The sequence below is a fragment of the Sus scrofa genome, chromosome 2, assembly GCF_000003025.6.
Source record: "Sus scrofa isolate TJ Tabasco breed Duroc chromosome 2, Sscrofa11.1, whole genome shotgun sequence".
Classification (NCBI taxonomy): Eukaryota; Metazoa; Chordata; class Mammalia; order Artiodactyla; family Suidae; genus Sus; species Sus scrofa.
The window spans coordinates 50347652-50491830 of record NC_010444.4 but is presented as its reverse complement, the minus strand read 5'-3'; the positions used below and the strand labels follow the sequence as shown (position 1 = coordinate 50491830).

Below are 144179 nucleotides of genomic sequence, written 5' to 3'. Positions count from 1 at the left end.
ATGACACTGCTAACAAGCAGGGGGAGAGGAGGAGTGAAGGAACAGCTGGTTATGAGGGTTCAGGTACACAGGTCCATCTCATCCAGGCTCCACCTGCCCCTGGTGTCCCTCCCCTGTGAGGAAAGAGGACCCTCCCCTCAAGGAAAGTCAAATTTCAGGTCAATGGTTCAGGGATGCTCCTGGCCAATGGGTTGGGCTTCACTGTGGGTGAAATGGCAGTGACCCCAGAGTTCTACCTGTTGCCTAGCACCCACTCTGATTCATGTCCCCAGTTGAAGGCCCTTGTGGTCTCTGACCTGCTTTAATGCTCGCCTGCCCCCCCTGCTCTGACCCATGGGCCCAAAACTGGAGTCCATTTATACGGTGAAGACCAGCTCTAACAGTGAGAGGTCAGAAAGGTGAGCAAGGCTTGCACCACATATTGACTCTTGGGAACAGAGGCAACTGGGTGGGTCCAGACCCAGCTTATGGGTCCTGGGTGAGGCCTGCACAGGAACCAGCCCTCCCCTGGGTTTTTTTTGGAAAGAAACAGACCAGCCCTGGTTTGATGCTGGGACCTGGGGAATCTCAGGGAGCCCCCTTGGGTTGAAAGGACTAGGTGGGAAACAATTTGCCTGATTCCAGTCCACTTAAGGCTAGTTCCACATCAATTCCTGGCACTGCTACAACAAGAGAAGAGTTAAGGATAGGTTGGAGGAAGCGGTCATGAGAGTCGGACTATGCCATCTCAGCCACACCCACTGCTCCTGATCACACTGCCCTGCAGATGGAGCAAGACCTCACACAAAGGAAATCATTTTTCATGTTAAGGATTCAGTGCTGCTCACGGCTAATGCGATAGGCTCCCATGTGTGTGGAAAGGCAGTGACCCAGAGTTCACCCCTGCCTGCACCCACTCTGCTTCATGTTCCCAGGCAGTTGTAGGCCCTCGTGGTCACTGACCTGCTCTGATGCTTGCTCACCTGCCTGCCCTGCTCTGACCAACCTGATCCCCACTCCTGCCTGGTTACCTTGCAACCATTTTTAGAAGAGAGGCCCATATTCAACAGCAAGAGTCAGAAAGGTGAGCATGAGCTGCACCCTTTTCCCTACCAACAGCTCAAGGACAGGGGCCACTCATGGGTTCCTGAAACACTCAGGTCTGGGCTGAGGTGGAAAGGACCTCCAGCACCAGTCACTGAGTGTGCAGCCCCATCAGGGCTCTGTGGGTATGGGCTGCCGCCAGAGGTGCCCAAATCCCTGTGAGAAGCCTGAGTTGAAACCTCAGACCCTGATCCAGAAAAGGAAGAGGGGGAGGAGGAGGAATGGGAGAAGATGCAGGAGGTGGAGGAGGGTGGGGAGGATGGGATGAAGGAAGCTCTAGCTGGACCAGAGTTGGATGGAGGAAGGAGAGGTGAGTGAGGAGCACTATAAAAGACAGGAGGGCGAGGAAGTAAAGGAAAGATGGTTGGAGTCAGAGACAGAGGACACAGGAAGGAAGCAGAGGAGAAGAGGGGGTGGTTGAGGTGAAAATGAAGGTGAGATGAACAAGGGAGTGAAGGAGAAGCACGGGGTGAGGGTGGGGGCAGACCACCCAGAGCCTCTGTATTGATTCCAATAAGTGTTGCTTAAAAGTTGTACTGATAGGCCTGGTTTGATGCTAGGACCCAGGGAACCTCAAGGAGCTGGGTGAGGCCTAGGTGGAAAACTCTGGCCTGATTCAATCCAATGGCAAAAACTTAGTGTCACGTGGCTTCTTCCTGGAAACTCTAAGAGGGAAGGGGAGAGGAAGAGTGAAGGAAGGTCAGGGTTGGGACCAAGTGTTCCTGAGTGTCCATGTGCCCAGGTCCATCACAGCCACAGCTGCCCTGGTCACCTTCCCTACAGGTGACTCCAGTCCCTGGAGAGGATGACATCCTTTTTTATGGGCTCAACGTTGACCCTGACCTCTGACATCAACACAATTGTGGGTGGAATGAAGTGAACTGGCAATTCTGCCTGCTTCAATGACACCAACTCTGTTTCATGTCCCCAGGCAGATAGAGGCCCTCGTAGTCACTGACCTGCTCTGGCAATCGCTCACCTGCCTGACCTGCTCTGACCCACGTGATCCCACACCCACCTGCTTACCTTGTTACCATTTTGAGAGAGAGGCTCACATCCAACAGTGAGAGTCAGAAAGGAGAGCTTGAGCTGCACCCTCACCCCCTACTGATTTATCAAGGACAGAGGAGGGTGGTAGTACTTGAGCATGCAGGTCTGTGGTGCAGGTGACAAGGACCTCTGACACCAAATCCTGAGCATGCAGCTCCTTCTGTGTTCCATGGGCTTCAGGCTGCTACCAGGGGCATGTGACTCCCTGTGAGGAGCCCAAGGTTAGAGTTCAGACTTCTGCCCAGAAAAGGAAGAAGGCAAGAGGAGGTCAGGAGAGGTTGCAGGAGGTGCAGGAAGAGAGAGGATGCAGGAGGAGGAGGATGGGAAGGAAGAAAGGTCTAGTAAGAGGAAGATGGATTCAGGAGAAAAGGTGGATGCAGGAGGGTGCAGGAGGAGTGATTGAGGAGGAGAAGTAAGGACAGGAGTGAGAGGAAGAGGAGGAAACATGAATGAGGTGAGGTGGAGGATTCAAGGAAGATGGACCAGGAAGAGAATGAAGAGCAGGAGGAGGAAGAGAATAGGTTATGAGGGGAAGAAAGGACTGAGCAGGAGGAGATGGACGGATGGAAGAGGTGGATGGAAGAGGATGAAGGACACATGTGGTGGGGGCAAGCAAGGGTCCAGGCCAGCCTAGAGCAGGTGTATTGGGAGCTGGGTGGGGCCACTTAAAGGATGTACCTGGTTTGATGCTTGGATGCAGTGAAATCCATCAGCATGGTGAGGCCTGGTGGAAAATTGCTGGCCCAAGTCAAGTCAAACTGAGGCTTAGGGTCCACATCAGTACTTCCTAGAAACCCTAGCTGGGAGGGGAGAGGAGGAAAGAATGATGGTCAGGGTTGGGGACAAGAGTCAGCGAGGGTCCATGTGCCCTTGTCCATCTCCCTATCACCTTCTCCTGCAAGTTATAGTCCTGCCCCTGGAGAGGATGACACCCTTTTTATAGACTCAATTCTAATCCTGACCTCTGACCTTGGCCCTTGTGGGTGGGATGGCAGCAACCCCGGAGTTCCACCCACCACACAGCACCTTCTCTGCTTTGTGTCCCAGGCAGTTGGACAAGACCTTCATGTCACTGACTGCTCTGACACATGCTTGCCCTCCTTCCTCTGATCCAGTGACCTGACCCCCAGTCTACTTATACAGCAGAGACACAGCTTTGACAGTGAGAGTCAGTGAGAACTGCACCCTCACCACATACTGACCCTGGGGACAGAGGCAACCTGGTGGGTGACTCCATCCTGCCTGAGTCCATGTGAGGGGGCCCATGCCAGATTTCAGAAACTTGGATTTCTGGTGGGGGGCAATTCATGGGAAAATGGGGTAGTGAGGGAGAGGATGCAGGAGCAGGTCAGAGGGGGAGGAAGAAGAGGAAATGTGAAAGTAAGTTGAGGGAAGAAGGAAAGAAAAGGAGCAGGAAGAGATGAAGTGGAGATGGGTTGGAGGTGGAGGATGAATCAGGAGTAGATGGATGGATGGACGGGGAGCAGGGGGTCCAGGCCAGCCCAGACCCTGCTCTCTGGGGTTTGGTGTGGTCCTGCAATGGTTGTACCTGAGTGAGCCCCTGGCTTGATGCTTAGACCCGGGGGGCACAGGAAACTTGGTGAGGCCTAGGTGGAATAGCTGGACTGATTCAGTCCAATGCAAAGGCTTAGGGTCCACATCAGTATCCTCCTGGCACTGCTATCAAGCAGGGGGAGGGGAGGAGTGCAGGAAGGGTTAGAGAACCAACTGGTTGCAAGGGTCCAGCCCAGCCAGTCTCAACTTGCCCCTGGTGATGCTTTCCTGTATAGAAAGAGGACCCTCCCCAGTGGAAAGTCAATTTTAGGTCAAGGCCCAGTGCTGCTCCTGGCCAGTGGATGGGCCCCACAGTGGTTGGAATGTCTGGGAGTGGCCCCACATTTCCACCTTCTGCCCTGTACCCACTCTGCATCATGTCCCCAGGCAGTTGGAGGCCCTTGTGTTGCTGACCTGCTCTGACGCTTGCTCACCTGCCCACCCTGCTCTGATCCATCTGATTCCCCACACCGACCTGGTAACTTTGTTACCATCTTGAGAGGAGAGGCCACATCCAACAGGGAGAGTCAGAAAGGTGAGCATGGGCTGTACCCTCACCCCCTACTGACACTTAAAGAGAAGAGGCCTGTGGTGGAACACTTTGGTCTGAGGTTGAGGTGACAAAGATGACCAGCACCAACCACTGAGCCTGCACCCCCTTAGGCCTCCATGAAATGTGGGCTGCTGCCAGAGGTGCCTGAGGCCCTGTCAGGGGCCTGAGGTCAGGTCTCAGAACCTCAGCCCAGAAAACAAAGAGGGGAGTAGGAGGGAGGGGAGAGGTTGCAGGAGGAGGAGGAGGATGGGAGAGGATGCAGGCATAGGAAGAGGAGGAGGATTGGGAGGAAGGATGTCAAGTCAGCTGAGAGATAGACATAGGAGGAAAGTGGATATGGGAGGATGGAAGACTGGAGAGTGAGGAGGAAAAGGAAATTTTAATGGAGAGGAGGAGGATGAAGGAGGTGTAGATGGAGGAGGCATATGAGAACCAAGCAAGAGAGGGAGGAGTGGGATGTGGATGGAAGAGAATGAAGGTGAGATGGAGTAGGGGCTGAAGTAGAAGCCACAGGTCCAGGCAACTCACATCCTGCTCTATTTGGACCCAGGCGGTGTTGCCTAAACGTGTGCCCATGTGAGCACCTGCCCATGTGAGAACCAGAGAAATATAGAAGCTGGTGAGGCCTGGGTGATCCATCACGGACCTGAGTCATGTTAAACCCCAGGGCTTAGGGTCCACATCATTATCCTCCTTGAACCCTAAGATGGAGGGGAGAGCAGGCGTGGAGGAAGGTCAGAGTTGGAGGACCATGTGTTCCTGAGTTTTTCTGTGCCCGGGTCCATCACCTACCAGGCTACAGCTTCCCTGCCATCTACACTGCCAGGTTATATCCCTGCACCTGAAGGATAAACTCTTTGGTTACGGAACATTGCTAACTGAGACCTCTGGCTTTGCCCTATTATGGTGGGATGGCAGTGCCAGTGTTCAGTCTGCTGCCTGCACTCACTGTTTTCTTGTCCCAAGTAGTTGGAGGCCTGCGGTCTCTGACCTGCTCTGACACTCGCCCATCTCTCCACCTCTCCTGCCCTGTCCCACCAAAGAGCACAGCTCCAGCCAGAGAGGTCACAAAGGTAGTGTGACTTCACCCACACCACATAGGACACTAGGACAGAGGCTTGGACCAGTCTGTCTGTAGCCAAAGTGACAAGACCTCCAGCACCAACCACTGAGTGCAGCCCCTCAGGCCCCATGGGGTGCCATTGGCTGCCAGAGGTGACAGAATCCTGCAAGGAGCCTGAAGCCAGAGCTCAGACCCCTGCTCAGAAAAGGAAGAGGGGGAGGAGGAGGAGGGGAGGGGATGCAGGAGGAGGAGTTGGACATGCAAGGAAGCTGGATCAGGTGGAGAGATGGGTGTAGGAGGTGGAGGGAGGTGAATGGCTGGTGGAGGAGCAGTGGGTGGGGAGGAGGAATGTGGAGGGAGACCATTGCAGAGGTAGGCGGAGGAGATATGGACCCTGGGGAGTGGGCAGAATACAGCAGTAGGACAGTGGTGGACAAGCGTGGAGGGAAGAGGAAGGTGGGGAAGTGATGGCTGGAGGTGGAGATTAGGGAGGCAGAGGAGAGGAGGAGAGGCCTGGATGGAGGGACAAGGAGCAGCACAGGAGAACTGAGGAGGAGGAGGTCTGCACTTAGGCAACTTTCCAGGGCCACTCATCCTCAAAGCCTCTTCTTTGGCCTGAATCCTAGAGGTTTTCCCATCCATCCTGCCTGAGATCAGAGACCCCAGCTAGGTGAGCATGTGTGGTCTGTGGGCTGGGGTGGGGACATAGAACCAGCATACTGTCCCCCATCATTCCATGAATCATCTGACCCACAGACCCCACCGTGTTCTCCATTGGCTACACCTTCTTTATGTTGTCCCAGAACAGATGTCTCCCACCACATGAACGGGGAAAATGAGCCCCTTCCCCCTGTGACCTGTTCACAAGCATGAACCTAGGGATGGTCTCATAGCACAGAGGCCAACTGTGGTCAAATATGTCATCTTTTCCCCAACCTGCCCCTCCTCCCGATAGGCTGGAACTCTTCTCTGATTCACCAGCTAGAATTAGCTGAGAGTTAAGAAGAATGGAAACAGATGGTGCCTCTGTCCTAGAGACCTCTCATCCCCACATCCCAGTCTGCCTTCCCAGTGGGCACATCTGGGGTAGGGTATGGTTAAGGAAGAGCTTAGTGGTTAGGAGCAAAGGGCTATCCTTGGCTGGGTAAGCACCTTGGCTGGCATTATTTAAACCTGTGCAACTTCCACTCCAACTTCAGAGACTCAGGGCCAGGTGGGGAATCGGCTCGAGCATTTTTCTTAAAGTTCACATATCAAAGGCAATTGCTAATGTATATGACTGAAAGGTTTTAGTGTATTAGCAGAGCCATGCCACTATCACCACTCTTTCCACCTTCCACTACCTCACCAAGAAAATCTCTTATCAGCAGATACTGCCACTCAGCCCTCATGCAGCCCTGGGGACCACTGACCTTTCCTGTCTCTCTGGCTCTGGCCTGGCTCTGTTGGACAGGGCACCTCCTCGGAACCTCACAATAGGAAGTCTCTGTGCCTGCTTTCTTTCCTGAGCATCATCTCTCTCCATGTTGCAGCACATGGCAGTGTTTCATTCCCTCTCTGTTTGAACGATGTTTCACCACATCCTGGGCCTCTGGCCACCTGTCCAAGGAAACTTAGATGGGGCCACTTTTTGTTTCTTGTGAGTAGCTCTTCTGTGAACATACCTGTTTAGAGGTCTGCATCCCAGTCTTTACCTCTCTTGGGTTTATACCTGGGAGTGGAACCGTTGGGTCATGTGGTGGCTCTTCATTTCACTTTTGGAGAAAGGACTGGTTTCCATAGACGTTGCACCACTTTACAATTCTGTCAGCCATTAGGAAGCTTCCAGCTTTTCCACATCCTCATTTAATCAGTAACATTCACCTCAGTGGGTGAGAAGTTTGGCCCTCTGGTGGCTTTGATTGATTTGCATCCCCTGATGCTAAAGTTGAGCCATGTCCCCATGCCTGTTGTGCTTGTTCTCTACAGTTGGGTTGACTTTGGAGAAATGTCTATGCAGGCCCTTCGCCCATTGTCTACTAGGTCCATTTCTATAGTGGAGTTAGGAGTTTGGCCATATTCTGTATACAGGCCCTTATCGGTCAGGTCATTCTCACATTTTTATTCATTGTGTGGGTTGCCTTTTTCTTGGCAGTGTCACTTGAGCTGCAGCCACTTTAATTTTAATCAGTCCATTTTTCAATATTTACCTTTTGGTTCCTGGGCTTTTGATGCCTAGGGCAAATGTGAGTCCCATTGAGCCTGCAGGGACTGCCCTTCCCTTGGCTCACCTGGGACAGCCATTGCCCTGGGCCTCTGGGCCCCCTTCTTGATGTCCCTCATCTCATTGTGATAGGCTCTCCCAGGCTGCTGGGAAGGGTCTGTAAGTGGAAGTGTTAGGATGTATAGGATGTCACCCACCCAGGTGGCATGTTTTTCTCCCCTCTGATCAGACAGACAGGGAGCTTCCAACAAGGAGCCCACTTTAACCTGTTGGTTCTCTGGAGATCTTTCATGCAGTGGAATATTACGATTTTTTCTTGCAGCATCAGAGATGGTGAAGCTGGAGACACTGTTGGCCCTGGAATGGACGGAAATAGTGGCCAAGTATGAGCAGGTGAGGCCCCAGAGGGAGTGAAGTCACTAGGAGCAGGTGTAGCTGTGGCAGGGGTCAGAGCCAGGAACAGGCAGGGAGGCCTGTTGGGGACCAGAGCCAGGTAACAGGTGAGGCCCAAGGATGTACTTGAGCAGGTACATCCCCCAAGTGGGGATCATAACAGCCCAGGTACAGACCACAGCCTGAGGGCCAGGTTAGGACCAGGCGAGGATTCACATCTCTCGGGGGCAGGTATGTACCTGGTGGGATTGGAGCCAAGGTTGAGCAGGTGAGGTCCAGGGGGGTCCAGAGGCAGCAGGAGCAGGTGTGTCACTAGCAGGATCAGAGTAGGTAGGAGCAGGTGAGGTGCTAGCGACTACTCTTGGGGCAGGGTCTTGTGGTGGGCCCAGCATCAGGCATTCCTTGGCTCCCTCAGATGTTCTGCTTACACCCTAACCTTGTTGCCCCTATCTGGGTTTCAGGGGCGCTGGTCAGGGTCTCCAGCAGCCCCATGGGATGATGCTGACCTCTCGCTCTACAAAGTCACCAACATTCTAGGTTTTTTTGCTGTGAGACATCTGGATACCCCCTCCCCTTCTCCCCTGGGAAGGGTTGCCATTTGCCAAATCACCTCTGGAGGCAGGACCCTTCAGCCTAGCTCGGGGCCTCCAGCCCTGATGGCCATCTGGGACCAGGGTCCACACTAGGCTCATGATGAGAGAGCTCAGGGAGGTGGTGCAGGCAGAACTTGGGGCTGGGCTGGCCTGGGCCTCAGTCCGTGGCCTCCACACCCACACTGGGGAGAGCCCAGGGTGTCTGTCCAGCAGTGTCAGGGTCTGTCCAGCAGTGGGAAGAGGGACACCTCCCAGGGTTCTGCAGTCTGCTCCAGAGCCATCACCATCCTGGGGTCAGTCCACTTCTCTAGGTCTCCCAGGATCAAATGGGGCATGGCAGGGGCAGGGATTTGGGGGCACCTGGTCCCCACTACTCTACTTCTCTTGCCTTGCAGTCAGGATCAGCCTATCCTCAGCACACAGGGCCTCAGCATCCATGACCCAGCACCCATAAGTTGAGAGTGAGAACCCATTCATGCTATGCTGGTGGAGGTGGGATGTGGGAGGCAGTGAGGGGTGGCTGTGGTTCGCTGCTGCCTGACCATAGAGCAGTTGAGGGGTCCTCAGGCTGTGAGGGGTCTGTTCCCTCACTGGTTCCTCTAAGATCACAGCCCTGAGTCAGGGCCACTTTAGGGAAGTGGGGAGCTTGACTAACACCACCGTGTCCCCTTTTCCAACAAAGAGCCCTGGAGATCAGGCAAGCCACTAAGTAGGTGAAGAGGCTGAGAAATTGGAGTAAACCCTGGAGCAGTCAAAAGGTAGAAAGCTGAGCATCCTGACCCTGAAGGGGGCTGGCCTGTGTCCCTGGAACTTCCCTGGCCACTCTAGCTCAGAAAATACAGGGCAGGACCATCCATGCGCACACCACAGCCTATTCTTTGTCGAGGGAGATGGGCACAGGTTCGGGCAGAGCCAGCCTCTCCTGAGCATCTTCTGGATGAGTCTTACTCCATCTTGCAGGGTGTCACTTGCAAACTTAGGGCCCCTTCTTTCCTGCAGATGCACCAGTGGATCTACAAGGGGATTCCTCCACAGGTGAGAGGACAGGCATGGCCTCTGCTGTTGGACCTGGAGAAAGTGAAGGCAGAGAACCAAGGGAAATACCAGGTATGGCCCCTAAACCTGTGCTTCAGGGACCCCTCACACATCCCAAGCTTTCCTGGTACCTCCCAGGCTCACAGGCCCAAGGCCCACCTGCCAGGAAAGCCATGTCCACCTCCTTGCTGCCTGTTCCCCTAGTCCAGTGCAGACACTGGGTCCAGAGTTGCACAGGTACCACCTGGCCCTAGAATAAGACTTCCCAGATACCTGAGGAGGACAGAGTCACAGAGCAAGGGACAGAAGCCAAGAGGAAAGAGTAAGGAGACCCCCACAGAAACCATAGAAGGAGATGGCCAGGCCAGATGAACCCAGGCTTGGCTGACTTGGGACAAGAAACAGGTCTCAACCCATTGACCCAAAGAGGTCCCTGCCCTGGCCAGTTCCCACCATTCAGCCCCATAACCACGGTGGGTACCCCAGGTCCCACTGCCCAGGGAGGTTGCTCTATGCATCCAGGCTGGACACCATTGGCAGGGTACATGCAGTGGAAGTGGCAGTGACCGTGGCCATGGTTATCCAAGTGGCTTGAGGATGGGCAGACTGAGAGGCCCAGAGCGTGGTCAATATCCACTGACACTGTGGGAAAAGAGCCAGCATCACACTTAGTCCTCAGGCTCTCAAAAGGCCGTGAAAACCAGGCATGGGCTCCCCTTCTGGCCCTCTGCCTCACCCAGCCTGTGTGTGGTGGGACTCAGAGGGGTCAAGGGACAGAGGCCCAGCCACCCTCCCAGCCTCCCCACTTCCCTGGGACACCCACACCTGGGAACAGCCTCCCAGGGGACAAGCCCAGGCCCGAGGTGGTGGCACTGTCATCCTGGACTGCCTTGTGAGGGGTGGGTGTGGAGGGGATCTGGTGGCCTGGCCGGTGTGTCACTATTGGGTGGGGGTTTGGGCCCTTCAGAAGCCACAGGCTGATCATCCACAGGCTGGCATCCCCTGCCCAGGGCTGCTGGGCACAGGCTGTGACCGGGGCACCCCTGTGACCCTGCCTGGCTTCCGAAACTAGCAAAAGAAAGGTTCCACCAGAAAACACTCCCGTTGGGCCAGCAGCACCCACTCTGCTGTGGCAATTGATTAGGGTTCTAGATGTCTGACCTCACTGCCCTCCACCCCAGCTCCACCCACATAGAATGAAGGAGCAGGCCAGGCTCTACTCTCTGGACATCAAGTTTATTGAGCCACACCTTCCAAAACAATATTATGTTCTGGGAGCACTACAGCATCAAGTGAGGCCACTGAACCCCTGGTCCTGGGGCAGAGGGGCAGGGGGTTGGTGGCCAGGGGTCCTAGGGTTGGGGAGGCACAAGGATGAGGTGTGGAGCTGAGGTGGCAAGAGTGGGGCCTGTGGAAAGCAGCTGTGGGAGTGAGGGCACACAGGGTGGGAGTGGCCCTGAGGGTGGCTATCTGTGCCCTCAGGGGTCAACAGACCCCCATGGGGAGGGTAGGGGCACTGGGTAGCAGAAAGACTGGACCAGGACACAAGAAGATGGAGTGAGAGTCAGAAGGGTCAAAATGACACCTCACTTTGATATTTGTCTACTTTTTTAGACAATCTGTATCATTTGTTAAAGTAAAGTGTAATGGAGCCCCCAAGTCTATCACCCCATCCTACATTAGACCCTTCCCCATCCAGTGTCCCACACTCACCACATACTTGACCAGTGGCAGGTGTTTATAGTGAGGCCATTGTCCCCTTTCCAGGCAGCAGGCCCTCTTCAACCTGCTCGCAGCTTACTCTGTCTACAACAGAGTGAGTACCCGCCCCTGGCCAGCCTGCCCACAGTGGGGTCTGGTGCTGCCCCACCACCATTATGGCCCTCCAAGCACCACACATGCCTGTCAGCAACCCCCTGCCTTTCCTCATGACAGGACCTCCAAACCTTGCTGGTCCCAAGCACCCAGCATGCCTCATCTGGGAAAGGGGGCCATGGGATGGTACCCAGGCACAAATGGGAGCCCGTCCTATAGCTGAGAAGCAAGTGCCAGGGAGGGGGTGGTGGAAGCCTCCAAGGTGGTCCCTGCAGCTATGTCTGACTCTTGCAGGAGGTGGGCTACTGCCAGGGCATGAACCACACTGTCGCCATCCTGCTCATGTTTCTTAATGAGGAGGATGCTTTCTGGGCACTGGCCCAACTGATGGACAACCAAAAACACGCCATGCATGGTAGGTGACTGCCATGGACCACTGGATGTGACTCAGGATCAGGAGTCTCCCTGCAGAGTTCCCCCGGTAGTGGGGCTGGCAGGGACAAGCCTGGTCCATCTCCCCAACAGCAAAGGTCACCAGCTCCCCCCACAGCCCTCTGGGTCCTGTAACCACAGCCTGCAGCCCCAGCCATGTCCAGATTACTCCATCCCTGCTGGACTTTCTGCCTCTCTTCTGCCACCCACTGGGCCACCTCCAACCCTGCTGCAAGCCCCTGATCAGGAGAGGCCCAGGTGGCAGCATATCCCTGCTGTGCCCCCCACCTGACTCCAAAGGCCAGGAGATGTTTGTGTACACCCCATCCCCCATCCCATGGGTCACACTCCCTGCCCCTCAGTACTGGGACCCTCATCCCCCTGCTGCAGCCACTGTGGGAAAGGCCTGTGCCAGAGACAGATGTTTGCCTCATGCTCAGCAACAGGCACCCGCCAAGCTGGGCTTCAGTGAGCATTTTCTCAACCCCAGGCCACACCACGCCTCAAAGGCAGTCAGTCCTGTCTGGGAAGAGCCATCCAGCCAGGCTGGGTTGGGCCCTGCACACTGGGGTCACTGCATAGGGAGGAGGCCCTGGATGGGCACACAAACCCCTGCCAGACACACCTCTGACTTTTGGGTGGGTGATTCTTGTGGCTTCTCAGGCTCCTTCATTCATTCCAGGGTTCCTGAAACTGCAGAGACTGCAGGCCCATCATGATAAGATTCTGGACAGGACCCTCCCCAAGCTGAAGTGGCACCTGGTGAGTAGAAGTGGCCCTCACAGGGCCTGGCCTGCCTGCACTTTCATCTTCCTGGTCCTGGTGTGGCCAGGCCTGAGCTGGGGTCCACTGGCCATGGGGGTGGCTTCACGGGGCCCCCAGTGGGGAGGTTTGGGGCCAAGCAGGCCGTCCCTGATCACTTGTGCCTCTGTCAGGACAAGGAGCACATGTCCACAGCAATTTACACTAGTTGTGGTTTCAATGATGCTTCATTGACTGCGTAATTGTGCCCAGGGAGACCAGTTCCCTGAGGGACATCCCAGGGGAAGCCCAGAGCCCTGGGGAGGGGTCATCTGGGTTCCTCAGGCAAGCCGTCTTCCCCTGGGCTCCTGGAGGGAAGGCTGGGTCAGCCCAGGAGGAAGGCAAGCCTGTGCCCACCCTACAGTCAGCCCCAGCCTCTTCTGAGGAGCTCCTATGGAGCATGGGGCAGTCTTTTTTCTCCAGGTCAGCAGAGGTGCAAGCCAGGCCCTTAGGATGCCAGGTGGCCTGATGGGGACCTCATCAGTCCACTCAGTTTAGAGCTGTAGGACCTTTTGGGAGACAGCCTGTGGGACTGCAGGACCCAGAGGCAGTGGGGGCTCCTACCCTGTGCTGCGACACCCCCCACACACACACCTCATGCCCTGCTCAAACCGCCCCTCCTGGGCCTGCTGTCCCCAGACACCATTCTCACTCACACTGAAACTAAGGGATGCATACCTCCTGGAGGGTGAGCAAATGCTCACAGCCATGGCCTATACAGTCATCAAGCTGCACAGAAGTGAGTAAGCCTGAGCCTGGGTCACTCAGGCCACAGAGGAGGGCCAGCTGACACACAGGCTGGGCAGGAGCCCTAGGAGAGGTGCTGGGAATGGGGCCGGCCCCTGGCCATGGCACTGCCTTAGCTCTGCTGTGGCTCTCCTAGGCCCAGCAGAGCATGCCTGCTGCCCCCAGGGAGGGGCCCCAGGGTGGGGGCTGAGTCTTCCCAGCAGGGCCCTTGTTGGCCTGATGGCATCTCCACCCCAGAATGCCTCCTGAAGCTACCCCTTTAAGGACTGCATGAGTTTCTCCAGGATATGATCTCTAGGCCCTGGCCCTAGAGGATTACGCAGTGATCAAAAGGCTACAGGCCTTGATGACTGAGCTGTACAGGAAGAAATATGACCTTCCCCCCTGGGTGGGCTCAGCAGGGGTCTTCTCCTAATTCTCCCTCCAGGGGAGTGACCCGTGGATCATCCAGGGCCTTCCTGCTCACCCTGTCCACCTGCTCCTCTGCTCTAAGTCTCAGCCATCATGGGCTGGGCCTGGGGGCAGCCTCTGCAGATACTGACTCTAACCTTTCCTGGGCTGAGGGATGGTCTCAGGGTGGGGCCGGGTTGGCCATTCAGGCCACTGGGAGCCCCACCCTGCACAGACTGCACAGCCTGGGGAAGACACTGACCCCAGTATGCTCACTTCCAGCAGAACCTGAGGAGTTCCCCACAAGGTCCCTGGGCCTGGGCCTTGCCTGGGTCCCTCCCTGGAACCCAAGCATCAAAGAACTCTCTGGAGAGGATGGGCTAGCCCTCCCTGGCCCACCTGCCCAGCACCAGCAACCCAGACCCTCACCTGGCCAGGCCTGCCTGAAGGCTGAGGAGAAGCAGCAAGAAGGGGCCATGGCATCAGGACTCCCTCAGAGGCCCAGGAGTCTCTGAGTCTGGCCTGTCTGTTCCCATCATTGGGCATACTTCAGGACAGGATGCAGCCATGGAAATGGACTTCCCTGCCCAACATTCCCAGAAACTATGAGTGTCCACTCAAATGGCCAATCAATATAGGGTCCTAGCTGGAGTTTTGGGACCTTTGCCCTTCAGGATGGGCCAAAGTCACCCTCAGGGCCACACTGCAGGCCTAGCCCTGCAGCCCCACCAAGGCCCAAGCCACAGGTCCTGCCCCAGCCCACTGAACATGCAGCCACAGGGCCCAGGACACCCCTCCTGACCCATGGTGAGTGCAGCCAATGCCCCTCCTGGGACAGTGACCAGCACAGCCAAGATAAGATATGTTATTTCAATTTCATTAAGATTTGTAATGCTACTCCATCATTTTGCAAATGACCCCCTGACATTATCCATGACATGAAGGGCATTTGTGATGAAGTTAAATTTTCTACAAAAATCCAGTGACTTCTAGGATTTGTCTTTCAAATGAGATGTATCTGGTCACTTGTAGCAAGGAATTATTGAATCCCAAATCCAAGTGTCCACCACAGCATGGCAGAATTCATCTTCTGCCTCAGTCCTCAGGCTGCAAGTATTCACGCAGCAGACACTTTTAAAAACATGTAAACTTTCATATTGAGGAGCTCCAATGACAATGCATGAATAATTTTCCACTATAAATCCCCCAGAGCTAATTTCATTGATTTCTTGTTACTATGATGCAGAAATGGTAGTGGTGAATTTGGTAGGGTTTGTAGAATGTCTCTAACAATCTTGGACAATGTTATTCCCAAAAACTTGCCTCATTAATTAAGCCCTGTTGTTTGGCTAAACTGAACAGTTATACAGTTACCCAAATTCACACATATATATTTAAAATAAGGATTTTTCAGTATAAAATCTGGAATTCCTACTGTGGCACAATAGGATTGGAAGCATCAAGGACACAGTCTCAAGCCCCAGCCTGGCACAGTAGGTTAAAAGATCCTGTGTTGCTGCAGCTATAGAGTAGGTTGCAACTGCATCTCAGATATGATTCCAGACCTGGACACTCCATAAGCCACAAAAATATGTTTCAATTAGGATAATTTTAGTTGTAAATGAAAGAAAAATCAAATGAAATTGTTTTTAAATGTTGGGATTTTTGTTGATTGGCTTATGTAAATACAAACACCAAAATCCTGGAAAGCCTTATAGTGAGTTGATAAAAATTATATATGATACTATAATAAAATCCTTTACTTTCTTCTTTTTGTCCCATTTTTCAGTGTTGGAATTAGCTTAAATCTTAGACCTGGGCACTAGACGGAGTGCAATCTGTAATAATTCATAAAAGAGGCTCTTTCTATGACACTGGCAGAGGCAACTGATCCTGAATACTAGGTGGAAATGGAGATGCTATGACAGAGTGGGGTCAGGAAGAATATTTTTGAAGAAGTGTTTAGACCTTGTATGGGTAAGGTTCAGGACTAGACCTCCAGCTAATTTATGGAGGTCAGTTGAGCTGCAGGTGAAAAGTGGAGCCAGAATAGAATTGACAGTGAAGGAAGAAGATGAGAAGTAGAAGATGCAGCTCTAAGATCAACTGAAGTAGCAAGGACAGAATTCATCCCTCTAACCATCCCTTCTAAGTCACCCTCAGAAACAGGACCCTAGAGGTGTCACACTCACAGTGCATATAGGAAATGGATTCAAGCGGCATAAGGGATGGACTGTGGTGACTATGGTAATGTATTAGAAAAGAATAATTTATTGCTCCTATTGCTGGGGGTGCTGTTAGCAGACAGCCTCTTAAAGATTTGCATATGCCTCCTCATCAGAGACCTCATGTCCTTATCCAGAGCTGTCTCTCATGGCTTTTGAATCAAGAAAGTTTCAGGCATCACTAGAGCTCAAATAGGAAACAGAGTCTTGTTCCAGAAGGAAGTAGCTTGTTCAATCAAAAATTGTAGAATCTAGGAACAAACATGGGAATGTATCCTTTTGCTAATGGAATGGATAAGGGGAAAATATAAGGCTTCATCTGGGAAATTTCATTAGCATGGGGGTCTTTTCCCATGAGTATGGCTAGCATGAAGTACAAAATGGCCAAAGCTTACTGAGCACATACTGTATGCTAAACATATAGGAGGATATTCCAAACTTTCAGTGTAGGGTGTACCATGTGGTACTACAGCTCAGCCTTCAGCAGGAAATGCCAATTTTCCACTCGGTTAATGATTCTTGGTGATGGGAGGTGGAATGACGCCAGTGAATTCTATGATGGCAAGTGATTTGCTTTATTTACTATATAAGGTGTGAACTTGTTAGAGGTGGTAGTGAGTAGAGTAGCATGGCAAAGGATCATGGATTCTGCTCCATGAATAATAAAGCATATGGAAGAACTACAAGTAGAGGGAACACATATACACCCAGAATATATTATGACAAGATGCCGTCTCCCCCAGGTTGAGAGGGTGTTTGTTTGTTTCTGTTTGTTCATTTGTTTGACTGCTGGCTGTGCCAAAGGCATGTGGAAGTTCCTGAGCCAGCAGTCAAGCCCACACCATATCAGTGATCTGAGGCATAGGCATGAAAATGCAGGATCTTTCACCCATTTTGCCACAGGAGAACTCCCAGGTTGAGGAGTTTTAATGATCTGAGATGCCACAATTTTTGGCTGGTTTCTCTATAGAATTATGCCCTATAAGGGAGTTAGTGGTGGACTTTACTAATGGAATTTTGGACATTCAGCAATGACAGGAGCCATTCAAGGATGGTAACAGGTAGATCCTGTTGCTCATTGAGTCTATACAGAGCATTCTTCTCTGCCACAGTGCACAGTGACCATAAAAGTGGATGAAAAGAATTACTGACATCACATTCTGATTCAAAACACTTTTGCTCTCTACCAACTTTTGCAAGAATTGATTTTTTAAGAGCTAAGCAACTGAAATTTATTCCATAACAACCACTCTGTTTCCCACTGCCCAGCAATTACCACCGCTTTCACATATAAACTCTCTTTATCTATTTTTTCAGCTTTCCATCTAGTTCAATTAGTTTATATAATACTAGAGTGTCTAAATTACTGCAGTATTTCAAACACCTTTGTCTTATTTAAAAAAAAAATCACCCCTAAATATAGTGGTTTAAAACATCAACGTTTACTATTATATTAGATGGTTTCAGTGGGGTCTGGAATTTGATCAGTTCATTTGGGTACTTCAGGCTCAGCATCTCTGATGAGGTTGCAGTTAGAAATTCTCTAAGCTCTGAGTTCCCATCGTGGAGCAGTGGATATTGCACCCAATGAGTATGCCTGAGGATGAGGGTTGGATCCCTGGCCTTACTAAATGATTTGGGTATCAGGTGTTGCTGTGAGCTGTGGTGTAGGTGTCAGATGTGGCTCAGATCCCATGTTGCTGTGGCTGTAGCATAGATCATCAGCTGCAGCTCCGATTGGCCCCTAGCCTGGGAACTTCCATATGCCACAGGTGTGGCCCAAATAAATAAATAAATAAATAAATGGAAGAAATTGGGTGAGGCCAAAGTCATCTAAAAAATTCTTTATTCATATAATAGATGTATAGGTTGGAAAGCTTTGAACAGTAGAGACTGAAATAGCTGTTGCTTCTTAATATAATAAGGGTGGGGCAATAATAGAGTAGAACTAGTGTTTGCATGTTTGCTTAGAGGAAAGGCCATGTGAGGACAGAGTGAGAAGGCAGTCATCTACAAGCAGGGAAGAGAGGACACACTAGAAGCCAACCCTGTTCTCCTCACCTTTATCTTGGAGGTCCAGCCTCCAGAACTGTGAGAAAATAAATGTCTGTTGCTTAAGTTACCCGGACAGTAGTATTTTGCTGTGGAAACTCTAGCCAATAATCTGACAACAATGATGACAATGATGATGATGATGATGAAATACAGTCTGAGTTGGTGAATAGAGATGGATGAATGAATCACCAGATTCAATTCAGAACAAACTTCACCCTCAACCAATCATCAAAGGTGGATATATTCCATATCCATAGATTTTTTTACTTTATTTTTTATTACTCGATTAATTTATTACATTTATGGTTGTACAATGATCATCACAATCCAATTTAGAGGATTTCCATCCCACACACCCAGCACATCCCCCCACCCCACAACCTCTCTCCATTGGAAACCATAAGTTTTTTCAAAGTCTGTGAGTCAGTATCTGTTCTGCCAAGAAGTTCATTGTGTCCTTTTTTCAGATTCCACATATCAGTGATAGCATTTGATGTTGGTGTCTCATTGTCTGACTGACTTCACTTAGCATGGTAATTTCTAGGTCCATCCATATTGCTAAAAAGGCTCTTGTTTCATTCCTTTTAATGGATGAGTAATATTCCATTGTGTATATATACCACATCTTCTTTATCCACTCCTCTGTCAATGGACATTTAGGATGTTTCCAGGTCTTGGCTATTGCAAATAGTGCTGCAATGAACATTGGAGTATATGGGTCTTTTCGAGTCATGTTTTTTCTCTGGATGTATGCCCAGGAGTGGGATTGCTGGATCAAATGGTAGTTCTAGTTTTAGTTTTCTGAGGAATCTCCATCCTGTTTTCCACAGTGGTTGCACCAATTAACAGTCCCACCAACAGTGTAATAGCATTCCTTTTTCTCCACACCCTCTCCAGCCCTTATTGTTTGTTCACTTTTCGATGATGGCCATTCAGGCTGGTGTAAGGTTGGACCTCATAGCTGTTTTGCTTTCCATTTCTCTAATAATGAGTGATGTTGAACATCTTTTCATGTGTTTTTTGGCCATCCATATGTCTTCTTTGGAGAATTGTCTGTTTAGATCTTCTGCCCATTTTTGATGGGGCTGTTTGTTTTTTTGGTACTGTGCAGCAGGAGGTGTTTATAAATTTTGGAGATTAATCCCTTGTTGGTCAATTCATTTGCAAATATTTTCTCCCATTCTGTGGGTTGTCTTTTCATTTTGTTTAGTGTCCTTTGCTGTGAAGAAACTTTTAAGTTTAATTAGGTCCCATTTGCTTATTTTTGTTTTTATTGTCATTACTCTAAGAGGTGGGTCTGAGAAGATGTTGCTGTTGTTTATGTCAGAGAGTGTTTGGCCTATGTTTTCCTCTAAGAGTTTTGTAGTGTCAGATCTTATATCTAGGTCTTTAATCCATTTTGAGTTTATTTTTGTGTATGGTGTTAGGGAGTGTTCTAATTTCATTCTTTTCCATGTGGCTCTCCAGGTTTCCCAGCACCACTTATTGAACAGGCTGTCTTTTCTCCATTGTATATTCTTGCCTCCTCATCCATGGATTAGTTGACTGTAGGTGCGTGGGTTGAATCCTGGGCTTTCTATCATGTTCCACTGATCTATATGTCTGTCTTTGTGCAGTACCATATGGTTTTTATGACTGATTGGAAGAGTCAATATCATCAAAATGACTATACTACCCAAGGCAATCTGCAGATTCAATGCAACCCCTAGGGTTAGGGTTAGGGTTACCAAGAACATTTTTCACAGAACTCCAACAAAATAGTTTAAAGTTTATTTTGAAGCACAAAAGACCCAGAATAGCCAAAGCCATCCTGAAAAAGAAAGATGGAGATGGAGGAATCAGGCTCCCTGACTTCAGACTATACTACAAAGCAACAGTCATAAAAACCATATGGTACTGCACAAAGACAGACATATAGATCAGTGGAACATGATAGAAAGCCCAGGATTCAACCCACGCACCTACAGTCAACTAATCCATGGATGAGGAGGCAAGAATATACAATGGAGAAAAGACAGCCTGTTCAATAAGTGGTGCTGGGAAACCTGGAGAGCCACATGGAAAAGAATGAAATTAGAACACTCCCTAACACCATACACAAAAATAAACTCAAAATGGATTAAAGACCTAGATATAAGATCTGACACTACAAAACTCTTAGAGGAAAACATAGGCCAAACACTCTCTGACATAAACAACAGCAACATCTTCTCAGACCCACCTCTTAGAGTAATGACAATAAAAACAAAAATAAGCAAATGGGACCTAATTAAACTTAAAAGTTTCTTCACAGCAAAGGACACTAAACAAAATGAAAAGACAACCCACAGAATGGGAGAAAATATTTGCAAATGAATTGACCAACAAGGGATTAATCTCCAAAATTTATAAACACCTCCTGCTGCACAGTACCAAAAAAACAAACAGCCCCATCAAAAATGGGCAGAAGATCTAAACAGACAATTCTCCAAAGAAGACATATGGATGGCCAAAAAACACATGAAAAGATGTTCAACATCACTCATTATTAGAGAAATGGAAAGCAAAACAGCTATGAGGTCCAACCTTACACCAGCCTGAATGGCCATCATCGAAAAGTGAACAAACAATAAGGGCTGGAGAGGGTGTGGAGAAAAAGGAATGCTATTACACTGTTGGTGGGACTGTTAATTGGTGCAACCACTGTGGAAAACAGGATGGAGATTCCTCAGAAAACTAAAACTAGAACTACCATTTGATCCAGCAATCCCACTCCTGGGCATACATCCAGAGAAAAAACATGACTCGAAAAGACCCATATACTCCAATGTTCATTGCAGCACTATTTGCAATAGCCAAGACCTGGAAACATCCTAAATGTCCATTGACAGAGGAGTGGATAAAGAAGATGTGGTATATATACACAATGGAATATTACTCATCCATTAAAAGGAATGAAACAAGAGCCTTTTTAGCAATATGGATGGACCTAGAAATTACCATGCTAAGTGAAGTCAGTCAGACAATGAGACACCAACATCAAATGCTATCACTGATATGTGGAATCTGAAAAAAGGACACAATGAACTTCTTGGCAGAACAGATACTGACTCACAGACTTTGAAAAAACTTATGGTTTCCAATGGAGAGAGGTTGTGGGGTGGGGGGATGTGCTGGGTGTGTGGGATGGAAATCCTCTAAATTGGATTGTGATGATCATTGTACAACCATAAATGTAATAAATTAATCGAGTAATAAAAAATAAAGTAAAAAAATCTATGGATATGGAATATATCCACCTTTGATGATTGGTTGAGGGTGAAGTTTGTTCTGAATTGAATCTGGTGATTCATTCATCCATCTCTATTCACCAACTCAGACTGTATTTCATCATCATCATCATCATTGTCATCATTGTTGTCAGATTATTGGCTAGAGTTTCCACAGCAAAATACTACTGTCCGGGTAACTTAAGCAACAGACATTTATTTTCTCACAGTTCTGGAGGCTGGACCTCCAAGATAAAGGTGAGGAGAACAGGGTTGGCTTCTAGTGTGTCCTCTCTTCCCTGCTTGTAGATGACTGCCTTCTCACTCTGTCCTCACATGGCCTTTCCTCTAAGCAAACATGCAAACACTAGTTCTACTCTATTATTGCCCCACCCTTATTATATTAAGAAGCAACAGCTATTTCAGTCTCTACTGTTCAAAGCTTTCCAACCTATACATCTATTATATGAATAAAGAATTTTTTAGATGACTTTGGCCTCACCCAATTTCTTCCATTTATTTATTTATTTATTTATTTGGGCCACACCTGTGGCATATGGAAGTTCCCAGGCTAGGGGCCAATCGGAGCTGCAGCTGATGATCTATGCTACAGCCACAGCAACATGGGATCTGAGCCACATCTGACACCTACACCACAGCTCACAGCAACACCTGATACCCAAATCATTTAGTAAGGCCAGGGATCCAACCCTCATCCTCAGGCATACTCATTGGGTGCAATATCCACTGCTCCACGATGGGAACTCAGAGCTTAGAGAATTTCTAACTGCAACCTCATCAGAGATGCTGAGCCTGAAGTACCCAAATGAACTGATCAAATTCCAGACCCCACTGAAACCATCTAATATAATAGTAAACGTTGATGTTTTAAACCACTATATTTAGGGGTGATTTTTTTTTTAAATAAGACAAAGGTGTTTGAAATACTGCAGTAATTTAGACACTCTAGTATTATATAAACTAATTGAACTAGATGGAAAGCTGAAAAAATAGATAAAGAGAGTTTATATGTGAAAGCGGTGGTAATTGCTGGGCAGTGGGAAACAGAGTGGTTGTTATGGAATAAATTTCAGTTGCTTAGCTCTTAAAAAATCAATTCTTGCAAAAGTTGGTAGAGAGCAAAAGTGTTTTGAATCAGAATGTGATGTCAGTAATTCTTTTCATCCACTTTTATGGTCACTGTGCACTGTGGCAGAGAAGAATGCTCTGTATAGACTCAATGAGCAACAGGATCTACCTGTTACCATCCTTGAATGGCTCCTGTCATTGCTGAATGTCCAAAATTCCATTAGTAAAGTCCACCACTAACTCCCTTATAGGGCATAATTCTATAGAGAAACCAGCCAAAAATTGTGGCATCTCAGATCATTAAAACTCCTCAACCTGGGAGTTCTCCTGTGGCAAAATGGGTGAAAGATCCTGCATTTTCATGCCTATGCCTCAGATCACTGATATGGTGTGGGCTTGACTGCTGGCTCAGGAACTTCCACATGCCTTTGGCACAGCCAGCAGTCAAACAAATGAACAAACAGAAACAAACAAACACCCTCTCAACCTGGGGGAGACGGCATCTTGTCATAATATATTCTGGGTGTATATGTGTTCCCTCTACTTGTAGTTCTTCCATATGCTTTATTATTCATGGAGCAGAATCCATGATCCTTTGCCATGCTACTCTACTCACTACCACCTCTAACAAGTTCACACCTTATATAGTAAATAAAGCAAATCACTTGCCATCATAGAATTCACTGGCGTCATTCCACCTCCCATCACCAAGAATCATTAACCGAGTGGAAAATTGGCATTTCCTGCTGAAGGCTGAGCTGTAGTACCACATGGTACACCCTACACTGAAAGTTTGGAATATCCTCCTATATGTTTAGCATACAGTATGTGCTCAGTAAGCTTTGGCCATTTTGTACTTCATGCTAGCCATACTCATGGGAAAAGACCCCCATGCTAATGAAATTTCCCAGATGAAGCCTTATATTTTCCCCTTATCCATTCCATTAGCAAAAGGATACATTCCCATGTTTGTTCCTAGATTCTACAATTTTTGATTGAACAAGCTACTTCCTTCTGGAACAAGACTCTGTTTCCTATTTGAGCTCTAGTGATGCCTGAAACTTTCTTGATTCAAAAGCCATGAGAGACAGCTCTGGATAAGGACATGAGGTCTCTGATGAGGAGGCATATGCAAATCTTTAAGAGGCTGTCTGCTAACAGCACCCCCAGCAATAGGAGCAATAAATTATTCTTTTCTAATACATTACCATAGTCACCACAGTCCATCCCTTATGCCGCTTGAATCCATTTCCTATATGCACTGTGAGTGTGACACCTCTAGGGTCCTGTTTCTGAGGGTGACTTAGAAGGGATGGTTAGAGGGATGAATTCTGTCCTTTGCTACTTCAGTTGATCTTAGAGCTGCATCTTCTACTTCTCATCTTCTTCCTTCACTGTCAATTCTATTCTGGCTCCACTTTTCACCTGCAGCTCAACTGACCTCCATAAATTAGCTGGAGGTCTAGTCCTGAACCTTACCCATACAAGGTCTAAACACTTCTTCAAAAATATTCTTCCTGACCCCACTCTGTCATAGCATCTCCATTTCCACCTAGTATTCAGGATCAGTTGCCTCTGCCAGTGTCATAGAAAGAGCCTCTTTTATGAATTATTACAGATTGCACTCCGTCTAGTGCCCAGGTCTAAGATTTAAGCTAATTCCAACACTGAAAAATGGGACAAAAAGAAGAAAGTAAAGGATTTTATTATAGTATCATATATAATTTTTATCAACTCACTATAAGGCTTTCCAGGATTTTGGTGTTTGTATTTACATAAGCCAATCAACAAAAATCCCAACATTTAAAAACAATTTCATTTGATTTTTCTTTCATTTACAACTAAAATTATCCTAATTGAAACATATTTTTGTGGCTTATGGAGTGTCCAGGTCTGGAATCATATCTGAGATGCAGTTGCAACCTACTCTATAGCTGCAGCAACACAGGATCTTTTAACCTACTGTGCCAGGCTGGGGCTTGAGACTGTGTCCTTGATGCTTCCAATCCTATTGTGCCACAGTAGGAATTCCAGATTTTATACTGAAAAATCCTTATTTTAAATATATATGTGTGAATTTGGGTAACTGTATAACTGTTCAGTTTAGCCAAACAACAGGGCTTAATTAATGAGGCAAGTTTTTGGGAATAACATTGTCCAAGATTGTTAGAGACATTCTACAAACCCTACCAAATTCACCACTACCATTTCTGCATCATAGTAACAAGAAATCAATGAAATTAGCTCTGGGGGATTTATAGTGGAAAATTATTCATGCATTGTCATTGGAGCTCCTCAATATGAAAGTTTACATGTTTTTAAAAGTGTCTGCTGCGTGAATACTTGCAGCCTGAGGACTGAGGCAGAAGATGAATTCTGCCATGCTGTGGTGGACACTTGGATTTGGGATTCAATAATTCCTTGCTACAAGTGACCAGATACATCTCATTTGAAAGACAAATCCTAGAAGTCACTGGATTTTTGTAGAAAATTTAACTTCATCACAAATGCCCTTCATGTCATGGATAATGTCAGGGGGTCATTTGCAAAATGATGGAGTAGCATTACAAATCTTAATGAAATTGAAATAACATATCTTATCTTGGCTGTGCTGGTCACTGTCCCAGGAGGGGCATTGGCTGCACTCACCATGGGTCAGGAGGGGTGTCCTGGGCCCTGTGGCTGCATGTTCAGTGGGCTGGGGCAGGACCTGTGGCTTGGGCCTTGGTGGGGCTGCAGGGCTAGGCCTGCAGTGTGGCCCTGAGGGTGACTTTGGCCCATCCTGAAGGGCAAAGGTCCCAAAACTCCAGCTAGGACCCTATATTGATTGGCCATTTGAGTGGACACTCATAGTTTCTGGGAATGTTGGGCAGGGAAGTCCATTTCCATGGCTGCATCCTGTCCTGAAGTATGCCCAATGATGGGAACAGACAGGCCAGACTCAGAGACTCCTGGGCCTCTGAGGGAGTCCTGATGCCATGGCCCCTTCTTGCTGCTTCTCCTCAGCCTTCAGGCAGGCCTGGCCAGGTGAGGGTCTGGGTTGCTGGTGCTGGGCAGGTGGGCCAGGGAGGGCTAGCCCATCCTCTCCAGAGAGTTCTTTGATGCTTGGGTTCCAGGGAGGGACCCAGGCAAGGCCCAGGCCCAGGGACCTTGTGGGGAACTCCTCAGGTTCTGCTGGAAGTGAGCATACTGGGGTCAGTGTCTTCCCCAGGCTGTGCAGTCTGTGCAGGGTGGGGCTCCCAGTGGCCTGAATGGCCAACCCGGCCCCACCCTGAGACCATCCCTCAGCCCAGGAAAGGTTAGAGTCAGTATCTGCAGAGGCTGCCCCCAGGCCCAGCCCATGATGGCTGAGACTTAGAGCAGAGGAGCAGGTGGACAGGGTGAGCAGGAAGGCCCTGGATGATCCACGGGTCACTCCCCTGGAGGGAGAATTAGGAGAAGACCCCTGCTGAGCCCACCCAGGGGGGAAGGTCATATTTCTTCCTGTACAGCTCAGTCATCAAGGCCTGTAGCCTTTTGATCACTGCGTAATCCTCTAGGGCCAGGGCCTAGAGATCATATCCTGGAGAAACTCATGCAGTCCTTAAAGGGGTAGCTTCAGGAGGCATTCTGGGGGTGGAGATGCCATCAGGCCAACAAGGGCCCTGCTGGGAAGACTCAGCCCCCACCCTGGGGCCCCTCCCTGGGGGCAGCAGGCATGCTCTGCTGGGCCTAGGAGAGCCACAGCAGAGCTAAGGCAGTGCCATGGCCAGGGGCCGGCCCCATTCCCAGCACCTCTCCTAGGGCTCCTGCCCAGCCTGTGTGTCAGCTGGCCCTCCTCTGTGGCCTGAGTGACCCAGGCTCAGGCTTACTCACTTCTGTGCAGCTTGATGACTGTATAGGCCATGGCTGTGAGCATTTGCTCACCCTCCAGGAGGTATGCATCCCTTAGTTTCAGTGTGAGTGAGAATGGTGTCTGGGGACAGCAGGCCCAGGAGGGGCGGTTTGAGCAGGGCATGAGGTGTGTGTGTGGGGGGTGTCGCAGCACAGGGTAGGAGCCCCCACTGCCTCTGGGTCCTGCAGTCCCACAGGCTGTCTCCCAAAAGGTCCTACAGCTCTAAACTGAGTGGACTGATGAGGTCCCCATCAGGCCACCTGGCATCCTAAGGGCCTGGCTTGCACCTCTGCTGACCTGGAGAAAAAAGACTGCCCCATGCTCCATAGGAGCTCCTCAGAAGAGGCTGGGGCTGACTGTAGGGTGGGCACAGGCTTGCCTTCCTCCTGGGCTGACCCAGCCTTCCCTCCAGGAGCCCAGGGGAAGACGGCTTGCCTGAGGAACCCAGATGACCCCTCCCCAGGGCTCTGGGCTTCCCCTGGGATGTCCCTCAGGGAACTGGTCTCCCTGGGCACAATTACGCAGTCAATGAAGCATCATTGAAACCACAACTAGTGTAAATTGCTGTGGACATGTGCTCCTTGTCCTGACAGAGGCACAAGTGATCAGGGACGGCCTGCTTGGCCCCAAACCTCCCCACTGGGGGCCCCGTGAAGCCACCCCCATGGCCAGTGGACCCCAGCTCAGGCCTGGCCACACCAGGACCAGGAAGATGAAAGTGCAGGCAGGCCAGGCCCTGTGAGGGCCACTTCTACTCACCAGGTGCCACTTCAGCTTGGGGAGGGTCCTGTCCAGAATCTTATCATGATGGGCCTGCAGTCTCTGCAGTTTCAGGAACCCTGGAATGAATGAAGGAGCCTGAGAAGCCACAAGAATCACCCACCCAAAAGTCAGAGGTGTGTCTGGCAGGGGTTTGTGTGCCCATCCAGGGCCTCCTCCCTATGCAGTGACCCCAGTGTGCAGGGCCCAACCCAGCCTGGCTGGATGGCTCTTCCCAGAAAGGACTGACTGCCTTTGAGGCGTGGTGTGGCCTGGGGTTGAGAAAATGCTCACTGAAGCCCAGCTTGGCGGGTGCCTGTTGCTGAGCATGAGGCAAACATCTGTCTCTGGCACAGGCCTTTCCCACAGTGGCTGCAGCAGGGGGATGAGGGTCCCAGTACTGAGGGGCAGGGAGTGTGACCCATGGGATGGGGGATGGGGTGTACACAAACATCTCCTGGCCTTTGGAGTCAGGTGGGGGGCACAGCAGGGATATGCTGCCACCTGGGCCTCTCCTGATCAGGGGCTTGCAGCAGGGTTGGAGGTGGCCCAGTGGGTGGCAGAAGAGAGGCAGAAAGTCCAGCAGGGATGGAGTAATCTGGACATGGCTGGGGCTGCAGGCTGTGGTTACAGGACCCAGAGGGCTGTGGGGGGAGCTGGTGACCTTTGCTGTTGGGGAGATGGACCAGGCTTGTCCCTGCCAGCCCCACCACCGGGGGAACTCTGCAGGGAGACTCCTGATCCTGAGTCACATCCAGTGGTCCATGGCAGTCACCTACCATGCATGGCGTGTTTTTGGTTGTCCATCAGTTGGGCCAGTGCCCAGAAAGCATCCTCCTCATTAAGAAACATGAGCAGGATGGCGACAGTGTGGTTCATGCCCTGGCAGTAGCCCACCTCCTGCAAGAGTCAGACATAGCTGCAGGGACCACCTTGGAGGCTTCCACCACCCCCTCCCTGGCACTTGCTTCTCAGCTATAGGACGGGCTCCCATTTGTGCCTGGGTACCATCCCATGGCCCCCTTTCCCAGATGAGGCATGCTGGGTGCTTGGGACCAGCAAGGTTTGGAGGTCCTGTCATGAGGAAAGGCAGGGGGTTGCTGACAGGCATGTGTGGTGCTTGGAGGGCCATAATGGTGGTGGGGCAGCACCAGACCCCACTGTGGGCAGGCTGGCCAGGGGCGGGTACTCACTCTGTTGTAGACAGAGTAAGCTGCGAGCAGGTTGAAGAGGGCCTGCTGCCTGGAAAGGGGACAATGGCCTCACTATAAACACCTGCCACTGGTCAAGTATGTGGTGAGTGTGGGACACTGGATGGGGAAGGGTCTAATGTAGGATGGGGTGATAGACTTGGGGGCTCCATTACACTTTACTTTAACAAATGATACAGATTGTCTAAAAAAGTAGACAAATATCAAAGTGAGGTGTCATTTTGACCCTTCTGACTCTCACTCCATCTTCTTGTGTCCTGGTCCAGTCTTTCTGCTACCCAGTGCCCCTACCCTCCCCATGGGGGTCTGTTGACCCCTGAGGGCACAGATAGCCACCCTCAGGGCCACTCCCACCCTGTGTGCCCTCACTCCCACAGCTGCTTTCCACAGGCCCCACTCTTGCCACCTCAGCTCCACACCTCATCCTTGTGCCTCCCCAACCCTAGGACCCCTGGCCACCAACCCCCTGCCCCTCTGCCCCAGGACCAGGGGTTCAGTGGCCTCACTTGATGCTGTAGTGCTCCCAGAACATAATATTGTTTTGGAAGGTGTGGCTCAATAAACTTGATGTCCAGAGAGTAGAGCCTGGCCTGCTCCTTCATTCTATGTGGGTGGAGCTGGGGTGGAGGGCAGTGAGGTCAGACATCTAGAACCCTAATCAATTGCCACAGCAGAGTGGGTGCTGCTGGCCCAACGGGAGTGTTTTCTGGTGGAACCTTTCTTTTGCTAGTTTCGGAAGCCAGGCAGGGTCACAGGGGTGCCCCGGTCACAGCCTGTGCCCAGCAGCCCTGGGCAGGGGATGCCAGCCTGTGGATGATCAGCCTGTGGCTTCTGAAGGGCCCAAACCCCCACCCAATAGTGACACACCGGCCAGGCCACCAGATCCCCTCCACACCCACCCCTCACAAGGCAGTCCAGGATGACAGTGCCACCACCTCGGGCCTGGGCTTGTCCCCTGGGAGGCTGTTCCCAGGTGTGGGTGTCCCAGGGAAGTGGGGAGGCTGGGAGGGTGGCTGGGCCTCTGTCCCTTGACCCCTCTGAGTCCCACCACACACAGGCTGGGTGAGGCAGAGGGCCAGAAGGGGAGCCCATGCCTGGTTTTCACGGCCTTTTGAGAGCCTGAGGACTAAGTGTGATGCTGGCTCTTTTCCCACAGTGTCAGTGGATATTGACCACGCTCTGGGCCTCTCAGTCTGCCCATCCTCAAGCCACTTGGATAACCATGGCCACGGTCACTGCCACTTCCACTGCATGTACCCTGCCAATGGTGTCCAGCCTGGATGCATAGAGCAACCTCCCTGGGCAGTGGGACCTGGGGTACCCACCGTGGTTATGGGGCTGAATGGTGGGAACTGGCCAGGGGCAGGGACCTCTTTGGGTCAATGGGTTGAGACCTGTTTCTTGTCCCAAGTCAGCCAAGCCTGGGTTCATCTGGCCTGGCCATCTCCTTCTATGGTTTCTGTGGGGGTCTCCTTACTCTTTCCTCTTGGCTTCTGTCCCTTGCTCTGTGACTCTGTCCTCCTCAGGTATCTGGGAAGTCTTATTCTAGGGCCAGGTGGTACCTGTGCAACTCTGGACCCAGTGTCTGCACTGGACTAGGGGAACAGGCAGCAAGGAGGTGGACATGGCTTTCCTGGCAGGTGGGCCTTGGGCCTGTGAGCCTGGGAGGTACCAGGAAAGCTTGGGATGTGTGAGGGGTCCCTGAAGCACAGGTTTAGGGGCCATACCTGGTATTTCCCTTGGTTCTCTGCCTTCACTTTCTCCAGGTCCAACAGCAGAGGCCATGCCTGTCCTCTCACCTGTGGAGGAATCCCCTTGTAGATCCACTGGTGCATCTGCAGGAAAGAAGGGGCCCTAAGTTTGCAAGTGACACCCTGCAAGATGGAGTAAGACTCATCCAGAAGATGCTCAGGAGAGGCTGGCTCTGCCCGAACCTGTGCCCATCTCCCTCGACAAAGAATAGGCTGTGGTGTGCGCATGGATGGTCCTGCCCTGTATTTTCTGGGCTAGAGTGGCCAGGGAAGTTCCAGGGGACACAGGCCAGCCCCCTTCAGGGTCAGGATGCTCAGCTTTCTACCTTTTGACTGCTCCAGGGTTTACTCCAATTTCTCAGCCTCTTCACCTACTTAGTGGCTTGCCTGATCTCCAGGGCTCTTTGTTGGAAAAGGGGACACGGTGGTGTTAGTCAAGCTCCCCACTTCCCTAAAGTGGCCCTGACTCAGGGCTGTGATCTTAGAGGAACCAGTGAGGGAACAGACCCCTCACAGCCTGAGGACCCCTCAACTGCTCTATGGTCAGGCAGCAGCGAACCACAGCCACCCCTCACTGCCTCCCACATCCCACCTCCCACCAGCATAGCATGAATGGGTTCTCACTCTCAACTTATGGGTGCTGGGGTCATGGATGCTGAGGCCCTGTGTGCTGAGGATAGGCTGATCCTGACTGCAAGGCAAGAGAAGTAGAGTAGTGGGGACCAGGTGCCCCCAAATCCCTGCCCCTGCCATGCCCCATTTGATCCTGGGAGACCTAGAGAAGTGGACTGACCCCAGGATGGTGATGGCTCTGGAGCAGACTGCAGAACCCTGGGAGGTGTCCCTCTTCCCACTGCTGGACAGACCCTGACACTGCTGGACAGACACCCTGGGCTCTCCCCAGTGTGGGTGTGGAGGCCACGGGACTGAGGCCCAGGCCAGCCCAGCCCCAAGTTCTGCCTGCACCACCTCCCTGAGCTCTCTCATCATGAGCCTAGTGTGGACCCTGGTCCCAGATGGCCATCAGGGCTGGAGGCCCCGAGCTAGGCTGAAGGGTCCTGCCTCCAGAGGTGATTTGGCAAATGGCAACCCTTCCCAGGGGAGAAGGGGAGGGGGTATCCAGATGTCTCACAGCAAAAAAACCTAGAATGTTGGTGACTTTGTAGAGCGAGAGGTCAGCATCATCCCATGGGGCTGCTGGAGACCCTGACCAGCGCCCCTGAAACCCAGATAGGGCAACAAGGTTAGGGTGTAAGCAGAACATCTGAGGGAGCCAAGGAATGCCTGATGCTGGGCCCACCACAAGACCCTGCCCCAAGAGTAGTCGCTAGCACCTCACCTGCTCCTACCTACTCTGATCCTGCTAGTGACACACCTGCTCCTGCTGCCTCTGGACCCCCCTGGACCTCACCTGCTCAACCTTGGCTCCAATCCCACCAGGTACATACCTGCCCCCGAGAGATGTGAATCCTCGCCTGGTCCTAACCTGGCCCCTCAGGCTGTGGTCTGTACCTGGGCTGTTATGATCCCCACTTGGGGGATGTACCTGCTCAAGTACATCCTTGGGCCTCACCTGTTACCTGGCTCTGGTCCCCAACAGGCCTCCCTGCCTGTTCCTGGCTCTGACCCCTGCCACAGCTACACCTGCTCCTAGTGACTTCACTCCCTCTGGGGCCTCACCTGCTCATACTTGGCCACTATTTCCGTCCATTCCAGGGCCAACAGTGTCTCCAGCTTCACCATCTCTGATGCTGCAAGAAAAAATCGTAATATTCCACTGCATGAAAGATCTCCAGAGAACCAACAGGTTAAAGTGGGCTCCTTGTTGGAAGCTCCCTGTCTGTCTGATCAGAGGGGAGAAAAACATGCCACCTGGGTGGGTGACATCCTATACATCCTAACACTTCCACTTACAGACCCTTCCCAGCAGCCTGGGAGAGCCTATCACAATGAGATGAGGGACATCAAGAAGGGGGCCCAGAGGCCCAGGGCAATGGCTGTCCCAGGTGAGCCAAGGGAAGGGCAGTCCCTGCAGGCTCATGGGACTCACATTTTGCCTAGGCATCAAAAGCCCAGGAACCAAAAGGTAAATATTGAAAAATTGGACTTGATTAAAATTAAAGTGGCTGCAGCTCAAGTGACACTGCCAAGAAAAAGGCAACCCACACAATGAATAAAAATGTGAGAATGACCTGACCGATAAGGGCCTGGTATACAGAATATGGCCAAACTCCTAACTCCACTACAGAAATGGACCTAGTAGACAATGGGCGAAGGGCCTGCATAGACATTTCTCCAAAGTCAACCCAACTGTAGAGAACAAGCACAACAGGCATGGGGGACATGGCTCAACTTTAGCATCAGGGGGATGCAAATCAATCAAAGCCACCAGAGGGCCAAACTTCTCACCCACTGAGGTGAATGTTACTGATTAAATGAGGATGTGGAAAAGCTGGAAGCTTCCTAATGGCTGACAGAATTGTAAAGTGGTGCAACGTCTATGGAAAACCAGTCCTTTCTCCAAAAGTGAAATGAAGAGCCACCACATGACCCAACGGTTCCACTCCCAGGTATAAACCCAAGAGAGGTAAAGACTGGGATGCAGACCTCTAAACAGGTATGTTCACAGAAGAGCTACTCACAAGAACAAAAAAGTGGGCCCCATCTAAGTTTCCTTGGACAGGTGGCCAGAGGCCCAGGATGTGGTGAAACATCGTTCAAACAGAGAGGGAATGAAACACTGCCATGTGCTGCAACATGGAGAGAGATGATGCTCAGGAAAGAAAGCAGGCACAGAGACTTCCTATTGTGAGGTTCCGAGGAGGTGCCCTGTCCAACAGAGCCAGGCCAGAGCCAGAGAGACAGGAAGAGGTCAGTGGTCCCCAGGGCTGCATGAGGGCTGAGTGGCAGTATCTGCTGATAAGAGATTTTCTTGGTGAGGTAGTGGAAGGTGGAAAGAGTGGTGATAGTGGCATGGCTCTGCTAATACACTAAAAACCTTTCAGTCATATACATTAGCAATTGCCTTTGATATGTGAACTTTAAGAAAAATGCTCCGAGCCGGATTCCCCACCTTCTGGGCCCTGAGTCTCTGAAGTTGGGAGTGGAAGTTGCACAGGTTTAAATAATGCCAGCCAAGGTGCTTACCCAGCCAAGGATAGCCCTTTGCTCCTAACCACTAAGCTCTTCCTTAACCATACCCCTACCCCAGATGTGCCCACTGGGAAGGCAGACTGGGATGTGGGGATGAGAGGTCTCTAGGACAGGAGGCACCCATCTGTTCCATTCTTCTTAACTCTCAGCTAATTCTAGCTGGTGAATCAGAGAAGAGTTCCAGCCTATCGGGAGGAGGGGCAGGTTGGGGAAAAGATGACATATTTGACCACAGTTGGCCTCTGTGCTATGAGACCATCCCTAGGTTCATGCTTGTGAACAGGTCACAGGGGGAAGGGGCTCATTTTCCCCGTTCATGTGGTGGGAGACATCTGTTCTGGGACAACATAAAGAAGGTGTAGCCAATGGAGAACACGGCTGGGGTCTGTGGGTCAGATGATTCATGGAATGATGGGGGACAGTATGCTGGTTCTATGTCCCCACCCCAGCCCACAGACCACACATGCTCACCTAGCTGGGGTCTCTGATCTCAGGCAGGATGGATGGGAAACCTCTAGGATTCAGGCCAAAGAAGAGGCTTTGAGGGATGAGTGGGCCCTGGAAAGTTGCCTAAGTGCAGACCTCCTCCTCCTCAGTTCTCCTGTGCTGCTCCTTGTCCCTCCATCCAGGCCTCTCCTCCTCCTCCTCTGCCTCCCTAATCTCCACCTCCAGCCATCACTTCCCCACCTTCCTCTTCCCTCCACGCTTGTCCACCACTGTCCTACTGCTGTATTCTGCCCACTCCCCAGGGTCCATATCTCCTCCGCCTACCTCTGCAATGGTCTCCCTCCACATTCCTCCTCCCCACCCACTGCTCCTCCACCAGCCATTCACCTCCCTCCACCTCCTACACCCATCTCTCCACCTGATCCAGCTTCCTTGCATGTCCAACTCCTCCTCCTGCATCCCCTCCCCTCCTCCTCCTCCCCCTCTTCCTTTTCTGAGCAGGGGTCTGAGCTCTGGCTTCAGGCCTCCTTGCAGGGATTCTGTCACCTCTGGCAGCCAATGGCACCCCATGGGGCCCTGAGGGGGCTGCACACTCAGTGGTTGGTGCTGGAGGTCCTTGTCACTTTGGCTACAGACCAGACTGGTCCAAGCTCCTCTGTCCCCTAGTGTCCCTATGTGGTGTGGGTGAAAGTCACACTTACCTTTGTGACCTCTCATGGCTGGAGCTGTGCCTCTTTGGTGGGACAGGGCAGGAGAGGTGGAGAAGATGGGCGAGTGTCAGAGCAGGTCAGAGACCGCAGGGCCTCCAACTACTTGGGGACAAGAAAACAGTGAGTGCCAGGCAGCAGACTGAACACTTGGGCCACTGCCATCCCACCCATAATAGGGCCAAAGCCAGAGGTCTCAGTTAGCAATGTTCCCGTAACCAAAGAGTTTATCCTCTTCAGGTGCAGGGATATAACCTGGCAGTGTAGATGGCAGGGGAAGCTGTAGCCTGGTAGGTGATGGACCCGGGCACAGAAAAACTCAGGAACACATGGTCCTCCAACTCTGACCTTCCTCCACGCCTGCTCTCCCCCTCCATCTTAGGGGTTCAAGGAGGATAATGATGTGGACCCTAAGCCCCTGGGGTTTAACATGACTCAGGTCCGTGATGGATCACCCAGGCCTCACCAGCTTCTATATTTCTCTGGTTCTCACATGGGCAGGTGCTCACATGGGCACACGTTTAGGCAACACCGCCTGGGTCCAAATAGAGCAGGATGTGAGTTGGCCTGGACCTGTGGCTTCTACTTCAGCCCCTACTCCATCTCACCTTCATTCTCTTCCATCCACATCCCACTCCTCCCTCTCTTGCTTGGTTCTCATATGCCTCCTCCATCTACACCTCCTTCATCCTCCCCCTCCCTCTCCATTAAAATTTCCTTTTCCTCCTCACTCTCCAGTCTTCCATCCTCCCATATCCACCTTTCCTCCTATGTCTATCTCTCAGCTGACTTGACCATCCTTCCTCCCAATCCTCCTCCTCTTCCTATGCCTGCATCCTCTCCCATCCTCCTCCTCCTCCTGCAACCTCTCCCCTCCCTCCTACTCCCCCTCTTTGTTTTCTGGGCTGAGGTTCTGAGACCTGACCTCAGGCCCCTGACAGGGCCTCAGGCACCTCTGGCAGCAGCCCACATTTCATGGAGGCCTAAGGGGGTGCAGGCTCAGTGGTTGGTGCTGGTCATCTTTGTCACCTCAACCTCAGACCAAAGTGTTCCACCACAGGCCTCTTCTCTTTAAGTGTCAGTAGGGGGTGAGGGTACAGCCCATGCTCACCTTTCTGACTCTCCCTGTTGGATGTGGGCCTCTCCTCTCAAGATGGTAACAAAGTTACCAGGTCGGTGTGGGGAATCAGATGGATCAGAGCAGGGTGGGCAGGTGAGCAAGCGTCAGAGCAGGTCAGCAAACACAAGGGCCTCCAACTGCCTGGGGACATGATGCAGAGTGGGTACAGGGCAGAAGGTGGAAATGTGGGGCCACTCCCAGACATTCCAACCACTGTGGGGCCCATCCCACTGGCCAGGAGCAGCACTGGGCCCTTGACCTAAAATTGACTTTCCACTGGGGAGGGTCCTCTTTCTATACAGGAAAGCATCACCAGGGGCAAGTTGAGACTGGCTGGGCTGGACCCTTGCAACCAGTTGGTTCTCTAACCCTTCCTGCACTCCTCCCCTCCCCCTGCTTGATAGCAGTGCCAGGAGGATACTGATGTGGACCCTAAGCCTTTGCCATTGGACTTGAATCAGTCCAGCTATTTCCCACCTAGGCCTCACCAAGTTTCCTGTGCCCCCCGGGTCTAAGCATCAAGCCAGGGGCTCACTCAGGTACAACCATTGCAGGGACCACACCAAACCCCCAGAGAGCAGGGTCTGGGCTGGCCTGGACCCCCTGCTCCCCGTCCATCCATCCATCTACTCCTGATTCATCCTCCACCTCCAACCCATCCTCCACTTCATCTCTTCCTGCTCCTTTTCTTTCCTTCTTCCCCTCAACTTACTTTCACATTTCCTCTTCTTCCTCCCCCTCCTGACCTGCTCCTGCATCCTCTCCCCTCACTACCCCATTTTCCCATGAATTGCCCCCCACCCAGAAATCCAAGTTTCTGAAATCTGGCATGGGCCCCCTCACATGGACTCAGGCAGGATGGAGTCACCCACCAGGTTGCCTCTGTCCCCAGGGGTCAGTATGTGGTGAGGGTGCAGTTCTCACTGACCTCTCACTGTCAAAGCTGTGTCTCTGCTGTATAAGTAGACTGGGGGTCAGGTCACTGGATCAGAGGAAGGAGGGCAAGCATGTGTCAGAGCAGGTCAGTGACCATGAAGGTCTTGTCCAACTGCCTGGGGACACAAAGCAGAGAAGGTGCTGTGTGGTGGGTGGAACTCCGGGGTTGCTGCCATCCCACCCACAAGGGCCAAGGTCAGAGGTCAGGATTAGAATTGAGTCTATAACAAAGGGTGTCATCCTCTCCAGGGGCAGGACTATAACTTGCAGGAGAAGGTGATAGGGAGATGGACAAGGGCACATGGACCCTCGCTGACTCTTGTCCCCAAACCCTGACCATCATTCTTTCCTCCTCTCCCCTCCCAGCTAGGGTTTCTAGGAAAGTACTGATGTGGACCCTAAGCCTCAGTTTGACTTGACTTGGGCCAGCAATTTTCCACCCAGGCCTCACCATGCTGATGGATTTCACTGCATCCAAGCATCAAACCAGGTACATCCTTTAAGTGGCCCCACCCAGCTCCCAATACCACCTGCTCTAGGCTGGCCTGGACCCCTTGCTTGCCCCCCACCACATGTGTCCTTCATCCTCTTCCATCCACCTCTTCCATCCGTCCATCTCCTCCTGCTCAGTCCTTTCTTCCCCCTCATCAACCTATTCCTCTTCCTCCTCCTGCTCTTCATTCTCTTCCTGGTCCATCTTCCTTGAATCCTCCACCTCACCTCCATTCATGTTTCCTCCTCTTCCTCTCACTCCTGTCCTTACTTCTCCTCCTCAATCACCTCCTCCTGCACCCTCCTGCATCCACCTTTTCTCCTGAATCCATCTTCCCTCTTACTAGACCTTTCTTCCTTCCCATCCTCCTCCTCCTGCATCCTCTCTCTTCCTGCACCTCCTGCAACCTCTCCTGACCCTCCTCTTGCCTTCTTCCTTTTCTGGGCAGAAGTCTGAACTCTAACCTTGGGCTCCTCACAGGGAGTCACATGCCCCTGGTAGCAGCCTGAAGCCCATGGAACACAGAAGGAGCTGCATGCTCAGGATTTGGTGTCAGAGGTCCTTGTCACCTGCACCACAGACCTGCATGCTCCAAGTACCTACCACCCTCCTCTGTCCTTGATAAATCAGTAGGGGGTGAGGGTGCAGCTCAAGCTCTCCTTTCTGACTCTCACTGTTGGATGTGAGCCTCTCCTCTCAAAATGGTAACAAGGTAAGCAGGTGGGTGTGGGGATCACGTGGGTCAGAGCAGGTCAGGCAGGTGAGCGATTGCCAGAGCAGGTCAGTGACTACGAGGGCCTCTATCTGCCTGGGGACATGAAACAGAGTTGGTGTCATTGAAGCAGGCAGAATTGCCAGTTCACTGTCATTCCACCCACAATTGTGTTGATGTCAGAGGTCAGGGTCAACGTTGAGCCCATAAAAAAGGATGTCATCCTCTCCAGGGACTGGGATGTCACCCTGTAGGGGAAGGTGACCAGGGCAGCTGTGGCCTGTGATGGACCTGGGCACATGGACACTCAGGAACACTTGGTCCCCCAACCCTGACCTTCCTTCACTCTTCCTCTCCCCTTCCCTCTTAGAGGTTTCCAGGAAGAAGCCAACGTGGACACTAAGTTTTTGCCATTGGATTTGAATCAGGCCAGAGTTTTCCCACCTAGGCCTCACCCAGCTCCTTGAGGTTCCCTGGGTCCTAGCATCAAACCAGGGCCTCAGTCAGGTACAACTTTTAAGCAACACTTATTGGAACTCAATACAGAGGCTCTGGGTGGTCTGCCCCCACCCTCACCCCGTGCTTCTCCTTCACTCCCTTGTTCATCTCACCTTCATTTTCACCTCAACCACCCCCTCTTCTCCTCTGCTTCCTTCCTGTGTCCTCTGTCTCTGACTCCAACCATCTTTCCTTTACTTCCTCGCCCTCCTGTCTTTTATAGTGCTCCTCACTCACCTCCTCCTTCCTCCATCCAACTCTGGTCCAGCTAGAGCTTCCTTCATCCCCATCCTCCCCACCCTCCTCCACCTCCTGCATCTTCTCCCATTCCTCCTCCTCCCCCTCTTCCTTTTCTGGATCAGGGGTCTGAGGTTTCAACTCAGGCTTCTCACAGGGATTTGGGCACCTCTGGCGGCAGCCCATACCCCACAGAGCCCTGATGGGGCTGCACACTCAGTGACTGGTGCTGGAGGTCCTTTCCACCTCAGCCCCAGACCTGAGTGTTTCAGGAACCCATGAGTGGCCCCTGTCCTTGAGCTGTTGGTAGGGAAAAAGGGTGCAGCTCATGCTCACCTTTCTGACTCTTGCTGTTGAATATGGGCCTCTCTTCTAAAAATGGTTGCAAGGTAACCAGGCAGGAGTGGGGATCAGGTTGGTCAGAGCAGGGCAGGCAGGTGAGCAAGCATCAGAGCAGGTCAGTGACCACGAGGGCCTACAACTGCCTGGGAACATGAAGCAGAGTGGGTGCAGGGCAGGGGGTGAACTCTGGGGTCACTGCCTTTCCACACACATGGGAGCCTATCGCATTAGCCGTGAGCAGCACTGAATCCTTAACATGAAAAATGACTTTCCTTTTGTGTGAGGGTCCTTGCTCCATCATGCAGGGCAGTGTGATCAGGAGCAGGTGGGGTGTGGCTGAGATGGACATAGTCACCTGGACTCTCATGACCAGCTAGTCCTCCAACCCTGACCTTCCTTAACTCCTTCTCTCCCCCTGCTTGCTAGCAGTGCCAGGAGGATATTGATGTGGAAACTAAGCCCTTACAGTTGGACTGGAATCAGGCAAATTGTTTCCCACCTAGTCCTCACCCAGCTCCCTGAGATTCCCCAGGTCCAAGCATCAAACCAGGGACTGGTTTGTTCACAGGCTGGTCCCTGTGCAGGGACCCCACCCAGACCCCATAGAGCTGGGTCTGGGCTGGCCTGGAGCCACTGCTCCTCCTCCATCCATCCACCTCCTCTGGTTCTGTTCTCCTCCTCCTGGTCTACTTCTCCTCCAGCACCTTCATTCCTTCCTCCCCTCCACTCATCTTTCCTCCCCTTCATCCCCTTCCTGTGCCTCCTCCAGAAAACTCTCCCTGTCTATCCTCTTTCCCCTGTGCCACCAACCTAGAGTCAGTTTTCTGAGCTCTGACCTTGAGCTCCTCACATGGAATTGGGCAACGTGGCCAGCAGCCTTCACCCCTTGGAGACACAAGGTGCTGCATGTGCCTGGCTCATGGTGAGGTCTGGGTTTGGCATACTCTTGGCTGAGACAGGGATGACTGAGTAACCCACCCAGTTGCCTCTGTTCCCAAGAGTCAATATGTGGTGCAAGCCTTGCTCACCTTTCTGACCTCTCACTGTTAGAGCTGGTCTTCACCGTATAAATGGACTCCAGTTTTGGGCCCATGGGTCAGAGCAGGGGGGGCAGGCGAGCATTAAAGCAGGTCAGAGACCACAAGGGCCTTCAACTGGGGACATGAATCAGAGTGGGTGCTAGGCAACAGGTAGAACTCTGGGGTCACTGCCATTTCACCCACAGTGAAGCCCAACCCATTGGCCAGGAGCATCCCTGAACCATTGACCTGAAATTTGACTTTCCTTGAGGGGAGGGTCCTCTTTCCTCACAGGGGAGGGACACCAGGGGCAGGTGGAGCCTGGATGAGATGGACCTGTGTACCTGAACCCTCATAACCAGCTGTTCCTTCACTCCTCCTCTCCCCCTGCTTGTTAGCAGTGTCATGAGGATACTGATGTGGACATGAAGCTCTTGTAATTGGTCTTGAGTCAGGCCAGCAACTTCCCACCCAGGCCTCAATCAGTACCTTGAGGTTCCCTGGGTCTGAGCATCAAACCAGGGGATCACATAGGTACAACCTTTGCAGGGACCCCATCAGAACCCCAAGGAGCTGGCTTGGGCTGGTCTTGGCCTCCTGTCCTCCTGCTCCCCCTTTCTGTGCTGGTCCTCCTCCTGCTCATCCTCTTGCTCTCCCCTTCAATGTTCATATTCATATTTCCTCCTTCTCCCCTTCACCACCTCCTTCTGCCCCATCCTCCCACTTCCATCACTTCTCTTCTCCATTTTAATCTCACCTACCCTCCCTTCCCCACTCCAGATGTCTAAACTCTGATCTTGGCCTCCTACATGAGCCTGTGCCCCTTGGCTGCAGATGGCAGCCCTCAGCCCCCTGAGGGGCTGCATCCCCCTTGCTTACCTTCAGTAGCTCCAGTGTTAATGTCAGCTTAGCCACAGCTCAGGGGGAAGGGAGTCACCAGCTAAGTGGTCTCTGTCCCCAAGGATCCCATTAGGGATGAGGGTGCAGGTCTCGCTCACCTTTCTGACCTCTTGCTGATGGAGGTGCACCTCTTCCCTAGAAACAGTAACAAGGTGAATGAGAGGGTCAGTGGGTCAGAACAGGAAAAACGCGCAAGCTCCAGAGCAGGTCAGAGACCACGAGGGCTCCCAACTGCCTTCAGACACAAAGCAGAGTGGGTGCCTGGCAGCTGCGGAACTGTGAGGCCACTGTCATTCCATCCATACGAGGGCCCATCTCATTGATCGGCATCAGCCCTGAGCCCTTTACCTGGAAGCTCTTGCTTTCAGGGGAGGGGCCTATGACCAAGCTGATTATCCCAGGGAGGCCTGGCCTTGTCCCACTGCCCCTCATTCCACCCCCTCCCATGTGTCCAGTGCCCCTCGGAGAGCTGTGTATCACAGTTGTGCTCTGTTCCTGCCCACAGGCCACCGCAGAGCTTCTGCATGTGCCAACACTAGAGATCTTCATCATTACCTTCAGGGGCCAGTGTCAGTGGCTGTGTAACATGCATATTATGGATCCATCATGATTTTATTAATGGTTCTTGTTTTTGAACACTCAGGTCTTTCCATTTGGCAAGTACCCAGGAGCCCGGGGGAGCCCCAGTCCCCTGCTCTTCCCCCATGTGGAGGTGCTGTCAGTCACCTCTGTCTGTGGTTATAACTCAGGGTTTTGGTGGTGCCCACTGACCCTAGCTGCACTCTCTGAGACCGCCTGACCCTCAGACCTTCCCTCTCAGCTGTGACCTTGAAAACTGCTGAAGTGAGAAATGCTTGCTGCCATGGCTTTTGCTTTCCATCTGCATATCATTTAGGAGTGAGGTCAATATGCATATTTTATCTCTCCTCCCTTTGCATTGTGACCTACAGGTCACATCATTTCCCATCTCTTTGCCTTTAAGAAGTTGATTGGGGGGAGTTCCCGTCGTGGCGCAGTGGTTAACGAATCCGACTAGGAACCATGAGGTTGCAGGTTCGGTCCCTGCCCTTGCTCAGTGGGTTAACGCCGTGAGCTGTGGTGTAGGTTGCAGACACGGCTCGGATCCCGCGTTGCTGTGGCTCTGGCGTAGGCCGGTGGCTACAGCTCCGATTCAACCCCTAGCCTGGGAACCTCCATATGCCGCGGGAGCGGCCCAAGAAATAGCAACAACAGCAACAACAACAACAACAGACAAAAAAAGACAAAAGACAAAAAAAAAAAAAAAAAAAAAAAGTTGATTGGTAGAAATTCCTCATTCATTAAGGGCATTAGAAGTGCAAAAGTTTTTTCAGTTTCATATTTTCTTTGACTTCAGTGAGGGTTCCCCCCCATGTCAAACTTCATTTCCATGTGTTTGAATCTGTCCCTTTTTATAAGCGGTGTCCAGGATTTTTTCAGACTTAGCAAGGCTTTTCCTACTTATGGTGGCCTTTCAGTAAGCTTTATTTGTCTTCTTAGCTGCCATGACCAGCCCCTCTTTAACATTTTTACAGGTTTTCTAGCTATTCTTACTTAGTTAATCTAGATGTGAACTTTTGAAGCAGGCCACATAGGTCTTGAAACAACTAGCACATTTCCCCTGGGCTCCATTGTATCATCCACTCAGGTAGAGGCAGGTCTATGGAGGAATTGACCTGGAGGTGGACACTGGTGGTGGTGGGCTTGAGGGATTCCTGCTTAGTCCTGGAGTGGTGTTGGCTAGCTGGGCACACAGTCCCATTGCTACAGAGACAGGTGAGTTTGAGTTTGGGGAGCCCCTGTAATTTCCCTGACACCAAGAACCTCCTAAAGAATAGCAACCTGGGAGTTCCCATTATGGCTGAGTAGAAACAAACCTGACTTGTATCCATGAGGACGCACACTTGATAAGGGTTGATCATTGGGTTAAGGATCTGGCAGTTCTGTAAGTTGTTGTGTAGGTTGCAGACATGGCTGTGGCTGTGGCATAGACTGCGGGCTCCAGCTCTGACTCTACCCCTAGCGTGGGAACTTCCACATGCCACACATGAGCCCCTAAAAAAATAAAGTTAAAAAAAAAAAGAATAGAAACATGAAGAAGGCCACTGGTGTCCCATGCCAGCCCCCTTGTGCTGGTGGCCAAGATTACAGCAATGTCACCTGATATAGGTATCCCCTGTAGCTCCACCACCCACAGTGGCACATCTGTGCATGCGACCACATATGTGCTGTGTGTGTGTGTGTGTGTGTGTGTGTGTGTGTGTGCGCGCGTGTGCGTGTGTGTCTGGGCACTTGGCTTCTCCTCTGGACCCAGCCCACCCACCTCACACAAGCTTCTCATTACTGTTACCCACAGCATGGGTTGAAGCAGGTGTGGCTGCTCCCTAGTCTTCCCCCTCTTGCCTAGGGATGTACTAAAGGTACAGAGGGGTGTGGGCACTGGCTCCAGGACTGCCCAGGATTGTAGGAATCCACAGCCCTTTCCATCACCCAGCTTCCTGGCTAGTGGGGCTCAGAGATGGAGACCTCATGAGGGAAGTGCAGCTCTGTATGGTCCAGGTGGCATGGCTGCCCAGGCCCCAGGACTTGAGTGGCTGTGGATCCTGGAATATCAACTCACTACCTCTTCCCCCAAGGGTGCCAGCTGCCTCCCCCACACTGGAAAGGAAACAGAGGAGAACTGGGGCTGACCATGGCCATGTGGTTTATCCTGCTCAGTCAGCCCTCCTGCCTTGGGTTCTTGCCCTTTAACTGGTAGCCTGGCCCAAGCACAGCTGCCACACAGGCTTGGAGACCCCACTGACTATGCCCACTGTGTCATGCCCTGCTCAAGAGAGTGTCTGAGGGGGCCCTGCTCCCACTCCCCTGTTCCAGTTTTCTCTTCACAAGTTCAGGTGGGCAGGGTGGCTTCTGTTCTAGTCCCTGTGCCCTGGACAGCTCCTGAACACAGAGCACAGGCATCAGAATGAAATCAGTTTAAACATGTGTGGCTGGAAAGCATCAGTTCTAAAGATGCCCGTGGTTAACAATGTTGTGCTGTGCATGTAAATGTCAAGGGGTAGATCTCCTGCTTATGCCACAGTGAAATAAAGAAAAGTGAGGCAAACATGATGTAAAGTAAGACAGTGACAATAAACCCCACTATGTCAGTAACTAAACTAACTGTAAAAGGCCCACACTTACTAGTAGCGATTTTAAGTGAGATAAATTAAGTTTTACTTAAAAGCATTTACAGCCAGAGTTTCTCATGGGGTTAAGGATCCTGCGTTGTCAGTCCAGTCGCTCAGGGTGCTGCTGCGGCATGGGTTCAGTCCTTGGCCCAGGAACTTCTGTATGCCGTAAATGTGGCCAAAAAAGAAAAAAGAATGAAAGAAAGAAAGGAAGGAAGGAAGGGAGGGAGGGAGGGAGGGAGGGAGGAAGGAAGGAAGGAAGGAAGGAAGGAAAGAAAGAAAGAAAGAAAGAAAGAAAGAAAGAAAGAAAGAAAGAAAGAAAGAAAAGAGAAAAGAAAGAAAGAGAAAGAAAGGAAGAAAAGAAAAGAAAGAGAGAGAAAGAAAGAAAGAAAGCAGAAAAGAAAGAGAAAGAAAGAAAGAAGGAAAGAAAGAAAGAGACAAAGAAAGAAAGAAAGAAAGAAAGAAAGGAAGAAAGAAAGAAAGATAGAAAGAAAGAGACAAAGAAAGAAAGAAAGATAGAAAGAAATCAGAAAGGAAAGAGAAAGAAAAGAAAGAAAACAGAAAAGAAAGAAGAAAGAAAGAGACAAAGAAAGAAAGAAAGAAAGAGAACGAAACATTTCAGAATCACATGTGTAGGGAGATCCTTTTGTAGCTCAGCAGGTTAAGAACCCAACCAGTATTCATGAGGATGCGGGTTTGATCCCTGGCCACACTCAGTGGTTAAGATCCCTGAGGGGGAGGGAGTGGGAGGGATCGGGAGCTTGGGCTTATCAGACACAACTTAGAATAGATTTACAAGGAGATCCTGCTGAATAGCATTGAGAACTATGTCTAGATACTCATGTTGCAACAGAAGAAAGGGTGGGGGAAAAAATGTAATTGTAATGTATACATGTAAGGATAACCTGACCCCCTTGCTGTACAGTGGGAAAATAAAAAAATATATATATATATTAAAAAAAAAAAAAAAGATCCCTGCATTGCCACAAGCTGTGGCATATGTTGCCGATGTGGTTCGGATCTGGCATTGGTGTGGCTATGCTGTAGGTCAGCATCTGCAGCTCCAAATGGACCCCTAGCCTGGGAACTTCAACATTCCACAGGTGTGACCCTAAAAAGACAAAACAAAAACAAAAGCAAAACAAAATGCATGTATAGCCAAAAATCCAGAAGTTTAGTGGGGAGTGCCCTCTTGGGTACCTCAGACCCAGAACACAGTGACTGCTCTGTTGTGGCCTCAATACTTCCTTGTTGATGGTTTAAAATAACCCCACAGATTGGAAACAAAGACTCATCTCTCAATAGTTCACTGGTCTATGCAGAACTCATAATGGGAAATAGAAATACTTAGTGACTACATCTACAGGCATGTGGGATGCAGCTTGGGTAGATTTCAGAGAAGAGTGGAATCAGTCTGTTTGAACCAAGTGATAGGAGACCCTGCAAGTCCTCGAGCAGGTCATGGAAAAATGGGGCTGGATACAGATTGGGCTGAGCCAAGGGTAGGAGTACAGTTTTGAGGAAGCACCAGGAAGGTGTGTGGGCAAGCGCACATCTCAGTGACCTGGCAGTGGGGGAAATTCCCAGAGCCAGGGTGGAGCCAAGGCACTGCCTGCTTGCCTGAGCCTTCAGAGCTCTCCCTGGGGGTCCACTAGACACACCCTCACTGCTGGTTTCCACTGAGCTCACCAAGTGTGTGGGAGGCTTGTCATGGGCAGAAAGCCATCTGTGGTCCTGGCTCCTGGCTCTGTGGATGTGCACCAGTGATGCCTGCCAGGTCACCAGATGCCATGTAATTCTGGAGAGAGTGAGGACATTCTGGGGGCCTCTGCAGGGCAGGTGAGTTTTCAGCCACAAACAGGCCTGTGCCCCACTCTCTTCTGTCCAGCCCAGTCCCTGCAGAGGCACCAGGCTCTCCATCCCTCTGTGTACTCTGCCCATGTGGACCTCCATGTGTGGCAGTGCTGGCTCTGCCAACCAGCACCTGGAGACTGGCCAAAACTCCACTCTCCTGACTGCTCCCAGCTTGGGCCAGGCCAGAAGGTTCTGAGGAGATGCCAGCCAGGATGCCTCCAGTTCACCGCATTGTATGACCATCTACCACTTCTGATTTTCTGATCCCTACAGTGTTGAAAGTGCCAATGAAAACCAAAGGAACTCCACTGCCCCACACCCAAAACTCTGAGGATAGCATAGCTCCTGGAAGGTGACAGTTACTTCTGTGTCCAGTTACTTCTCTGCAGCTGGTCAGTATAAGTCCCACCCCAGGTCACACTGCAAAGTGACAGAGTCACAAAGGAAGACCTCCTTTGACATGACTTCTATCTCTCTCTCTCTGTTCATCTGGGTCTCTCTGTCTCCCTTGAACTTCACCAGTTCCTGGACTGAGTACAGGTCCCTCACTCTGGCCTTAAAGCCTGTGTCATCTGGTTTTGGGGGCACATCCAGAGTCACCGTCTGTTCCCATCTGTGGATCCAGCCACACTATGATCACTACAGACAGACTAGCCCTGTGTTGTAAGTGACATTGGCCACCACATCTGAGGTCTCTTTGGACAGCATGTGAGTTAGGTCCCATCTCTGTCCCTGGCCTTTCCCTGGGGTGGGAGTGACACAGCAAGTCTGCTCTTTCTGCCCCCTGCAAAGCAGCTCTGAGAATCCCAGCTGCTTCCAAAGGCAAGAAAATGCGGACAGACTGGGAGAGAAGAAATCACAGTCCTCATCGGCAGAGGACATCAATGACTAGAAAATCTCAGGGAAGTAAGGAAAACACTAGGAGAACAGCGGGCTCAGCAAGCACACATGACAGGCCACAGGCTTCTCCATGCCACAACACCACGTGGAAACCAAATGAAGACACCACACCAGATATTGTCACACCTCAGAAAATAAGGTACTTAGGCATGAACATTATGCAATGTGCATAGGACTGCATGCTGAAAATTACAATCATAACAGAGCTGTGTAATCAGAATCCAGATTAAATAGCAATAACAATTAAAAAAACAAACTAAAACATTATTGGGACCCCAGAGGGATCCTTTATTCTTCTTTCTACCCTGAACTGTTCCCTTACATATACACACACCTTCATACACTCATGAAGGAGTGTATGAGGGAGGGAGGATTTATGTGGGATTATATTGATTTTATGGATCAACACACATACACACACATAACATTCTGGCTTCTATTAACATAAGTCATTTTCAACTGTTTTTGTTATTTTATATAAAGGAAATCCTATATATTAGTTTTGGTTTTGTCTGGGTTATTTTACTTAACGTAATACATATTGTAATATGTACTTCTAGATTGTTCATTCTCTAGTATCTTATTCTATTTTTTTAAATTGTCCAATTAAGCTTTTAAAATATCTTGTAGTTATCACTTTGTGTGTTCTGTTTAAAAAATTGTACATGTTCCAATACCACAAAGATTTGCCACCATGTTGTCCTCTAAAATGTCTAAGTTGGCATTTCACATTAGGCTGTTTAGTCTGGGTATAATTGATTCTGTACAGGATATTGTGTAGATGTCCAGTTCTTTTATGCTTTTCTCAAATTAAACATGCAAATTACCTAATACCATTTACTGAAAATACGCGTTCTTCTCTTTTGGAGAATAGCATAAGTCAGGTAACAGCAGATGAGTGGATGGATCATTTTCTGGAATTACTTACTTCATTGATTGGTCTGTCCTCACAAAAGTGTTTTCTTCATTACTAAATCTGTATAATAGGCCAAGGTATCTGGCCATGTAGCATGTGACTTTTTAAAATGTATTCTCTTTCTTCAAGGTTATTTTTGCTATTTTTTGTGCTTTACTTTCTGAATCAATTTTACCATGAGGCTTCAAAGTTCTGTAAGGAAGGAGAAAGAAGAAAGAAGGAAGGAAAGGAGGGAGGAAGAAAAGAAACAGGAAGAAATGGCAGGAGAGAGAGGAAAGGCGGGAGGGAGGATTTATGTGGGCTTATATTGATTTTATGGATCAACCTGAAGATTTTAGACTTTGCTGCAGTGATAAATCTCCCACTCCATGGACAAATTTGGTATCGGTTTTCACTTATTTACTTATTTTACAATTGTCAAATTTTTCATGGGTTCCCTGCTGGCTTAATGGGTTAAGGATTTGGTGCCACTGTTGTAGTGTGGGTTCAATCCCAGGATACTTCCGCATGCTGGGAATAAATAATCAAATAAATAAATAAATAAATAAGGTGTTAAATTTTTATACCTGTGATGGCTTAGATCTTTTTTGTTATATTTATTCCTAATTTAGGTTTCTTTTTTGTGGTTTTATAATTGTTACAATCTTTCAATTTTATTTTCTAATTGCTGTGAGTAGGATGTAGAAATAAAGTTGATTTTTCTAAAGTTTTGTATCCAGTAACTTCACTTAATTCACTCATTATTTTTCGTACATTATGTATAGATCTTTCACTGTGTAGTTAATCATAATATTTACCAATTTTTTAAAATGTCAGTTTCTAATTTCTTTTTTTTTGTACCTTTATTTCGTTATCATGGTGAAATAATTACTATGTCCAAATATATTCTGACTATTAATGGAGAGACTGGATCTCCTAGTCCTGGGATCATTTTCAAAGGAGTAGATTACAGTGTTTCAGTGTTGCATTAGATATTTTATGTAGATATTTTTGTTGTTGTTTTGAGGTTGAATAGTGTAATGTTAACATCCAAGTAAAACAAATAATTACCTCTGTGGCAGCTCATTAACAACTGGTAACAAAGGGCAGTCATTGCACCAGAGCTTAAAAAAAAGATCCATACAACTGGGGACCCCTCCACAAGGGGATGCAAGTGGTACTCATATTACCAACAGTCACCCCAAGAAATGCAAGCAGCCATATCCACCCTCCTGCAGGGTGAAAATTCACTATACTTGTAATGTAGATAAGCTACATTGTCACTGGAGCTTTGGATCCAGCCATCCTCCCAGACATGGTAGAGGTTGACCAAGCCTCCTGAGTAGGCATCACTTTAGCTGGCTTAATAGGTGGCTTGACTGGCCATATCATAAGCCCGTTCCACCTCCAGGTCATAGGAGTAACCCATGAACCCATAAGCATGCACAGATCTAGAACCTACAGAGAAGTCCACCCCCCAGATCCAGTTTCCTTCACTGTCCATATAGTAGAGGCCAGGGCCTCTCTTACCCCAAACACAGATCATGGTGCCCATGGACAGCCCCATGCCTTTATACTGATACACCATGTTGGCAAGCAGCTTGGAGGCAGCTGCTACTGAGATGCATCCCTTGTTTTGAAGCTCATAGATTCATCACTGCTGAGCCAGGAACCTGCAATTCACTGCACCTACAGCCCCAGTGGCCAGCAGGTACAGGCTGATCTCTATCACATTTTTGACTGTCTGGGAGGCAATGTAGGCAACTGCCATGTCCCAGGAGTCTGCTGCAACAATGACTCCAAGGAGAATCTTGAAGGCCAGGATGGTGGTATGGTGAAGCATTTTGATTCTCGGCTCCTCTGGGACACCCCCACTGGGCACTACCAGGCTCAGTCCATTGCCAGGGTACCCTGGACCAAGGTCCGGCAGATCCACATGATCCCCTTGTCTGTAAAACTGGTCCTGGTTCATGGCGAGTGGCATCTCTAACATGCTGGCCAGCAGCTTGTTTAGAAAAATCCAATGATACACTATATTTATATAATATAAATATATAATATAATGTATATATATATATATATATATATAATGTAAATATAATGTATTTTCACTATCCTAAAAATTCTCTGAGTTCTGCTTATTCACCATCTCCCTAGATGTAGAAATTTGTATGTAATTATTTATAAAATTGTTTTTGTCTTTTCTAGCCTGCTAGACAGCTTATTACAAATGGATATTGAATTTTATTATTAACCTATTCTAATGTATAATGATTTTAATTACATTGATTGATTTCTAAGTGTGAGATCAACCTGTTATTCTTGGTTACATATGGTACCCCTTTGAGTGTATCAAAAATTCTTAAAATAAAAAAATGTAACATACAAAGTATTGGTGTCTTAAGAGTACAGCTCAGTATATTTCATATTTGTATATATTGGTGTAACTTATAGAGAGTCTTGTATCTTTCACTTATTGTATCCATTTATTTTTCTCCTTCTTCTTCCCCTTCACATTCTTCTCCCCCCTGCCATTACCTCCTTTCCCTCACTTCTTATAGAACACATTGTGTGAGTGCTGAATGTGCCGTTATGTATTGATCCATAATATCTGGGCTGTTTTTTACCTCCCATCTATAATGAATACATGTGCCAAGACAAGCTATTAACTTATCCTCAAGTAGACCTAATCACTCAGGAATGGAATTGCTGCATCACAGAGAAGGCACAATTAAAATTTAGTATTTACTGCCCTTATTTTTCCAAAGTTTTTATAGCAACATATATATGGTCCATAAACAACTGAAAGTTTTAGTTTCTTTATGTTCATATAAAATTTTGAATTGTTTGAAGTAATTTTTCAGTAAAACTCAAAAGCGAAAAGCTATCCTGGTGGGTGTATAGTGATATCATATTATAATCTTAAATTGCACTTAGCTAATAATGAATAATTTTTGAAACATATTTATGCATTTTTTGGATATTATGACACACTCTTTTGTGAAGTGTTTTGTCAGGCATCTTGCCTTTTTTTTTCCCTTAATAAGTTGACTTTCTGGATCATACTGATTTTAGAAATTAGGCAACCTGTTGTCTTTTTGTTTCATTTTTTACAAATTACTGATACCAGTACTTTGTAGGGTGCAAGTGTACCAAATATACTCCCCCAGGATTTCCTTTTCACTCTCCTATGGTGTATTTTGATAAAAAGAAGTTTTAATTTTGGAAAGTGATGTTATCCATTTTTTGGTGTTATAATTTTTGCACCCCATTTTGGAAAATTTGGCTTGTCCCAAATAATAAAGATGTTAGTTTTGTTTTTCTTCCAGGGACTTTGTGACTGTAGCTTGCACATATCTATTTATGACACATCTCAATTAATGTTTACATATATTGCAAGTAAATGACAATGGTCCATGTTTTACATAGGAAACCTAATTGGACAAGGTCGATTTACTGAGAATCTCTTCTTTCCTTGTTATATTGCTGTGGAGCTTTTGTTTGAAATTATACAGGTGAGTCTGTTAATTGAATTTACTTTCTTTTGTTTTATTGTTTTTTTCTGTCCATATGTGCATTGATGACACAAATGTTAAAATAATCTAGCCTTATTTAAGGACCTGATATCTGCTATTGGAAGTCCTCTGGAATCCTTCTTCTACTAACATATTGTCCTGACTGTTCTTGATCATTTCCATTTCCATGTAAATTTTAATACTAACTTGAGTATTAAAATGTGGAATTCTGATTGTTATTGCATTAAGTATATGGGGTAATTTAGGCACAAATTACCTCATCATGTTTATTTCCTCCAGCCAAATGTATATTGCTGCATGCATGTCTTCTTTACTAATTCACTAGTGTTTCCATAGGTCCTAACAATGAAGTCACACAAGTTGTTCCCATGTAATTAATTATTTAAAATTGTGTTTTTTAACCTGTTTTATGCTAGTATTATAGCAAAATAATTGTGTTTTTGTATGCTGAACTTATATCTAGCAATGTTGCAAAATTCACTTTCCTCATGCGAGAAATTCTTGTAAATTCTTTTGGACTTTTAATTAGTACAGTTAAACCACTTGCAAACAGTTACACTTTTTTTTTCTTGTTAAGGCTGCACTTGTGGCACATTGAATTGTCCCAGGCTAGGGGTCAAATCAGAGCTGCAGTTGACAGCCTACACCACAGCCACAGCAACACTGGATCCTTAACCCACTGAGTGAGGCCAGAGCTCCAACCCACATCCTCCTGGAGACAATGTCATGTTCTTAACACACTGAGCCACAATGGAAACACTGAAAAGAGTAACGCTTTTATTTCTGTATCCCTATATTTATAAATGTTCACATACCATAATTTATAAGAAATCCAAGATGCCACCAACACAGAGGAGAGAGGGTTAAATTGTCACTAGGCAGATTTTTTTTTGTCTTTTTGCCATTTCTAGGGCTGCTCCTGTGGCATATGGAGGTTCCCAGGCTAGGGATCTAATCAGAGCTGTAGCTGCTGGCCTACACCAGAGCCACAGCAACACGGGATCCAAGCCACATCTGCGACCTACACCGCAGCTCATGGCAATGCCGGATCCTTAACCCACTGAGCAAGGCCAGGGATTGAACCTGCAACCTCGTGGTTCTTAGTTGGATTTGTTAAGCACTGAGTCACAATGGGAACTCCCAGGCAGACATTTTTGATATAGTATTCATTGCTATATAAATGCTCAGGACAAAGAACAGTACTGCCATCCTCTATGTGTCAGTACACCAGTGTGATGGGCACTAGTATTGAAATGTTGGCTAACACACAAAAAACATTTATTAAAACACGTAAGAATGCCTTTTTAGAAAGATTATTTAGTGATATATGCAGTTAAAAAAAAAGGATAGCCTTCAATTGCCAACAATCTACTTGGCAATGTGAAAACAGTGATCTGGACTTTAGTCTCTCGCACTGAAACTTGAGGCAAATCAAAGTTGATAACTGGAGGGATCATCACTACTTGAATATCTATAAATTGAAAACAAGAAATTCTGCCTGCTTTTGACAAATGACTGCCTTCTAATTGTTTATCACATATAATAATTTTCTATAATCAAATGCATTATATGCACATTCTATATTTAATTTTGTATAGGGTGTTTGTGCAGGTTTTTCCATATCCTATGCAGAGAACCCTTTTCTTCTTTGTTCCTCAAGCTGTAGATCATAGAATTCACCATGGGGAAAACCAAAGTGTAAAATGCAGAGGCCATTTTATCAGTATCAAAGGAGTGACTGGACTTGGGCTGCATGTACATAAAGGATAGAGTTGCTTCCACTATCAGGTGCGATCCACAGGTGGAGAACGTCTTGTGTCTTCCCTGTGCGGTGTTCATCCTGAGGCTGGACTTAAGGATCAGTATGTAGGACACAGGACTATCAGAAGAGATGAAACCAAATTAAATGCTGAACAGGTCAGTGTGAACAGCTTGATTTCCCATGTGCTTGAGCATAGCAAAGTTTACAAGGGGAGACTGTCACAGTAGAAATGACATCATAGTCACAAAAGGATGAAACAAATATCTGTATGGTGATTATCAGAGAAACAAAGGCACTGTAAAGATAGGGGACTGCTACCAGCACCCACCATACTCTTTGTGACATAACTGCTGTGTAGAGCAGAGTGTGGCAAATGGCCACATAGCGGTCATAGGCCATTGCTGACAGAATGAAAAGTTCACTAATGATGAACAAAATGAAGAAAGTCAGCTGTGTAGCACACCAATGATAGGAGATTGTATTTCAATCAGCTACAAAGTTTACCAAAATTTTGGGTCCCACAGTCATTGAATAACCAAAATCAATGTAAGCCAGGTATATGAGAAAGAATTACACAGGTGTCTGTAGATGCAAGCCCACCTTGGGGAGAATGATCATGCCCAAGCTGCCCACCACTGATATGGCATAGATGAGGAAGAACAGTCCAAAGAAGGGAGCCTGAAGCTCACGAAGCTCTGTGATTCCCATGAGGATGAAGTCATTTAGCACAGTTTGATTTTTTTTTGTCCATCCAAGCCATTAAGGACAATAACTGTGGGAAGAACCATTGGAAAAGACATTGCATTTCATGAGATCTCATCTGTTAAAAGTTTATTATGCAAAGCCATTGCACATAAGATAAATAACAATCATTTTAGATAGAGTGATTTAAATCAAGATTCATGGATTTCCTGTTGGGCTCAGTTGTAACAAACTCAACTAGTATGCATGAGGACATGGGTTTGATCCCCGGCCTTGCTCAGTCTGCTAAGGGTCTGGTGTTGCTGTGAGCTGTGGTACAGGCCGCCAGCTGCAGCTCCAATTGGACCCCTAGCCTGGGAACTTCCACATGCTATGGGTGTGGCCCTAAAACTCAAATAGATAGATAAATAAATAAATAAATAAATAAATAAATAAATAAATAAAAACAAGACTCACCTCCAGTATAGAACCTGGAGCCAAATTTAGAAACCACTGCAACCTTGTTATGTCCTGGTTCTCATTACAAGGTCTATACAGACTCTCTACAGTTTTGTCAACAATATATCTTTAGAAATATATGGCCAGAATGGAAATGCTGATGTTTTTAAAAATGTTTTTTATTTAAAAGAAATAATTGGGAGTTTCCTGTGGGGCTAGCAAGTTAAGGCACTAGCATTGTCACTGCTGTGTCTCTGGTCACTGTGGTGCTGCAGTTTATCCAAACAGTTTATCTGGCCCTGTGAACTTCCATACACCATGGCTGTGGCCAAAAAAAAGGGGGTTCAATCTAGATGTCCAAGTCCAAAATAAGTAAATAAATAAATGAACAAGAAAACATGTAATTAGTTAAAGTGTAACAATTTTTAGAAAGAATTAAAATAAGAAGTATTAGCCCTCTGCTTCTTGCCCTTGCAACTTTGGTCTCTGTCTCCAAAGAAAATCATTGATAAGCTCATTTAATAAACTTTGATTTACTTGCCTTCATTATAACTCTACATAACTAAATATTATTTTATTCCACTATTTGTGTCATTTTTAAAATTGTGCTCTCATCCAACTATGTTTTTGTGAATTTAAATGTTATTTAATGATTTTTATGATAGAAGGTAATTTAGCTACCTTGCAGTAGACCTTAACATGCCCACTTTATTTCACAGAAATGTATTTCACTTCCTCTAAAAGAGTGTATATGAGTTCCAGCATTGTGTGCTGATTTTTGAAGTTTCTGATCTTTTTCCTCTTTTGCGTATCAGGTAAGCCTTACATCTATAATTTATTCAGTCTGAAAAAGGACAACAGGCAGGCCCTCCAACACTTGCCATGACTGTGGTTATATTTTCCTAGCACACTTCATGAAAAGCAAAAACTTATTAAAACATGTCACTAACGAACCACATAAAATTGTCCAGTAAACTATTATGAATGTACTTATCTAACACACAGAAACATCGCTCTAAAGTATAGAATGCTATTTCTGGGGAATTCCTGTTGTGGCGCAGTGGTTAACGAATCCAACTAGGAACCATGAGGTTGCAGGTTCGGTCTCTGGCCTTGCTCAGCGGGTTAAGGATCCAGTGTTGCCATGAGCTGTGGTGTAGGTTGCAGATGCGGCTCGGATCCTGCGTTGCTGTATCTCTGGTGTAGGCTGGCAGCTACAGCTCCGATTAGACCCCTAGCTTGGGAAACTCCATATGCCTCGGGAGTGGCCCTAGAAAAGGCAAAAAGACACACACGCAAAAAAAAATAAAGTATAGAATGTTATTTCAAATGCCTCAGGGGCTGGAAAATGATATCATTGTATGAAGTATAAACATGAAAAAGAGAGGAAATAATAAGAAACAAGCAGAAGTAGCTATTGCCTGATTCATTTGAAGTATTCAAGTTTTACTTGATTAAATATACAGGGACAGGACAACAGATTGTTTGATCCAGATTAAGTCAACTGGACATGACCTTCATACAAATAAGGAATACTTACTATATTTTGATTTGAAAGCTATTCTTATGCCTTTGATTCATCTTCCATCAGGGCTACCTACATCCCATGTTTTGAATGAACCCATTTTAAGTTAAGGAGCATCTTAACATCTACTTTCCTAACTCATCTTTCCTTCAATTTATTAAAAGTCAGGTGCTTCTAAACTTTTATGAAAAATAATTATACAGGGAGTTCCCTTCATGGGTCAGCAGTTAACAAAACTGACTATGATCCATGAGGATGCAGGTTGGATCCCTGGCCTTGCTCAGTGAGTTGGTGATCTGGCATTGCCATGAACTGCGGTGTAGGTTGTAGATGTTGTTTGGATCCTGTATTGCTGTGGCTGTGGTGTAGGCTGGCAAATATAGCTCAGATTCGACCCTTATCCTCTGAAACTCTATGGGCCACAGGTGTGGCCCTAAAAAGCAAAAAAAAAAGGGGGGGGAATACAGTGGAAATTGGATAATGATAAAATATCATATAAAAACTAAATCAAACATTCAAAAAAGGAAAAAATTAAAACATCATTGAAAAACATGACCGAAACTCTAAGTTGCTAAATATACTATATTCTTGGATTGCATGACCAAATGTTATAAAGATGTCAATTCTGCTGAAATTGATTTAATTGCTTAGTGCCTTTGCAATTAAAACCTCATTGGGCAATTTGACACCAACTTAAAATGTATTTAGAAAATGCAAAGTAGGAAGAATAAGTTAGATGCTTTTGAAAAGATTGGCACTACCAGATATTAAATCTTACACAGCTAGGGTTTTTGAGACAATGTAGCATTGGTACAAGGTTGGGCATATACATCAGTGGAACAGAATAGAGAACTCAGAAAAGACTCATGATTGTATACAACTGTCTTATATGAGAGAGGTGGCACATCAGGACAATGAGGACAATCTTATCTACTTGATAAATAGAGTTGGAGAAAATGATTATCCTTATAGAAAATGATGAAATTGACCATATACTGGTCAAGAACTTACCATGAAAATATAATGTTTAAACTCATAGTCTTAAAAACTAGAACTTCTGCAGGTCACTAACTAAATTTAAATTTCAAGAATATCAGAATTTAAATTCAAGAGGAATTTGCAAGATTAAATATGCCTCTTATGATTTACTCTTTCCAAAATTCTATTTACAATATTAACAATGTATTGACCTAAAAGTAAAAATATGCATTCATTAGCACTAACCAAACAAGGAAGATGTCATCAGCAGATATATGTACACATATACTATTTAAAAATAATTAAAAAGTACAAACATTCGTACTTCTCTTATCCAACACAGCTAATAAAGCCACTGGCTCTTATACATGTTTCCATTCCTTATTTTGTAAAATACACGGCATTTTTTTTGGCAATGGCATGATGTGGAATCTCAGTTCCCAGACCAGAAATCAAACCTGGGCTGCAGCTATGAAAGCACAAAATCCTAAATATTAGACCACCAGAGAACTCTCCTTGAAGATTATTTTTTAAAACTGAACTTCATTATTATTAGTTCCCATGATGCTAGATTCTCAAACATGAATGCAAAATTCTATGAGCTGAGTAACACAGTTTGTGTTTTACTTGTGTCACATAACTGGAATCTGTGGAGATGTGTGGGAAGGTCATCTGCCATCTCTTCATACCCCACAAAAGAATAAATTTTCCTATTCACTTGTGATATGTGCAATTTGTAATATGAAAAACAAGAGACTAAGAAGAAAATGCCCCTCAATGCATTTAGGTACATTATGAAATAGGAAAGGAAGTACCCTAGGCTAGATTCCAGGGTGTTTCAGGCATGGCAATTTCACCAATACTAAAAGCGTAATGCAAGCACTAGATTGATAATTCTTCCAAGAACTGAGCTTCTTTGACCCTTTAACGACATTGAATTTAGATGCAGTTTTGGCCCTGCTATAAATATATTAGAAGATACTTACAAGACTTTAACCTCACTATCTATATTTAAAAAATGCAAAGATAGTAGAGGAAAAAATCATCATTTTATTGTTGTGTGGTTAACATGTTAACCTAAGTCCAAAAGCCTATTTTGGAGGCCAAGAAAAGACAATACAGTCTCTTGATGTATGGGTTTGGGAGGGGCAAGTTAGTGCAGGCCACATACTCCACGTTAGCAATGTATTCTCATACCCATATGAGAAGACAACACATATAAATAGGAAAGAATAAATTTACACTTTGGTCTCCATATGGGAGGTGATTTTTTCCTGAATATCTCTTGAGACAAAGGGTAGAAGAAGGCCTTTTCAGCATTTCTAGTTCCTTCTGCATGTGAAAGGAGCAAGTGAGGGAGCTGTGCTGTGGCCTTTGAAGATACTGATGTGGTTCCTCAGCATAATATTGATGGTAAAATGATCCAGAGCAGGAGGAAGAAGAGGAGGAAATGGCACCTTCTCGGATATATATATATATATAGAGAGAGAGAGATAGATAGATAGATAGATAGATATAGGTATAGATATAGATAGATATAGATATAGATTTTTTTTTTTCTTTTCAGGGCTTCGCCTGCAGAATATGGAAGATCTGGGGCTAGGGATCAAATTAGAGCTGCAGCTGCCTGCCTATGCCACAGCCACAGCAACACATGATCTGAGCTGCATCTGCAACCTATGATGTGGCTTGCAGCAATGCTGGATCCTTAAGCCACTGAGCAAGGCCAGGGATCAAACCCTCATCCTTACTGACACTAGTCATGTTCTTAACCCACTGAGCCACAATAGGAACTCTCCTTAATTTTCTTTTCAAAGACTATTTTGCATTATTTTGTCTTTGCCATCAACTTTATAATGTGGCTATCACTGTAGCAGACACATCTATTTCCCATTCTTTGTCATTCTTCCCCCCGCCCCCGACCCCATGACTTGACCTACAGCCATGCCGGCATGCTGGTAACTTTCCATTTCAAGAGTTTGGCTTCTCTTCCTGGGGTCAAAGGATCCTGAAATCATCCTCAGACCATATTCAAAGTGGTCTGGAAGTGCCTGAGGTCTGATGTACTAAGAAAAGTGCTCAACTATGAAGGTATAGAACTCAATGGATAAATACCCTAGCTCTTTAACCTTCATTTGGACTATTTAAAGGAAAACTTCAAAACATCATAAGTTGATTGAAACATAGCTGCATACAGAAGATGTGGTACATGTATACAAATGGGGTGTCACTCATCCCTAAAAAAGAATGAAACAATGCCATTTGCATCACCATGGATGGACCTAGAGATGATCATACTATATGAGGTCAGAAAGTAAAAAGCAAACATCACCTCCAGGTGTAATTTAAAATAAAGGATACAAATGAGCTTATTTGAAGAACAGAAAAAGACTCACAGACTTTGAAAACAAGTTTATGTTTACCAAAGGGGAATGCTGTGTGTGGGGATGGACTGGGGTTTTCAGACTGGCATATGCACACTTGCCAAGGGGGACCTGCTGCATAGCACAGAAAAACTCTACCCAATATACTATGATAATTTATACGGGAAAAGGATCTGAAATAGAATGGATGTGTGTACATGTATAACTGAGTCCCTTTGTTGTACAGCAGAAACTATCACAACATTGTAAATTAACTATGCTTCAATAAAACTTTAAAAATATGAAAAATATAGCAGAAATTTACTCATTTTGCATACTTTATTAGCTTTCTTCCTTCTCTTTCTCACCCTCCCCATTCTGTCATTTTTACTTCCTAGAATCTTTCACCAAATAAACATCATATATCCATCATATATAAATATATATATCCTAGAATCACCTACCTAATAAACATATACCAAGTAAACATTGTATCATTCATGACTCTGTCTTCTCTTGTTAACCGAAAGAGGTCACGGATATCTACAGCATAAATAAACTCTGTGGATACATGGTCATAAGAGATAATGGTAAGGTCATGTTCCTGAATCACTGAAAGCCCTGAGGCATAGACACAGCATCAACAACTCTGGCTTGATGATTAGCATCTTTGCTTAGCCAAGATCCTAGGTGGAGCTTTAAAGAAATTCTTACTCCATCCTCAGAGTTCTTGTGGCCTAGAGTCCTGGTATTTAAATTATAACTTGTAGAAACAAGGTTGTTTACTCCTTTCAAAGAACACAATAACAGTGGTAAAAACATATTCTTTCTCCAGAAATCATAGTTATGAAAAGATAATTCACATTCATGGTATAGTGTGTTGAGTCTGGCATCAGGACTAAAACTCATATCCGTAATTTTAAATTGAAGACAGGTCGATAGTTGTCACTGGAGCTATTCTAGTAATTACGCTAATCAATGCCATCTACCCACCTAAAACAAGAAATGCCTTCTTGTTCCCCCGTGTGATTATTAGTCTGATTGCAGACAGAAATTTATGAGTGTCTCTCCCTGTGGAGACAGTGCCCTGGGAACTTGAACACAATTTTGTGGTTATTCTGAAAGCATCTGAGAATAGGAAATGATGTCAGTGATCTTTGCTAATTATTCAGGGTACACTTGATTTCCCTATTGAGGAAATTTCTCTTAAATATGATTCACCTGCTTTCTTTGGTTATTACTTTTAGTGCAACTCCCTCAAATATCTGGATTGAAGTTTATTATTTGTTGGATAGGTGCTTTAATCGCCCACAAATCACTTCCACATTCAGTGTTTTCCACAGTGGCTTCTTCCAAAGTTTTAGGTCTGAAGATAAAGATAAACCACATTAAATATGCCCTACAGTTTTTTTAATGATCCAAAAGTAATATAAACTCTGAACATGTATCTGTTTTTTTACCTAAAATGATTAAATTGAGCTAATTATACTTTGATTCCATACCACAAAATCATGATATGAGAAAAATGAGCAAAATTAATTCACTTAAATAAATATGGATCTATTTCAAGATTTCTTTTATAAATATATTCCATCATCAGTACACAAGAATTTCATACTCAGCACATCCAACTTATGAATATGTACTGTTTTTGCATGTGTTAAGGGATTGCAATAAATAAACGAATCAGATTTAACTCTATAGAACTAAAATTGTTCCACTTAATCCATTATTTTTACAAAGTCCAAATACTGGTCTTAATTTGGAATAGAAAAATGTACTAAACACAATCCATGTCAATAAAAAAAGTTAAAAGATTAAAATGGAAACAGATAAACACAAATTTTAATACAGTTTTTTTAAAAAAATATTAAAGCATAGTTAAATTACAATGTTGTGTCAATTTCTGCTGTACAGCATATTGACCCAGCCATACATATATATACATCTTTTTAACATACTGTCTTCCATCTTGTTCTAACCCAAGGTAGATAGTAGGGTCTCATCACTTACCCATTCTATATGTCATAGTTTGCATATACCACTACCCAAAAGTCTGTAGCAGTGAAAATATTGACAATCTTGGATAATGCTGATGAAACAGTTACTGAAGTGACACCAAAAACTGGCACACACACCCTGTAGCAGAGGCAGGCTGGCTGATCACCAAATCCTTTTTGTTTTTGCTCCTTCTACCACATCTCCAACTTTCAGTTCATTCTACTTCTTTTTTGAATGATTTATTTAAATGGACTTCTTTCATTTCCACGGAGGTGGCTTGTAAAAATATCCTTTGGTAAGCAGAGATGGCAGGTGTGACCTATGACTATGTAGACAAGTGGAGGTGATGCTTGAGGACTGTCAGGGTGAGAAGCTGCTCAAACCAAACTTAGCTAGAAATAGACTGTTTGCAAAATATATTTCTTTTAAAAAATTATTAAATCATAGTTGATCCACAATACTACCTAGATTTCTGCTGTAGAGAAATGCGACCTAGTCATATATATATATATATATATATATATATATATGTATATGTGTATGTATATATATATATATATATGTATATGTGTATATATATATATTTTTTTTTCTAACACTATCTTCCATCATGTTCTGTCATTAGCGATTTGATCTAGTTCCCTGTGCTGTACGGCAGGCCCTCAATGCTTATCCATTCCACATGTAATAGTTTATATCTTCCGACCCCAAACTCCCTGTTCATCATCCCACTCCCTCCTCCCACTCCACTCGGCAACCAAAAGTCTGCTCTCCATGTCCATGATCTGTTTCTAGAGTATTTTTTTTTTTTATTATTAGTGATCTCTTTTGAGCAAGGCATAAGAAAATCTCCACAGAAGTCTTAAAATTCCTCAATTTTTCTTTGGAATGTATAAAATTATAAAGTGTGTCAACTTCTCTTTTCTTTTTGGTTATTGATGTGGCAGGAGCTTGTTTTGTTTTGTTTTGTTTTGTTTAAACCAGAGTGTTATAAGATGTATGTAAAGTACTGAGATATTTGATCACGTCCTTCATAATAACAGGAAATGCTGGGAAAAAGCTGGGCCTGTAAGTAAGGTTTGGGATTTAAATTTGTAGAATGATATTTATTATTCTGATTTGGGGAAAACCGAGTGACTTTTCTTATATCATCATCTTAAAAGTGTTCACAGTGTGCCACCCAGGATGCACACACTTTATCTTCTTTTCTGCGTAGGAAATCCCTACCGTACAGAGTTGGGACAAGCTTCTTAATGCCTCTGCTGCAGGTACAGAATGAGAGGTTCCTGTCGTCGATGTCTCAAGTCTTTCCCAACTTTCATTATTTGGACACAAAGACCATGGATGCAGGGAGGTGAGGAGATGCAGGAGGCGGAGGAAGGGAACTAGCCTGATGGCACAGTTCCGAAGGCAGGGTTCCCAACAGAGGTATAAAAAGCCTACCCACCGGCGCGGTTCCGAGGGCAGGTTTAGAAATAGGGAAAAGGGCTTACCCAGTGGCACAGCTCCCAAGGCAAGTCCTAAAAACAATGAGGCTCACCTGCTAACCAACCCGACAACAATGGCAACAATAACAAAATGAAAGCTTTGCACAACAGTGCAACAATAAAAAAATCGCTTCTTGGAGAAATCAGTCTTTTCTGTTATTTACTTATTATTCAGTCTTTCCTGTTATTTGTTTGCTATTCTTTGTTATTTTCCTATATTGTTTTGTGACTCAATAAAATTGGAACAACAACAAAAAAAATTGGAACAGTAATAAAATAATAAGAGCTTCACCTTAGTGGAATTCCCCCTATTCAGGTCTAATGTAGGGAAAAACAAAGTATTCATTAGTTTGTTACAAGTAAGAGTAGGCTTTAGAGTTAGGTAATTGTGGAATGTACAATTGGTTAGAATAGGTTAGACATACATTATTCTTGATGGAAAAACATAATAATTTTGCTTTTAATGAATTTTGTAGGAAGCTTTTAAGTTTTAGGAAATTAAGTTGCTTTGATAGAAAAAAAAATATTTTCTCATACTGTCCCCTGACCATAACGCGTTGAAGTTAGTACCCCAAGCTTTAATCTAAAAAATGAGTTTTTGTAAATGTCAAATTCTTGTGCTTGTGACCTTTCTAGTTGCTAAAGATTAGCTTAAAACAATAATGGGTGGCGCTTGCTAAGAGTAACCCCAAAACGCTTTGTACCAAATCGCCTTATTTTCACATAATGTTTTTTCCACATGATGTTTTGTACCCATTATAGTTTTACATGATGTGTTGTATCTGTTAGTTTTAATTAAAATCTTTAGGACACAATGTATATCTACTGTACCATGTAATCTAAAAGTTTAACCTTTAAAAATATGATCTAAGCACTGTGACGTAAGTTACAATTAAGCTGTCTATATAAACTGCTACTTATGCTAATAAAATTTGAGCTGTCAAGCACCCTGAAAGAAGGGACAAAGAGGCTGTCTCCGTGTGCATCCACCGACACCATCCATCCCCGTAGGAACACCTTGGCTGCTGGAGCTGGACTCTGGCACATGGACCCACCTGAGCACCCAGGTAGGCATAATCTGAAAGTACAAGTAGCTTAATGCCCCCCAGAGGATGAGCTTTGAACAACAGGAGATGAAAGCTGGCAGATAAATTCTTTTTTATGTCTTACTTCATAAAACTGATGACTGGATGATGTGCCTGTGTGGATGATTGATGGAGTCAGTTCATCATTTCTGATAAATGAGTGACAAGTGATATGCAAGTACATGTATATGTGTGTAACATATTTGGAAACTTTGAACCACATACTTCTTGTTTATGTTTCCTTCAAAGGAGGCTTTGTGTATAGCTCGTTTAGAACAGATTCTGTAGCCAAGTAATGCAGAAAGGGTACACAGTTTGTAAGCTTTGGTGAGACTATCTTATTGAGTACTAATGACAGGTGCAAAATTTTAGATTGTCCAATTTCACAAAATGTGCCAATATGGATATTGATGTTTTAGATGGAGTGACACCACCACCCCCGCCCCCAGCCTGCCAAAGATGCCTAGGTCCGAATCAACAGAATCTGTGAACATGTTGCTGTGGAAGATAAAGATGCTTGCTGTTGTGATTGAGTTATGGACCTTGAGATGGAAAGGCTCCCCTGGATTGTTTGAGTGAGTCCAATGTAATCACAAAGGAGAAAAGGACAAGAGAGGAGGAATCAGAGAGGAATATGTGGTAGTGAAAGCAGAGGTCAGAATGACAGCCTTGCTGGATGGAAGAGGATGCCAGGCATGGGCTGTGGGCAGCCTCTAGGAGAGGCAAAAAAAAAAAAAAAAAAAAAAAAAAAAAAAGATTATTTTTTCCCCACAAGTCCTGAAATGCATACAATCTCCTGATATTTTGACTTTAGCCTAGAAAGACTCATTTTGAAATTCTGCCCTCCAGAACTGCAGTAGCCCACAGTTGAAGTTCTTGTTAGAGTTCCCATTGTGGCTCAGTGGTTAATGAACCCAATTAATATGATGAGGATGCAGCTTCGACCCCTGGCCTTTCTCCTGGGCCAAGTATCCAGTATGTCAGTGAGCTGTGGTATAGCTTGGATCCCCTGATGCTGTGGCTATGGCTGTGGCTGTGGTGTAGGCCAGCACCTACAGCTCCCATTTTATCCCTAGCCTGGGAACCTCCATATGCCTTGGGTGAGGCCCTAAAAGGACCAAAAAAAAAAAAGTTCTTTCTGTTTCAAACCACTGAGTTATTGGTGATTTTTTTGCTTTTTGGTAAAAAAAAAAAATCAGAAGCACTATGAAACTAATACAAGGGACAACATAATTATTTTTAGAAAAATATGTATATGTTAACCAAATTAAAAGGTAGGAAACACTACAGCCTTCATTCTTAACTTTAATTCATTTTTTAAAATATGGAGGGGTAGTCCAAGGCCACTGGTCCCAGAAGCTGGCAGCATCCAAGAGCCCGGGTGCTGTGCCTGTGTGAGGCTGTCAGGGCCCATTGCCAACAGGAAGCTGAGCCTGATGGGGGCCCCACAATGGGTCTGAGGGAGCCAGGGATGGGTCCCTGAAGCAGCTAAAAGTAGCCCTGGAGGAGTTCATGCAGGTCACCTCGAAGGGCAAGACCCCTGGCAGCTGTCAAGGGCCTTGGTCTCAGGGTTGCAGGTGCCTGGGCAGGAGGAAAAGACACAGGGAACTGAGGAAGGAGAAGCAGCACCTGAGGTAGGCACCTTGGCTCCAGCGGACTGCAGGCCCTGCCCGGGGCCAGGTTCTGGCAGCAGACCTGGGGAAGTGAGCTGGCCGTGGGCATAGGTGGGCAGTGGAAGGGCAGTTGGCTGTTTCCATAGGCTTTGGAGGGGCTAGGACCTCCCCTGGCCCAGGGCCCCCTTCCCCTGGCTAAGTGGTCCCCTGGGAGGACCATGGGCCCCACAGCCACTACAGCTGAGTGGAAACAGGTGATTCTGGTGGCCAATGAGGAGGAAAATCAGAAGATCCTATAGCTGGAGCAGTGCCTTGGCTTGAGCAAGCACAGAAAGAAGGGCAAAGGGGGCTCCATGCTGCTCAGCTACATTATGGGAGCCCTAGAGTCTAGGAAAAACTGGCTTATGTGAAAGCAGTGAGGAGGAGGAAGAGGGTGCAGGATAGAGGGACCCCAAAAGTGATGAAGAGAGTGACTGGGAGGAAGAGAGTGACTGGGAGGAGGAGGACATGGAAGAGGAGAGGGAGTGGGAATTGGGAGTGCAGAGCGAGGGCGAGGAGGGGGAGGAGGACAAGGACTTGAAAGAGAAGGACATGGAGGGGAGAACAACAACCAAGAAGAGGAAGAGCAAAAAGCCAAAGGGAGAGTGAAGGAGAAAGGGAGGAAAAAGAGGGGCCATTTTGCTGAAGATGAAGAGAGGTGTGAAAATTCCTCCAAGGATGTTGACACAACTGACCAGAGTCTTTTTGAAAATGCTGGAAAGTACATCCTGGCCCATGTGAGGCTATCAGAGGAGACAGTGGATGCTCAGAAAAAGGAAATACTGGAAAGGTTAAAGAAACAGGTCAAATGTCTGATTAACAGGTCAAGTGACCGAACATGGCCTCCATAAGCTACCACCTAGAGGACCTGTACATGGTGCACAGCAGGAAGGACCTGAGAGACACCATGACAAGCATCCTCCTGAGCACCAGCGCCCCGTCTGAGACCATGCACAGCAGGCTGGTGATGGAGCATTTGCTTCTGGTCAGCATCTTGTACCACATGGTTGGGATCAAGGTTGGCAACCACATTTTGGAGGCCATGGTGAGGAGGTTTGATGATGTCTATAGAAGTGGATGTGATGGGAAGGAGCGTGACAACCTGGTCACCATCATTGCCCACTAGTAAAACCTCCACATGGTGCAGTCTCTCCTCATCTTTGACTTTTTGAGGAAACTTGTTGGAACGTTCACAGAAAGATACTGAACTGATCCTGTTAAGGCTTTGTTACTTAAGGAACTAATCACTGAATCCCAGGCCAGGACCAGAGTAGCATTTGGTTCATTCTGGAGTCACTGCTGGCCCTGAAGAACAACAATGTGTGAAAGATCCCAGGCTATGACCCCAAGCCCATGGAGAAGCTGTGGAAGCTTCAGAGAGCCCTGGCCTGCAGAACTGGCTCAGGGATGGAACTTTCCCAAAAGCAGAGAATGAACAGTGACATCTGGAGAAATATATTTTGTACAATAATGACGAGTGAAAAATTTTTGGACATGTTTGAGAGGCTTCTAAAGCTTGGACTTAAGGATCATCAGGAGAGAGAAATCATTCACGTCCTACGTGGACTGCTGCCTTCAGGAGAAGATGTGCAATGCTTTCAACACCTTCCTGGTGGGAAAGTTCTGTGACCACGAGAGGAGGTTTCAGATGACTTTCCAAATCAGCCTATGGGACAAATTTCTGGACTTAGAAAATTTGTCAACCAATGATTTCTCTAATTTGATTCATTTGGTGGCCCATTTGTTGAAGACAAAATCACTTCCATTTTCCATCTTAGAGATCATTGAATTCAGTGAATTGGCCAAACCCAGGGTCCACTTATAACAAAAAGTATTAATATACTCTGTTAATGGAAACAGAAGTTGAAGACCTTGGTTTAATTTTTGCAAGGGTGTCCAGACAAACCTGTGCTGGGCCTGTTGAGGGAGGGCCTGAAGCTGTTCATAAGCCACAGGGAGTGCCAGCACCTAGGAGGCCAGAGAGCTGGAGCTGTGGGAGAGAGCCGAGCTCAGCACTAGGGCCCTGCAGGGTGGGGCTTCCCTAAGGATGTAGTCCCGGGCCCAGGGAAGGGGGCCTGCCTGAGAGCACCGTGTGCACATCTTGGTGGAGCTGTGGCACAGTCTTTTGTACTTAAAATAGCATATTTTGATCCAAGGTTATATTGTATTTGTGTTTTGAGCCATTTTCAAATAACTAATCTCTAGGAGGAGGGAGAGAGGGAGGGAGAGGCAGGCCCTGGGTCCCCTTCCTTAAGAGATGAGACTTGGCAGAGGGTATGCCCATGTCTTATGTTTTTTATAGACCAAATAGCCCCCTAGAAAGTGTAGTTATAAAGAAATTGATGTGTTTTTATCTTTTTTATATGGTGGTTAAAAGTTCAGAAACCATCTGTTAAATGTGCCTGGTGTTTCATTGATCGTTTCAAGTATCTGGGCTGTAGTGTTTCGAGAAGCAAGCATGTTACTCAGGCCTTGGTGGGGGAAGAGAGTCCATCTTAACTCACATACAGCCCTGATGTGGTCAAGGGCCTCTTCCCTGTTTGTGTCTGTCACTCACACGTGTTGATGCCAGGTTTAGATGCACTTTCCTGAACGATCTCAAAGTCACCAAGTAGGTACGGGCCAGTTAGCAGGTGTGGTTCACTGATCTGGGCTCTGGGAGGTGTAGATGTGCATAGAACTGAACTGCCTGTGGGGAATGAGTGTTCATCTTGTGAGACACCCAACCACCAAACATGTAAATGGATCAGTTGCATGAAGTAAAAAATGCTCATATACTTACCATTTGCCACAAATTCACAAAGGTCTTGTTTTTCCTGCCCTTGGAATGTGCTTCTCTCCCCTAAATGCTGCAGACCTGATTTAAATGTCGCCTTCAGTTGAAAAAGTCACCAGGATGTGAGTGTAGAATAATATTCTGTGCTCTATAGATGCTTACGACCAAGCAGTGTGTGTACTAAACCTCTGGCTGGCTTTCCGGCAGAAGATAAACTTCCATAGACGGAGACCCGTTTTTGTATCATTTTTATTATTAAAAAAATTTTTTAATCAAAAAAGTCTTTCCCCTCACCACAGAATGTATTTGTGACTTAATTCATTGAGTAGGTTTTACATTTGTTATATGGCAGGTCATCCAAAAATATGCCCTCTGTAAGTGTAAAACCCCCCTTTTACAAGAAAATATCATGGGTTTCCACATGATGGTAAGTAACTATGCTTTCAAGTAGCATGACCTGAAGCTACTGGAATTCAGAATTGCTTAAATATATATGTTTTGTTATTTATTACAATAATTTGCATTTGGAAAGTACTGCCAGGTGCTGAGACAACCATTGCTTGGTGTATATATGAATTTTTGGTCTTAATTTTGATGCAGGTTGAGAGCAATGCACATAGATTTTGAAAAAAGCTGTCTTTTGGGGACTTATCATTAAAATAGGGGCATAAGAAAATTTTTAATGCATTAAAATGTGTCAGTGAAGTCTATTACATATATTTTGAGTGCCAGTGTAGGGTATTTTTAAATAAGAGGCTCGTTGCTAGTCAAAACACTGCACTTTACCTTTCCATTTTCCACCTTATCACATGATTTAGGTTGCAGAGTCTAAACAGTTTCTGACCCTTGCTTTCTCTTTGCCCCCACACATAGAGGAGGCAGATAGGCAGACTGTTCATTGTTGGTGAATCTGGGTTAAGTTTGTACAGATGAGGAGTACTTTTATATTTTTCCTCTAAGTTTTAAATTTTTTCCAAATGAAGATTTTTTGGCTTTTTCTTAAGGCCATGCCCACAACATATGGAAGTTCTCAGGCTAGGGGTTGAAACAGAGCTGTAGCTTCAGACCGACACCACAGCTATAGCAACGCAGGATCCGAGATGTGTCTGAAACCTACACCACAGCTCACAGCAGCACCAGATACTCAACCCACTGAGGGAGGCCAGGGATTGAACCTGCATCCTCGTGGGTCCTAGTCAGGTTCATTAACCACTGAGCTATGAAGGGAATTCCCCTCAAAATAAAGAATTTTTACAAAGCACAAAAAATATGGAGGACATGGATGAACCTAGAGATTATCATACTGAGCAAACTAACCCAGACAAATATCATATATCCTTATCTATGTGGAATCTAATTTTAAAATGGCACAAAATAACTTATTTATAACAGAAACAAACTCACAGATTTCCAAAACCAAGCTTGTGGTCACCAGAACTGAAACCACTGGGGGGAGGGAAGAATTGGGAGGCAGAAATAACATATTCACACTACTGTATAAAGCAGATGATTAATGAGAATCCACTATATAGCCAAGGAAAATATGCTCAATAGTTTGCAATAACTCGAATGGGGAAAAAAGAATGGATATATTTATATGCCTATCTGATTCATTTTGCTGTAAACCTGAAATTAATACAACACTGTAAGTCAACCATACTCCAATAAAATTAAAATAACAAATAAAAATAAATTTTTAAAATATAGAGGATTTGTAGCAATTCAAGTGAGTTCAGTCCTGTTGCTCCAATTCTTCACCTAAGAGGATTGTTTTCTGCTCAGGAGTATAGATTTTTAATTGCAAGTGACTAAGCTGATGAAGGCAAATACAACCATAATAAAGTAAAAACAATTAGACAAACAAAATAAAATTATACTTCATGTACTTTTATATATTTATAAATAGCACAACATAAAAATCCTAAAGGCTAATGCTATCAAGTTATTGCTGATTTTGTCCCAAAGACCAGAAGTTTCCATCACATGGCATGACACTTCTGTTTTCAGCTATTCTGATTATTTGAGGCTAATGTTAGAAATTAACTCATGAACCCGAGTCTCATGGTTCCCATGTTTAACTTATTTCTGACTTCTCTGATAATGTCATGAATAATTTATCTTTTGATGTCATCTGTGCCTCCCATAACATGCTCACTCTTCCCCACTCCACTTTACATCAGTAGCATTTCATGTGTACAGACAGAGATGGGGCACAAAATGACTTATTTCATTTTGTGCAATGAGAGCTTTTGAGAATTGGTGTCATTTGGAGAACTGTGATCTTTTTGTGTGTTTGTAAAAATATTTCAATCCAAAATACACTGACTAAAAATGTTAAGAGAAATATGTGTAGTTATGATTTTATAAAAAAGACAATTACTTTTATACAATAATTTTTAATATGAGAATATGACAAATGAAACTATTCTATGTCATATTTGGTTGAATATCAAATTTTGCTTTGTGTATCTATGCCAAGTGTGAGAAGTGCAAAAGTGGACTTCCCTTTTATAATCTTTTTTTTTTTTATTCAGTCTATTTTGCCACAGGGCTATTTTCAAGTATATCTAAGCATTTTATGTTTAGTTTTTATTTTCCACAAAGGTTTATTTCTTTTCCTGTGGTGTACATTTATTTTAAATACAAGATAAAAAATTTGGTCTGAAAAGGTTGAGAAACTGATGGGTAAAATGCAGCAAAAAGTTACAAAACTTTTAAAAGCTGAACAAAAGAGATTAGTGACAAGGAAGATGATTTACCTCACTCTTGACAACTGCCCAAGAAATCATTCCTGCATGCATTCCTCCATCGTGAGCCACAATGCTTTCTCTTCCATGTTTAGCAATTCTGAAAACCCTTTGCTAACTCTAGTAACACATACTAAAAATAAATTTTATTGAAATATAATTGATTTAGAAGGCTGTGTTGGCTTGATGTATACACACACACACTGCTGGTGTGGCCCTAAAAAGCCAAAACAGTAAAAAACAAAAAGATATTGAGTATAGTTTCCTGAGCTATAGAGTAGTAGGTCTTTGTGGTTATCTATTTTATATATAGTGTGCATATTTTAATCCCCAAATCCTAATTTATCCATTCTCTTTCCCATAAATATTTTTCCTACCTCTGTGGGTCTATTTCTGTTTTGTAAATAAGTTCATTTGTTTGTTTCATTTTTAGGTCACACTTGAGGCACATGGAGGTTCCAAGGTTAGGGGTCAAATTGGAGCCACATCCATAGCAACTCATGATTTTGAGCCCCTTCTGTGACCTACACCACAGCTCAAGGCCACACTGGATCCTCCACCCAAAAGGTGAGGCCAGGGATTGCACCCACATCCTCAGGGATCATAGCAGTATTCATTTCTACTGCAACACAAGGGGAACTCCAGTTTTGTAAATAAGTTCATGTGTAAACACATTACTTTTAAATGTGTTTACATTCAAATGCCTTTTGACTTACATTAGTGCATTTTCTTTGAACAATGAGTGCATTTTTCTACAGGGAAATTTTGGTATTTAAAGTTGGTATGGAAAGAACTAAGTTTTTTTTTTTTTCCATTGAAAATAATTGATTTTTTTTTAAACTATTGCCCGATCACTTAGCAGAAGAAAATAAACCCTTAAACAAGGGTAGGTGTCATTTAAATTTGTCATTCATTTGAACAATTGTCAGGGGTTATCCAGAAATCTCTTCAACGCCTCCTTGACATCCTTGTTCCTTAAGCTATAAATGAGGGGATTCAGCATTGGTATCACTAGGGTGTAGAAGACCGAGGCCATCTTATCAGTGTCTAAGGAGTGGTTGGTCCTTGGTTTCAAATACATGAAAAAAAGGGTGCCATAGAACACAGTGACAGCCAGTAAGTGAGAAGCACAGCTGGAAAAGGTTTATTGTCACCCCTCTGATGGATGTATCCTCAAAACGGCAAGGGCGATGTTGAAATAGGATGTTGGAATGATAATTAAAGGGAAAAAACAAGTTGGTCCCTGAAAAGGTAAACACTTCAGTTTCTGGAATGTAGGTATCAGAACAGGACAAGACTAACAGAGGGACATTATCACAGTAAAAATGATTGATCACATTGGATGAGCCATACCACACAGAGAACACACAGAAGAGACTGTAGAGGTGAAAAAGAGACACCAGGAGAAGGCAGATCTGTGGGGAAACCACCACCAAGTAGAGCAGGGGTTTGCAGATAACCACATAGCAGTCACAGGCCATGGCACCGCATGAAACTCTCAGCATGATAAACACTAAGAATCCACCCACTTGGGCTACACACCCATAGTAAGATATGGTTTTCTTTGTATCCAAGACATTAACCAGAATTTTAGGGGCAATGACAATAGAATTGCCAAGGTTAATGACAGCCAAATGCCAGAGGAAAAAGTACATGGGGGTTTGAAGTTGAGAGTCAGCTCTGGTGCGGGTGATGATGACCAAGTTTCCTCTCAAGGTCAGAGCATAGATCACCAGGAAAATACCAAAATGAGGGATCTGGAGCTCTGGGTGGATTGAGACCCCCATTGGAATGAATTCAGTCCCTCGAGTGAGATTTTCTGGAGCCATTTATTTTGCTGATTTTATCTTTCAACAGGGAAATGGAAAGAAATTAATAGATGGCAAAATGTTTTTGTTTTTGTTGTTTCCTATTAGATAACCAGATTCTTAAATGTTTCTTTTAAAATCAGTTTACTTATGTTCACAAACAACTAAAAGTTTCATATCTTTTAAATTGTTTTTCCTCTCCACCTATTCACAATGTTGAGGAATACAACTATCCAGAGACCCATTTCTGGATCTTAAACCTGCTTGACCAAGTTATTAATGTATTTATGCACTGTAGGATATGGCTTATATTGGAAAGGTATGCATTGATTTATTACGATTATACATAGGTATTTTCATGCATATATAATGTATAAATTTCATGAAAATATACCTGCAGGTATATATGTGTATGTGTGTATTTACATATACATGCTTCTGTGTATGTGTTTGTGTTTCTAGTGATAAAAAAGTGCTACCTATAAGATGCTGATGAGCTATAGTGATACCTAGGTTTTCTTTTTTTCTGCTTACATGCTACAGGCCTTCTTTCCAGCCCAACCTTTATCATCATCCTTGTATTTTCTTATTTCTATGGAAAAATCTTTCAATATCCTGGTTTTTTCCTCAACAGTCATTATATCACTACTCTGATTCAACCAGGAGACCTACACTTCAATACTGTTCCTTCTTATAACCATTCAGAAATTCTTTTTTATAATTTTTTTAATTTTTTTATTTATTTTGTTGTTGTTGTTGTCGTTGCTATTTCTTGGGCCGCTCCCACGGCATATGGAGGTTCCCAGGCTAGGGGTTGAATCGGAGCTGTAGCCACCGGCCTACGCCAGAGCCACAGCAACGCGGGATCCGAGCCGCCTCTGCAACCTACACCACAGCTCATGGCAACGCCGGATCGTTAACCCACTGAGCAAGGGCAGGGACCGAACCCGCAACCTCATGGTTCCTAGTTGGATTCGTTAACCACTGCGCCACGACGGGAACTCCCCAGAAATTCTGAATATGCTTTTATTAAATCACATTTCCTTTCTTTGATCAAATGAACCAGTCCTGTTCTAGCTATCCCTCTATCTTTTAGCTCCTTAGATAACATCTTAATTTTGTTTTAGAAGGCCTTTCTTTTCTTTCTTTTCTTTCGTTCGTTCGTTCTTTATTTTTTACCTTTTTATGGCCATACCTGATGCATACGGAAGTTCCTGGGCCAGGGGTTGAATCTCAGAGCTGGAGCTGCAGCCTATGCTACAGCCACAGCAACACTGAATCTAAGCAAACTACACCAGAGGTTGCAGCAACACTGGTTCCTTAATCCACTGAGTGAGGCTGGGGATTGAACCCAAAACCTCACAGAGACAACGTCGAGGCCTTAACCCACTGAGCCACAACAGAAACGCCCACTCTCCCTTCTTAATTAAAAGAGACTTACACCTCTCTTCTTTAAAGTTAAAGCCACTTTTGATTTTTAAAAGTGTGTAAGGTATAGGTTGATCTGTTTATTTTGCTTGCAGAGAGAAATGAGTGATGGAGGAGTTACCATTATTTAGCATGCAATGTATTCTGTGCCCAGAACATACCAAACTCTTTGAAATAATGATTTCATTATTCTGCAGAAGTGACCTAGAAGGTGGATATATTATTTAATACATCTGATGAGACAATTTAGACCCAACGAGATTCACTTTTTCAAAGAGTCTGTATGGGATATTTGTTAATGGCATGGTATTGTGATTTAATTTTTTGTGTTTCTTGCACATAAAGCAACTTAGTGAATGTTTCACTCTGAGGTAATATATTCAATAAATGTATCCTTAATTTAAACAGATGAAAAAAGAGCATTGGATAGCAATTATTTTTCACTAAATTTGTGCAATTAACTATTGAATAGGAGGACATTTGTGTATATCCTTATCTGTTATTAATTATTTTTTAGTGAAATGTAACTGATGACACACCAAGAATTCTTTTTAATTTGGTTAGTACATGTCATCGAAATAAAATTTCTGCAAACAGCCTCAGTTTTCTCCTATTGTTGGATTTAGCATTTGACCTTTATAAGAATCTCTTTTAATTTTTCCAAACAGTGCTTTTTTGATTTGTTTTGCTTTTTCAGAGCCACTCTTGTGGCATATGGAAGTTCCCAGGCTAGGGGTTAAATTGGAGCTGCAGCTGTTGGCCTATGCCACAGCCAGAGAACTGCCAGATTTGAGCCATGTCTGTGACCTACCCCACAGCTCATGGCAGTGCCAGATCCTTAACACACTGAGTGAGGCCAGGTTTGGAACCCACATCCTCATTGATCCTAGTTGGGTTCCCTCAAATAGTTTTTTAATTGTTTTTGAAAACAATTAATACGTTTCCTAAAATAATGAATTTTGAGTAAATATAATTGTAAAAGATACATAGTGTTAATTGTTTATGTCATTATTTACTGGAAATTAATTTGAATAGCTTCCAATGTTATTTCAAGACTATGGTCTATTGGTCTCTAACTATAAAAATAGATGTGGACTGTGTTAGGGACAAACACAGCAACTCACCATGGGTCCTCAGGGTCCACTAGCAACAGAGAGATTGATTGTGGACACCGGGGACTCTTTCCATCCTAGGGTTTATCACCCTGGGCAACATAGAAAACAGGAAGGGGAGAAAACTTTTTTCTGTTGACATTAAATAACTAAAAAATCTTTCTTGGAGACCTAGAATCCTTTATTTCAAAGACACTTTGGGAGTTTCTTTTCAGGGTAGAGCACCTCTAAAAACATCCATTAATTCTGCCAGTTCTAGGCAGAACACATTCCTTTTTAGGTTAAGGGGAAATATACTCCCTGAGACGACTAGTCATTACTCTGTACAAAGGTTCAAACAGTCTAATTTATCAATAGTGATGCTAGAAATTCTTACTCAAGTTGTATCACCACCACTTCCACTTAGCACTCAGTGGACGGAGATGTGAGTGACTTGGAAAAGAGAACAGAGTAGATACCATCTCTGTTCTGAGTCTGATTTGAGCTGATAGTTTCCAAGTTGCCTCTTCTCATCCAGAATTAGTAACAATAAGGTATTTGGTTTTACCTACCTGAACACAGAGATTGGCTGAGACTGATCCTAAGGCCTTTGCGTGAAGAGTGCTAAAGTGTTTTTACAAGAGTCTGAAAGTCCCCGAAGACCCTCACACTGAAATCTCTGTTTGTGGTCCCAGTCCCTGAACATGAGAACCAGAATTCCCAGATACAGGTCTGATTCCCAGATACAGGTCTGATTCCCCACAGAAAGAAAGACAAACTGAAGGCTCGTTAGTCAAGTCTCTGTGCAAAAATATTGCCCAAAGAGACAGCCCAGGAACGTGCTTAGGTAACATATTGAGTAACTTAAATGTGATGACTCCCCCCATTGTTTGAATTGTTTTGAATTGTATCCTTTATTTTCTGAGGAGTGTTGCTGATGGCCCTGAGATGGAAAAAATCCAGCCGATATAAAGCACATGACTCTGGCCCTCATGTTCAATTTAATGTGAATGTTGGAACTGATACTGAATGCAGAGCAAAAACATTGTGTATGTCAAGAACAAACATTGGTTTATTTCTCATAAAAATCAGATGATGTACAACATACAGTTAAAACGGAAATGTCAGTATAGACACAATAACAATATTTTAATGAAATTATTAGGACACCTATTATATACAGGGTACAGTTTCTAGCTTTATTTAAAATTATTTGGATGGAAAACATATTTTTTCACATAATCCTGTGAGCTTCCTTTCAGCATATGAGAATGTTGTCATTAAATACTGATAACACTTCTTAATTTTACATGTGTGCGGTATTTTCGAGTCAACAACTTTATAGAAGAAAGGCTATGTCTAAATAAGTTACTTTTGCATGAATACCTTTTAAAATAATGCCCGGGAAAGAGTCGACATTCAAAAGATATTCGTTGACTGACTGACTGGGGGATGAATGATGCATACATGAATGAAGAAGTACAATATCCATCCTAAAATTATGAAGTTATTAGGTTTTTAGTTCCTAGGACCATAGTCTTTCTTTAATATAATTTTAACTTTGATAAAGAATCAATAACAAGTCACATATCTTCCTCTAGAATATTTATTACTATAGAGTAGGGGTACAAGTGTTCTTAGGGTTAATATCTAAAAATATTGCAGAGCTTTTTGGCTTTCAAATAAATAAAGTAACAGACACATTGTGGAGAATAAAAAGAAAATTACAAAGATTTTTTACCAACACTAATCTACTCATTACAATGATTTAAATCCTTGAGGTTCTTTGCAGAGTTCAGATATACACTTGAAAGTTGTTTTTTCCTCCCTCTGTAATGTTCTTTGCATGTTGTCTTTCATGTGACCAAAGACACTGCCTGTACAAGATTCATCTTACAAAACTGTCATTCCCTCATCAGCTCTGCCAACTATCCCATCAATTTAGCATTCCTATAACATGGTAAAGGTTTTTTTTAATATTTATTTTGCAATTTCCATTGTTATTGATGTTTTATTTTACAAACTGATCTCTCATTTGTAGCTTAGTACTCATTGAACTAGAGGTATTTTCTATTTCCTGAGTCTTCAATATGCTATTTAATAAACATACCTTGGTCAACCAGACAAAACTCTAAGACACTACCATCACTGGATCACTAAATCTCACTATTCAAAATATTCGTCCGAAATACACACATAAATAAATATGCTGAAAAATTGCTGACACTGTATTTCCATCACCCAATTAAACAATAGATTTATCTTAATTACATTGTTTTAAAGTAACACAAAACTATATATACATTAAATTTCCATTGATTCAACCTCTCCCATTCTCATTCCCTCTACCACATCTGGAGGCAAAGAACTATTAAATAATTTAACATTTTTCTGTTTTCTAAATCATTTAACTTATATTTACTGTAATAAGAACCCTAAATATCTCTCCTCAACAAATTTTTAAGTATACACTATAGTGATATTAACTGTAGCTATAATGTTGTATGACAGATCTCTAGAATTCAATCATCATACGTAACTGAAACTTTATACCTATTAACCGCCAACTCCAGTTCTCTCCTTCCCTTTGTTTCTGGCAACCATTCTTTGCTTCTGGGTGTTTGACTCATATAAATGGTATCAAGCAGTATTTGTCCTTCTGTGATTAGCTTATTTCACTTGGTAATATGTCCTTAAAGTCCATCTGTATTCTTTTTTCTTAAAAATACTTTTATTGTTATGTTCTTGGATTCATAATATATATATATATATCTCATGTATTTTATATATATGTATGCTCAATATATACTCAATGGACACTGAATATCTACATACAAATTACTGAAGTCAGACCCCTAAATTATACACAAAAATTAACTCAAAATGGATCAACAATCTAAACAAAAGGTATAAAGTTATAAAACTCTCAGAAAAAAATAAAGAAGTAGATATTCATGATTTCAATTTGTAAATGTATTCTTACACATGACACCAAAATTGCAACTGACAAAAGAAAAAAATAGATAAATTGGATTTTATTTAAATTAAGTATTTTGAACATCAAAGGACATTATCAGGAAAGTACAAAGATAATCTATGGAATGGAAGAACATTTTTGTAAACTATGCATCTGACAAAGGTCAAATTTCTAAATAAGGAACTCCTAAAACTCAACAACAAAAAGTAAAATAATATATATAAATAGGCAAAAAAAATTTTGGTTTTTTTCCCCAAAGAAATTAAAGAGGCCAAGAAGACATGAAAAGATACTTAACATTATTCAGACATTAGGGGGATGTGTATCAAAACCACAATGAGATACTAATTGCCACCAACTTGAAGAAAACAAACAAACAAACAAAAAAACAGAAACAGAAAATAGCAAATGTTGAGGATATGGAAAAAATTGATTTCTATGTGTATTGTGAGAATGTTAACATTGTGAGAATGTTAAATATAAAATAGTTCAGCTGCTGTGGGAAATAGTCTGGTGCTTTCTTAAAAGTTAAATGTAAAATTACTGTAAGACTCCAAAATCAACCTACTTATATACTCAAAAGAATTGAAAGAAGACAATCAAACAAGGACATGTACATGTAGCATTATTCACAATCGCCAAAAGATGGACTGATGTCAAATGTCCAGCAAAAGATGAATGAATAAACACATTTTGGTATGTGTATACAATTGGATATTATTAATCCAGAAAAAAAATGTAATGAACTATCTCACAAAAAGGAATAAAGTGCTTAGGAATAGACTTAACAACAGAAGTGTAAGGTGTGTCAACTGAAAACTACCAAACATTGAGCAGAGCAATTAAGGAATAGACAAGTGAATGGAAAGATACCCTGTGTCCACATGGATTGGAAGATTTAACATTGGTAAAATACCCATACTACCCCAAATTGTTCTGCAGATTCAGAGCAATCCCATTGAAACCCAAATGTCATTTTTTACAGAAATAGAGAAACAATCCTAAAAATCATATGAAACCACAAAAGACCACAATAAAATAAGGACTGGTAAAATTCTCATCATGTTACAACAGGTGGGAATCTTGAAAACACGCTGATTGAAAGAAGCCAGGCATAAGAGGTAATGTTTAGTGTGAAATATCCAGAATAGATAAATTCATAGGACTGAATGCATATTGATGGTAGCCAGCAGCTGGAGAGGAGGGAGTAATGTTGAGAAATTATGTCATGAACACTTAGAAGATACTGAAATGAAAGTAGGTAGAGATGTGGTTATACAATAATTATCACTGAGTTATGTTGTTTAAAATGATTAATATTACAGTATCCATACATTATTTAAAATAAACTTAAATACAGTTAGCATGTTTAACTGTTATTTGTGTCTTTTTCAGTGACGTTCCCAATTTTATATTTTCCCATATAATTTGCATGTATTCTCTATAAAAATTGTGTTACAATAAATTTTGCCTATTATATGCAATAAAATAGTGGATTTTTTGTCTGTTTGTTTTGTTGTTGCACCTGCAACATATGGAAGTTCCTGGGCCAGGAATCAAATCCAAGCTACAGCTTGGATCCAAGTCACAGGGAGCTATGTCACAGCTGTGGAAATGCGGAGTATGTAACACAAGTTGCCACAGCAGGAACTCAAAATAATTGTCTTTAACATTTCTTTATTTTGCCTTATGTTTTACAGAAATTTCAAATTTGGTGAAGCTACATTATTTGCTATTTGCAAATTACCCAACTTAAAAAATTAACCAAGGGTTTCTGCTAACCTCAAATACTCTGAAATGTATTAACAATTTACATATTTTCCTAAAAATAATTGTTTTTCCAAAATGAATATAACATAAGAATAAAATCGACTTTCCATATTCACATTAATTAGTCTTTTTAGCATAAAAATTCCTTTTTTAAATGAAATTGAAACTCTTTATATACTCCTTTCTCTTCCTATTAATCTTGGCCCAGATCCCATCACGTTAACTTTCTAACCAGAATAACTCCACATGTTCAATTTGCATTCCTAAGAAAGTTATTATTAGTTAATTTATACTTATATACACATTAACAAAACAATAGAGTTTTATATAATTTTTAAAGTTAAATTATGTGATCAAGCACATGTCTTATTCTGCAAAATGTTTTTTTCATTGATGTGTATGATTTTGGACTTGTCCATATTAATTCATTTAGCTATATACATCATTCTCCAATTTGGCTGGCACTAAAGACCTACTTGAATTTGCACATATTGTGTATTATCCCCAAACCACAGGCTGGAATTTGATTGCTGCCAATGCATAAATCTAAGGGTGGAGGCACAGTTTTCTGAACTGGAGGCAGATACCAATGATTCCATGCAAGGTGGTATGAGATCACAAGCTTTCATTTTCCTATTGATTTTTTGTTATTCAATCAGCCTAGCCAGATATAATTATGGATGTTATTTATAATTGCCAATATTGGAGCCTACATATCTGAGTTATATGGAGATAAAAGAAAATAATGCACAACATTATAAAATTAGGATTACATACAAATGTGCTCATATTTGTGTGTCATATCAATCACCATAGCTTCTACACACATACATATACACATATATACACACATATACATACATGAAGAGAAAGCATTCTGTAGTCCCAAAAGTGATGTATGTGTATATATATATATATACATCAGTAGAACATTTCAAGAAGCAAATGTATAATAGCTTTTTCTGTACAGTAGAGGGTTGGCTACAATCTTTATTTTAAAATATTCCAGAAGAAAAGAAACATTCATAAATTAAAACAAAAAATGTTCATCTATTCTTGATATTGAGGAAAAGAACATCACTCTCAATTTTTTAACTTAATTTTTATAGTTAAAATATACTTTATTAACAAACCAGTTTTCCCCAAACACTTTCTTCATTGCCTTCTTGACATCTTTGTTCCTTAAACTGTAGATAATGGGATTCAGCATGGGGATCACAATGCTGTAAAATATTGACACTATCATGTCATGGTCCAAAGCATAGCTGGAACTTGGTCTCACATACATGAAGAGAACAGTACCATGAAAAATTGACACTCCAGTTAGGTGAGAGCCACATGTAGAGAAGACTTTTCTTCTCCCTTCAGCAGAATGCATCCTCAGAATAGCCAACAGAATGAAACCATAGGAGATCAGGACAATCAGAATAGTGACTAGTTCAATAGAACCCACAAAGTAGAAGAGGAGAAGCTGGTTTGTGTGAGTGTCAGAACAAGAAATAGCAAGGAGTGGGGGGATGTCACAAAAGACATGCTTAATTTCATTGGAGGCACAGAAGGATAGACTAAATGTGGCCACTGTGTGTACAGAAGCGTGCAAGATGCCACCAACATAGGAAGCAATGATGAGTGTCACATAGATTCTGGGGGACATGGTAACTGAATACAGGAGGGGGTTGTAGATGGCTACATAGCGATCATATGCCATTGCAGCCAAGAGAAAGCATTCTGTAGTCCCAAAAGTGATAGAGAGAAGCGTCTGTGCTGCACATGCAAGCAATGAAATAATTTTGGTTTTTGACAAAAAATCTACTAACATTTGTGGGGTAATCACTGAAGAATAGCAGGCATCCACAGATGAAAGTGCACTCAGAAAATAGTACATAGGGTTGTGGAGCCGGGAATCCCCAATGACCAATATAATCAGTCCTAAATTTCCCATCAGAGTAAATAGGTAGATTGTTAGAAACAGGAAGAATAAGATGATCTGCAGTTTAGGGTTGTCTGTGAAACCCCTCAGTACAAACGCAGTAACCTCAGTGGCATTCTTCATATTGAAACTTCATGGAACAGATTTAAACATAAAATTACAATTTATTTACTACAAAAGAATTAAAAAAAAAAAAAAAACACTGTGACTTGAGAGAACCTGAGCTATGTCCTCAGGTTTTGTGGGAATGTGTAATTTCCCAGTGGCAGTCAGAAGACTGTGACAAGTTAGTTGAGTCAAGTGTGAATGCCACTCACTGAAGAATCAAATGGCAATATCTGGATGTTCATCTGCTGGATGAATTCATATTATTTCTAAAATTGTTATTCTTAAAAATTATTATTTCTAAAATTATCAGGTTCACTGGTTAATTTATCACTGGATGCTACTACCTGTTTTCATATTAAATTACATTAAAACACCAAGTGATTCACTAAAAAAATAATTTCCTTTTGACAGGAAGACACATGAGATGGAGTATCAACGTACAGATCATTGGAATAGAATATCAGCATTCTAGGCTTTTCTTAATGGTGTAAAATGATTTGCTATAATCCAGTCACCTGTAGAATGAGAAAGTTAACATATGTTTTTATAATACTGGAGTAAATATTTTCTAAATGTGAGGAAGCATCATAAGAAAAAGATCAGTCTCAATACAATTACTTATAGTAGTTCAATGTCATACCTTCTTCAAGACAAATAACATAGGATTTAGAGTCTGAAAGTATCTGTTCATAGGCCAGGTTCATGATTAAAAGCCCTGTGTGATGTTAGGCTTGCACTCCAAAGTTTACCCTCTTTATACCAGTAATTTATGTAAATGCCCAAGCAGACAAAATAGTACATAATGACACAGACTATTAAAATGTGTAAAGCAATAAATACACAAAGCAGTTTCCTTTAAAAAGTTCAGTTTTGGTTACAAATTTAAGATGACCATATAATTGAACTTTGGTCATCAGATGTATACATTTTTAAAACATTAGAAAATATTGGATCACAGATTTAATATTATAACTTAATAACTTTAAATGTATGTGATCTGAGTCTTAATCCAGATATTCTAGTCCTTACCTACATGTAATATATTGTTTTGTGATTATTAATATGCACCAAAATATCATTTTACCAGCGTTAAATGCAGAGAATCAAATTTGGATTTTTCTTTTTTTCCTCTACTCACTCTTTACATCTCTGGATTAAAGAATAAAGAAGTGTTCCCCTCCTGGCACAGCAAGTTACGAACCCAATGTTGTCACTGCAGTGCCTTGAGTTGCTGCTGTGGTGGGGTTAGATGCCTGGCCTGGGAAATTCTATATGCCATAGACAAGGCAAAATAAAATAAAATAAAATTGTGAATTGTGTGTTTTGTTGAAACCGAAAAATATGCATACCAATCACCACAATTCCATGTTCTACATTACGGTGAACTTCAGTTTACTTGGGTAAATGAGATAGTGAAACACTACACGTTTAAATACTTTATAATTCTCTTGAAACAGACATTTCAGCTAGAAGCCAAAATAAAAGTTATACTGAGTAAAACTAATTCAATATTAGAATGTGTTGAAAGCATTCAGAGCTATAAAAAGGAAATGAATGACAGTAATTCTTGAAGAATTTAGTAATCTGGGACCAACGTTAATGTAAAGCTTCTTCTAAAAATTCAATTTCAATGGAAGGCAGAAAATCCAAATGTCTTTGGGTCAACCTAGAAACACTAAGTTCACAAAGGTGGGGAAATATAATAAGAGCCATGTACCAAGCACATGTAACAGGAATGGGCTTTTGTATGCATTCCTATATTTCCCTTGTATAGGGTCTCTCACAGCTAGTAAGTGCTAGAACCAAGAATTTACCCAAGGTCTCCAGCATAGTATATCCATTTTTCACCATTTTTTACTGCCTCCTGTAACACCCTGGCCTCATTCTGTAACTGACCTCCACTTGCCACTCTCAGTGAAATAAAACATGATTGTTGATGCATCTTTAGATGTTTTTAAAATATGTTGAAGACTGGAAAAACTGTGGGAAATAATACAGTTTAAAGTAGACTTACATTTAAAGTAGATTCTATATTGCAAAGTCAAAAACAAAAATATAATTGACTGTTTTTCTCATTATAGCAAAATATAAGCATTCTGATAGGTGGCTAGGTCAATTGTTTTCTTGCCTTCCACTGACAAATTTTCCTAAATGTGCTTATTTTAAACAGATATGTCTTCTGTGAATAAAATAAAAACATATGCTCAATTTGAAGCACTCTTTTTAACTCTGCAGAAATTCAATTTTTTCCATTTTCTCTATTGTATTTAGTTACCTTTGCAATAGGCGACAACTAAAGGATTGAGTAGTAAGAATTCAAAACATATTAGTACTGATATTTTAGGTCCTACCTCCTAATTTATTCTGCAAATGACCTGAAATTTCCTCTTGCCTGTGAAATAACAAAGGCAGGTTTAGATACACTGAATTGATATGGATTGCTTATATCCACTTATTCAGCTAATTGATGAAACCACAGGAGTTGCCTCTAGGGGAATATGATCCAATTATCCTCTGGTTCAAAACAGCAACAAGATGGTTCACTCCATGTTGCTCTTTATTGAAAAAATGGAGTCCTTCAGCCTCTGATTTACAATGATGCTTTAGAGATTTGTATTTCCCTAATGATTGGTGATGTTTTTACTTTGTTTATTTTATTTTATTTTATTTTATTTTATTGCATTTTATTGCATTTTATTGCATTTCATTTCATTTTATTGGTCTCTTGGCCATTTGTATGTCTTTGGAGAAATGTCTGTTCACATGGTTTGCAAATATTTTCACCTATTCTTCAGGTTGCCTTCTCACTGTTGATTGTTTCCTTTGTTGTGCATATTTTTAGTTTGATATAGTCCCGCTTATCTTATTTTGCTTTAGTTGCCTATGTTTATGATGTCATATCCATTAAATTATTACTAATCTCAGTGTCATGATGCTCTTTTAAAATATTTTCTTTTGTAAGTTTTATAGTAGCAAGTCTAATATTTAAGCCTTTAAGTTGGCTTTTGTTCATGGTGTAAGATGAGGTTAAGTTTCATTTTTTTACATGTGGATATCCAGTTTTCCAAAAGCGGTTTGTTGACATGACTATCCTTGTCCCATTGTGTGATATTGATAATCTTGTTGAAGATCAATTGACCAAATATATGCGAATTGATTTGGGGGCTTTTTTTAAACACTGTTGCATTGGTCTACAAGTGTGTTTACATCAATACCATATGGTAGAAGTACTGTAGATTTGTAATATATTTTGAAATCCGAATATATGACGACTCCAGATTTATTCTTTTTTTTTAATTTTTTTCCCCTGTACAGCAAGGGTATCAAGTTATCCTTACATGTATATATTTCTTTCCCCCAACCTTTGTTCTCTTGCAACATGAGTATCTAGGCATAGTTCTCAATGCTACTCAGTAGGATCTCCTTGTAAATCTATTCTAAGTTGTGTCTCATAAGCCCAAGCTCCTGATCCCTCCTTCTCCCATCAGGCAGCCACAAGTCTATTCTCCAAGTCCATGATTTTCTTTTCTGTGGAAAGGTTCATTTGTGCTGGATATTAGATTCCAGTTATAAGTGATATCATATGGTATTTGTCTTTCTCTTTCTGGCTCATTTCACTCAGTATGAGATTCTCTAGTTCCATCCATGTTGCTGCAAATGGCATTATGTCATTCTTTGTTATGGCTGAGTAGTATTCCATTGTGTATATATACCATTTCTTCCAAATCCAATCATCTGTCGATGAACATTTGGGTTGTTTCCATGTCTTGGCTATTGTGAATAGTGCTGCAATGAACATGCGGGTGTCTGGATATATGCCCAGGAGTGGGATTGCGGGGTCATATGGAAGTTCTTTGTATAGATTTCTAAGGTATCTCCAAATTGTTCTCCATGGTGTCTGTACCAGTTTAAATTCCCACCAACAGGGCAGGAGGGTTCCCTTTTCTCCACAGCCCCTCCAGCACTTGTTATTTGTGGATTTATTAATGATGGCCATTCTGACTGGTGTGAGGTGGTATCTCATGGTAGTTTTGATTTGCATTTCTCTTATAATCAGCGATGTTGAGCATTTTCTCATGTGTTTGCTGGCCATCTGTATATCTTCCCTGGAGAACAGTCTATTCAGGTCTTTTGCCCATTTTTCCATTGTTTGATTGCCTTTTTTGCTGTTGGGTTGTGTAAGTTGTTTATATATTCTAGAGATTAAGCCCTTGTCTGTTGCATCATTTGAAACCATTTTCTCCCATTGTGTAAGTTGTCTTTTTGTTTTCTTTTTGGTTTCCTTTGCTATGCAAAAGCTTTTCAGTTTGATGAGGTCCCATGGGTTTATTTTTCCTTTTATTTCTGTTGATTTGGGAGACTGACCTGAGAAAATATTCATGATGTTGATGTCAGAGAATGTTTTGCCTATGTTCTCTTCTAGGAGTTTGATGGTGTCCTGTCTTCTATTTAAGTCTTTCAGCCATTTTGAGTTTATTTTTGTGCGTGATGTGAGGGTGTGTTCTAATTTCATTGCTTTGCATGCAGCTGTCCAGGTTTCCCAGCAACATTTGCTGAATAGTCTTTCTTTTTCCCATTTTATGTTCTTGCCTCCCTTGTCAAAGATGAATTGACCATAGGTGTCAGGGTTTATTTCTGGGTCCTCTATTCTGTTGCATTGGTCTGTCTGTCTGTTTGATACCATTTCTGTATACCAGCAATGAATTATTAGAAAAGGAATATAAAAATACAATACCTTTTCAAATTGCACCTCAAAAAATCAAATACCTCAGAATACACCTGACCAAAGAGGTAAAGGACTTATATGCTGAGAACTATAAAACTTTAATCAAAGAAATCAAAGAAGATGTAAAGAAATGGAAAGATATTCCATGTGCATCATGGACTGGAAAAATCAATATTGTAAAAATGGCCATACTACCCAAAGCAATCTACAGATTCAATGCAATCCCTATCAAATTACCCATGACATTTTCCACAGAACTAGAACAAACAATCCAAAAATTTATATGGAACAACAAAAGACCCAGAATCGCCAATGCAATCCTGAGAAATGAAAACCAAGCAGGAGGCATAACCCTCCCAGATGTCAAAAATATTACAAAGCCACAGTCATCAAAACAGTGTGGTACAGATTTATTCTTGAAGATTTCTTTGGATATTTGGGGTCTTTTCTTTTTTACAGCTTGCCCTATTTCTATTAAAAAAAACCTGATTTTTTGATAAGGATTGCGCTGATTCTTTAGATTGCTTTGGGTAGTATGGATATTTTGTCAAATGTAAAGTGAAACTATAATTGCTCATCACCTGTTAGGATGGTAATTTTAAAAAAGCAACAGGTATTGCAAAGGATATGGAGAAAGGAAACCATTGGACACTTTTGACATGAGTGTAACTTTTTACAGCCATTACAGAAAACAACATAGAGGTTTCTCAAAAAAATAAAATGAAAATGAAACTAACATATGATCTAGAAACCAATACTGGGTATTTATCTGAAAGAATTAAAATCAGGATCTTAGAGAGAAACTGCACTCCCATGTGAACATTATTCCCCACAATCAAGATATGAAGACAGCTTAAATGTCTATGTATGGAAAAAATGGATTAAAAATCTGGTGTGTACATATAACAGAATACTATTCAGCCTTAACAACAGAGGAAATTCTGCCATTGCAATTACAGGGATGGATCTGGGGGACATATGCTAAGGAAAATAAATCAGACAGAGAAATACAGGTCCAGCTCCTTTGTTCTGTATCCCCAGTAGATTCATTTCCCCCCATATGAGCAGCGGGTGCCAGGCACAGTGAACACCAGTTGAGGACCACTTGCTTCATGTGGGTCCCCTTTGATGTGGACAACAACCAGGTAGACCAGGTACTACTGTGCCATCTTGTAGAAGCCCATGGAAGGAAAGGCAGAGCAAGACCAAATTTCTTCCAAGGTCACACAGCTGTTGGCCAATGAGGGCAGGAATAAAACCCACACCGGCTGACTTCAGAGGTGATGAGGTTACATGGCAATGCTACAACAGCCTCTCACTTACCAGTTTGTATTAAGCAGACATTAGGCTTGATACAGTATAGTGGACTCACAGTGGCCACAAACTCTGCAAAATCACTCCATAAAGATGTGGAGCCTTATTTCCATCTACTTGACTCTTGGCTGAGCCCACAGCTAGTTTTGTCCAATAGGATGTGACAGAAATGAAGTCAGGCAACTTCTGAGGCTGAGCCTTCAGACAGCTGTGGTTCCCACCCTACTCTCAGAACAGCCCACTTCTTGGAAGCCAGCTCCCACATAAGGGGTCTATCACTCCAAGCCCAAGAGGGCCACACGCAGAGAGCATGGGGAAAGTCAGGATTTCTGGAGGGGACTGAATACCACCAGCTCATCCCATATGAAAGCTAAGCCTACAGGGTCCCAAGAAAATAAAACTTATTTTTTACTTTTTTTCCTCCTTCAAAGGTAGTTTATTTATTTATTTTTTTATTGAACTATGGTTGATTTACAATGTTTTGTTAGTTTCTGGTGTATAGCAGCCATTCTTTTTCATATTGTTTTCCATTATAGGTTATCATAAGACAATGAATATAGTTCCCTTCGCTATACAGTAGGGCCTCGTTTATCTATTTTAAACAAGATATTGTATCTGCTAATCCCAAACTCTTAATTTATCCCCTCCTTCCCCTTTGGTAACCATAAGTTTGTTTCGTAGGTCTGTGAGTCTCTTTGTTTTGTGTAAAATAAATTCATTTCTAGCATTCCTTTTTACATTCCACATCTAGGTGATATCATATTTGTCTTTTTCTGTGTGACTAGTGTGTCGACTAGTGTGTCACCTAATGTGTCCCTGTAAATAAAATGGTTGTTGTTTTAAGTCCATAAGTTTCAGGGTTGTTTTTCTCAAGCAGCGGTTGATGACAGGCGAGCATCCCAGCTAGACTCGAATTTGCTCTAAGAGTGCGGGTGGGGGTAGGTCTCTCCCTGCTCACTGCTGGACAGCACTGGCCACTGAGCACAGCCTTCAACCACCTTGCCCTGGGGAAAAGAAAAAGCAAGACTTTAATGGACATCCCACCACCTCAAGAAGCTGCAACAGGATCACTGACACACAGGTGGAAAGTTCCTCAGAGTATCTTCAAACAGGAGGAGAGCACCCCCCCCCCACCTCCCATGGCTAGCCCCTGCTCCCCTCCCCCACCCTGAATCATCAAAATGGCCCAGAAAACTACCCCCATCTCTCCACCCCCTAGAAAACACCAACCCACTTCAGGCCAAGGGTTCCCAACCAGGACCCACAAAGGTCCAACCAGAAATAGATTCTTTCCCTCTGGGCAGTGGGAAGTCTATGCAAGGAAACAGGAAAAGGGTTCGTGATCAGAGCTGACATAGGAGGAAGCACAGGGATGTGAGTCACTGGAAGATGGAAATAACTGCAGCCACATGAATTGCCTTCACAATCAGGTAGAACAGTAGAGACAATGCATGAAGTCAAATGGACTAGGCATGGGGGAGGACACACAATGCTTTTGCTCAGTGTCCTGTCTGATCCTCCATCCTCAGCAGAGCCCATCCTCACTGGCTGAGCACCTATTGTATGCTCTGGTACTGGGCCCACCAAGGTGAACAGGACAGTGTCCAGATGGCACTCAGGTCCACCCTTTTTCTCCAGTGGGAGGGTGTCACTGCCTCAGTCCTTCAGGTGATAGAGTCAAGCAGGTGCTGCTAACCCTGGAGTTCCTGGAGCACAGCTTCCACCTGGATGAAGGCTGAACCCCTGAAAGCTGCCAGACCACGGGCATGACAGCCAATGCCAGGATCCAGTGACTCAGTGGGACGAGGGGAATGAAGTCCTTCCAGCCCCTGAGCCACAACAGGAACTCCAAGAAGGAAATTTTGACACTGGCTACAACATGGATGAACTTTGAGGACATTAGTTCAGCGAAATAACCCAGACACAAAAACACAAATCCTACCAGATCCCACTTATATGAGGTCCCCAGAGGAGTCATATTCATAGAAACAGGAAGCAGATGATAGAGCCCAGGGGCTGGTAAGTGGGTGCGGCAGAGATTGTTGAATGGCAACAAACTATCAGTTTGGGAAGATGAAGAAGTTCCAGAGGTGGATGGAGGTGATGGCTGCCCAACAAGGTGAAGGAACTTAAGCTGACTGATCTGTGCACTTAAAATGGTTAAGACAATCAACTGTATGGTACCTACACCTGAGCACAAATTTAAACATGGTTAAGTGCAAAAGCTGTTGTCATATCAATTTCCATTACATCCTTCACTTATCATTTACTACTTCCCCTGCCCTCCTTCAAGTCCTTACTCAAGTGTCCCCCTCTCAGGGGGTCCACCCTGATCACCTGTGTAAAACCAGGCCCACCCCTCACTCCCAGACCACGAACCCAGCTCTCCTTTCTTCCTGGACCATGCAGTTGCGTCTTCATTATTGCTCTTACTAGAACCAAAACCAAGTGAGCGGAAGGAAGGAACCAATGAAACTGAGGGTGAAAGTTCATTAAAAGCACCACAGAAAAGTAAAGAAAAATCAATGAGAGCCAAAGCTGGTTCTTTGAAGGTCAATAAAATTGACAAACTTTTAACTAGAAGGATTGGGGGAAGAGGGTGAAAATACTCAAATCATCAAACTCATAAATGAAGAGAGGGTACTTCTACCAGCCTCACAGGAATACAAAGGAATGCTATGAACAACTGCATGATAATTAATTAGATGGTTTAGGAAAATGGAATTAGATGATTTAGGGAAATGGACAGATTTCAGTGAGATGCAAACCAACCACCATGACTCAAGAAGAAACAGAAGATCTGACAAGTTCATAGCAAGGAGAGAAGTACATTAACAAATCCAAAACTTCACACAAAAAGAAGCTCAGGTCCAGATGGCCTCACTGGTAGTCTACTGAACACTGAAAGAAGAATTACTGTCTCAAAAAGATACATGCACCCCAATATTCATAGCAACACCATTCACAATAGCCAAGACATGCAAACAACCTAAATGGCCATCAGTAGATGAATGCATAAAGAAGATGTGGTCCACATATACAATGGGATATTACTCAGTCATGAAAAGAATGAAATAATGCCATTTAAAGCCACATGGTGGATCAAGAGATGATCATACTAAGTGATATCAGAATGAGAAAGACAAATACTCTATCATATCAGTTATATCCTACTGGAATCTAAAATATGATGCAAATGAACTTGTCTGAAACTGAAGCAGACTCAGTCATAGAAAAGAGACTTGTGGTTGCCAAGGGAAGGGGGACATGTGTTAAAGTGGGATTTTGGTGTGAGGAAATGCAAACTGTTGCATACAGAATGGACAAACCCAAATTCCTAATGTACACCACAGTGAACTATCAATATCCTATGATAAACCATAATGGAAAATAATATGAAAACGAATGTGTATGCATGTATGAATATGTGTGTATATATATATATATACATACATATATATATATATATATGTATGTATGTATCATGTTGTTGTGCCCCTGAAACTAACACAGCATTGTAATACAATACTTCAAATTAAAAAATAATTAATATTAATTCATCACATACTTTTCCAAACATTAGAATACTTCCCAGTATTTTCATGAGGCCCATATTACCATTCCAATATAACTACAGACCCATAACTCTTATGAACATACACACAAAAAAGCTCATCAAAATAACAGAAAACTGAATCCAGAAGCATATAAAAAGGGCTGAGTAAATGGGATTTATCACAAGAATGCAAAATTGGGTTAACATGGAAAAGTCAATTAATGTAAAACACTTTTTTAACAGAAAAAAAGTACAAAAAGCAGCAGATCATCTCAGTGGAAGCAAAAAAGCATTTGACAAAATCCAAAGGCCCTTCATGATAAAAACCTCTCAACAGGAGTTCCCTGGTTGCTCAGCAGCTTAAGGACCCAACATTATCACTGCTGTGGCTCGGGTTACTACTATGGCATGAGTTCCATCCCAGGCCTGGGAAATCAGCATGCAGTGGGCGTGGCCAAAAAACAAAGCAAAACAAAACAAAAAAACAAGCAATCACAGTCCACAAACACTAGGCATGAACCTTATCAACGTAATAAAGGGCATTCTTAAGAAACTCGTAGCTACAGAGGGCCCCAAACAAGTTGGACCCAAACAGGCCCACACCAAGAGATATTATAATAAAAATGGAGAAAGTTAAAGTTAAAGAGAGGATTCTAAGGCAACAAGAGAAAGGCAAAGTGTTAGTTTTAAGGGAACCCCAATAAAGCTATCAGCTGATTTCTCTACAGAAGCACTACAGGCCAGAAGGAGTAGCAATATACATTTAAAGTGCTGAAAGGAAATAATATGCAACCTAGAATACTCTATCCAGCAAGAATATCATTTAAAATAGAAGGGAAATAAAGAATTTCTCCAATAGGCAAAAGCTAAAAGAGTACAGCAATATGAAACCCATTGTAAAAGAAATACTGAAAGGGCTTCTCTAAGTTAAAAAAAAAGAGGGAGAACTAGGATGGAGGAAACCACAGTTGGAAAGCAGTCACTTAAATAAGGCAGCATACAGATCCAAATATGATGTTAAAAAAAAAATCAAAACCATGCAATGTGGGTGAAGGAAGTAAGAAAAAATACATTGTTTTTTTTATCTTGATGTGTTTGAGCCTATATGATTTTCATGCTAAAGTAAGCATATATAGTTAAATATATATACTTAACAGGGCAATGATGAGTCAAAGTCAGACATTACATTCACAAAAACTGAAACGAAAAATACTCAAGTATAAAATAAATGGAAACCATCCAACCAAAAAAATAAAAGAAGAAAAGAGAAACATAGAATCAACTGGATAACAAGGTTTAAAATGGCAATAAATAAATATCTATTAATAATCACCTTAAATGTCAATGGACTGAATGCTCCAATCATAAACACAGAGGGGAAGAATTGAAGAAAAAGCAAAAATCTTCAGTTGGCTGCCTACAAGAAACTCACCTTAGGGCATATAGATTGAAAGTGAGGGGATGGGAGAAGATATTTCATGCCAATGGACAAGACAGTAAGTCAGGAGTAGCAATAGTCATATCAGACAAAATAGACGTTAAAACTAAGGTCAAAAAGACAAAGAAGGACACTATTTAATGGTTAAAGAATCCATACAAGAAGAGGATATTACAATCATTAATATATATGCCCCTAATACAGGAGCACCCAGATACATACAACAAATATTAACTGACATAAAAGGAGAAACTGATGGGAATACAACCATAGTAGGAGACTTTAACATCCTATTCACATCAATGGACAGATCCTCTAAACAGAAAATGAATAAATCAAAAGAGATGCTAAAGGAAACAATAAAAAACAGACTTATTTGACATTTTCAGGACATTACATCCAAAAAAATCAGAATACACATTCTTCTCAAGTGCACATGGAACATTCTCAAGAATTGATTTCATATTGGGGCACAAAGTTAACCTCAACAAACTTAAGAGTATAGAAATTTTTTCAAGTATCTTCTCTGACCACAATGGCATGAAACTAGAAATCAACCACTGGAAAAGAAATGAGAAAAAAACTACTACATGGAGACTAAACAACATGCTACTAAAAAACCAATGGGTCAATGAGGAAATCAAGAAGGAAATTAAAAAATAACTTGAGACAAATGAAAATGAAGACACAACCACTCAAAATCTATGGGATGCTGCAAAAGCAGTGCTCAGAGGGAAGTTCATAGTAATACAGGCCCTCCTCAAAAAAGAAGAAAAATCTCAAATCGACAACTTAACCCACCATCTAAATGAATTAGAAAAAGAAGAATAAACAAAACCTACAGTCAGCAGAAGGAAGGAAATCATAAAAATCAAAGAGCAAATCAATAAAATATTCAAAAAACAATAGACAAAATCAATAAAACCAAGAGCTAGTTCCTTGAAAAGGTAAACAAAATTGACAAACCTATGGCTAGACTTGAAGAAGAGGAGAGAAAAAACCCAAATACACAAAATAAGAGATGAAAAAGGAGAAATCACAATGGATACTACAGAAATACAAAAAACAGTATGAGAATACTATAAACAATAATATGCCAACAAATTTGACAACCTAGAAGAAATGGACAACTTTCTAGAGACTTACAGCCTGCCAAAACTGAATCAAGAAGAAATAGATCAACCGAACAGACAAATCACTAGAAATAAAATTCAATTTGTCATAAAAACATTCCCTACAAATAAAAGTCCAGGCTTCACAGGTGAATTCTACAATTCAAAGAGAACTTATACCCATTCTCCTTAAACTATTTCAAAAGGTTGAAGAAAAAGGAACACTCTCAAAGATATTCTATGATGCCGCCATCACCCTAACTCCAAAACCAAAAAAGATACCACCCAAAAAGAAAACTATCAGCCAATATCATTGATGAATATAGACGCAAAAATTCTCAATAAAATTTTAGCCAACCAAATCCAACATATCAAAAAGATCGCATAACATGACCAGGTGGGATTCATCCCAGGTTCACAAGGATGGTTCAACATATGCAAATCAATCAACACCATACACCACATTAACAAAAGAAAAGTCAAAAACCACATGATCATCTCAATAGGTGCAGAAAAAGCATTTGACAAAGTCCAACATCCACTCATGATCAAAACTCTTGCCAAAGTGGGTATAGAGGGAACATTCCTGAACATCATCAAAGCCATTTATGACAAACCCACAGCAAATATAATATTCAATGGGGAAAAACTGAAAGCCTTCCCACTCAAATCTGGAACAAGACAGGGATGTCCACTCTCATCACTATTATTCAACATATTGTTGGAAGTCCTAGCCATAGCAATTAGACAAACAAAAGAAATTAAAGGCATCCAAGTAGGAAGAGAAGAGATCAAACTGTCACTGTATGCAGATGACATGATACTATATATAGAAAACCCTAAGGACTCAACCCCAAAACTGCTTGAACTGATTAACAAATTCAGCAAAGTAGCAGGATAGATGACCAACATCCAGAAATCAGTCACATTTCTGTATACTAAAAATGAAATATTAGAAAAGGAATAGAATAATGCAATACCTATTAAAATTGCACCCCAAAAAAATCAAATACCTGGGAATACACCTGACCAAGGAGGTAGAGTTCTTATATGCTGAGAACTCTCAAACATTAATCAAGGAAATTAAAGAAGATGTAAAGAAATGGAAAGATATCCCATGCTCCTGGGTGAGAAAAATTAATGTTGTAAAAATGGCCACACTACCCAAAGCAATCTACAGATTCAATGCTATCCCTAACAATTTATCCATGACATTTTTCACAGAACTAGAACAAAAAAATCCAGAAAGTTACCTGGAGCCACAAAATACCCAGAATCACCAAAGTAATCCTGAGGAACAATAACCAAGCAGGAGGCATAACTCTCCCAGACTTCAGGCAAAATTACAAAGCCACACTTATCAAAACAGTGTGGTACTGGTGCCAAAACAGACAGACAGGCCAATGGAACAGATAGGGGACCCAGGCACCTACGGTCAATTAATCTTTGACAAGGGAGGCAAGAACATAATATGGGAAAAAGACAGTCTTTTCAGCAATAATTGCAGGGAAACCTGGACAGCTGCATATAAATCAATGAAACTAGAACACCATGAACTAGAACTCAGACCATGCACGAAAATAAACTCAAAATGTCTTAAAGACTTAAATATGACAAGACACCATCAAACATCTGGAAGAGAACATAGGCAAAACATTTTCTGAATCAACATTATAAATTTTTTTTCAGGTCAGTCTCCCAAAGCAAAAGAAATAAGAGCAAAAATAAACCAATGGGACCTCATCAAACTGACAGGTTTTTCACAGCAAAGGAAACGAAAAAGAAACAAAAAAGAAAACAAAAAACTTATGGAATGGGAGAAAATAGTTTCAAATGATGCAGCTGACAAGGGCTTAATCTCTAAAATATAAAATCACCATTTCTACTCAATGTTGTACATAGACTTCCTGCTGCACTGTGGTGCAATGGGTTAAGAATCTGCAGCAGCTCAGGTCCCTATGGAGGTGAGGGCTTAATTTCCAGCCCAGCATACCAAGTTAAAGGATCTGGCATTGCTGCATCTGTAGCATAGGTCACAGTTGAGGCTTGGATTAGGTCCCTGGGCTGGGAACTTCCATATGTCATGGATGCAGCTATTAAAACAAAAACAAAATCAAACAAACAAAAAATATTGTACAAAGGATTCTAGCCAGAGCAATTAGTCAATCAAGTACAGGCACCCAGATTAGAAAGGAGAAGTGTGGAAACTTCTCTCCTCGGTAAGTAAACACCTTCCCAGTGGCTGCCCTGGCCTCCCATCCTGTCTCTGTCCCCCGGTCCCTCTGGAGGTAGACATCCTCCCTGCTATCAGAAAACAGCCTCCTTGCTTTACAATATTGCCAGTGGAATTGCCTGGCTCCACAGCTGTTACTCCCCCCAGCCCATCCATTTAGCTTTTGTTGACAGGAAAGCAGGGAAGCCTGGGAACTCTTGGGAACCTAGAACATGGCATTCACCCTGTGTTTGGGGAATCATTATCCCCACACGTCAGGCTCAGGAACCGGCTTTGGGAACTCCATACCCAGCTTTGTTTGGGCTCCACATTTAACAAAATAATCTGTTTCTTTGCCCTTCCCCCACCATTCCCCAAGAGCCAGCTTTTCAAACATCCCACAGTCATCTTGGTGGATCTAAATTCACATGCCACCTGCCAGGAACTGAATCCCAGGGGCCAGAGGCAGGGATCCACCAGGACTGAGTGTAGACACTGAGCTGGCTTGAGTCTGAACCTTCATGGTGAAGCCAAGACGTATAGGCCAGTGGCCTGACTGGTTTTGGAACTTCTAGGAGCTGAATATACATGCTCAGGGGAAGAATGGAACCACTGATGCCTTCTAGCCACTGGGACAAAGCACTGAACCCATGACCCTCCAGAACTCTGGGATACAGAGAAGCAAGGTTGCTTCCTGGGACCTGCATGGCTGGAGACAAGGGCCCCATATGCAGCACCAGTAAATGCCTACAGCTTGTGAGACTCCTGCCAATGATGGTGTGGACAAAGAATAGTGTATCAAAATCAGGAAGGACATAGTTCAGGGAGGGGGCAGAAAAAATCCCAGACAGGAGTTGCTGTGCCCTGTGCTTTTAGGGGGCCAGACAGTAGGCATGAGTGCCCCCTCTGCCTCTCACACAGTCCTCCTCATCCCCATGGTAGGGATCCCAGGCTGACTTTTCTTTTTTCTTTTTTTCCTTTGTGTGTGTGTGTGTGTGTGTGTATTGTCTTTTTAGAGCTGCACCCACTGCATAGGGAAGTTCCCAGGCTAGGGGTAGAATCGGACCTGCAGCTCCTGGCTTAGGCCACAGCCACTGTATTGCAGGATCCAAGCCGCATCACTTACACCACAGCTCATGGCAATGCCTGGATATTTAACCCACTGAGAGAGGCCAGGGATTGAACCTGTATCTTCAGGAATACTAGTCAGATTCATTACTCAGCCACAAAGGGAACTAAATCTCCAGGCTGAATTTTCTTTTCCTTCCTCTAGAGCCACCTTCATCTCTGCTCAGGGTGTGTGACCCTCCCCCTGGGACCCAGGCTTCCTGGGATTCTATCTGTCAGGCCATTGTCCCTGGCTCCATCCTGCACCCCCTCAGACTTAAGCCATACCATGTGTCCATTATAGTCCCTGGGAAAGGGTCCTGGATGTCCTGAGGCCACTTCCCACCCAGGCTGGAATTATGGGTTCTGTTCCCCATTTTTCCACACAGACCTGGGAGGAACCCAAGTGAGGACACTCTGGGGCAGGCACTTCATCCACAGGTCCTGGCCATGCAGAGCAGGCAGGTGGCATCCAGTGTCACTACTGTACTAGGTGTCACCAGTGTCCCCAGGAGGGACTACCCTACCAGAAACTTGAGGGTGGGGCTGAATCTCACCCACCTCTCTCTCCTCCATTGCAGTGGGCTTCAAACAGGGGTGCATAAAGCCTTTCAAAGGGGCACAGGCTAAAGGGGATCAGTCTTTCCTGAAATCCCTCAGTCACAGAAAGGCCTGGGATCCCCCTTTTCCCAGCAGCTGCCCCTATCCTGGGTCTTTTACCTGCTGAAGAACTTCCAGCCCCCTCTGCATCCTGGGGGAAGGGACTCCTGGACACCAAAGGGGGAATTTCAATTGAGGCTTTTACCCAAACACCAAAAACACCCACTAACCCAACACTAGGAGAAGCATTTCCAGTAACATTTTCCTTCTTCCATTTCTAAAAATCCGTAATGTATTCATAGTGTTTGACTGCAGTGCTTTCTCAGTCCAGAAATTATTTTTTTTAAATACTTGGTGACTTGTGGTCACAGGAAATTTTTTAAATCAATTTATCTACATTTCCCTTCATAGAAATATAACTGATTGATTCATAAAAGACCCACAAGCATAAAAATCTATTGCATCAGGATAAAACCCCTCAGGGAAGTATCAAACCAAGAAGAAAACAATTACCAATCCTAAAGGCCCTCCAGTGACCTGCCAAGGGAAGGTGGGAGTCCAGTCACAAGTTAAAGTTAGGAAATGGTTACTTTTCATATGTCAATATGTACCACACAGACCAGGTTCTACATCTTTGGCAAATCTTGAAACCCATAAAGCACATTTTTAGAACTTTTCTTGAAGATGCATGCAAAGTCTGGAAAAAATGGTTAATGGGGAGAGCTAAGATGGGAATAAAGTAGTTCAGGGCACAATTCAGTGCTCTTCTGGGTATTTGCACTTTTCATATGAAGATGAAGGAAATGTGTGAGAGGACAGACAGGTTTTTAAAAAACATTTAGGGAGTTGACAGAAAAAATTCTGGGGTGGGGGGGTGGGAAAGAAACCTGCCCCAGCAAGGCAGGGCCACTGTGGTGTGCAATGATTATCCACCCGACTGTGCCTCCTGGTGAGGCTTCCAAATCAGGCCTTTTATTCTTATTTTTCAGCTGTGCCTGTGGCATGCAGAAGTTCTAGAGCCAGGGATCAAACCTACACCATAGCAGCAGTGACAATGCCAAATCCTCAACCCAAGGAACAACCAGGAAACTCCTAAATTAGGCCTTTTAATTTAAGCAGCAGCTCAGGACTATGGACAATCATTCACCTCAGGGTATGTTCCTGAACCCCTGACAAGGGGACCCTCTGGGAAACTCCAGGCCTGCTTCTTGGGCCTCAAACAGAATTTCTAGGGAACAGGCCAGAAGCCCCTCACCTGTGAGGCCCTTTATGTGAAATCTGCAGCTGGGATCTTGTGGCCTCATTCCATCCTGAGAGTCCAGAAGACTCTGGCAAGGTCACCAGGACAATTTTCAAACCCTGTCCCACCCCTCCCTGCACTGGCTTTGGGCAGCCAACAACATCATGGCAGGCTGGGGGGTGGGGAAGCTCTTCACTGCAGATGCCCACTAACTCCTGGCAGCCCTGATGTTTCCACCCCTAACCTCCCAAGAAGTGGCAGGAGCTTCCTCTGGCCCATCCCCAGGCACATCCATCAAGCCTGACCCATCTCACCCACCCCAGCCCTGAGAAGCCTGGATCTGCCCCAGTACTGGGGACTGGGAAACCCTTGAGTGGTGGGAAAGCTTGGGCTAGATGCATCTTTCTTCCCCAAAGGCCCATCTCAGTACAGCTGCCTGAGCCAAGGACATTAACACTGTTAGCATCTTCAAAGCATTTCTTAAATCCGCTTTCAAAGGGAAAAAAAAAAAAAGGCCTATGCACATCAAGAAAAGGGTGGGGGAAAAACTGTAATTGTAATGTATACATGTAAGGATAACCTGACCCCCTTGCTGTACAGTGGGAAAATAAAAAAAAGAAAAGAAAAGAAATGGGATCAGAACCTCTTGTTTTCATTTGCTGACACTGTGTCACACCACAGTAAGAAAAAAGATAATCTGCTAATTAGACAAAGGTCCCCACTGGGTGATGCATGGGGTGAAGTTGGGGGATTAAGAACAGGGCTCTCCCATAGCCTGGGAGCAATCCTAGCTCCTCACTCACTGGCTGTGTGGTCTCAGGTCACAGGCTTTACTGCCCTGCACTACAACCTCCTGATCCATAAAGTGGGAATAATCATCAATTGCACCTCTCTTCCTGGAGTTTTCAGAGACTTGGAACAGGAACCAGACCCTTCCCACCAGGTCCTGGGGCAATGCAGGCCAAGATACAATGGGACAGCCCAGGCCTCACGCAGGGTGTTTTAAATCCCCCATCCCCCTGCTTGCCCAGACTTGGTTTGTTATCCTCTCTGTCCCCTTCTGAACCCAATGAGCCCATAGTACTGTGCACTAATTGTTCCATCCCTCCTCTTCTCCCCTCTAGCCTGGACACTTCCGGGGCAGCCCCTGAGGCAGCTCCTGAGTGTTAGATGACCATCTATTGGGTTTATTTTTGCAACATGCAGAAAAAATTCCAATATAATCTAGATCTCCTCTGAATGGATGGCATTTGAGTGGCTGAGGTGCTACAGCCAGGTCACAAGCATCACCTGGCCTGGCTCTCAGCCCTTCACCCAGTCAGTCCCAGGTGAGGCTCCCAAGATTGAAAACACCAGCCTTCATGGCCTTTGTTTGGGGTACTTTCCTCCCCACCCTTCCACAAATTACCCCTCAGTCAAAGCAGAGGTGTCAATAAGATAGCTCAGGGTCACTTGGATGATGGAAGATTCCAAAGGCCCCCTCCCTGCGGCTCAGGACAATAGGAGGCCCCTGAAGAGGCTTTAAATGTACTTACTGACATTTCCAGCCATGCCCACCCCACTCCCAACCCCATCTTAGTGCCTAAGGATGCCGGTCCAACAGCTTGTGGCCAAGCTGGGCCTTATTCTTACAAAGCAGGAACTGGAAGATCCAGGAGGTGAGGTCGGGGGCCAGGGGCCAAAGTGAACTCACCCCCACAATTCTTTTGGGGTGGAGGCACACAGACCCTTAACAGCTCCCAAACTGAGCCCCACTTTGGTAAAGCCCCCTTAACTCCCCTAGGGTGACAGGACACCAGAACTCTATCATTTAGGCCTCTATGGCCTATCTGAAAATAAAGCATGGAAGGCAAAGAATTATTTTTCTGTAAAAATCAGTTGTGACCAGTGTTTTCCTGCACATTGGTTAGTTGAACTAGCATGTCTATCTTATCGTCAAGCTCTTTCTTCCATCCTTTTCCCCATCACCAAAGAACTAAACTATAAGATGCAGTGCTAGCTTGGAAACCCTGAATCTTCCTCCCAGTGGCATTCCTCACATCTGACCCCTGGCAGGACCACGGGTCTCGGCTTCTCCCAGATAGGGACCCCCAGAGGCTTGGGCCAAACCCCGTGCACATGGTGACCCCTAGATGCCAGGGGCCTTGCTCACAACCCCAAGTACTTAGAAAATAAACAAATAAATAAAAATGAATGAATGAAAACCTCTGGGAAATTCACCTGAATGTGAGCATGGCTTTCTAAATCAACTGGTACTTGGAGCCAGTAGGCAGAAGGCTACCTGGCCACCACCACCTCTAGGCACCACCTAGAGCCCCAAAGGGATCTAATTTGTTCAAAGCAGCCAAGTGCTGTCAACAGTGTCTACTGGGAACCACCTTTATAGGTAAAATCACTTTCTTCATAAAGGGCTCCTTTGAATACTTGAAGAATTACAGCCTCTATTAGGGACCCAAAGAAGCACCATCCTCCCTCCCAATTCTTTCTTCTGGAAAAAGCAGAAATTCCTCAGTATAATAATGGAAACTGCTTCCTTTAGAACATTGCATCCCAGGAGTTCTACATCCAGCCACTTTTGAAGCAGCCTAATTCCTACTAAGACAAGGGTCTCCCCCTTGTCTCCCTAAGTATACTGTGACTTCCTGGGCAAAAAAACCACTTTACCATTTAATAATCCCCCTTAGGGCTGCCACATCAACCTTTCCACCTTAACCACCACTGAACCCAAAGTGGGCACAAAGCTCCAGGCAAACACAGTTTCCACCCCTTTATCAAATCCAGCCTCCACGTCCCCAACAAGTGGTTTAAAAGCTTGGGTCTTCAAAAGCAGCCACCTCCTGGGGCCTCTCTAACATTCTAAAACCCTCAGATACCAGGCAGGGAACAGGTGGCCACTCATTATGATTTAATGTGACAGACATTGGGACACTTGGAGGGAAGAAGACTCTCTCTGCAGCCATGGTAGCAAGCTGTGGGGTAAGTCCCAGGTAGGGATCAAGCCGCCATCCTCTACTAAGATCTTCTGAAATGAAATTACCTCTCTAATTCTTGGAGCCTAATTTAATTAGCAGACTTACTTCATTAACCTACACACCTGAGTTTCGCACAAAATGAGGTCATGAAAGCAACTTACCTCCAAGTTCCACCTGGAAACCGCTATATTTTCAGATGGCCTCTGAGGCATGCCAGCACTTTGCCCAGAGCTGCTGGCCACCATAGCCCCAGGTACTGATACATAAGCCCCTACTTGAGGGGCCCAAGCATCTGCTCAGATTCAGCTGCCCAGGATCCCTTTAAAAGCTCCCCCAGGAAAGCTCAATGTCACCAGAAGCGGCCCCACCCCATTTGAATGCCCCCAGCCCCACAGAAACCCTACCAGATTTGTCACCCGCCCTTCCATCCTGTTCAGAGTGTGGACTCACAGACCCACCCTTGAGCCTGCATCCTCCCAACCCTGGCAGCAAGGTCCATGCTGGCACTCGTGCTCTCAGACATTGGGACACTTGGAGGTAGATCCATCTGGGCCCCAGAGCCCTGCAAACCACAGCAGCGAGGTCCATACCTATTCCTGCACCCTCTGAACCCAGGCAGAGAGGCCCTCTGTTGGGGGGGGGGTCTCACCTGCTCCGACAGTTCTGGCAGCCCCAGCTCAGGCCACGACTGGGTGGTCGTTGTCTCCAGGCGCCCTCTGCACCAGGAACAGCTTACAGAGGCACCTGGGTCATGGACTACACAGGCGGGGCTGCCCAACAGCCTGGACGACAGATACTAGGGTGAAAGTTGCCAGAGAAACTTGAGCAACTCCAGCACGCTGACACCAGCCTCCTGTATAATTCATAGGAAGCAGCGCTAGGGGAGCTGGGGGCAGAGAAGGAGGGGGTTCACCAGCAACAGCCAGGCTGAGGCTGGGTGCCCCACTCTGCCTTGGGCGCCCAGCGGGCTGAGGCCTGGCACTTGGGGTGGGTTCTCTACTGGAACCTGGGGACGCGGAGATCGACTGGTGACACCTGGGCCTAGGCCAGGTAGGTGCACTGGCCAGGCCTCAGGAAACCCGCTTCACCAGCAGCCCACACCTGAATGGTTGCTCTGGACGCTGGTGGCTGATGCAGGATCTTTGGGGACCTTGAGGCCACAGAGCAGGCCCTCACCCCCACGCAATCCCTGGCAGCCCAGTGTGAGTTCCACTGCCAGACCTGCAAGCCCACTTATCCTGGGCCAGTGGGTGGAGCCGTAAGGCTAGGAGATCCCTGGCAGAAGGTGGAGGTAGATCCATCTTCATTGTACCATAGTGAGGCTCTAGGGGTAAGGTGGGTTCAAACGTGGAGAACAAAGGGGGTGCTCCTGTGTTCTGCCCCCAAAGCATTTTAAAGGGGCACCTACTCCAGAAGGAACACCAGGAGCTGGAGGGGTGTGTGCGGGGGGTGTCTCTACAAAGAAGCAACCCCTACCAGGACTCCAAGAACCCTTTCCCCCTCTTCCTCAGCTTTTGGGTGCCTGGGGGCTCCCTACTGTCCTCCCGGGCAGCGCAGGGTGCCCTCCCCACCACCGCCCCGCAAGCGCACTGCCCCACGCCCCCCACCGCAGTATCACCCAGTTCAGGCATAGCTCCTGGAGTCTGGGCAGGTCAGAACCCCTGGGAGAGGGCTAGCTTCTACCCATACCTGTCTTGGCCTCTGGAATCCGAGATGCCCTGGTGCCCAGCCTGGCCAGAGCTGGGGAGCCACTGCTGCTGATCAGCTGTCTGGGTGGGGGTTGGGGACGCCACAGCCCCTCCCCTCGCTACAGCTAGGGTGGGAGTTCCAGGCAGGGGTGGGGTGGCTCTGCCGTGTCTCCCCTCACCGGGCACCAGCGATTGGGGGGCACCAGCGATTGGGAACCACCAGGGTAGGGGAGGGGTCCTCTTTCAGCCAAAGGGCCCACATGCGCCCCAGGCCCAGATCTCCCCCTCTCTCCCACTGTAGGCAGCTAGCAGGGTCTGTTGTAGCTTCTGGGGGAAGGCAGTTGCTCCACCCTAACCACCATGCCTGCCAGTGGTTTGGGCCTCAGATGTCTCAAGGCGCTATTTGTTGTTGTTTTTTCTTTTTTTTTTTTAGCATATATTTCTTTCCTCTTTATTTCATTAAAATATATGGTGCATGGAACATTATATTATGATTATATTATCATTATCATCTTTACATTTGATAGTCTTTAGTACTCCAATTATCTTTTCATCAAGAATCTCTAATGCCTTACAAACCAGTAAACACAATTTCCTCCAGCTTTATATGTATGTAATTGAGATAACATAAAGTAGGGGAAACAGAGTTGAAGCTAGACAGAAAGGCTTTGGAATAATTCAGAAGAGAGCACACAAACTCTACAGAATGTATTTGAGCCTGTTCTAGCCTTTGGACCATATCCTTCCCAGAGAAGATAAAAAAATCCTCCCACCACTGCATGCTGAAAATACTGACTACACTCTCCAGGAACTGTTGTGTTAGGCATTATTTCCTGTATGCAGAATACACAGCCATAGCATTGGAGTCAGACATGGTGAGCAGAAACCAGATATTTCAACTCTTAAGATTTTTGGGCATTCCCTTCATGGCTCAGTGGTTAATGAATCCAGTCAGGAACCATGAGGTTGTGGGTTCGATCCCTGGCCTTGCTCAGTGGGTTAAGGATCCGGTGTTGTCGTGAGCTGTGGTGTAGGTTGCAGATGTGGCTCGGATACTGTGTTGCTGTGGCTCTGGTGTAGTCAGGCAGCTACAGCTCTGACTGGACCCCTAGCCTGGGAACCTCCATATGCCACAGGAGCAGCCCTAGAAAAAAAAAAAAAAAAGGTTTTTGGAATACTACAAATTCTGAAAGACTCTGACATTTCCTTTTACCAGTTCTTGCATTATTTCCTACTCTCTTTTCATGTTTTATATAAAACCTCACAATAAATGTGGGGTGACTTAAAATACTACCTATTTTTTATTTTTATTTTTTCCTTTATACTTGATTTACAGTGTTCTATCAAATTCTACTGTGCAGCAATGTGACACTGTCATAAACAGAGACATATACATATATGTATTCTTTATCTCACATTTTCCTCCATCATGTTCTATCACAAGTGACTAGATATATTTCCCTGTGCTATACAGCAAGATCTCATTGTTTATCCATTCAAAATGCAATTGTTTGCATCTATTAACCCTGAACTCCCCTTCCATCCTATTGCCTCCCTCTTCCCCTTGGAAAGCACAAGTCTGTTCTCCAAGTCCATGAGTTAGTTTTCTGTGGAAACGTTCATTTGTGCTGTATATTAGATTCCAGATGTAAGTGATATCATACAGTATTTGTCTTTCTCTTTTTGACTTACTTCACTTATGAGAATCTCTAGTTCCATCCATGATGCTGCATTTGGATGCTGCATTGGATGTTGCAAAAAATGGCATTATGTTGTTCTTTTTGTGGCTGAGTATTCCATTAAATATTCTCTGATATCAACCATTAAAATGTTTTCTTAGGTAAGTCTCCCGAAGCCACAGAAATAAAAACAAAAATAAACCAACAGGACCTAATCAAACAGACAAGCTTTTGCACAGCAAATGAAACCATAAAAAAAAGATGACCTACAGAATGGGGAAAAAAAATAGTTTCGAAAGATGCAATTGACAAGGGCTTAATCACTAAAATATACAGACAACTTATACAACTCAACAGCAAAAAAGCCAACAACCCAATTGAAAACTGGGCAAAAGATCTGAATAGGCATTTCTCCAAAGAAGATATACAAATTGCCAACAAGCGCATGGAAAAAATGCTCAACATCACTGATTATTAGAAAAAAGCTAATCAAAACTCCTTGGGAGGAGGTACCACATCACACCTGTCAGAATGGCCATCATTAATAGGTCCACAAGTAGCAAATGCTGGAGAGGGTGTGGAGAAAAGGGAACCCTCCTATACTGTTGGTGGGAATGTAAATTGATACAACCACTATGGAAAACAGTACAGAGATACTTCAGAAAACTAAATATAGAACTATCATATGACCCAGCAATCCCACTCCTGGGCATATACCATAACCAAACTTTCATTGAAAAAGACACATGCACCCCTATGTTCATTTCAAGACATGGAAATGTCCATCAGTGCTGCGTTTTTTGAAGTGGTCTTCTTCCTGATGGGCCCAGAGCAGTTCCTATTACAGAGCACCTTGTTTCAGTTTAGGAAAAGAGAAATAATCCACTTTGCTTCTTGGTGTCAGAACTGCCTGTTTTTGTTTCTGTAAACCACCTTTTCCTGGACCACCCTTGACATGTCTGCTGATGTGTGAATGAGCTTGCAGAAAGATGTCACCTTTTCTACTGCTGAGCTTCTCTTTTTTTCCCAGTAAGACCTGAAGCATCTGGCCATCAGTCACAATATATCTCAGATGCACCCTAGCATGGGGCACTCCAAGACTTCCCAGAAAGATTAACTGCCTTACAGAGAATGAAAAACTGGGTACCATGAAGAGATGTAACGAACTCCCATGTCCTGGGAAAAACATGGTAAATATTTTGTTGCTTCAATCAAGCCAGATGCTCATTGTGTTCAGAAGCAGGTTGGGTCTGTCCCTCCCAAGGAGAAGCTCCCAGGTTAAGGACATTAGAGGCCTGCATTTGTTTAGAGAAAGGTTCTTAGGCTACCCAGGTGAAGAACTAAACCAACCCTTCAGCTTACAGGTGGAAAGCTGGAGTACAAGGAGGTATGGGGGCAAGGAACATAAGATCAAAGCCAGGTAAAGGCAGGTGTGTGTGAGGGAGGCCATGTAAGTGCAGGTGGGCATGGGGCAGGCCAGGTAAGGACAGGTAAATGTAGGTGCCGCAGCCAGCAAGTATTCCCCATTCTCCCTCACCATCCCTGCCAGATTTTCCGATGCCTCTGCAATTTTTTTCACTGTGTTTTCCACTACAGCAAGAGGTCGGCCTTGCTCACATTCTCCCACTCAGCAAATATTGACCATTCACTCATTTCTTAGCAATTTCATGACAACTTAGAGCTCAGTCACATCCCCTGAACCCATAAATATTCCCAGATCTTGCAGATCCCTCAAATCCCCTGCCAGTGCACCTCCCATGTTGCCTTCCATATCTTAAGGATTTTATTCCTCCCCATTAATTTTCCATGGACTTGTTCTGCAAAGCTCCCTGGGACTGATGTCTGAACAGAGTGGGCTGCTCAGGGGGTGGGAGGTGGGGGGGAACACAGAGGGGGATTGACCCCTCATGGAATCTGTGGAGGTAAGAGGGGCTGGTCAACTTTTCCTGCTGGACTGTAGGCAGGGGGCAGTGGGCAGGAGGTCAGGCAGGCAGAGGAGCTGAGGCTCTCCCCCAGGAGTCTGCCTCTAATCCAGAACCTTTTGCTTCCTGCTCTGGTTCTCTTCCCAGCCTCCTGTGGGTATCAGAGCAGCCTGAAGCCTGCAGAAGCTCAGATAATTATTGCTTCTTCCAAGGAAGCATGCAACCAGTCCAACTACATATGGTGGTCCTGATCAGAAGCCTCAGTTACTGAGAGAGTGGTCCAAGGTAACCATATTTATTACATCCTTAACTGTGCTGAACCTAGGAGTTTTTTGTTTGTTTTGTTTTGCAGCTGAAAACTTTTATGGAAGTTCCCAGGCTAGGCATCAAATTGGAGCTGCAGCTGCTGGCCCACAACACAGTCATGGCAACTCTGGATCAAAGCCAGACTTGTGACCTACAATGCAACTTGCAGTAAAGCTGGGGCCAAGAATCAAATTCACATCCTCATGGATAATATATCAGGTTTTAGCCTGTTGAGCTACAATGGGAAATCAAGGAATTTTTTTATAGTGTCAAATGATACATAACATAAAATTTACCACTTTAACCTTTTTCTAAGTGTATGGTTCTGTGGCATTAAGTATATTTGCAGGGTTGTACAACCTTCATCCATATCCAGAATTTTTCATCCTCTCAAACTCACACTCTGCCCTTGTAAAACACTCATTTGCCCTCATTCCTTAAGCCCCCCAGCCCCACCATCCTACTTTCTAGCTCAGTGAATTTGATGACTCTAGGTCCTTATATATGTGGAATCACACATCATTGCCCTTTTGTGATGGTCCTATTTCACTGAGCCTCAAGGTTCATCCTCATAGCATATGTCAGAATTCCTTTCCTTTTTAAGGCTGTGTAATATTTCACTGCATGAATAGGCCACACTGTGCTTACTCAATCATCCATTGAAGGACGCTTGGGTCATTTCCACATTTTAAAAAAATTTTTATGACCATACCCACAGCATATGGTAGTTCATGGGCCAGGAATTGAATCTGAGATGCAGCTACAGGCCTATAACACAGCTGTGGAAACACCAGATCCTTAACCCACTGTGCCAGGTGGAGGATTGAACCTGAACATCTTCAGTGACCTGAGATGCTGCAGCTGTATTCTTAACCCATGGCATCATAGCAGGAACATCCATTTCTACTTTTAGCTGTTGTGTTGTGCTGCTATGAACACGTGTATAAATATCTCTTCCTGACCCTGATTCCAGTTCTGTGGACACAGCTAGGAGTATTGCTGGACCATATGGTAATTCTAGCTTGTTTTGTTTTGTTTTGTTTTTTAGGAAATGACATACTGTCCTCTGTAGTGGCTGTACCATTTACATTCCCACCTACAGTGTTTGAGGGTTCCCATTTTCTAATTCCTCATTTTCACCATTTGTCATTTTCTGGGGATAGAAGTGGAATGTGTGTGTGTGTGTGTTTTAAAATAATAGCCATCTTAATAGGTATGGAGTGGATTAAGGATTTTTTTATCTGTCGTCTCCTTTAATCGTCACCACAGAGCTATGTGGCCTAAAAAACTGTACCCCTATCCTACAGATTAGGAAACTGAGGGTCAGAGAGCCAAGTTACTGGTCCAGAATGATGCAAATCATAAATGGTAGAGATAGGATTCAGGCCCAGGTCTCTGACTCTAGAACCCATCTGGTTAGTACTGTGATGCAGAGTCTATAAGGATCCAGAGCCAAGAGATGCCAGGAGAGCCCTGGATCCCAGTGGTCCATCCCTTCTTGGGTTCTAGGTAACAGGGCTACTACCACTTGGCACTGGTGGAGGCCCCATGCGAGGATCCCCCCCACACACAGAAGCTGCAGCCTACCTTTTCCATGTTGTCCCAGTTGGTGAAGGCTGCCCAAGAGATGGGATACAGCAGGTTGACTTTTGATTATTCTGAACCTCATTTCCAATGAACCATTTTTCCTCTTCTATTCCCAACAATGTGTTCTGAAAGACATGAGCAAGCATAGATCAACTTTCAGGAGTGACCCACCTTGCTCGGCTCAGTGACAGCCAGGGAACCAAGAGGCACTGCTGCAGGATGGCTTTGGGTCACAGCACCTTCCCTGATGGCCTTCCCAGACCAGGCACTATTTCAAATGCCACTCAGGGGTCTCAGCAAATGACCTGTAAGGAATACATGTCCCTGAGGAACCACTCCTGGGACACTCATCTTGCCCACTTTATAGATAAGGCCACTAAGGGGACAAAGGTGGGGGAGGAACCATTGGGAGGAGCACTGGTTCTATGTTTTCTTTGGAAAGTGAGTAGGGAAAGAGTGCAATTTAATTTAATTTCTGTTATTTTTATAGTCTATCTACTTTCATGCAGATTAAGCTATTCATTCTATCATGCGGAAAAGATCTGGAGTCGGCCATGTATTAATCTGAGTCCACCGAGAAGCAAACACCAAGAGAGATTAAAGGTGTATGACCTGGAGATTGGCAACTGCCATCTGCCTGGATGGATCGAGCTGCTGTAGCTGCCGACCTTCAACACCCCTAAAAGGAGTGGAGATCAGGAGTGAGGTGTGCTGTGCTCTGGGAAAACTGGTAGAACAGGCCTTCAGATGGTTAGATATTGTTAAAAGATTTTTGAGCCCAATCCTTGCATCTTCTTATTTCTAGAAAATCACAAAAATCCTTCATGGTGACTTCTGCTCCTCAAGACTAGCAAGGACATTCAAGAGACTATCAGTGACCTTCTGCAAAATGTGGGCTTGGTTGTGTGTACCTCCCCCTTCACCAAAATCACATTTATACTGACCTTCCCCACTGCTTCTTTGGAGAAGTTTCTCAAGAGCTAGCAAAGGCTGCCTCCCAGGCTCTAGTCCTCATTTTGCCCCGAATAAAACTTAATTCACAACTCTCATGTTGTGCATTTTTTAAATTTGATAGATGTGAAGATTGCATTATGAAAAATGCCTATATGAGAGGAAACAGGGACAAGGCTGGGAGAAATGTCAGAGAGATTAAAGGTGTGTGACCTGGAGATTGGCAGCTTCCATCAGCCTCTACATGGATGGAATCCATGTGCAAGGATTGGTACAGGATCCAATCCTTGTTGTGCAAGTCCAAGGCAAGGTACGGGATCAAGGGCTGGGTGGGTGCCCTGGAATACCGTGCCATGTGCAAGACAATTAGGGAGCTCAGGAGCCAAAGTCACTTATCAGAGAAGTTCCATGTGTCCCAGGATCAGGTCCTGCCCAGCTCAGTTGATGGCTAAGAGAAGTCTGCAGGAAGCACTGCCCTGGCATCCTGGTGCAGGGTGCAGGGGTGCAGGGGCGGAGGGCTGCAGTGTGTGCCCTTTTCTGGGGCCACCATGCACTGCTGCCTGGCCACATCGGGATAGTGGATGCCAGAGTGAGGCCCATTCTTGAATAACCACAGCTCATCCACACAGCACTCTTGCATCTCAGGAATTTGCCTTTTAGGCAGAGAAGAGGCTTTGAATCTCCAAGCGAGTTGCATGCCCTCTCTTAGCTCCACTACCTTTTCTGTCTGGTGGGACGACGGCTGCCAGTCCCCACACCTTGCCACTGCATTTCTGGGGTCAAGCCAAATGAGACTGTGGCTGGAAATGCATTTTATAGACAAAAGGATACACTGAAAGCACAGTTTTCAGCTCACTACAATCTGAGGGAGAAGAGAGGGGACAAGGTACCTGCCAGGGTGAGGAAGGGACAGTGTCATCCTGCCTTTGAGACCTACAGTGCTGGGGCTGACAGCTTCTCTGGTTACTATGGGCTGAGTGACTCTGGGCTGAGCTTTGTCCTGCCTCTTCATGGTGGCAGGTCCCCCTCGAGGGTTCTCACTGTCATCCTGCTGCAATGCTGAAGTGCCTGGGAGGGGGTCATGGCACCTGGATGGAAACTAATCCACGCAGAGCATCCTGTCCTATGCCAAGCCCTCGTAGGACAGAAACTGCATTCCCACAACCTGTGGCTGCCATGAATCCCAAGAAAATGGCAGCCGTGATGCTGCATGGAAAATGAAGATGGAGGACCCAGTTGGCTTGAGTTCTGGGAGGTGACTTGCAGCCTCATCACCCATCTTGGTCAGGCATTGCTATTTTGATGAGGAATTTGAATCTCCTCTTCGTGATCTTATGTATCCCTATGTGTGTAACCTACCCTGTTCTCACTCTGTCTCCTACTGTGCCTCTTTTTAGTGCTAACAGATATTATTTCCTCCCCCAGGGGCTGTGGAATACTCCATTGAGGCAACCTTAAGCTTTGACCTTTTGGGACAGATTAGTATTCCTGTCTGGGCAAGAGATGCCACATCAAGGATTTCCACCAAAGGAGGCTTTGAAAACAGGGAGGATGTTACTCAGTGCTGGGAGCTGGGAAGGAGAAAAAAAGCATAGAGTGGAAACAGCCAGCTGCCCTTGGTTGCAGGAAGTACTGGGAGGTGATTTTTCAGAACTAGGATGTTTTCACAGGGGGCCCTGCAGACTGGGATGGGGCTTTGCTGGGTTCTCTGACACCACTACAGGGCACTGCATGGATGGAGCCACCACTGGGGGGCTGATGGGACAGGGAATCAAGAAGACTGCCCCCTCCTTCTGCCTTCCAGTTGGCCTCTAGTGCCTCCTATTTGCAGAATCTCTCAGGGAGCAGAGGGTAGGGAGGCCCCACCCTGCATCAAAGAGCAGAGAGGCACCATAGGCAGAAACCAGCTGTAGTGCAATGAGAGGTGCCCCCCAAACACCAGAGATATGTCCACAGAAGCTATATGAGTGTGACCTTCTTTGGAAATAAGGTCTTTGCAGATGTGATTCATTTAAGGATATGTAGATGAGATCATGCTGGATTTAGGGTGGACCCTAGATCCAATGACAGTGTCCTTATGAGCAAGAAGGGAGGTGAGATTTGGGACAGAGAAAAGAAAGGAGAGAAGCCTTGTGATGAGAGAGGCAGAGACAGGAGGAAGGCAGCCCCAGGCCCACAAGCCCCAAGCTGGTAGGGGCCAGGGTAAGGGGGTGGGGGGATTCTCCCTAGATGCTCAGAGAGCATGACCCTGTGACACTGTGGAGGAGCAGTGTCACCTGCCATATCAGTGAACAGAGGATGCTGAAGACACCAAGCCCTCAGCCATTGCAGCCACAAAGACTGTGCACCCTGAGGGGACTCAGGGTGGAGAAGAGCAGGATGTTGGGTCTGGGTAACTAAGGTGCACAGCAAAGGGATGATGCCAACCAGCCCAGCCTCTTGCATATTCCCATACAGAGAAAAGCACCAATATTAATTTGAGGTGTGCTTTTCCTTAATTAATAGTAAGCTTTTCATGTTCTTACTGCCTGACTTTTGTTGCAAAAACTCCATCATATCCTGGCTCCCCCCTTACCTCTTCTGAGCTGCCCCACTGAATAAAACATAATTCTCAGATTTTAAAGTGTGCTTTTTTTGTTTTGTTTTCACTTGGCGACACTTGATCCTGGACTGGGGCTTCCAGAACCAGGAGCATCTAAATGTCTGTTGTTTCTGGCTCAGCCAGAAAGACAAAGACAAATACCGTATGATATCACTTATAACTGGAATCTAATATCCAGCACAAATGAACATCTCCTTAGAAAAGAAAATCATGGACTTGGAGAAGAGACTTGTGGCTGCCTGATGGGAGGGGGAGGGAGTGGGAGGGATCAGGAGCTTGGGCTTATCAGACACAACTTAGAATAGATTTACAAGGAGATCCTGCTGAATAGCATTGAGAACTTTGTCTAGATACTCATGTTGCAACAGAAGAAAGGGTGGGGGAAAATGTATTTTAATGTATACATGTAAGGATAACCTGACCCCCTTGCTGTACAGTGGGAAAATAAAAATAAAATAAAATAAAATAAATGTCTGTTGTTTCAGCACCAGGACAACAGCCCTTGGTCTGGGCTGCCCCAGGGCACTGACACAGCAGCACAATCACAACAGAGGAAGCAGAATCCCCAAGGCCTGTCCCCTAGTTTAGTCTGCAAACTATCAATAGATTAACTCCTAAAAAGTGGGGTGGGAGAGGTGGGAGTGGTGGGAGGTAAATGATTCCCCAGATTGGTGGGGAATCATTCAAAGAGAGAATTGGGTTTCAGAGACAGAGTGTAGGGAGCAGAGGAGGTGCAAAGGCACTGAAACTTTAGAGGCTGATCCAGGGAGGCCTTCAGCTGAGCTCCTGCTTCCGGAGATGTGGTGGGGGAAGGGTGGGTGCTGGTGCAACCTTCTGCTCCCTCCATGGCACTGGCTGGTGGCTGTCAAGGTGGATAAAGCTCAGTCTACAGCTGTGCATTGGGAGGGGCTTAGAGGGGTGTCAGGAGACCCCTCTCACTCAGCTGAATCCTGATAAGTAGATTAAGGTAGTCTCTCCTGGCCTTTTTTTAATTTTATTTTTTATTATAGTTGATTTACAATGTTCTGTCAATTTCTACTGTACAGCAAAGTGACCTAGCCATACATCCATATACTTCTTTTTTTTTTCATACTATTCTCCATTATATTCCATCACAAGTGATCAGATAGAGTTCTCTGTACTATACAGCAGAATCTCATTGCTTACCCATTCCAAATGCAACAGTTTGCACCCACTAATCCCAATTTCCCAGTCCCTTTCACCACCTTCCCGTCAGCAGCCACAATTCTGCTCTCCATCTCCAGCATTCATGCTGCTCCAGACTCCAGAGCCAGTGTGACTGGAAGCCAGCAGCCACCACTAGCAAGCAAGGCTTGATTATTAGAGTTCTGGGAAGTCTAATAACTCAACCACAAAGGAAACTAACAAACACACCTGGTTTCCTGGGGTCTGTCCCATTGCTGTGCCTGCATCCTCTTGCCCTCAGCTCTGCCCTTTTCTGTTTCTGGGAACCACAGAATGGGCCACCAGGCACCAGGTGACCCAGCTGGAGGGGTGGCCCAGAGTGATATAGGGAGGGATTTGCTGGCCTCAGAGAGAAGGGGCCTACCATGGTGTTTAGACAGAGCAAAATCTTATTAATGAAAAAAAAAAAAAGACACTTGAGTTCCCATTGTGGATCAGTTGGTTAAAAACTAAAAATAGGGTCCATGAGGATGCAGGCTTTATCCTTGGCATTGCCCTCAAAATGTGTTGTAGGAAACTCAGAATGGAAACAGGATGCCTGCCATCCAGCCCTCCATCACTGCAGCTGCCCTCCCCCAATGGTGCTCCCTAGGGAAACTCAGGATGAGAAAGCATGGGATACTGGTCCCAGGTGGCTGAGGTTCCTATCAAAGGAATGATTTCAATAAGCCCTGAATTTTGCAGCTTTCCATATAGAAAAAAGTGCAAAAATCCTTAACCTGAAATGGCTGGTTTTCTTTAATTAACAGTAATCTTTTGATGTTCTGCCTGGTCTTTGTTGCAAAAACTCATATAGGTCTTCCTTTACCTCTTCAAGCTGTCCCCACAGCTCTCTGAGATGGTATGTTCCAGGCATAAGACTTCAGCTTTGTCCACCAAATAAAACATAACTTTCAATTTTCAGGCTGTGCTTTTTTTTTTTTTTTTACTAGACAACTGATTCCCCCCTCAAGAGAGCATAATTTTCGTTAATGCTTAAAGCATGTTATCAACTAAAGTGTCCCCTCCCCTAATCCCTATGTTGAGATCCTGACCCTCAGTACCTCAGGATGTGACTGTGTTTGCATCTGAGCCTTCAAAAAGTAAATAAAGGTAAAAGGTCAGTAGGGTAGGGCCCTGATCCCATAGGACTGGCGTCCTTATAGGAAGAGGAGGTCAGGACACAGACACACAAAGAGGGATGACCCTGTGAGGACAAGGGAGGAGATGGCCATCTACATGGCAGGAGAGAGGACTCTGAAAGGACCAGCCCTGCCCACACCTGGATCTCAGAGTCTGACCCTCTATGACTGGAGATTATATCCTCCCAGAGTGTGGGACTTTGTCACAGCAGCTCAAGCAAAGTAACACAAAGCAAAATACTAAGCCATTGTAAGATTCGTAGGTCAAGTCCTTTGTGGTGGGACAACTCTAAGACGAGGCTCTAATCCAGGGCCCTTTAAATCCGAGCCATGGAGATTGGGGAGCCATACCTTACCCATTTCCTGATTTTGTACCCTCTGCAAATTAGAATGGTTTTTACATTTACAAGTGGTTGGGGGAAATAAAAAATCAAAAGAAGAAACCTACTTCATGCCATCTAAAGGTATATGGGTTCAGATGTCAATGCTCCCAAAGAAAGTCAACTGGAACAACCCACACTGTTTGGTTTCCACACAGTGATGGTTCATCTTATGTGTCAACAAGGCTATGCTGTTGTTCAGCGTTTTGGTCAAACACTGGTCTAGGTGTTGCTGAGGGTGGTCTTGTTCAGTGTGTTAACATTGAAACTGGTAGATTCTGAGTAAAGAAGGACACCCTCCCCCATATTGGGGGAGGGGCGCACCCAGTAAATAAAGGCTTTCAGGGGAAAGATGAAGTCCCCAGAGAGGAAGGAATTCTCTGTCAGTCATGGGAATCAAGACTGGATCACCTCCTCTTTCTGAGGTCTCCAGGCTTCCAGAATCTACTCGTCAATCTTGAACTTGCAGCTGCTACCCCATGCCCCCAATACCCCCCACCACAATCCTGAGAGGCAATGAGCCAATTCCTTACACCAGAGACAATCCTGTGAGCCAATGATCCAAGTCCTTACATCAGTCTCTCTGTCTCCATAATTGGGACAGAAACCAGATGCCCCATGGAACTGAAGTCTTGTACCCTGTGATGCATTCAAAGGCCTGAGTGCAGAGTCAGGACCCTGAGCTTGAGTTCTGGCCACACTAGCTGTGGCAACCAGCAGGTGTCCCAGCTCCTCTGTGCCTCTGTGTCTTCCCTCGCCTGCCCTGTAGCCTTATGCCTAGGCTGAAAGAGGGGGCTCACCATGGCTCATGGCAAACTGTACAGGATGATGTCAGAATTCCCTGGAAAGTTTCTTCCCCTACAGTTTGCTACCCACCACCCTGTCCCCAAAGTTGTGACCCCAGATCCCAGGTGGGGCTGGGACATCTATACCTGTGACATTCCAGGTGATCCTGATGACCTGGGGGGCCTGTAGGCTTTGTCCCCAAACACTAGGTGGGGATCAATCCACATCTGAGGCCCATTCCTCTACAGGGAAGAACTGGCTATCCTTCAGAGGGTGTCACTGGCCACAGGGAAGCCCTGTGCCCTGATGAGCCCCAGGCAGAGCCTGTCTCAGCCTGGCTGCACTGGACCCACACAGGGGAGGCTCAGACACACCCTCTCAAGTCACTTCACATTGTGGCAAAGACAAGGCCAGGAGAGGGGCTACAAACTGAGCTGAGATTTCTCATGCTCACTCTGGTCAGCTGAACACTGTCCCCAAAATATATGTCCACTCTGAACCTGAGAATGTGACCTTATGGGGTAAAACGGTTTTTGCAGATATAATTAATGTAAGGAATTCACTGGGGAGGTGATGTTGGTCACTTCATACAGCCAGAAACTGCTAATTACACATTTCCTCATCTCATTAACCATTGAGCCAAATGTAGGTATGTGTGTAATTTTAACCCCACTATAAGAGAGAAATCTGAGCAAACACAGTGTGGTTCCACTTACATGAGGTCCTCAGAGGGGTCAGAGCCATAGAGAGGCAAGGTATATGATGGGGCTAGGGCTGGGTCTTGGGGACAGGGAGTGTTTCATAGGGCCAGAGATTCAATTTGAGAAGATGAGAAGTATCTGCAGGTGGATGTAGCTGAAGGTTGCACAACACTGTGAATATACCTAATGCCACTGATTTATATGCTTTCAGAAAGTTCAAATGATAAATCTTATATTATATATATTTTATCACAATAAAACAACTCTACATTTATAAATTCTCCTGGACAATGCTGGAACATCTGCAAACACTGCAGCTACTTTCTTGCTTGTTTCTAGGCAGAAGAGGTACCCTTTCATGTAGGGCATTTTGCCCAGTCCCCACCCATCCCTGTTGTCCTCCTTCCACAGAGGCTGAGTGTTCATTGTCACTTGGTGATGGCGGATTGCTCTTTGTCCCAAAGGTAGAGAACTCTTTCTCAGTATCCACACTAAAATTGGGAAGGTCAAACAGTAAACAGAAGGGCATGATTCATTTTTGATAACTGTCTGCTTTTATAACTTATGTAATTGGCCTGTTCCTTCTAAGTCCACTGTTCTCAAAGTGTGGCCCTAGGCCAGCAGCCACTGAAAAGTGGTGGGAAATACAAGTGCCAAGCCTTCTTCCTCAGACCAACTGAAGCAGTAACTCTGAGTGGGCCAGGCCCCTGCCTTTCCTCAAGCCAAGTGTCAGGTGATTCTGATGTCAGACTCTAAGGATGTGATGTGTTCAGCCCCAGGGCAGGGGGAAGGGCTGCATCCCCCAGGGGAGGAACCCTGGCACTCACATCACATTGAAGTTTCCAGAGAGTGGTTGGGAACATTGCCAGGGTTGCTTCTATCCCCACAAAACTCACCTTGTTGATGCCAGAGCCATAGTCACAGATGAGAGGCATGTTCATGGCTCTGCAGGTGACCTGGATGGGGTTGTGGGGAGAGACAGATGACGTGGTTATTTGCGTTGCTTGCAAGGTGCTCACCTGCAAGGCAGGTGTGGTGCTAGGTGTGAACTTGGCTCTGAGTGCCCAGAAATAGTGCTGCCTGGGGGGAAAGCCACCACCTGGATGCTCTGAGCAATTGCTGTAGTGGCCAGGCTCTCAGATGACTACCTACATGTGGATTCCCTGGAGAAGGGAGACCCCTGGGCTAAGGATTTTGCTATGTCTAGTGCAACCTGTGGCTTGTTATACTGGGGTCACCTGAAGCAACCCCTTCGCCATTCACTCAGGCAGGGGCTTTGGGCAGGGGGTCCCCAGTAGGCACAGTGGCCCCACGTCATATACGTGATGGTGTCACAGCCAGGCCTCCAACTGCATTTCCAATGCTGCCTCACCTGGGAGACCTCACCCATCTCTTGGCTCAGCCTGAAACCCATCCCTCCCTCCATATGACTTCTAGACAACCTTGTCCACCTTTGTGCAAGGTTGGAAAATCTAAGAAGGAAATCACGGTCTCCCAATACTGCCCTGTCATATTTATTTGTTTCACCTCACTTTCTGTGCATGATTTTTAAAAATTAATTGCCCTCAACATAAATGCATCCATTTTATCTTTTGAATATTGCATTTTAACTAAACCTTGGCCATAACAAATTGTCTTCAGTTTAAAAGTGATTATAATTCTTTTTTTCAAATGATGAAAGACAACATGTTTATTAGAGAAAATAGAGAAAAGTATGAGGGAAAATAAAACTCTCCCCCAACCTACTGATTACAGACAGCCTTTGCTAACAGTGGTCATTTATCCTACTGGTCCTTATGTATAGGGCAGGGGTCATCAGGGTCATTTTCTGTCTGGTGACCTGTGAATAACTGGGCACATCACAGTTCCAAGGGCAGTAGTCTAGCTGTGTTACTGCATACATGGATTACTTATAAATGTTATATACATTTAATATCATATGTATATTAATTAAATATTATCTATATATATCTACTGATCCCTTTAAATACCCCCTACTGTGGAACACTTAGATACAACCTCTTTGGTTTTTGTCAATAACTTTGTAATGATCCTCCTTATTCATCCTTAGTCCTCCAAATTCAGGACTAGCTCTTGAGTCTGTACATCCTGCACATCCTTAGAATGGCCAGTTGGAAGACCAAGAATTTTGAAAGACTCCAGAAACAGCTGGAAACATCAGCGGATGTGCTGCTGCCACGTCAAGTTCCTTTACACATCACACTCACCATCTCCACCTTCTCCAGGCTCCTGATGGGCCAAGAGCTCCCCAGGCAGAGTCCATGTCCCCCCAACAGGTACCCTGTGGCTCCCACCAGATGCCCTGCTGTTTGTTGAATTGCTGTGGAATTCTGGTCTGTTAATGGAGGAAGTCTGGCATCTCTGTGGGTGTCTTATTTGTCTATATCCTGGCTGTGTAGCTTCATGTAACTTTTTTGTTTACATTGTTGCACCCAAGGCTTATGGAAGTTCCCGGCCAGGGATTTAATCTGTACCTGTGGCAACACTAGATCTTTTAATCCACTGTGCCCTGCAGAGATCACACCCACAACTCGGCAGCAACCCAAGCCACTACATATTTTTAACCCACTGTGACACAGTAGGAACCCCGGCGTAACTTCTTGAAGGCAGAACCTTGGCTGCCTCGACCTTTTCTGTGTCTCTGGGCATAGAGGGTGCTGGTTGGGCTGCAAAAAATCTGAGATTGATGGGGCACTTTGCAGACCAGGAAACACTCATGTTAACTTGCTTACCTATGTGTTGCTGGGGTGAGACTGAGGTGCAAATATCAACATAATCATCATACATTATTATCATTACCAATATTGTTATAGTTTCTCTTGAAACTATATGTGGTTTGCCCCAGGTCTCCAGATTAGCCCCCAGCAGACTTGGGAGGAGGTCTGAAAGCCCTGCTCCATTTGTTGTTGTTGTTGTTGTTGTTGTTGTTTTGTTTTGTTTTGTTGTTGTTTTGTTTGTTTTTTTGCCACTCCTGTGGCATGTGGAAGCTCTCAGGCAAGAGGTAAAACCCACTGAAGTGACAATGCCAGATACTGAACCTGCTTAACCACAAGAGAACTCCATGAAAGCCCTACTCATTCCCCATAGCTCACTGTTTTTAAAGTGCTTACATGAATTAATTCTACGGCTGGTCAAGTGGTTTCATTCTTCCTTCGTTACAATAGAATTTGAACAGTGACCACACCGCACACTATGGTTTTTCCTTTTTTTTTTTTTTTTAAATCATCTAATGCTAACTTCCGTTTCCCTTTCTTTAGCAAAAGGAGGAAAATTGGGCCATAAATATTGCACAGCCATCCCAGAGCCCAAATGTTTTCATATGGGAGGTCTTGAGTGGAATGGAACTGGTTCAGAGCAGTGAGGACCTGGGCCTCCAGCAGGCTGCCCCCTGAGTTTCCTGGTTGCTGCAAAAGAGTGGGGCTGGTGACCCAGGACTGAACATTCCACGAAGGGTTGCTGTACACTTTACTCCAAATCCACAAGGAGATGTGACTTCCTTGCTAATTTAACTATTCAGCAGCAACACAGAGAAACAAAAACCTAAGGAGTGATGTGAAGGAAATTAAGATAAATTGTTTACCCACAGGACAAACTTGCAAAAGGATGACTGAATGGCCCCCAAACCTCAGGGACTGGACTAAGCACTAAATAGCAATGAGAAAGTCCAGAGATATAAAAAGCAGAGCCCACCTGTAGCCCAGGAGGCATCTCTCCATGTTGTTTCTTCTGATGACCCCACTCTGATGTGATTGACAGAGGGAGTGACTTCTTGTCACAGTTAAGGTGTCTCCAAGTTCATGCATCCAACTCCTAGGCCTTTGCTTCCCTCTTTCCATCATGCTCCTCTGCTCTTGGGGTTTGGCTGAGATGGACTCCAGGTTATCTGGCCCCAGAGATGACCATGTGACTTGTTACCAGCACCACAACCAACACTCATACACAAGTTTTTATGTGGTCCTGTATATTTTTTTCTTCTTAGGGCTGCACCTGTGGTATATGGATGTTTTCAGGCTAGGGGTGGAATGGCAGCTGCAGCTGCTGGCCTACACCACAGCCATAGCAATGTGGGATCTAGCTGCATCTGTGACCTATGCCACAGCTTGCTGCAAAGCCGCATCCTTAACCCACTGAGCCAGGCCACGGACAGAACATGCATCTTCAGGGTTACTAGTTGGGCTCTAAAGTTGCTGGGTCAAGACAGGAACTCTGGGGTCCTATATTTCATTTCTCTTGGGTAAGTGCTGGCTCCTATGGTATCTCAAGGATAAATGTCCTTAAGGAACTGTCAGATCACTTTCCAAGTGGCTGCACTGTTTTCGTTCCCACCAGCTTTGCACGAGGGCTCCAATTTCTCCGCATCCCTCACGGCTCACACCTGTTATTGTCTATCTCTTTTTTTATGCCATCCTAGCTGGTGCAAAGTGGTATTTCACTGTGCCTTGAGTTTGTATTTCCCTGCTAGCTAAGTGGATTGAGCATTTTTCTTGTGCAAATCTGGGTATCTTTGGATATGCTCTTAGGAAAAATCTTTCTTCAGTCCGCCCAAACAGGTTGCATCATTTGCCTTTAGTTTTGAGTTATGAGTTTTTTATATATTCTGGACACTAGATCTTTATCATATGTATGATTTGCTGCCATTTTTACATTGTTCAAAGCCTTTGATTAAGTACAATTCTCAAGTATGGCCTTTCAGTCTTGCTGAAAGTATTGATGTCTCAACCCAGAGAACATCCATATGTTCGGTCCTCACCTTTTCTCCCCTGACACCCTCTACCTGAATCTCCTCCCCTGCTTGAATTCCTTCAAATCAGAGGCCTGTAGGTCTGCAGCAGAACTCAATTGGGCTGCCTGGGAGGTAATGCCCTTCCAGGAATGTTGACCTGTGAATGGAGTGTGAAAACATCTCAGAATAATGCAGTCACACACAGAATAATGCTGTCCAGCCCAGCTAAAGTGAGTAGCTGGGCCTGTCAGCTCTGTATGAGTGAGGGTTCTCAGCTGTGGCATGATTGAAATTTTGGTCTGGAAAATTCTTTGCTGTGGGGGTCTGTCTTGTGCTGTGTAAGACGTTTAGCAACATCCTGGCTTCTACCCACTAGAGGCCAGCAGCATCCTCCCACTTGTGACAACCAACAATGTCCCTAAACTCACCAGATGTTCCTGGGGCAGGGAGGTGTACAAAATATCAGTGCCTGAAAGAAATGCTGTAGGTAAGTGTGTTCATGACCCAGACTGGTCAGAGCTGGTGAGAAGACAGTTCCAAGTTATGAAGAGGTGAGAACCGGGTTTCCAAGGTTGCATTTCTCCCTGATCACATCTCTTTTATTTCACTCTCTTTTATTGATTTTTTATTAAAGTATAATTGATTTGCAGTATTGTATCATTTTCTGATATACAGCAAAGTGACCTGGTCACATATACATCTTTTTCTTCATAATATCATCCATCATGTTCTATCCCAAGAGACTGGATATCACTCCCTGTGATGTACAGTAAAATCTCATTGCTTATCCATTCTGAATGTAACCTCTGCATATACTACCCCCAAACTCCAGTCCATTGCTCTCCCTCTGCCTTCCCCATTGGCAACCACAAGTCTGTGTTCTCTGTTTGTGAGTCTGTTTCTGTTCTGTAGAGAGGTTAATTTGTGCCATATTTTAAAAACCATATAGAGATATCCTATGGAATACTACACACCCACAAAAAATGAAATGCTGGTATTTGCAGCAACTTGCATGCAACTAGAGATTCTTGTGCTAAGTGAAGTAATTCATTCTCTTTTATGTAAAATAATTTCTTCCCAAAAAACTTAATAATTCACAGGGAGGAAGGCAAAAATCAGCTTAGAGGATAAACCATGTATTCTTCAAAAACACGTACGTTCAATGTGGTAAAGGCTGTAAACAGGAGGCAACGTTATAAGTTCACCTTGGATGGATTCTATACTAGGGAATGGATGAGGAAAATCTCAGACTCCAGGGTGGGCAGGGCAGTCCTTGGAGAAGAGCTTGGAGGGCACACTCCAGGTGGCCTCTGTCTTTGATTCCTGGCATCCTCAGTGCTGGAGGGCTTTTTGAAGACATCAGTAAGAGCCACCATGTGGAGAGGAATTTCTTGGGCCAGACATGGTTCTAAATTAACTCATGTAAGCCACCCAGCAGGGGCATGGGGCTGGTGATCATCAGCCTCAAAGTCCTAATGCATAGACAGCCACAAGGAATAATGTAAGAGCCCCAGCTGGTGAGAGCAGGAGAGGAAGCTCAATCCCAAGGCATTTGACCTCCCTATCCAGCTCTTGGTCTGAACAGTAAGTCCACTGTTACTAAGGGGAGCTCACTGAGTGTCCCACTCTCCAATCTTGGTGGGACTTGTGATCCCTGTGACCAGTAATATTGATGGAGAAGACAACATCATGTAAGTCATCATCCCACAGGAGGGACTAGGACCCCTTTCTTCCTCTCCTAAAGCTACCATGTGAAAGTGCCTGAGCTCATATCTTGGAGGAGGAGAGGCCTCAGAGGAGGGAAGTAGGCAGCCAGCTAACAGCCAACAACCTGCTAGACATGTGAGGGGGGGCCTTCTTCAATCATCCAGCTCCAGGTTGTCTGCTGGGTGGCTGGGATGCATGAGAGAGAGAGCCCAGTAGAGGCCAAAACAGCTCATACCAGAATAACTCCCCAGCCAACACCTAGACTGATGAATAATAAGCCACTAAGTATTGGCATGGTTGTTATCCAGCAAAGGCTGACTGATACACTCTGCCTTTGTAGTCAAAATAAATGGGCCTTTCCATGATCTTCACAAACTGCATATCGGCTTCCAATACACAGGAATGGAGAACCCAGGGAAACTTGGTGTATTGTCAAGTCACAAATGGGGGGCTGGTAAACTAGAGCCTATGGGCTGAAACTGCCCCACTGTTTTTGTAAATAAATTTTATTGGACACAGTCATGCCCGTTCACTGATTATATATTGTCTACAGCTCTTCGAGGGAATACCATGACTGAATAGTTGAGCCCAGGTGGCCACAAAGCCTGAATTAATCATTTAATATGTGGCCCCTTATAGAGTGAGCTTGACAACTACCCCTGCTCTAGACTGAATGCCCTTAACACTATGACAGTGGTGCTCAAAGTGTGGTCCCCAGACCAGCAGAATTAACTTCACTTGTTAGAAACACTGTCCTCACTATCGGACATGGGGGAGGGGTGGTGATGCAGGTCATCTTTTTCTTTGACACACAGAAGTTCCTGGACCAGGTATCAGACCTGAACCACATCAGTGACAACACCAGATACTTAATCCACTGCACCACTAGGAAACTCTGACACCAGCAATCTTTTTTATGGAGGCTTTCATGTGATTCTGGTCCTGGTAGATTCAGGATAAAAACCACTGCCGCTCTAATAATAGAAGTAGAGGGTGAGGATTTATTCCCCAGTTTAAGAAGCATTTTCTTTTACTCCCACTTGCAGCCTTTTTAAAATTAATTGTCTCAAAGCCGTATTTTACTAGTTTACTCTGCCCTCTGCAAGGGGACCAGCCCAAGATTTTCTATTTGGTGGCCATGTAGGTTGAAGCCAAACCTTACTCCCTGCCTCCCTCCAAAATGAACCCAGAATTGTGAAAAGGCACACAGGAGGTCTGGAGCAATTTTATGCAGAGTCAGTCAGGACAAAAGCAATGAAACAAAATCTGGGCAAAATCACCCACTCTTCTTTGTCCAGATTTTCACAGGTGTTGGTTTGGTGTTTTGTTTGTTTTTTGTTTGTTTGATTTTGTTTTTTTTTGGGGGGGGGGTTGCCACATCTAAGGGATCCAGATCATGAATCAAACCTGAACCACAGCAGTGACCTGAGTCACAGCAATGACAACACAAGATTTGTAACTGCTAGGCCACCTGGTGGCTCAGAGGAAAATTACTTAAATAACATCTCCCAAAGGCATGTCAGCCTATCAAAATGAAGGTTGTAAACATAGAAATAGATAATACAAACTTTTTATTTGGAATAATTTACTTTGAAATAATAACATGTATGGCAGCATCAGCACTGAAACCATATAGATAGATAGATGATAGATAGATGATAGATAGATAGATAGATAGATAGATAGATAGATAGATAGATAGATATTTTGATGCACCTGTGGCATATGGAAGTTCCCAGGCCAGAGCTCCTGCCCAAACCTGAACCCCAGGCCTGACATTTAGCAGTACTACCCTGTCCTTGCTTTCAGCTGTGTGGGCTGTGCTTGATGGCATCCTGGGGATTCATCTTCTCACTCTACTTAGCAGCCTCAAGCTCTTCATCCTGCCTTCCGACAAACAGGCAGACAGACACACACACCAATGCAAAGTGGCACAACCACGTGACATCTGTGGCCTGCTGTTAGTCCTAGCCTCTGCTCATGTTGTGGGCTTTCTCTGCCACCCTTTGCCCCATCTGGTGTCTTTGTCAGCGGCCTGAGCATCTACAGCCTCTGTAGGCTTGAGCTGAGCTAGTCTCTGCAATGAAAAAGCAGTGCCCCCTTGTGGTAGTTGTTAATTATTGCCTTCATCAGAGACTTCCTGCGGAGGCTGCTATCCCCAGGCATCCTCCTTCCCCTGTGGTCCTGCTCAGAGCCCTGGAGCCCCACATTGGGTCCTTGGAAATCTGGTGCTGATTTTGGGTAAAACTGTGCTGCTTCTCGCTTTTGTACTTTTGCCTACGGCTGTCATTTATACCTGATTCTTTTTTTTTTTTTCTTTAACAACGTGATCTGATTAGCAACCAAATCTTTTTTGGGGGGTGAGGGCACAGCATTCCTCAGCTTCTTAATGGATTTCTTCTCATACCAGGGATCAAACCTGGGCTGCAGCGGTGGAAGTGCTGAGTCCTCACCCCTAGACCACCAGGGAGTTGTACACCAGCACCCTCAGTTGTACCCAACCCATTTTCCTTAATGGCTGTATCCATGGCATATGGAAGTTGTCAAGCCAAGGACTGAATACAAGCCTAAGCTGCAGAAATGCCAGAGCCTTTAAACCACTGGACTGGCTGGGGATTGAACCTGCAACTTCACAGTGACCCAAGATCCTTCAGTTAGAGTCTTAACCCACTGAGACACAGTGCAAACTCCTGTACCTGTTTCTTAAAGAGACCTTTTCCCAGGCTCTCCTTTCTGTGCCTTTCTTCAAGCCATCCTGGATCCATTCACCCCATCAGCCTGTATCAGGTCTCTGAGCTCAGATGCATCATTTCACTGCTTCCCTCTTTTGTACCTGTGTCTCTTGCCTGTCCACCTACAACCACATACCCAGCAAAAACCTATCATTTCTTACCTGTGGATTTTACCCCACAAATATTCTTCTCTTCTCAATCAACCTAAAGTGCTTAGAAATTCTTTTTCCACTCATTGAAGAAACAGGCATTGAGCATCTACCCTGTTCCAAGCACTGTTCCAAAATCAGTCATGTGTGTACTGTCCACCCTCTTTATCCACAAGCCTGAAGTCAAACTTCCTCCATAATAGGGCAGCCATTTGTCCAACCTCCTGCCCACATTAGAGATAATATAGATAAACTACAGACAGAGCTTCTTGGAAATTAAGCAGGTGGAACCCCTGCTCTCAGGAGGTTCAGGTGTGTGTGCTCTACAATAGTCTCTTGTTGGTTATCTATTTTGTATAAAGTAGTGTGTGTATATTAATCCTAAATAAACTTATAATTTATCCCTCCCCCTTTGATAACTTGTGTCTTTTCTATGCCTGTGAGTCTATGCCCATTTTGTAAAAACGTTGACTTGTATTAATTTTTAGAATCCACATATATTATATCATTTAATATTTGACTTTCTCTCAGTATGATCATTACTATGTTGCTGCAAATGGCATTATTTCATTCTTTTTTATAGTTGAATAGCATTCCATATATGAGTGTGTTTGTGTGTGTGTGTATATATATATATATATATATATATGTATATCTCACATCTTCTTTATCCATTCCTCTATTGATGGACTTTTAGGTTGCTTCCATGTCTTGGCTGTTGTAAACAGTGCTGCTATGAACACTGGGGTGCATGTATCTTTTCAATGTATGGTTTTCTGCAGTGATATGTCTAGGTGTGGGGATCCTGAATCATAGGGTAGCTCCAGTTTTAGTTTTTTAAAGAGCCCCCATACTCAAAGAATGCTGTTCCTTTAAGGCATTGCATTTCTAGCATCAGAAGGAGAGAGAGACATTGATTTTTAGGTCACCCATCTCTGAGGAGCTGTGATTACTGTGGGATGCAGTGGGACCTGCACATCAGGGAGCGAGGAGGCCCAAATAAAGAGAGAATTTTACATTTCATTATTACTTTTTTTGTCCTATCTTAAAAAGTAAATTGTATTTCATCTGTAGGATGCCTCTGCCCAGGACACATTGGCTTTCCTTCACTCATTAGATACTGGGTGTCTTTCAGGAAGGGTCCTCTGCAGGTGGGGGCCCTTGGGTGACCTCTCCAGAGAATAGCCACCCCTGCAGTGCCTCCACATGCAGGCCTTGGAGAATTTTCTGGGGCACCCTAAGCCATGCAAGAGCCAAGGACACAAAAGTTTGACAAATGGGAAACTGAGGGGCATGAAACTGGACCTTCCCTGGTTTCTTGGAAGGAACCACACTATAGCCTGGAGCCAGAGTCCGTGCAAGCTGTCTGTGATTAGGTGTCAGCCCCTGCCCCTCCCTGCCTTCCCAGACAGTGCCAGATATTTGAAAATCCAAACTTTGACTTTTCCCCCTGCTTGCTGTTCTCCACTCAACCCCCATGATTTATAACATTCTGTAATTTTCCTCACTGTTTCCCCAAATACCACATTTTTTACTGAAGGGAAAGGTCTCCTCTTCCTGACTCAGACCCCATGAAAAGCCACAGCAACAAGCCAAGGCAGGGAAGAGAGAGGACTAGACACACACAACTTTCAAGAAGAAATTGTTCCAGGTACATCTGACCCAAAGGAGTTCAGCAACCCTGGCTTTCCCACCAGAGGCACAGGTTCCAAGTAAAAAACTGTCTATGAATGACAGTTTCTAGAGATTTTTTTTCCCTTTGAACCCAAATACTTTGTATAGATCTCAGTCTCAAAATGAAGGTCATAAGCATAGAAACAGACTTAATGCACACTTTTTAAAATATGGAATCATTTACTTTAAAATAACAAGTAAGGCAGCATCAGTACTGAAACCTTTCTCTTTTATTTTTTCTTTCTTTTTTTTCGGGGCGGGGGGGCTGCACCCATGGCATATGGAAGTTCCCAGGCCAGGGATCAAACCCATGCTTCAGCAGCAACCAGAGCTGCTGCATTGACAGTGTCATATCATTAAACTGCTATGCCATGGCAAGAACTCCTGAAACCTCAATTTTTATAATAGGCTGGCTCCTTTTTTTTTTTCCTTTCCTTCACTTTTCATGGGTGAAATCTGCATCCTCAGAAGTGTCAAACCTTTCTACAGCCTCTCCCTGAGTAACTGTCTCAGGATGAAAAGACGCACACTGGCAGCTATTTTGGCAGATCATCTGGTGTCAGGAAAGGCATGGGTGCTCTCTTCTGTAATGAGTGTCACTCCTCATTAGGAGCACTCTCTGCCACCCACAGCATCTTTGCAGAATTTATCTTCATCTTTGATGACCTTCTTGATGGGGAGGTGGGTTGATTTCTGTGTGTACTGGGAACATTTCCTGTGTGAATTTTTCAGATCCTTCATGTAAGCCCAGTGTTCTAACTGCTTGTCTTTCTATTCCCTAGCCTTTTGAATTTTCTCTCCTGTGAGCCTCAACCACAATCAGAGAAAACTGCTTCCTAAACCACATGGTCTGGTCAACTGGCCTGTAGTATAGAATCATCTCCAAGCATCTTGTTCTAAAGCCAGTTATCTAGGCCACAGCACCCTGTAGATAGAGAAGAGGAACCAGAGGCCCAGATGGTCACCCTCTATACCTGCGGGTGGCTGCCTGCAGCCTGGAGCTGCTGAGCTTTGGCCAGGTGTCTTTGACTGCAAACAGCCTTCCATTTACCCCAATATGCCTTAAATGTCACTATTTCCTGCATGTGCTATGCAGGAAAGTGAAAAAACATATCCGGGTGACCACAGGTCTTAATATTAATCTTATTATGATAATGACAGTAATAAATACAGAGTGTTAATAATGAATAAAAATTATAAAATTCTAACAATTATTATTTGATATTAAAATTATACCATTATAATTTTAGCTCCTCCAGGGTGATAGGACACCAGAACTCTATCATTTAGACCTCTATGGCATATCTGAAAATAAAGCAAGGAAGGCAAAGAATTATTTTTTTTTCCCACTGTACAGCAAGGGGGTAAGGTTATCCTTACATGTATACATTACAATTGCAGTTTTCTCCCAGCCTTTCTTCTGTTGCAACATGAGTATCTAGACATAGTTCTCAATGCTATTCAGCAGGATCGCCTTGTAAATCTACTCTAGGTTGTGTCTGATAAGCCCAAGCTCCCGATCCCTCCCACTCCCTCCACCTCCCATCAGGCAGCCACAAGTCTCTTCTCCAAGTCCATGATTTTCTTTTCGGAGGAGATGTTCATTTGTGCTGGATATTAGATTCCAGTTATAAGTGATACCATATGGTATTTGTCTTTGTCTTTCTGGCTCATTTCACTCAGTATGAGATTCTCTAGTTCCTTCCATGTTGCTGCAAATGGCATGATGTCATTCTTTTTGATGGCTGAGTAGTATTCCATTGTGTATATATACCACTTCTTCCTAATCCAATCATCTGTTGATGAACATTTGGGTTGTTTCCATGTCTTGGCTATTGTGAATAGGGCTGCAATGAACATGCGGGTGCACGTGTCTCTTTTAAGTAGAGTTTTGTCCGGATAGATGCCCAAGAGTGGGATTGCGGGGTCATAGGGAAGTTCTATGTATAGATTACTAAGGTATCTCCAAACTGTTCTCCATAGTGGCTGTACCAGTTTACATTCCACCAACAGTGCAGGAGGGTTCCTTTTCTCCACAGCCCCTCCAGCACTTGTTATTTGTGGATTTATTAATGATGGCCATTCTGACGGGTGTGAGGTGATATCTCATGGTTGTTTTGATTTGCATTTCTCTTATAATCAGTGATGTTGAGCATTTTTTCATGTGTTTGTTGGCCATCTGTATATCTTTGGAGAAATGTCTATTCAGGTCTTTTGCCCATTTTTCCATTGATTGATTGGTTTTTTTGCTGTTGGGTTGTATATGTTGTTTATATATTGTAGAGATTAAGCCCTTGTCGGTTGCATCATTTGAAACTATTTTCTCCCTTTCTGTAAGTTGCCTTTTTGTTTTCTTTTTGGTTTCCTTTGCTGTGCAAAAGCTTTTCAGTTTGATGAGGTCCCATGGGTTTATTTTTGCTCTAATTTCTATTGCTTTGGGAGACTGACCTGAGAAAATATTCATGATGTTGATGTCAGAGAGTGTTTTGCCTATGTTTTCTTCTAGGAGTTTGATGGTGTCCTGCCTTCTATTTAAGTCTTTCAGCCATTTGGAGTTTATTTTTGTGCATGGTGTGAGGGTGTGTTCTAGTTTCATTGCTTTGCATGCAGCAGTCCAGGATTCCCAGCAATGCTTGCTGAATAGACTTTCTTTTTCCCATTTTCTTTTCTTGCCTCCCTTGTCAAAGATGAATTGACCATAGGTGTCAGGGTTTATTTCCGGGTTCTCTATTCTGTTGCATTGGTCTGTCTGCCTGTTTTTTTTTTTTTTTTTTTTTTTTTTTGTCTTTTGTCTTTTTTGTTGTTGTTATTGTTGCTATTTCTTGGGCCGCTCCCGCGGCATATGGAGGTTCCCAGGCTAGGGGTTGAATCGGAACTGTAGCCACCGGCCTACGCCAGAGCCACAGCAACGCGGGATCCGAGCCGCGTCTGCAGCCTACACCACAGCTCACGGCAACGCCGGATCGTTAACCCACTGAGCCAGGGCAGGGATCGAACCCGCAACCTCATGGTTCCTAGTCGGATTCGCCAACCACTGCGCCACGACGGGAACTCTTGTCTGCCTGTTTTGATACCAGAACCACACTCTTTTGATGACCGTGGCTTTGTAGTATTTCTTGAAGTCTGGGAGAGTTATGCCTCCTGCTTGGTTTTTGTTTCTCAGGATTGCTTTGGTGATTCTGGGTCTTTTGTGGTTCCATATAAATGTTTGGATTGTTTGTTATAGTTCTGTGAAAAATGTCCTGGGTGATTTGATAGGGATTGCATTGAATCTGTAGATTGCTTTGGGTAGTGTGGCCATTTTTACAATATTGATTTTCCCAATCCAGGAACATGGAATATCTTTCCATTTCTTTACATCTTCTTTGATTTCTTTGATTAAAGTTTTATACTTCTCGGCATATAGGTCCTTCACCTCCTTGGTCAGGTGTATTCCCAGGTATTTGAATTTGTGAGTTACAATTTTAAAAGGTATTGTATTTTTGTATTCCTTTTCTAATATTTCATTGCTGGTATACAGAAATGCGACTGACTTCTGAATGTTAATCTTATATCCTGCCACTTTGCTGAATTTCTTCATCAGTTCAAGGAGTTTTGGGGTTGAGTCCTTAGGGTTTTCTAGGTATAGTATCATGTCATCTGCATACAGTGACAGTTTGATCTCTTCTCTTCCTATATGGATGCCTTTGATTTCTTTTGTTTGTCTAATTGCTGTGGCTAGGACATCCACAACGATGTTGAAGAGCTGTGGTGAGAGTGGGCATCCCTGTCTTGTTCCAGATTTGAGTGAGAAGGCTTTCAGTTTTTCCCCATTGAGTATTATGTTGTCTGTGGGTTTATCATAAATGGCTTTGATTATATTCAGGAATGTTCCCTCTCTACCCACTTTGGCGAGGGTCTTGATCATGAATGGATGTTGGACTTTGTCAAATGCTTTTTCTGCCTCCATTGAGATGATCATTTGATTTTTGACTTTTTTTTTGTTAATGTGGTGTATGATGCTGAATGATTTGCGTATGTTGAACCATCCTTGTGAACCTGGGATGAACCCTACCTGGTCATGGTGTATAATTTTTTTGGTGTGTTGTTGGATTCGGTTGGCTAAGATTTTGTTGAGAATTTTTGCATCTATATTCATCAATGATATTGGGCGACAGTTTTCTTTTTTGGTGGTATCTCTGTCTGGTTTTGGAATGAGGGTGATGGTGGCATCATAGAATGTCTTTGGGAGTATTCCTTCTTCTTCAACCTTTTGAAAGAGTTTAAGGAGGATGGGCACCAATTCCTCTTTATATGCTTGATAGAATTCACCTGTGAAGCCATCTGGTCCTGGACTTTTATTTGTAGGGAGTGATTTTATGACCTCTTCAATTTCATTTCTAGTGATCGGTCTGTTCCATTGGTCTGTTTCTGCTTGATTCAGTTTTGGCAGGCTGTAAGATTCTAGAAAATTGTCCATTTCTTCCAGATTGTCAAACTTGTTGCCATATAGTTGTTCATAATATTCTCTTATGGTTTTTTGTATTTCTGCAGTATCCATTGTGATTTCTCCTTTTTCATTAATGATTTTGTTTATTTGGGTTCTTTCTCTCCTCTTTTTAGTGAGTCTGGCCAGGGGTTTATCAATTTTGTTTACCTTTTCAAAGAACCAGCTCTTGGATTTATTAATTTTCTCTATTGTTTTTTGAGTCTCTATTTTATTGATTTCCTCTTTGATCTTTATAATTTCCTTCCTTCTGCTGACTTTAGGCCTTTTTTGTTCTTCTTTTTCTAATTTGTTTAGGTGGAGGGTTAAGTTGTCAATTTGGGATCTTTCTTCTTTTTTGAGAAAGGCCTGGATTGCTATAAATTTCCCTCTGAGCACTGCTTTCGCAGCATCCCATAGATTTTGAGATGTTCTGTCTTCATCATCTTTTGTTTCAAGGTAGTTTTTAATTTCCTTCTTGATTTCCTCATTGACCCATTGGTTTTTTAGTAGCATGTTGTTTAGTCTCCATGGAGTAGGTTTTTTCTCTTTACTTTTCCCATGGTTGATTTCTAATTTCATGGCATTGTGGTCAGAGAAGATACTTGAGATAATGTCTATGCTCCTAAATTTATTGAGGTTAGCTTTGTGTCCCAATATGTGGTCGATTCTTGAGAATGTTCCATGAGCATTTGAGAAGAATGTGTATTCTGCTTTTTTTGGATGTAGTGTCCTGAAGATATCAATGAAGTCTAACTTTTCTATTGTTTCCTTTAGGATCTCTGTTGCTTTATTGGTTTTCTGTCTAGAGGATCTGTCCATTGATGTGAGGGGGGTATTAAAGTCTCCTACTATGATTGTATTCTCATCAATATCTCCCTTTATGTCTGTTAATATTTGTTGTATGTATCTGGGTGCTCCTATATTTGGGGCATATATGTTGACAATAGTAACATCCTCTCCTTGGATGGATCCCTTAATCATTAAGTAGTGTCCTTCTTTGTCTTTCTTTATGTCTTTTGTTTTAAAGTCTATTTTGTCTGATATGAGTGTTGAGACTCCTGCTTTTCTGTCTTGTCTATTGGCGTGAAATATTTTTCCCCACCCTTTCACTTTCAATCTATATGTATCTTTTGCCCTAAGGTGAGTTTCTTGTAGGCAGCATATTGAAGGTTTTTGACTTTTTATCCACTCAGCCACTCTGTGTCTTTTGATTGGGGCATTCAGTCCATTGACATTTAAGGTGATAATTGATAGATGATTATTTATTGCCATTTGAATCTCGTGTTCCAGTTGAGTCTATGGTTCTCCATTTTTTTTTTTTTTTTTTGGTTGGATGGTCTCCTGTTATTATCTGCTTGAGTGTTTTTTTTTCATTTTTTGCAAATGCAATATTTGGTTTTGGTTTGTGGTTGCCCCGTTTTTTAAGTATGCTAAACCCTTCCCATAATTGTGTGTTTTAGCCTGATGGTCCTGTAATTCAAACACTTCATTATTATATTAAATTTAAGAAGAGAGACATACAAACAAACAAAAAGGGTTATTTACTTCCTAACATCCCTTGCCCACATTTTATGGTTTTGATGACTCTTTTTTCTTTTTTTCTTTTTAATTTTATTTTGTTTGAATCATGTTCAGGATTAAATCTGTATGCTGGCTTATTTGAGTGACTTCTCTCTGATTGTGGTTTCCTCAGTCTTAGTTCTCCCTCTTCTTCTTTTTTTTTTCTTTTCTTTTTTCTTCCCTTTCCTTCCTTTCTTTTTGGTTTAGAGAAGCCCTTTCAATATTTCCTTTAACCTGGGTTTTGTGTTGCTGTATTCTTTAAGTTTTTGTTTGTTGGAAAAAAATTTTATTTCCCCTTCTATTTTAAATGATATTCTTGCTGGATAGAGTATTCTAGTTGCATATTTTTTCCTTTTAGCACTTTAAATATCTCTTGCCATTCCCTCCTGGCCTGTAGTGTTTCTGTAGAGAAATCAGCTGATATTCTTATGGGGGTTCCCTTGTAGGTAACATTCTGTTTTTCTCTTGCTGCCTTTAGGATCCTCTCTTTATCACTAACTTTTGCCATTTTTATTATGATGTGTCTTGTGGGTCTGTTTGGGTTCAGTTTGTTTGGGGCCCTCTGTACTTCTTGTATCTTGAACCCAGTATCCTTTAGAGTTGGGAAGTTTCCAGTGATAATTTCTTCAAATATATTTTCCTTCCCCTTATCTTTTTCTACTCCTTCTGGAATTCCTATTATGCGTAGATTGGCCCACTTTATATTATCCCATAGGTCTCTTATATTGCTTTCCAGTTTTTTGATTCAGTTTTCTGCCTGTTGACCGGACTGAGTGATTTCCATTATTCTATCTTCCATATCACTGATTCGTTCTTCTGCATTATTCATTCTGTTTTTTACTGCCCTTGGTTCAGTTTGCATCTCTGCAAATGAATATTCTAGTTTATCTTGGCTCCTCCTTATATTTTCTAGTTCCTTTCTGAGGGTATCTGCATTACTGTTCATATCTTCTCTTAATTCCTTCAGTATTTTCAGTATTTCTCTTTTGAACTCCAGGTCTGTCAGACTGCAGAGATCTGTTTCATTGTTGACTGTTTTAGGTGAGTTCTCCTGTTGGTTTGACTGGGGGTGGTTTCTCAGCTTCTTCATCTTGCTTGTTGTTTTCTTTCTCCTGAGGGAGTTGTACTCTCCGTGATCGGGCAGTGTTTGCCTTGTCACTGCTGTGGAATATTTCCTGAGGGCTGGCGTTGTTGGTCAATCTTTTTTGAGGCAGTGTGTCTTTTCTGGAGTGTTGATGGGGCTAACAGTGTTTCTTGGAAGCAAAGGAGGACTTCCTGAGGGCAGACAGGCCTTGGAGGTCCACACCACGATGGTAGCAGATTTCACTCAGCTGGGAAGAGCTTGCTCTGGTGTTTTTAGGCTGTGGGGTTCTTGCAGGGGGTTGGCGGTGTTGGGCAGCTGCTCTTCAGGGGTGCATCACCCCCTGGGGGCTGGAGCAGCTATCTGGGTCACTGAGAACCTAAGAGGCTCTTCCCTAGGGCAGCCCAACTCAGAAGGACGGCCTGTGAATGTAGGTGGATCTTTTCACAGTCTGGCCAAGCTTGTTGCAGATTTTCTGGGCTGCAGGGGGTCCTTCAGGGGGCTGGTGGTGCTGAGCAGCTATTTCACGGGAGTGGGGCACCCCCTGGGGGCTTGGGCGGGTAGCAGGGCTGTTGGAAACCCAAGAGGCTCCTCCCCGGGGCAGCCCGACTCAGAAAAGCAGTCAGAGAATTAGGCAGATCTTTTCACGGCCTGGCTAGGCTTGTTCTAGCTTTTCTGGGCTGCAGGCCTTTTCTCGGGGGCTGGTGGTATTTGGTGCTGCTCTGCAGAAGTGTAGCCCCTCCAAAGGGCAAGCAGGCCTGTGCAGGGAGAGCCGCTGCGGTGGTAGGCTTCAGGCAATTGTTGAGGCCAGCCCTCCTGGATGGCAGGCAGCCCCAGGTTCGGCAAGAGCGTAGGGGGTGGTGGGGGTGGGGGAGGGGATGCACTGGGAAGCACAGCTTTCAGCTAGCTAGTGGGCCTGTAAGCTTGCTGTGGCATGGGGGTATTCTATGGGGACCCACCCCTTCTTCTCTCCCCTCCCCAGCATGGGCACAGACCAGGCTCTTCTCCCAGGTTCCCTCTGATGTGGCTTTCCACTTCCCCGCCCCTAGAGTATTGTTCCCTTCCTCTGTGACAGCTTTGTTTTCTAGTCTCCCAGGCAGTCTCTGCCCTGTCAAATGGTTTCTAGACCTCCCAAGCAGTTTCCGCTCCGCCCCGCCCCCCAGCCCATTCTCTGGTGACTAACCTCTTGAGCCAAGGTCTCGGTGCCCAGCTCCTACCCAGGCGTCCCCGGGCCCTTTCTCAGGGACTAACCTTTGGAGGCGAGGTCTCAGTGCCCAGTCCCCACCCAGGCGCCCCCCGGCCCTTTCCCGGGGACTAACCTCTGGAGCCGAGGATTCGGTGCCCAGCCCCCACCCAGGCGTCTCAATTTTTGGTGACTGTGCCCGTAGTTCAGATGGTCCGTTCAGTTCTTGATTGGCTTTTCCGTACTCCAACTTACTGCTACACTCTTCTCTGCATCTGGAGATTCCTCTGGTTCGTTTGATCTTTCCCCCATGTAGGTGACTTTTTAGGGTGCGGGATCCCTTTCTCCTCCGCACTTCCCTTTCGGGAGCACCCGTCCTTCTCGGATTCACCTTCTCTCACTCTCCTCTTTTCTCCTGTTCTGCCCAGTAATGTCACGAACTTCTTGCTGTTATTGGAGTTTAGGTTCCTCTGCCAGCGATTGGTTGCTGTTCTGTGTGAGTCATTTATTCTGTAGATGTGCTTTTTTTGTTGTGTTTGTGGGAGAGGGTGAGCATGTCCCCCTACTCCTCCACCATCTTGTCCTCTCTCTCTTCCCTCTATTTCTGAGTGATTTTTCTCTTTATGGCCTAGAATTCTCTATTGACATTCACCATCTCTAGAACATTGTAGATCTCACCCCATTGATTTCTGGCTCTCATCATTTCCGCCAAGATATTCACTGTTGGTATTATTATTTGCAAGTGCTGTGCTTTTATTTTTCTGGCTACATGTTTTAGTTTATGGGTTTTTTTCATTTTTAAAGATTTTCTGAAGTATAGTTGATTTACAATATTGTGGTCATTTCTGCTGTACAAGAAAGTGGTTCAGTTAAACATATACACACATGTTTCAGGTTCTTTTCCCACATAGATTATCATGAAGTTCTCTGTGCTATACAGCAGGTTCCCACTGGCCAATCATTCCATACACCTCAGTGTGCATATGCCAATCCCAAACCCCCAATCCATCCCTCCCCCGCCTGTCCCCTTTGGTAACCATAAATTTATTTTCAAAGGCTGTGAGTCTGTTCCTGTTCTGCATATAAGTTGATTTGTGTCTTTTTTTTTCTTTAGGTTCCACATAAAGTTATATCATAAGATGCTTGTCTTTTCACTGTCTAATTTCACTTAGTATAATAATTTCTAAGTCCATCCATGTTGTTGCAGATGGCATTATTTCATTCTTTTTATGGTCGAGTAATATGCCATCGTACATATGTACCACATCTTCTTTATCCTTTCCTCTTTTGATGGGCATTTATGTTGCATCCATGTCTTGGCTATTGTAAATAGTGCCGCAGTGAAAAATGGAGTGCATGTATCTTCTTAAATTATGGTTTTCTCCATAGCGTTTCAGTTCATATTTTAAAAATTAATATATGTGGAGTTCCTGCCATGATGCAACAGAAACTAATCTAAGTAGGAACCATGAGGTTGTGGGTTTGATCCCTGGCCTTGCTCAGTGGGTTAAGGATCCAGCATTGCCATGAGCTGTGGTGTAGGTCACAGATGCAGCTTGGATCTGGTGTTGCTGTGGCTGTCGCATAAGCTGGCAGCTACAGCTCTGATTAGACCCCCAGCCTGGGAACCTCCATATGCCACAGGTGAGGCCCTAAAAAGAAAAAAGACCAAAAAAAACTGATATATGTATGTCACCTACCCTAAAATGCTTCCATTTTGAGACATTTTATAATGTGTGCACTCCTGTTGCCACCCAAAATCAAGACATAGAATGTGTCACCTCGCAACTTGTTGCTTCCCATTTGTAATCACTTTTCTGCAATCATTAGTAAATCTGATTAGATGTTAATTGCCATATGTTCCTTTTTCTTGCCCAAGAGCTCCACATAAATCACACAATTTATAATCATTTGTGTTTAATTTCCTAAGCTTGGAATTCTGTTTTGTGATTCGTTCCACTTGCCTCACACAACTGATATGTATTCCTTTGATCACTCAGTGGTTTTCCATTATATGAGCACGTCACAACTTGTTCACCCTATCACATGTGGATCGATATTTCAAAGATTGGTTGTTCCCATTTTTGACTCATGAATAAAGTTGCCATAAATATGGGTTATGTGGGGTTTTTTTAATGAGTGTATACTCTCATTTCTCTTGGGTCAGAGGGAAATGCTCTGTCATGGTAAACACTAGGTGGTCATTATTCTCAGATTCTATATTTGTTAATTCATTAGTGAAACTTTTGTTATGGAAAGCCAATGTGGTTTTAGTTCAGTCTAGGCGCACCCTCCCTGAATCTCAAATCTTTCAAGGTGTTACAGGGACAAGTTCTGGCTGAAGATAAAGTCGTTGGGCTCAGGATAGGAAGGATATCACCCCCTTTAAGCCTCTCATGTCCCTTCATCACATCAGTGATCTGGCTTCAGCTCAACATACAACACCCTTAAGTGGTGAGGTGGGGCTTTCGCAGCAGAAATGGAATAAGAGGCACTTTATCTATCTCTAATATCTGTCACAGGAGAGCAATGAAAGTGTCCTTGGGGCACAGCAAATGTCCACATCTCACTGCTAATAGTAAAGGCTTATGTTCTCACCATTCAGGACACCTCCCCTTGCTTTGCTTTTGCTCACAGTGGGCAGTAAACAGGTACATTCTAGGTCAGAAAGGATGCCTTTCTCCACATTGGAAAGATTTACTGGAAATATTATTCACAAACTGCTTCTTTGAACTTCCTGTGCTTGAAATGTTTTCCAGTCTCCTTCTGCATCTGCTAAATAAGATCTTTTGTGAAGGCCTGTGCATAGTAATTTTTTTAATTGTTAGATATTTCATATTTTTATGTAAGTATTAAATGTTATTACAATTATGTAAAATAGTTTTTGCCTGCTAATATTATTTAAATATTATTTTCAAATTTAATTTATTATTCAATCAAAATATAGCAGATTTACAACCAGACCTTCTGGGCTCACCTGCTGCTGTTCTGGGGATCCATGCCCCAGAAAGCTGCTGTGGTTCCTATCTTCACCAAATATGTATTTGATTTTCTCTCCAAGAGGACAGTGACCTGGAAATGAGAAACTTCTCAGAAAAGAGGAAGAGGGGTCAAGTCAGTTTCTATGTGCAGAGACAGACCTGATGTCCCCTCACCAGGTCGACATGTCCTTGTTCACCATGACTCTGTGGTCACACTCCTGGCCAGGGTGCTTACAGATAACATGGGGAAACAGGCTATGTAGGACCAAGACAGTTCCAGTCTCAGGGTGGCAATGATACCTCAGAGAGAAGATGCCTCCTGAGAAGGGGCAGGAAAGGAGGGCTGGGGTCTGGGATTCTCAGGGGGCCCTGGAGGCAATGGATGCCCATGGAGGCAAGCGCCTTCATGGAGGAGCACTCAGCTGAGTGGGCTCTGCAGGTTCCAGCAGAGGGAGATACAAAGACAGAAGGAAAGGGGGCCTACAGAGGGGGCACTTAAGGGCCTGCCAGATCATCTTCCTTTCTGCTCCTCTACCCAAAATTTCCTTCCTCTTCCTCACTGGCCATAGTCATCACAGAGGAAGTGATGTCTGTGCTCTCACGGGGAGGAGCTTGTGAAGTGGGCAGGAGCTCCCTTTTTCTCCCACTTCCCCATTGGAATGATAGCTGGCCTTGAATAAAGGGGGTAGTTCCTTCAAATATTTAGGCTGACTAAAGCCCTGCGGCCTTCAAATTCCTTATCTGTGTGAACATGCCAAAGATTCCTGCTCATTCCATAGAGCTGAGAACCCACTCTGAATTCTTCCCTGATCCACTGGTTGGGGGAGGAGGGAATATTTCACTGCTTGCCCCATCCTCTAGCCAGCTTCAATGAGTTGGTAAATGTCACATCCTTTTGGCAGGTTCTAGAAGAATTTAACTGATTTTCATTATTATGGATATTTTATACTTATTGAAATAAAAGAAATTGCCTATTGGCAATTTTTTGTTTTCCTTCCTAATCCCAGGTTTTGAGGTAGTGCATCAGTTGTGATATTGATAATGAGAAAACAACAACAACAACAAAAAAACCTCAAGAAAACTGCAGAAAGCAAAAAAAAAGAAGAAGAAGAAGGAAGAATAGTCTAAATAGATTAAGTTCTTATTTTCACTGACTGCTGGTGTGTTGCTGGCCCTGTGTCAGTTTCACTTCCTTTGCTCTTTGCAATCTCTCTAGATTCTTGCCCATGCAAAACAAGGATTGGAGGTGCAGGATATAGTACAAGGATGGAGGCAGGCAATATGCCAGGAGGTTTTTCTGGCCTGGAGGTGGTGCCTACACGGTAGAAACCCAGTGGTTTTTTTTTTGCAGGGATGGAAGCAGGAGTTCTCTCCAGGCAGAGGTGATATGCAAAGGACAGGAATGTTTCTGGGTCACAGGGAATTTCCCCTAGAATTGACACCACAGTGTAACAGCTCTGACCTAGGCTCTTTTCATGAGATGTTAAGGTCTGTCACCCCTGCCCCCCCAGCAAAAAGGTCACAATCAAGAATCTGGGACCTATGCAGTATAACAGCTCTGATCTTAACAATTTAGATCCATCACTCTGACCAAAAATAAAGGCTCCTGCTGGTTGCCTCAGAGACAGCAAGCAATATTCAGGTTGCAGTGCAATGTAACATCTCTGACTTGGGCTTTTTTCATGAGCCTTTCAGTTCTGGAGACCCCCAGCAAAAAGGAGATCACAATCAGAGATAACAGCTCTGATCTGAACCATTCAGATCCATTCACCTGGGCAAAAAACCACTCCTGATGGCTGCCCCAGAGCTGTCAATAAAGAGTCAGGTAGTAGCATAGTGTAACAGCTCTGACCTGGGCTCCTTTCATGAGCTGTTCAGGTCCAACACCCCTAACAAGAAAGGTCACAATTAAGAGTCTGGAACAGTAAAGTGTCACATCTCTGACCTGGGCTCTTTTCATGAGCCATTCAAATCATTGCCCCGAGCAGAAAAAAATGCTTTTGCCTGTTGACTCCAAGGTGGCAGACAAGAGTCAGGCAGTAGTGCAATGTAACAGCTCTGACATAGGCTCCTTCCATGAACAATTCACATCAATCACTCCAAGCAAAAAAGAGGAAGCAACTGAGTGTCAGATAGTAGTGTAGTGTAACAGCTATGACCAGGGCCTTTTTCAAGAGTGGTTCATGTCCATGAACCCATGAAAAAAAATGCTCCTGCTTGTTGACTTGAAGATGGAAACAAAGAATCCAGTAAGAGTGTACAGCAAGCTCTGTTTTCACCCTCTAGGAGAAAGGACCATGCTGAGGTAGGCCTGGCTGTTACTGCAACTTGTTCTTCCCTTATATACCTATATCATGTACCTGTTTGGGGACCCCCTGCATCTCTTGTCCATGCCCACTAATTTCCTGTCCCAAAGCTCCTGTGCTGGGCATGCATAATGGCTGAGATTTTTTTTCTCTTTAGGGACCACGTTCTTATCCTCTGATTGGTTCAGAGCAGGGATGCCTTGTTTGAATGGAAAAAAAGGTTATACAGCAGTGTCCCTAAGAACATTCCTCTTCTGCATGTGTCTTCATTGTTTGATCACAGGCCTCCTGTTTTTGGCAATCATAAAATGTTAGGTAGGCTAGAAAGGACACTTGGACCTAAGTGATTCAAAACAGACTACTGGGATGGGGAATTCTGGCCAGAGAATGGGATCATAAATTATAACACTATCCTACAACTAGACTTATTTTCAAATGACAGGGAAAATGGAGGGAAATACACCATGTGCAGGAAATCTTCCAGCTGAGGGGTAAAAGGAGCTAGGTCATAAGTGTTGATTGGATATTGATCACAGGTGTCATCCCAATAGATGCCAGATAAAGAAGTGGTCACTCCACCTCAGGGGAATTTAAAACCTGAAGACCCTCATGAGGTGACCCCAAAGGTTTCCCAAAGCTATCCAGAATTGCCTCCTTACTTGAGACCAAACTTACAGTTAAGAATAAGAGGGGCATGCTCACAAGTCCAAAAATGAAGAAAAGGAGACAATCTTGTTTTAATAAAATTAAAATCTGCCCATTAGTAGAGACAAAAGGGGAATTGGGACTCTATGGGTAGTAAAAAACCCTTCTTTCCTTGAAATAAAACAATTCAAACAGGGCCTGGGAAACTATACAGACAAGCAGAGCCACTCTATAGACACCTTCCAACATGTAAATTTAGCTTTTGACTTGAACTGGAAAGATGTAATGGTGATCCTTAGCCAGACTCTGACAGACCCAGAACAGAGTAAAAAAAAATCAGGAAATCTAGGAAATATGCCACTGGGCTCCACAAGTCTAATCCCAAGTAGCCGGTGAAGGAAATGTCAGCCTCTACCTCAGAACCTAAGTGGAATTAAAACAATCCAGGCCACACTTGGGAAAGAGACCATTTACTCATATGTATCAAAGTGGTACTAAAGACAGTATACCCAGAGGTCACTGGCTATGCCAAAAGAATCTGCAGTGGCCCAGGGACCCAAGGAAAACCTTACTGCATTCCTAGAAAGGCTATGGGATGCACCCCAGAAATTCACAACTTTAGACCTGGAGTCCTAGAAAGGGCATGTCATCTTAAAGGATAATAATTCCTGACCCAATGTACATCAGACATCAGAATCAAGTTATAGAAACTACAGCAGCAGGACTCTGGGGCCACACTAGATGAGAGGACCCAAGTGGTCACTAATACCTATTACAACAGGGAGCAGGAAAAGGAGGTCAAGACTCAGGAGAATGAAAGGAAAAAGGAACTGAGCCATGCCCAAATGATTATGGCCATCCAGGAACTCACACAAACCTCCACTAAAGCCCCTTGAAATAAAACAGATGGGAAATGCTGGATTTGCCAACAGCTGGGGCATTGCATCAAAGAATGTATGAGATGGAGCCCAAAACAGCTTTCCCTAGGTGTCATTGACATGGATATTTGGGAGCCTTCTTCCCCCAGGGCCCCTGGGTCATAATCAAATCCAAAGGCAACAGTGGTCCAATAGGACTGAAGCAGCCCACTCCATCCAGCCCCACTTTCTGGCATCATCCTCAATGGGCTGGATCCAAGGGTACAACAGAACATGGCAGGTGAGAAAAAAATTTTCTTGTAGAAACAGGGGCTGCCTACACCTTTGCAATCTCCTACTCAGGACTTGCACCATTCTGGCAGCCAAAGGGACAGCCACCACTAGGTGCATCCCACTGACACTACTTTCATGGTGGGATATACTAACATTCACCCATAGCTTCCTTGTGGTCCCTGAATGCTCCATTCCCTTGTGATTAAGAGATATACTCTTCAAGGTGGGAACCACTGTAACTCCAGGTTGGATTCCTGGACCAAGACCCTTGAAACCCCTAGTTGTTCCAGGGGACAAAAACCACCTGAGCCTCAGGAGATAGAATCTTGGGGATTGGATAATGACCCTCAGCTCTGGGACCAGAGAATACCTGGATGAGCTCACAGGGCATTATAGGTTACAATCTTACTTAAAGGACCCACCAGATTTCCCAAGAAAAGATAGCATCTCCTTAAAAGGGAGGCTAGGGAAGGACCTCAACAATTGATTAACATGTTCCTTCCCTGTGGGTTGCTGGAACCCCTCCCTCATCTCTTCATGTATCACTCCAATAGTTCCAGTGAGTTGAAAGGATGGGACCTGGTAAATGGTCCTGGACTGAAGGATAGTAAATGAGGTGGTCCCTTGCTCCTGCCATACCTAACCTTTATTTGCTCCTCAGAGAGATTCCTCCAGGGTCTCAATTGTTCATGGCTCTTGACCTAAAATATGTCTTTTTCTATATTCCACTGACAAATGAATCCCAATTCCTCTTTGCCTTTGTCTTTTTGTTGTTGTTGTTGTTGCTATTTCTTGGGCCGCTCCCACGGCATATGGAGGTTCCCAGGCTAGGGGTTGAATCGGAGCTGTAGCCACCGGCCTACGCCAGAGCCACAGCAACGTGGGATCCGAGCCGCGTCTGCAACCTACACCACAGCTCACGGCAACGCCGGATCCTTAACCCACTGAGCAAGGGCAGGGACCGAACCCGCAACCTCATGGTTCCTAGTCGGATTCGTTAACCACTGCACCACGACGGGAACTCCCCTCTTTGCCTTTGCATGGGATGCTCCTGAAGGAAACCATCAGCAGTTCACATGGACAGTCCTGCCTCAGGGATTCAG

The 144179-nt window shown here is 44.5% G+C and overlaps 1 protein-coding gene and 4 pseudogenes across 1 annotated transcript; 1 reads left to right on the top strand and 4 right to left on the bottom strand.

Annotated features, from left to right (window-relative positions):
• On the bottom strand, positions 48512-49893 carry LOC110259574 (annotated as a pseudogene).
• On the bottom strand, positions 52446-53355 carry LOC106507280 (annotated as a pseudogene).
• On the top strand, positions 64643-67862 carry LOC106507281 (annotated as a pseudogene).
• On the bottom strand, positions 71303-72206 carry LOC110259733 (annotated as a pseudogene).
• On the bottom strand, positions 80548-81543 carry LOC110259573 (olfactory receptor 5T2-like; the record flags this gene model as incomplete). The annotated part of the gene is given in 1 exon segment (XM_021085057.1): positions 80548-81543. A coding segment is annotated over 1 exon segment (996 nt), but the record flags the coding sequence as incomplete, so codon positions are not given.